The sequence below is a fragment of the Amblyomma maculatum genome, chromosome 9, assembly GCF_055883805.1.
Source record: "Amblyomma maculatum isolate TAMU_Amacu chromosome 9, ASM5588380v1, whole genome shotgun sequence".
NCBI lineage: Eukaryota > Metazoa > Arthropoda > Arachnida > Ixodida > Ixodidae > Amblyomma > Amblyomma maculatum.
In genome coordinates this window covers 39,450,869-39,595,047 of record NC_139352.1, presented here as the reverse complement: position 1 = coordinate 39,595,047, position 144,179 = coordinate 39,450,869, and the positions used below count along the sequence as shown (strand labels likewise).

The window sequence follows — 144,179 nt, the reverse complement described above, 5'->3', positions numbered from 1 at the left end:
CGTCAGCCAAGATTGCATTGCCAAACTTGAGCAGACGCACAAGGCCGCCACGTGGCCTCAATGATTTTCTCGGTGCCATCGGGTAGGCGAGCATGCTGCTTTTCCACCGATTTCGCAGCCATTTTTCTTCCAGCATGCTTCTCAGCCGCTCGCTGCTTCTCAATTTGTTGCACGGTCTTCTCGAGCGGCACATATTTCTTCTTCTTGGTGGTATACCATTGGCCAGGCACTTGAAATTCCTCCGGATCTACCGGCGTTCCTTCGACAATTTCCATTTTTTAAGCTTTAGTCAGCTTCACGAGGCTAGGGGTGGATCCCCGACGGGGCCGCCGCGATCCCAGGGCGCCGCGAGACGCTAGGCCACGTTAGGCCTAGCTTCAGCACGTAGTCCACCGAACAAAGTCCAAAAAAATCGGAAACAAAGTCCCACCTCGGAAAAACTGGTATTCCTGCGGTCCTCTTGATGCGTTCCGTCGATTCGACACAAAATAAAAAACGCCGAGCCGATGAATTGCCCAAAGTAACCGAAATTGGCGGAGCCCATGAAAGGCACGTCCGCTCGATTCAGAGGATCGGGCCGGTGAATTAATGTGAGGTAGATGATGTGACGTCACGCAACCGGACGTAGGGCCGAAAAAGGGCATAGGAAGGACTTGGAGCACAATTTGAAAGTACCGAAGACTAAAATGGGCAAACAAGAAGTGAATTATGGTAAGACGCCCGACTACTGTGCCGGAGTTCCCGGGATCGAATCCCGGCCTCGGCGGCTGCGTTTCGATGGAGGCGAAACGAAGTGGCGTCCGTGTGCTGTGCGATGTCAGCGCACGTTAAAGATCCCCAGGGGGTCGAAATTACTCCGTAGCCCTCCACTACGGCTCCTCTTTCTCTCTTTCCACTTTCATTCCCACCTTCCTCCCTTCCCTTACGGCGCGGTTCGGGTGTCCACAGAGCAAGTGTGACAGTTACTGCGCCTTTCCCTTCCTGTGAACCAATTTAACTATTTTTAACTGGAAGCAACCAGAAGCAACCAACAGCAGCATCCGTGCTTTTGCATTACTCCAATGCAGATTCTGCAGTGCTCTAGTTTTTTCCAAGCAGTATAGTGAAGTGAAGGGCTACTTTCAGCTAGCATGTGTAGTGACGCTTGAGTCATCTGTGGACACACCCTGATATACCTTCCCCCGGATGTAGGTAAAAACGTCCCCGGAAAAAACGGTCCCTGAAGAAGCGGCAACTAGGAAGTAATGTCCCCAAGGCTAAAACCGGCCCTAAAAAAATTTCGTCCGGAACACACATGAAAAAAAAAAAAAAACATTCTGTGCCATTCTTTCTTGGCTTTAAGTTAAATGTAATCATCATTCGGAACCTGCGTCCTCTGAGGGCCCGAAATATTTACAAGAACTGCGTAAAAGCATAGTGAAAGAGCCATCTGGCTCTTTATACGTTGCGAGGTTCCGAGCTCCGCAGCTCGTTAAGCAATAATATATATGGCAGGTCTAATACGTTTGGTAATACTGCCCACTTAGAAAGGTACAAGCGCATCGGCGTATGGTAGTCTCGGGGAACCGCCCAAAGCAGAAGACGTCACTATAGAATTACTTTCCAGACCTTCTAGTGAAGAGGTTGAACTGTTCTTCTGATGCTTGGTTGGTTGGTTTGTGGGGTTTAACGTCCAATAGCGACTCGGGCTATGAGAGACGCCGTAGTGGAGGACTTCGGAAATTTCGACCACCTGGGGTTCTTTAACGTGCACTGACATCGCACAGCACACGGACGCCTTGCTTTTCGCCTCCATCGAAAAGCGGCTGCTGAGGCCAGGATTCGATCCCGTATCCTTGGGAACAGTAGTCGTGTGCCGTAACCACTGCGCCACCCCGGCGGGGGTCTTCTGATGCTGATGTAGAATTGTGATAAGGGTGATGATGGCATAAGAAGGACGAGGCTTAACCGGTCGTGCATCATGGACATATTAAAGCATCGCTCCCAGCTTCTAAGGTAAAGCCGGTGGTCAGCTCGCCTTTCCTCTGCGAACAAAGCGAAGACGAGGCGCTGTCATGTATTACCGCTGCCATAGTTTTTTTTGTGTCATGAATGCCAGCATCAGTTCGATGTTTGTGGTCAATTCCTAGCCGACAGGTGAAACCGCTGTAATAAAGTTAACATGCATCATTCATCATTGCAGCTCGCCACGGGGAAACGCAATCTATGTATATAGCGCAAGATTTCAGCCCCGTTCGGGGACACTTTTTCCAGAGACGTTTTTAGCGGATCCCACCTTCCCCCTGCACTTGACCTAGTTCATCTATGATAAAAGGATCCTTCAGTACCTGACTCCATCTTCAGGGTAGGCCATGATACGTGCGTGCATTTTCGAGGGTCTGCTAGCACTGCACGAAATGGACCTTTTTGAAGTATCGCTACTGCGCATGCGCGAAGCCACCTCGGCCGCCATTTCGGGGAAGGAGTTCGACGCACGTGCTTTTCAACGAAACGACATCCTTAGCTTCATTGACGCCGCGAACGGCTGCACAATCATTGCGTGCAGTGCTAGCATCCTCTATGTGTTCGATATGCATGCATTGTATTGTCCCGGCCTCCCCTAGCTCGTCTTAAACGAGAAGACACGGCCAGGTCCGCCAGCGTACTATTGTCATGGATTACAGGGGCTGGGGAAGTGTGTCCACAGATGACCCACGCGTCTCATGCACAGCCTAGGCGAGACCAGCCCTGCATTCAACTACTGCTCGGAAAATAAGCCCACTCAACTATTGTGGACAAATTTCTGCTGGAAATATGCAAGGGAACCACGTGGTAAGCCGTCCCGTCAAGGATACTTCACCTGGCGGTCACAAGATGGGTGTGCCACTGAGAAAAGGTCCATTATTGCCCAGCAGGCCACGGCGTCAATAACTGATGGGACATTTGTGGAAAATCACCCAGAAATCTCCTCCATTCTAGCAAGTATGGTTATCAAAAATGGTGGATGAGGGGCTTTGTGCAATCGCAGGAAGCTACTGCAAAAAGGTCCATTATGAGACAAATTAAGCTGGGCGAACTGGCCTAAAGTGCAAAGCTGTGAGCATGATTTTGTTAAGCGGGTTTACTGTAGGAAAAAGGATATGACACAGTAATAAACAACGCAAGCTCTCAATGCCAGATAACTCTTGAAAGATATGTCCCAAAACTAGATATGCCTAAATATAAGCGCCAGGAACAACAAGGAAATACAAATAAGAATGGACGGACACAGGCGCTCACTATCAACTGAAATTTTATTTCGGAGCACGACATATATAAATAATATGCATAAATGTATACGAAGCCAAGGCCACATGCTGTGCGATCACAGGAAACAGTTTTGTAATCGTGATGACTCCACCCCTTTATGCATGTTTATATATATGTTTTGCTCCGTAATGAAACTTCAGTTATACTTCGTCTCACAAGTTATCTGCAGCACTGCAAAGGCAGAGGAGCCCTTGCAATAGTGCTCCGAAGTGCCTCGACCTTTGCATCGGGCGAGGAGGTTGTCGAAACGCCTCCTCTCTGGACTGTTGTAAACTGGTTCCGCTGCCGCCTCCACCGTGTTGACGTCAGGCGCACACAACAGCCCAGCGAGCAATATGGTGGCGCCTAGGAGGCCCTTGTTGCAAAGGTGCTCCTATCACCCCCGTCAATTCGGGGACGAGAGCCGCGTAGGAGCACAATTGCCTATTGCAGAACGCGTGATCCTGATTGAATCGGGGTGCCTCTACCTTTCGCAGTGCTGCAAAATTACAGCGCCAGTGTCCATCCATTCTGTTCTTTAAGAATGCAATACCGACTAGCCAGGCATCTCGTCTCGCACTTGCAAACTTTAACCACGAATATTGATTACGGTAGTGCAATACGAAGTAAATTGTTACGAGTTTAGTTAACCACCATATTAGCGTGATTCACCTGTATCCTGATGTAAACCAATACCACAATTGCAATTTGAAACCATCTCAATATCACAAAAACCATTTTTAAAACTTGTGGTTCACCTTCATTGAAACACATGATATACGTATTGGTGGTCACTCAAATGCAGTCACGCCTGCTGATCACAGAGATTGGGACAACTCGAATATTATCTCGGACTCAACACTGTGCTCACTATAGCGACGCATGCTGATTAAATGAGTACCGGCTTAAATCCACGATAAGGGCAGCAAGAAAAGCTCGGAAAATTAAACTTACAAGCACCATGCGCCGGTTTACGTTGACCGCTGCCACCGCACCTGCTGCTGTCGCCCATCATTGGCATGCGTCATGGAGTCCGCAGCTGGTCTTTGTGACACGCCATCACCGCAGCAGTAACCTTTTAAGTCCATACTTGTTCTCACCGCTGACCCAGCGAATCTGTTAACGTGCCCTGTCTTCCGCAGCTGCTTTTGGGCAGCCCAAGACTTTTGCAGCACTAGAAGATGCGTACCTCTTGCTTTATCCAAGCTCCACGTCGTCGCTGATTGCAGAGTCGTCATGAGCTGTGCCTTTAACAAAATTCTGTCGGATCAGTTAATTTAAGGTTACGTCTCTACAGGGGCAACGAAGGACTTTGCTCGCACATATCTATTTGCATGTTGAGTATGATACAAATATTTACAACTCAAGGGCAGTGCAGCCCATACAAATTTGAGACCGCTCGATGTTTTCGCGTCCGAACAGGACATCGTTTCTGCTGGAATGACGTGAACCCAAGGAGTGATGGAGCCTTGAGAGGATATGTGTCCAGAGCCACCCCGTGCTCAGCGTCGAAAAAAGGCATGCATTTTGGGCTCCCTGGGACCCTGCCATATTGTTCACTGGACAGTCTTGTGTACCAGGCACTGTGGAAGCTACATCCAAACTGGTTTCCGAAAATCCGGCTAAAAATGACTTCACGCTGTGAAGAAAAGAGTCGCGGGAAGCAGCAGGTTCCTCTGATTGTTCCTTACCCTGCCTCCGTCACTGGTGCTTGAGATTCAGTGTCCGAATTCCGATGTTCATTGGAGGGGCAAGCTTATCAGGACAAAAAAGCGTGCGTCACTTTCATACGGCGAGTGAAGGAATCAATGCCCAGTTTCCTGAATTCTCGGAACTAGAAAGGATAAGTGACCGCGTGCAAGTATCGTGGCTCCGCAGGTATGCCCAGCTAGGTGGTCTTTTGTAAGTTTTCCACTCAACGTATGCTCGAAGACATCGTGTCGCACAATGCTGTTGCAAAAGTGTGCTGCATTGAAAAATGCGAAGTGCATGGTGTGCGGCGTGGGCGGAAAACATGCATGCGTCGTGTTTCATCACAAAAGCACCCGATCGAGAAGCGGCGATTGCAACCACCCGACAGCGTGGTGCAGCAAGTGCGAAACACGCCGAAGCACTGAGAAAAGAAAGAGCCCTGGTAAACTAGAAACAATAGAGCTAGCTCTTGGGGCAGTTTGTGCACCTTAAAATTGTAACAAAAGGGGGGTACCAGCTGAAGCAAAAGACGCAAAGGACGGATATAAAAGAGGCTAGAACCTGCTGAAATCGGAGCGAATGAAAAAAATTATGAATGACGTCATACCAAAATTACGTCTCCTGCAATATTAATAAAGAGCATGGTGACACGGTGTAAGCATTCTGTTTTCTTCACCTTCCAAACTGATTAGCCTATCCTTGAAAATTGAAAAAAAAAAAATGAAGAAGGGAGCATGTGGCAACAGTAAAATCAAGCAAATGAAACCCTTTGTCGAGGCAAGACGGGTTATTTACCGCATTCCAATGGCATGCGAAAAAGTGCATATGTAGGACAGGTGCAGCAACATGAAAACTCTCTAAAAAGGAGAGACCCGGGAATAGACAGGGCGTTGCACAATTACCGGCGCGCTGTAGAATGCTCCTCCCAGCTAAACTGCGGAATCCTCGCAGCTCAAATTTCGCACAGAAATTGAATTTTGTCGTTAGTATTTTCAATACCAAATTTGTTTGGGGTACTTGCCATTATATGCGGCGGCGGCGATGTGATCGCTGCCATCCGACTTCTGATGAAATCAGGCAAGAACCATACTAAAGACAAAATGCGAAATTTGAGCTACGAGGATTCCACGGTTTAGCTGGGAGAAACATTCTGCGGAACGCCGGTAATTGTTCAACGCGCTCCATTTGGAAGTTCATTGCAGCAGGAGAAACGAGATGAAAAAAAAAAAAAACGTGTCGACGTTCGAATGTCATCATTTTGGACAAGGAAAGGACCGGACGAGGTGTGTGTGTGTGTGTGTATTGAAAAGGGGGTGTTTACTGTCTTTTACTGTCTTTTAACATTTTGGACAAGGAAAGGACCGGACGAGGTTTGTGTGTGTGTGTGTGTGTGTGTGTGTGTGTGTGTGTGTGTGTGTGTGTGTGTGTGTGTGTGTGTGTGTGTGTGTGTGTGTGTGTGTGTGTGTGTGTGTGTGTGTGTGTGTGTGTGTGTGTGTGTGTGTGTGTGTGTGTTGAAAAGGGGGTGTTTACTGTCTTTTAAACAGGGATAATAGCCCCCTCCAAGTTGCACAGAGAACCACACAAGAGCACAGCCAGTTTAGGCCTCCACAAGCGAGCTCGAGCAGCGCAGCGGCACTTCGTCGTCCTTATCCTCGTCTTTGTGATATCCTCGCCTAGTTCATCCTCGTCTTCATAATATCTTCGCAGAGTTCACTACAATTTCCCCCGGAGCGAAGAGGAGCCATCCTGGCGACTTATGGTGAGGGCAAGAGGAGCGGATCGTAGTACGTTTTGAGGCGGCTCACGTGCACAGTTTCGCGGCCGCGATGACGCATGTCCGAAGAGGGAGTGAGTGGCTCCACGATGTAATTCACAGGGGAGGTTTGGCGGACAATGCGGTAGGGGCCGTGGTACTTGGTTCGAAATTTTGATGACAATCCCGGTGGGGTGCCAGGAACCCAGAGCCAAACAAGGGATCCTGTAGGGAAAACGTGTGGCGTCTGATCTTTGTCGTGACGATACTTTTGGCGGCCTTGCGATTCCGATGTTAAACTGCGGGCTAACTGGCGGCATTCTTCCGCATGTTTGGCAACGTCTGAAAGGAGAGTCCACTCGGAGGAGTCAGGACGATATGGTAAAATAGTGTCCATTGTGGACGATGCCTCATGCCCATAAAGCAGGAAGAAAGGGCTAAATCCAGTGGTTGACTGCGTGGCGGTATTGTATGCGTACGTCACGAAAGGAAGAACAGCGTCCCAGTTGGTCTGATCAGCGGCAACGTATACATTGTGAGCATATCTCCAAGAGTACGATTGAAGCGCTCAGTCAGCCCGTTAGTTTGAGGGTGGTAGGCTGTTGTGGTCCGATGTATGATGCGACTTTCGGCCAGTAGAGCTTCAACGACGTTGGAAAGGAAGACGCGTCCTCGGTCACTCAGCAGCTCTCGCGGCGCGCCGTGGCGAAGAACAAAATGATGTAGCAAGAACAGGGCAACTTCACAAGCAGTAGCGGCGGGTAAGGCGGCGGTCTCGGCATACCAGGTGAGGTGGTCGATGCCGACTATAATCCACCGGTTCCCAGAGACCGTGCAGGGAAGTGGCCCGTAAAGGTCAACGCCAACGTGGTCAAAAGGGCGGGCCGGGCATGGAAGTGGTTGTAAGGGGCCAGAAGCACGAGGTGTGGGTGACTTGCGGCGCTGACAGGCGATGCAGGAGCGGACGTATTTGCGAATATAGCCGTACATGCCGCGCCAATAGTAGCGTTGAGAAATTCTCTGAAACGTCTTGACTACACCAGGATGGGCACACTGAGGGTCGGCATGGAAAGAGGCGCAAATTTCTTGTCGTAAATGGCGGGGAATGACGAGAAGCCACCGTCGACCATCAGGCATATAATTGCGGCGGTAGAGAAGACCGTCTCGTAGGGCAAAGTGTGATGCTTGACGGCGTAAAGTCCGAGAAGGCGCAGCGTTTGGAGAAGTGGACACGATGTCGATAAGAGATGCGAGCCACGAGTCTTTTCGCTGCTCCGCAGGCATATCAGCGATTGTTAGAGACGAGAGGACGGGATCAGCCGCCGAGGAGCAAACAGGTTCGATGGATAGGGGAGAACGAGACAGAGCGTCGGCGTCCATGTGTTTACGGCCAGAGCGATATATAACGCGGATGTCAAATTCCTGAAGGCGGAGAGCCCATCGTGCGAGGCGGCCGGACGGGTCTTTAAGAGAGGACAGCCAACATAACGCGTGGTGGTCCGTGACGACGTCAAACTGGCGACCGTACAGGTAGGGTCGGAATTTCGTTAGTCCCCACACAATGGCCAAACACTCCTTTTCCGTAACTGAGTAGTTGCATTCAGCTTTGGAGAGGACGCGACGACGTATTCTTGAAAGCCATTTTTCCGTTGAGCCGAGTACGAAAGGCGCCGAGTACGAAAAGTACTCGGCACCTTGGAGGCAATCAAGAGCGTCGTCTATACGCGGCAGGGGGCAATTGTCCTTGAGGGTAATTTTGTTCAGGCGCCGGTAATCAACACAAAAGCGAACTGAGCCATCTTTCTTCTTTACTAGCACCACTGGTGAAGACCAGGGGCTTTGAGACGGGCGGATTACACCACGTTGTAGCATTTCCTCAACTTGCTCACTGATGACGCGACGCTCTGCCGCTGACACACGATAAGGTAGCTGTCGAAAAGGCGAGTTAGAGCCGGTCTGAATGTGATGCGCGACTGTGAAGTGCGGCCAAGAGGTGTGTGGGCGGCGTCGAAAGCGGAGCGAAACGTCTGTAAAAGGGGAGGGTATTTTTGCCGGTCGTGAACGCGCAATCACGTGACACAAAAGTGACGTAAGCTATACGTCACTTCTGCGTGTCCTGTCGACGTTTTTTTTTTCTTTTTTTTTTTTTTTTTCTACTGGGGCAGTGAGAAAAGCGCTTGGCCGTGGGAGCGCGGCTTCGAGCTGGCGGAGGGAGAGCATCTAGCCGTCCGCAGGCTATCTTCTGTATTTTTTTTCCTGTTAGTAGGGATAGGTTGAAAGGAGGGGCGGGTAAAGCCCCTCAATAAAGGGGTGGGCAGGCTAGCCAACGTAGACAGCGTGGTTTCAAACGACTGACGGTTTGGAGCTGCCCTCGGTAAAGCAGTATGCACGCTTGCTTCCTTTCTTCTTTTTCGCTAGCTGTGAGGTATGGGCTGGTTTGACTTGAGAGGCAGCGGGGGCGGTGCTGAAGATTTGCTGTCGTTTGCTTGGCTCAATCAGCCGCTTTTGCACCTTAAAAGTTACGCCTCAATTATGTACATAAAACAACTATATATATATGTAGTGACGTATCTGCAAGCTAAGTAACATCTTGTATAACTTCACAGCTTAATTCCAAACATCAACGTTTACGCGCCGCAAGATGCTGTAAAGTTATTTGCTTTTTGCCACTAAAAAACTGCATGTGTGTGGGCCCCCGTGCGTGCCAATATTTCATGCGCAGGTACTCAATATATTTGAGGCCCCGCATAAGGTCAGTACTCTTGCACGTTTTCATTGTAGTGAGGAAGCAAACTCACAATCTCTGCAGCGCGCTGCGAAGAAGCAGACTCGCGACTCGAAGTCCGCTCTAACCCCGCCAGACCACCGGAAGAAAGAGAACGAAAGCAAAAGACTGCGAACGCACAAAATCTGGACTCACTCATTCCCCCGGGGGAGGAAAATTCTGTTTACTGCTTGGAGCCATGGGGGAGGGAAGAAAACTGTGTTGGAGGAGGAGCCATGGCGTGGACAACACTAACTGCCGCGAGCGCTTCCTCTTACAAGCAAAAAAAAAAAAAAAAAGAGAAAGACTCCGCGAGATACGCGTACGTGACGTGTAGGCTACGTCACCTGTGTGTCACGTGATTGCGCATCGTCGACCTGCAAAAACATCCTCCCCTGTAAAAGGGCCACAAGCTGCGTCCGGCAGGTGGAAGGAAGAGCGTCATCTATGGCGTTTCGGAAGAAGTCATCTGGCAACGAATCAGGCGTCGAATCGGACTGCAGATCATCGATGTAGTTACTACGGTAGGTCTCGGAGGCATCTAGGTTGGAGAGAAGGTTGGCTGGTTGAACAGAACCTGGAGATTCCCCACGTAGCAGAGTAATCGGGCGCGGAGACGGATTGTAGACGAGTAGCATCGTGAAGCCACCGTAAACATCGAGAACAGCAGACGGCAGCGGCAGGTGCTTGCGATCGATGGATGAAGGATTTAGACGGCGTAAATAAAACACTAACGGCTGACACGGCAGGACACGATAAAGGCACAAGGGCACAAGCTTCTGGTGCTACGTCTACATCTTCAGCGATGGTAAGCTTTTGAGGACACACTGAACTGTTGTCGTCGGGCAGTGCGTCGCACAGTGCAGAAAATTCCACTTCAGCTCGGGCGCAATCGATCACGGCGTTATTTTTAGACAAGAAGTCTCATACGAGGATCATTTCGTGGGAGCAAGACGACAAAACTACGAACTCAATACTGTACAAAACACCTTCAATGACGACACGTGCTGCACATGTTGCTAAAGGTGCAATCCTCTCTTCACTGGCAGTGCGGAGTGACAAACCATCAAATGACGTCGTAACTTTGTGTAATCGTCGGCAGAGTCGCTCATGAATCACTGACACTGCAGCACCCGTATCGACCAGCGCATATACGGACAGACCATCGATAGAGATCACTATAACGTTCGTGGGCAAAATCTGAGGCCTTGAGCTTTTCGCAGAGCACGCAGTTCTTGCCTCAGGAACCGCGGAGCTTAGTTTCCCTCGTCAGCAGGTGGTGGTCGCCGGCGCATTGGTGACAGTGACCGGCGCCGCGGAGAAGGAGAACGACGGGTTGTATACGAACGCTGTTCTGTGTCATACGCAGGCGGAGAGTGGGCAGAACGAAGCAGCGGCGGGGAGTAATCAGAAGACGCAGGCTCGGGAGGCGCGGCCATGCGACGACGACACCGACGAGCCACATGTCCAGCGAAACCACAGTAGTAGCTGGTTTGGTTTGGTTTGTGGGGTTTAACGTCCCAAAGCAACTCAGGCTATGAGAGACGCCGTAGTGGAGGACTCCGGAAATTTCGACCACCTGGGGTTCTTTAACGTGCACTGACATCGCACAGCACACGGGCGCCTTGCTTTTCGCCTCCATCGAAAAGCGGCCGCCGAGGCCGGGATTCGATCCCGCGTCCTTGGGAACAGTAGTCGAGCGCCGTAACCACTGCGCCACCCCGGCGGGTAAAATTGGGCGATTGTCCGAAGTACGCCAAGGGTTGTAATAGCGCGGAGTAGAAGGATGAAGCGGAGCCGTTTGCGGAAGCGGTGCGAGGCGCATGACAGGCTGCATGGGTAGTGACGGCTCAGGCGGTGGCCGCGCAGCCACAGCCGCGTAGGTCAAAGGGGCTGGAACAGCAGGTTGACTATACTGGACTGGTGCTCCGACGTATGTCAAAGGAGAAACAGAAGGAGCTTCAGGAAGCGTGGGAATTGCTTCTGCGACTTGTTTGCTGATGACTTGTTGCAACTTCGGCACCAAAGGAGATGGAGCGTCAGGACGTTGGTGAACGAGTGATAGTTGACGTACTATTCACAGTACTATTCACAGCTTGTTTAGAGGAAGTATTCAGAGACTTGGAATGGGAGCAGTTAAGGATAAGGGTAGATGGAGAATACCTCAGTAATCTGCGATTTGCTGATGACATTGCCTTGCTAAGCAACTCGGGAGATGAACTGCAAATAATGATTGATGACCTAGACAGGAAAAGTAGAAAGGTAGGCTTGAAAATCAATATGCAGAAGACTAAGGTAATGTTCAACAGCCTCGGGAAGGAACAGGAGTTTACATTAGGTAGCGAAATACTGGAAGTAGTAGGCGAATATATCTACTTAGGACAGGTAGTAACCGCAGATCCGGATCATGAAAAGGAAATAACAAGAAGAATAAGATTGGGATGGGGCGCATTTGGCAAGCACTCGCAGATTATGACTAGCAGCTTACCGGTATCGCTCAAGAGGAAAGTATACAACAGTTGCATCTTGCCTGTACTCACCTATGGGGCTGAAACGTGGAGGCTAACCAAGAGAGTTCTACTTAAGTTGAAGACAACCCAGAGGGCTATGGAACGAAAAATGGTAGGGGTAACATTAAGAGATAGAAAGCGTGCAGAGTGGGTCAGAGAAATAACTCAGGTTACGACATTCTAGTGGAAATTAAGAAGAAATGGACATGGGCAGGACATGTAGTGCGAAGAGAGGATAAGCGATGGTCGCTGAGGGTAACAAACTGGATTCCAAGGGAAGGAAAGCGTAGCAGGGGGCGGCAGAAAGTTAGGTGGGCGGATGAGATTAAGAAGTTCGCAGGGGTCAAGTGGATGCAGCTAGCACAGAACCGGGTTAAGTGGAGAGATATGGGAGAGGCCTTCGCCCTGCAGTGGGTATAATCAGGCTGATGATGATGATGATTCTTCTCGAACAAACTGTTTTATTTGTGGCAGCAAGGACGACTGGTCTGTGTCAGGTGTTAAAGCTGCAAGAGGTTCCTGGTGTGAGAGCGAAGACCGAGTGATGTTGCGGCGCTTGCGTAATTCATCAAAGTTTTGGCATGCATTGATAACATCGACGACGGTTGCTGGATTTTTGGCTAGAAGCATTTGGAACGCGTCATCATCAATCCCTTGCATAATGTGACCAATCTTGGCATGGTCTGGCACTGAAGCGTCCACGCGCTTGCAAAGGTCTACAACATCTTCAATATAACTGGTGAAATTTTCGCCAGGAAGCATTGCACGGCCGCGCAGGCGTTGCTCAGCACGCAGCTTGCGCACAGCAGGTCGGCCGAAGATATCGGCAAAACTGGTCTTGAAAGCAGACCACGAAGTGATGTCGGCCTCGTGGTTGCGGAACCATAGGTTGGCCACGTCCGTTAGGTAGAATATTACATTATTGAATTTTCGGGCGTCGTCCATTTGATTGTGAGTACTAACCCGCTCATATGAAGCCAGCCAGTCTTCCACGTCATGGTCGCCGGTTCCGCTGAATATAGGAGGATCCCGCTGGCGCAAAGCTCCAGCGCAGAAGACGGCGGACGAGGGCCCGGTTGGACTAGGGGTGCTGGCGTCGGTCATGACTGTTGTCGGGAGTGTGCGGCTTCGAAGCTCCAGGACGGCAGGAAATCCTGACCTCCACCAAGTGAAAGGGGGTGTTTACTGTCTTTTAACAGGGATAATAGCCCTCTGCAAGTTGCACAGAGAACCGCACAAGAGCACAGCCAGTCTAGGCCTCCACAAGCGAGCTCGAGCAGCGCAGCGGCACTTCGTCGTTCTTCTCCTCGTCTTTGTTATATCCTCGCCTAGTTCATCCTCATCTTCATAATATCTTCGCAGAGTTCACTACAGTATGTATGTATGTATGTATGTATGTATGTATGTATGTATGTATGTATGTATGTATGTATGTATGTATGTATGTATGTATGTATGTATGTATGTATGTATGTATGTATGTATGTATGTATGTATGTATGTATGTATGTATGTATGTATGTATGTATGTATGTATGTATGTATGTATGTATGTATGTATGTATGTATGTATGTATGTATGTATGTATGTATGTATGTATGTATGTATGTATGTATGTATGTATGTATGTATGTATTGTGAGCACTGTGTGGCGCTTCATCTTCCACACGGCTGAACGCGCTGCTTCATCTTCATCCCGCTCCCTCTTGGAGATACCCATCGTCATCGCGGAGTGTGTTTGGCTGCAGTGTGCGACCAAGGCTTCAGGTCTGCAATAAAGCCTGATCCCCCAAGTCCGACCTTCGCGTGGTGGAGGTGCGCCTTGATTTCCCCGCTGCTTCGTCACCTGCATCCACCTGGAGCTTCGTTCTGGCCGCCGTTTGACCCCGACCACCATCGTCATGACTCAAGAGGGCCACTCCGCTACTTCGGCTTCCACCAACTCGACTCCAGCTCCCCTTGCCACTTGGACTGTCAGCAGCCGTCAGCGCGACCCGCAGATGTTCGCCGGTCTCCGCGGCGACGACGCAGATGACTGGCTCGACAGCTACGACCGTGTCAGTGCTTTCAACCGGTGGGACAATTCTCTTAAACTAATTAATGTGTCCTTTTATTTGACGGATGTGGCCAAAACGTGGTTCCTAAATCATGAATCGACGATTCCGTACTGGGCTACCTTTAAACAAAAGTTACGGCAGATTTTCTGTGCTACTACTGTTCGCACGGAGTCCACCAAGAAGAAGCTAGAAGCCCGACTTCAGCGGTCCAATAAGACCTATACCTCTTATATAGAAGATGTACTTGCACTTTATCGGCGCATAAATGTCACCATGCCAGAGGCCGAGCGGGTTCGGCACGTCCTTAAAGGTATTGGGCCAGTCGCCTACAACGCCCTGGCCGTGCAGAACCCTACCACAATCGACGCCATCATATCGACTTGTCAACGCCTTGACGAACTACAGTCAATACGCCTGCAGCCTGATCTCACTTCATTTGGTTTCACTGCCGACGCTGACCTCCGTGCGCTTATTCGCGAATTCGTGAAGAGCTCTCGGCTCAAGGTAATTTGTGCCGCCCTGCATCTGAGCCACATCCTTCAAGTGCCGGCCTGCGTAGAATTGTCAAAGAGCTGGCCTCAATGACCTATTCCCCCCCCCCCCAACATCGGTCGCTCCTACCATCTGTCAGGTGCCGACTTACTCCCAGGTCACATCCTTGCCGCCTGCAGTTGGAGTGCCTACGCAACCGGCGCCTACCACTGCTCATGTCGCTGCATTGGCACCGCCTGCCACGGCGCCGACATACTACCCCAACTGGCGCCTAGCCCGCCCTGTTTGTTATTACTGCGGGTACCGAGGCCATATTTCCCGCTTCTGTCGTCGCAGGCTCCAGAATGAACGCCGCGGCTACGACTCATTTGAAGCAGACTACCCTTCTCGCTTTTCCGGCTCTAACCACCGTTCATTCCCTGATTATCCCCGACGTTCATCACCCCCGCCAGAAAGCCCCGCTCCGCCTGCTGGTCAGTGGTTACAGACCTTCAAGACGCCGTTCTCCTTCGCCTTTTCGCCGCTCAAACTCGCCTCTCCGTCAAGCTTCTCTGACGACCCCCCGCCTATCGGAAAACTGACCACTGCAGTTTTAGGAGGGAAAACTGCACTCTTCGGCCATCCCGAAAATCCTCCGGAACGTCCCTGGAATATTATTTTAGTGTGGGTTGAAGGTTTATCTGTTGAGGCTTTGGTTGACACGGGCGCCGCTGTCTCTGTGATACACACTGACGTGTGCTCCCGCTTGCGAAAAGTGGAAACGCCTTATGATGGACCTGAACTCCGTGGAGATAATGGTGCAATAATTCGGCCTTTTACGAAGTGTACTGTGCGAGGTTTTGTTGATGATGTCCGCCATCATGTACAATTTGCCGTGATGTCACCGTGCGCTCACCCAATTATTTAAGGCTGGGATTTTCTGTCTGCCCCATCAGCCAGCATTTTGTGTCGCGACAGGGTCATTTACATGAACGAGAGCGATCCGTCTTCTGAACCTCCCGAGCCCCGTCATCGCCTGCTTGCCGCTACTAACTCAGTGTTGCCCCCTGGATGCGAACAACTTGTCGCGCTTACTTCTACTGACATTGATAACGGCGATGTGCTAATCGTGCCTTCTGATCGCCATCTGACCCGTGGAATCGCGCTACCACCAAGTCTTGTTCGGTTTGAGCATGACACACCGCTTGTCGCTGCTTCGAACACTTCCCTAGAGCCCATTGTGCTGACTAAAGGGACATTGTTTCCTTGTGCCCTGGACATTCACCCGGTGTCCCTCACCACCCTTACCGCCCCCTCTTCCTCACCAGCAGCTTCTTCCGATGCTTCTCTATGTGTTCTCTTTGGCACCATCAATCCTGACCTTCCTGCGACTCACCGCCAAGCTTTGCAGGAATTACTTCGAAAACACCAAGCCTCCTTTGATGTCACTTCTCCGATCTTGGGCCGAACGTCTTCTGCACAGCACCGCATTATTACAGAAGGTACTTCTATTGTTAGCCGCCGCCCTTACCGTGTTTCCTTATCAGAACGTAAAATCATAGAAGATAATGTGAATTATATGCTCCGACGAGACATTATTCGGCCCTCAGCTAGCCCCTGGTCATCTCCAGTTGTCTTGGTCAAAAGAAAAAAAAAAAAAGGATGGGTCCGTGCGTTTTTGCGTTGATTACCGCGCACTTAACAAAGTCACTCGCAAAGATGTTTATCCTATGCCACGAATTGACGACTCCCTCGACTGTCTTCAGGGCGCCGAATATTTCTCCACTTTGGATTTGCTTTCCGGTTACTGGCAGATACCGATGCACGAAGCCGACAAAGAAAAAAACCGCATTCGCTACTCCCGATGGGCTTTACGAATTCAGTGTCATGCCTTTTGGACTTTGTAATGCCCCCGCTACGTTTGAGCGCATGATTGACACTGTTCTTAGAGGACTTAAGTGGAAAACATGCTTGAGCTACCTGGACGACATAGTTATTTTCTCTGCGACTTTTTCTGATCATTTATGCCGCCTTGATCAAGTATTAACGTGCCTGGCATCCGCCGGTCTCCAGCTGAACACAAAAAAGTGTAATTTCGCCAAGAAAGAAATCAAGATCCTGGGCCACCTCGTCAGCCGCGATGACATTCGACCCGACCCTGACAAGCTTGCTGCAGTTTTGAACTTTGCACGGCCTCAGCGGACTAAGTAACTACACAGTTTCCTTGGCCTGTCTTCGTACTTTCGCCGTTTCATTCGCAATTTCGCTACCATTGCTGCACCGCTCCACCGCCTCCTGACCGACCGTACTACTTTCAATTGGTCCGAAGAATGCGAAAAAGCTTTACAAACGCTAAAGAATGCCCTCACTTCGGACCCTGTTCTCGCTCACTTCGACGACACTGCTGCCACCATTCTCCACACCGATGCCAGCAGCCTCGGTATCGGCGCCGTACTTCTGCAACGTGATACCGCTTCTCGGGAAAAGGTAATTGCGTTTGCCAGTAGAACTCTAACACCAGCGGAACGCAACTACACCACCACTGAGCAAGAGTGCCTCGCCGTCGTTTGGGCAGTTCAGAAATTCCGCCCCTACCTCTACGGCCGCCATTTCACGATCGTTACCGATCACCACGCTCTGTGCTGGTTATCAACCCTCAAAAATTTGACTGGACGCCTGGGCCGTTGGATTCTGCGTTTGCAGGAATACCACTTCGATGCCATATTCAAATCCGGTCGCAAACATCGAGATGCCGATGCTCTTTCCCGCTGCCCGCTCCCAGAATCACCACCTAGTGCTTCTTCGCGCCTTCCTGCGTGCACCCTCGACGTCCCAATCTCGTCCATAGCTCCAAACATCACCTGTGCTACTCCTGCCGCTGCTCCAGATCGCTACGCCATTATTTCACACCAGCGAGCCGATCCCTACTGTCTTTCCCTAACCAACCTTCTCACCGGTGCGTCTCACCCTCCTACCGCTAGGATGCGCAGGCAACTCCAAAAGTTTAAACTTGACAACGGCGTGCTCTCCCGTTATATTTATTGCTCCGAAGGCACCCGTTGGGTCCCCGTTATTCCGAGAGCGCTTCGCACCCGTATCCTGGCGGCTTTCCACGATGAGGCTACATCCGGTCACTTAGGCTTTCATAAAACTTACTACCGGGTGAAAACCCGTTTCTTCTGGCCAGGCCTCGCCTCAAGTGTGGCAAAATACGTCGCCTCTTGTCTGCCATGTCAGCGCTGCAAACGGCCCACTTCTCCTCCTGCTGGCCTACTACAGCCGCTACCTTGCCCTGCTACTCCTTTTGCCGTTGTTGGCATAGATTTATACGGGCCACTTCCATTGTCCGCACGAGGTAATCGCTGGGTCGTCACCACCGTCGACCACCTAATACGCTACGCTGAGACCGCTGCCCTGCCTAATGGCTCAGCACATGAGGTCACGACCTTCTTTTTGGAATCGCTCGTACTGCGCCATGGGGCCCCTCAAGTGCTTCTCAGCGATCGTGGTCGGACATTTCTGTCGAATATTGTAGCCGAAGCCATTGAGGCCTAAACCACACATCACAAATTGACCTCCAGCTGTCACCCGCAGACCAATGGGCTGACTGAGCGGTTCCACCGCACGCTTTCTGGCATGTTGTCTATGTACGTCGACCAGGACCACCGAAACTGGGACGTAATACTTCCTTGTTACGTTCGCCTACAATACGGCTGTACAGCGAACCACAGGTTACACCCCGTTTTTCCTCGTTTACGGCCGTTCTCCCGCTACCCCTCTTGACGCCTCTTTCCTTTCTACACATGCCGGTTCCTCATCCTCTCTTCCTGACCAGTTCCTTTCCCGAGTGGCCAAATCTCGCCGGCTTGCTCGCGTCAACACGGAAGCTAGCCAGGAAGACCGCAAGAGCCGCTATGATGCAACCCATCGCCAAGTTTCGTTCCGTCCCGGCGACGAGGTGTTACTTTGGACCCCATTACGCACTCCTGGCCTTTGTGACAAGTTACAGCACCGTTACACATTGGTCCTTACACAGTTCTTGCAAAAACTTCCCCGGTCAACTATCGCGTCTCCCCTGTTTACCCTCCTCCGGACTGTCATTACCGTGGCACTGAAGTTGTCCACGTTTCACGTATGAAACCTTTTAATCGGCGCAATCCTGCGGACTAATTGCGGTCAGGCTGGCCGCTTCAACTGCGCGGGCGAAATAGTGTGAGCACTGTGTGGCGCTTCATCTTCCACACGGCTGAACGCGCTGCTTCATCTTCATCCTGCTCCCTCTTGGAGATACCCATCGTCATCGCGTAGTGTGTTTGGCTGCAGTGTGCGACCAAGGCTTCAGGTCTGCAATAAAGCCTGATCCCCCAAGTCCGACCTTCGCGTTACCTTACAGTATGTATGTATGTATGTATGTATGTATGTATGTATGTATGTATGTATGTATGTATGTATGTATGTATGTATGTATGTATGTATGTATGTATGTATGTATGTATGTATGTATGTATGTATGTATGTATGTATGTATGTATGTATGTATGTATGTATGTATGTATGTATGTATGTATGTATGTATGTATGTATGTATGTATGTATGTATGTATGTATGTATGTATGTATGTATGTATGTATGTATGTATGTATGTATGTATGTATGTATGTATGTATGTATGTATGTATGTATGTATGTATGTATGTATGTATGTATGTATGTATGTATGTATGTATGTATGTATGTATGTATGTATGTATGTATGTATGTATGTATGTATGTATGTATGTATGTATGTATGTATGTATGTATGTATCAGTGGCGTAGCCAGAAATTTTGTTCGGAGGGGGGGGGGGTCACGTTGTAGCGCGTCCTCCTCCATATAGAATTTGTCGATGGATCAAATATGATTAATTATGATATCGTTGGCATCCTTGTTAGGTACCTTGCACAAACAGTGAGCTGTTCGATTCCAGCAATATCTGGCGTTTCGTCAGCAAGTACGGAGAAGCTGCCTGCAGCGTTTATTTTTACAACTAGGCGTTCTTTGATAATTTCCCCACAAATTTCTATAATTTGGTTTTGCACATCTTTAAAAACCAGGCTATAGGTCACAATGAACGCGGTACAAGGCCTCTACATGAAAGGAGCACAGCGTTGGTAGGAAAGTAAGGGGTAGCAATTTCGGACCGCAAGGTCTAAACATGCAGACGACATTCAGCAACAAACGCAACGTTTTGAAAAAGCGATAATCACCAGAAAACAAATTTAAACAATGCTAAACAGATAGATTATGGTGAAGTATATAAATCTTTGTAGAACAAATGTATTAGTGGCGCTAAGCACAATCTTTACAAAATATTTATGCACTCTATCACAACGTTCGCAGCCCTAGTTGTTTTCAAAACACCGGTTATTCGAACGCAAAGACAGCAAATGGTCAGTCAGTCATGAGCGACATTTCGAATTGTGAAGCTGTCAAGTCTTTTTTTATGATAAACAAAACAAGTACTTATCGAAATTATTTGCCTATCTTATATATAAATGAATTAATGGACGAATGGTGTGGTTTCAAGAGTTCTGGGGCATGTTTCTCGCCGGGCCGATGTTCCCGGGTCCTGGCTCGGAAGCCGAGAAGATGGAGAAGGAGCAGGAGCAGCCAGGGAGTAGAAGTGAAGAAGAAACGTTTTATACAACTTTTTAAATGATCTGACGAAAAAGGAGTTTCGGTGGAGACAATCTGCCGTTTAAATATGGTAGGTTATCCCCAATTCCCTAGCTGGGGAAACAAAGTTTAATCTGTACAGTCCAATCAGCGGGGTCTGAAAGGGCAGCTCGTCTCCGCCTCCATCCCGAAAAAGGGGGTGGCGGGGAGGGGGCTTGGGCGCCTCATCAGGAGACAAACGGTCACTCCGCCGCTATCGGCGCCGCTTCGATGCCTTTTGGTCGCGGTCGCTCACCGGCGTCCGAAAGATGCGTAGGGCGGCGTAGAGCGGTGTAGGAAAAAAAAAACGAGGTGCTATAAAAAAACTAAAACGCTCCTGGGCCAATGTTCAGCTCCTTCTCTTCGGCGCGTAGGAAGCAGCGTGAAAACGAAAAAAAACAAAACAACCACAAACAAAAAGCGCAACCACGGAGTGAGCATAGTGTACGGGGAGAAGGGCGAGGGAGTACCACTAAGAGCTGCTACAGCATGGTGAGGATTCGCAGAAGGCACGAGAAAAAAGAAAGCCCCAAAAGAGAGACACAGGAATTTTGAGGAAGCGGGGAGTCGAAGGCGAGGGAAATACCGCCTTTGAAACACTGAGCGGGAATGGAGACCTGTCTTGTTTCGTCGCCCCCCCCCCCCCGCCCCCCTCCGCGGCCGGCGCGAGTTGACGCGACGAGCCCGCTCGCTATCTAAACGCCCTTGAAACTTAGTGCTCGGAAATGGTTCCTGGCTTTACGTGACTCCGTCTGCATGGGCGTTGCTACGAAATGTAGCCCCCAAGTTCGTAATGTTCGTGCCGAAATGTATTTTCGAACGAACCGGATAAAGATATTGTAGACAAAACCCAGAATGCTTTCGAGCGCCGGTGGTTGTTTTGGTCGGCGGTGCATGACAGCACGAAAACATTTCGGGGGGAGCCCCATAAGCCCCCCCCCTGGCTACGCGCCTGGTATGTATGTATGTATGTATGTATGTATGTATGTATGTATGTATGTATGTATGTATGTATGTATGTATGTATGTATGTATGTATGTATGTATGTATGTATGTATGTATGTATGTATGTATGTATGTATGTATGTATGTATGTATGTATGTATGTATGTATGTATGTATGTATGTATGTATGTATGTATGTATGTATGTATGTATGTATGTATGTATGTATGTATGTATGTATGTATGTATGTATGTATGTATGTATGTATGTATGTATGTATGTATGTATGTGTTTGTGTATGTAAGTATGTATGTATGTATGTATGTAATATGCATGTATGTGCGTGTGTGTGTGTGTCTATTTGTAAACTAAGAATGTCCGACTGACATATTTTCTCCGGTACGGTAAATGAGGGTCCACGAATCCTTATTTTCAGTGTAGCGGGGCGCATTTAAGAAACAACAAGTAAAAAGAAACATACATTCCATGTATGTATGGAATGTATGGGCATTCCCTTGCAGGTCATAAAAGCAGTACATAATCTGCCTAAGGACAGGACGTTTTCTATCCGGATAAACGGAAAACAAATTGACAATTACACCTCGAACAGAGGCGTGCCACAAGGGTCAGTGTTAGCACCTTTATTATTTAATATCGCACTGATCCCATTGGCGTGGAAATTAGCTAAAATACCAGAAGTGGGGTTCATGATATACGCAGATGATGTCACGATTTGGTCTGTTCATAAACAAATTGACAGACAGAATCGGCATCTGCAAGAGGCTTTAAATACCATAGATGAGTACGTGCAAAGTGCAGGCCTGGAATTATCACCTCAAAAGTCCAGTTACATTCATGTTGCCAACAAGAATGGAAGAAAACAATTGGCAACGCAAAGAGTCTCCCTAAAGATTGGAAATCAGGCACTGGAAGAGGTGGACGAGTTGAGAGTTCTTGGCCTAGAAATTCACAAATCCGGCAAAGGAACACAATGGCTTCATAAGGTGAAAAAAGTAGCTGCGACTTCCTTAAACTTGATAAAACGCATTTCGTCTAGGGGAGGAGGAGCTCGAGCGGACATGGCAAGACGTCTTGTACAATCAGTGTTACAGCCGAGGATACTATACCAGGCCCAATTCCAAAGACTCACGAGGCGGCAATGGGCAAAATTGGAAACAATAAATAGGAACGCAATGCGCACTATCACGGCCTTACCAAAACTTACCCCTATCCCTATTCTCCAAGAGTTTGCACAGATAAATACGTTGACAGAATTAATTGAACAACGAGAGGCAACAAGGGATATGAAGCGAAAGTACGTTACGCCCATAGCATCCTTGTACAACGAAGTGGCAGTTCGAACACCACCAATGGCTGACCCCCCTCCTTGGGAATTCACTACTATCACGACAAACAAGACCACTCGGCTTCGTCGCAAAGAAAAGCTGGCATCTCGACCTCTGGTTGATGCACTTCCAGGTACCTTAATTGCATATACGGACGCATCAATTATAGAAAATGGCGGTAGAACAGCAGCTACTAGTCCAACACACAGCGAACTAAAGGTACATAAAGAATATCTTTTAGAATACCCGGACCCGCTTGTGATGGAACTCTATGCAATCCGCGATGCTATGGAGGCCATAAATAAAATAGATTCGATAACAGAAGCCCACATCTATACAGACTCCTTAGCCGCCATAAAACAACTAAAGAAAGTGACGAAGACGCTATTTGTTACCCAGGAAATCCACGCACTCAATAAAAAAACAAAGATAAGCATCCAGATACATTGGACACAAGACAATGCTGAGAACGCTGAGCAGAGAAAAGTTGACCACCTCACACACGAAGTTCCACACACTAATGCGCCCCCCACCAGGCTCCCTTTCGATGCCCGTTCCGCTGTTTCCATTTTAGCATCCTCTTTAAGGAAAAGTACACGTGCCCTCATTCCCCCGTGTACATTCCCACTCCCTCGTAACTTAACGAGATTGGAGGAGGTTTCCCTTAGAAGGATAAGAGCTGGGGCGGCCCTTACCCCTTCGGTAAAATGCCGATGGGAATCGCAAGCTGAAATCGGACCAACCACATGCCCAAAGTGTTCCACACCAGCTGCAGAAGTGGATGTTCGCCACCTGCTATGGACTTGTGCAGGGACAAGGGAATCAAGGACAAAGATTCTGCGCGAAGTGGGTCTAACTACAACAAGGGAAGATGACTTTTCTAAATGGCTCACCGACAACGCTAAGAGCGGGAGCCTGCTCCGGTTCCTCACGGAAAACCATTTACATGAGTTTATATAATATGCCTTATGGCAAGTTTGCGTACAAAAAAAAAAAAAAAAGAAACAACTTTTGATAAAATCTGTACTCGAGTATCACAGCTTTCAGCTGCCCATCAGCCTGCCTCTAGTTAATGCTATAAAATTAACAATTTAAAGCCAGGATGAATGTTTGCCGTTAAGAGACGCATAGTTTGGTAATGTGGATGGATGGATGGATGGATGGATGGAAACAACTTTATTTAATAAAAAAAGAAGTCTTCCAGGATGGTCCCCTACTAGGAGTGCACGGGCTTTTGCTTCACATAGAGCCCGATCTACCAGCCATTTCTGACTGGCGGGTTGAGCTGTCCGCAAAGCAGCCTCCCAGGAAGAAAAGGTGGGATGGGGGATGGGGGGCACTACCTGGGGGAAGGACATTCCCACAGATAGTGGAAAAGTGAGGATTTGGGTTCGCCACAGGTGTCGCAGTGAGGGGGCAAGCCAGGGTGAAGGCATGAGAGACGGTAGGGGGAAATGAAACAATCCGTCTGCAATTGTCGCCATGTAGCACTGGATAAGGGTGACAAGGTGCTGTGGGGTGGTGGCAGTGTCATGCGGTTGTGTTTGTAGAATGTAGTGATTTGGTGGTATGTAGAAAGGACCGATGCGGCCTCCTGCGCGGAGTTGGGTGCCTGATCTTCCGGGGCTCGGGTAGAGAGTTCTCGAGCCAGCGCATGAACGCTCTCATTACCGGGGATCGAGGCATGCCCTGGGATCCACGTTAGATTAATCGTTCGGTCGAGAGAGGTGGCGGTGGCAAGAATATGATGCGCGGCCGGTGTCGCCACGCCGTTTAGGTAGTGGCGGTATGCCGCCTGAGAATCTGTACAAATTTCGGTAATGTCTTTGTCAATGGCTGAATGGGCAAGCGCGAGTGCGATGGCGGCTCCTTCCGCTTCTGCAGGGGAATTAGTTCGGATAGTGGCGGCGGCCCCCACTCTGCCATCTTCGTAGGCAGCGACTGCAGTGAAAAATCCTACTTTAGAATTCCCTGCCGCGTCGACATAGAGGATATCAGAGCGGTTGCGGTATCTTTTGGTGTAATAGCTGGCTCTAACTTTCCGCCTTCCCTGATAAAGGCAAGCGCCCATTTTGCGTGGTAGGGGCTTCTGGTATATGTGATCCTGCGTGCCCGGAGAGATCATGAAAGGTGTAGCCCTTGCTGGGGTGGCGATGGGTGGATTGAGACGGAGTTGTCGCAGCAGGCATTGTCCTGTTTCCGTGCGACTCAGGCGGACTAATTGGTTGGTGCGTTGAGCTTCTATTAATTCGTTCACGGTATTGAGACGTTCTGTGCTAACCGTCCGTGGAAGACGTAGGGCGGAGGTTACGGCCATGCGTATTAGGATGTCCGCTTGCTCTGTTTGGCGCTGAGTGAGTATATGATATGGGAGGAGGTATGTGATTCGGCTAATGATTAATGCATTGGTCATACTGAGGGTTTCGCGTTCCGACAGCCCATGGTTGCGCGCAGCCACACGCCTGATTAGTCCAGCAACCTGCTTGGTCTGTCTTTGCAAGAGTTGAAGGGTGGTGGTTGCATCAAGTGCGTTGTTAATGTGAAGGCCGATAATCTTCATCTGAGACACAATGGGCACTGGGTTTCCGTACATGTGAAGTTCAATGGGCGGATCTCCGGGTATGGGTTTAAGCTGCAATAGTTCCGATTTAGTTGGGGAGCATTGGAGGCCTGTGTTTTCTAGATAGGTGGTGGTGATGTCTATGGCAGACTGCAAGATATCCTGGGCTGTTCCAAGGGATCCGCCTGTTGTCCAGAGGGTTAATTAACGCCTTTAGTTGGCTTGGTTTGGGGGAAAGGAAGGTGCTGTATCTGTCTGCACTTCTCGGCGAACGCCGAACTTTAAAATGAAAGGCATAAAATAGGAGGTAGAGCCGCCCCATTCTTTAACAGGCGTGTGCATGGCGACCTCCTTTTTTGTGCTCGTGCGCCTTAATGCGGATAAATCTTGTCAAAAGATCAAGATTGTGCAAGGGCTTGGTGAACCCTTTCTTATACTTGGACTTTGCACAGATTAGCGCCTCTGTAACGCTCAGAATCACAGAAAAATGCTGCCGTCATGAACGTCAGTTAAGATGTTGGCAGCTGTGCATACGTCGTTGGTTCGAATCTTTGTCGCAAACTAGCCTTCAACATGACTAGCAGATGGATGCTAAATGTGAGGCGAAAAGGGTATGACACCACCCTGAAAGCTGTATAAGGAATCGGTTTTATCACGATTTTAATATAAGTCAGAGCATATATTTTCCCACGAGTTAAGAGTTTCGGCGACGGCAATGGCGATGCCTTTTCGACCGAACGAGCTGTATATGCGCTTCAGGCAAAATCAGTAATGCGCATAATTTTGTTACTGAACACAACAGCACCTCTTTCTCATTTCTTTTACTCCACCTTCCTTCGAGGCTTCTCAAGCTTCCCCTTACGGTGTGGTTTAGGTTTCCACCGAGAAGTGTGACAGATACTGTGTCTTTGCTTTCCTGTCAACCAATTATTATTATTAAGCAGCTTAGGAAATACGTTTTCACAACGGCCCGTGACAGTTCGCTGTGCAGTCCGCGAGAGGCTCTATTAACCTAACACTAGCACTAACAGCCTGAAACAGGCTGTGTACTGCCAGAGCATTACTCCCACAAGCAAAACAATTCATTACAATTTAGACTTATTTTTGCACTCATGACGTCACCCCACAGAAACCACGACACACCTGCAGCATGCAGTTTGTGTCCGGAGAGAGGTAAACATAGAGGGACCCAAACCCCGAGACATGGTGGAACAGAATTAGGGTGGACAGAATGCTGCACGAGCGCCCCATCATGGCATGCGCCAAAACTAATCATTCACTCTCTCTTCTCCCGCTTTCATCATCATCAGCCTGACTATACCCACTGCAGGGCGAAGGCCTCTCCCATATTTCTCCACTTAACCCGGTTCTGTGCTAGCTGCATCCACTTGACCCCTGCGAACTTCTTAATCTCATCCGCCCACCTAACTTTCTGCCGCCCCCTGCTACGCTTTCCTTCCCTTGGAATCCAGTTTGTTACCCTAAGCGACCATCGGTTATCCTCTCTTCGCACTACATGTTCTGCCCACGTCCATTTCTTCTTCTTAATTTCCACTAGAATGTCGGTAACTTGAGTTATTGCTCTGACCCACTCTGCACGCTTCCTATCTCTTAATGTTACCCCTACCATTTTTCGTTCCATAGCCCTCTCGGTTGTCCTCAACTTAAGTAGAACTCTCTTGGTTAGCCTCCACGTTTCAGCCCCATAGGTGAGTACAGGCAAGATGCAACTGTTGTATACTTTCCTCTTGAGCGATACCGGTAAGCTGCTAGTCATAATCTGCGAGTGCTTGCCAAATGCCCTCCATCCCAATCTTATTCTTCTTATTTCCTTTTCATGGTCCGGATCTGCGGTTACTACCTGTCCTAAGTAGACATATTCGCCTACTACTTCCAGTATTTCGCTACCTAATGTAAACTGCTGTTCCTTCCCGAGGCTGTTGAACATTACCTTACTCTTCTGCGTATTGATTTTCAAGCCTACCTTTCTACCTTTCCTGTCTAGGTCATCAATCATTATTTGCAGTTCATCCGCCGAGTTGCTTAGCAAGGCAATGATATCAGCAAATCGCAGATTACTGATCGCAGATTACTGATCCCGCTTTAAGGGGCAGGAACATGCAGAAGCCATTTTCACATACGAAAAGAGACTGGAAGGGTGATGCTTACCTCCCGCGTCTGGCATGTCGCTAGACGTTGAGGTGTTCCTCAAGGGGGCAGTTCTCTCGCCCGTGTTCTTTAACATTTTATTGAGCTCTATAGACCAACACCGTGTTTACAAAGGGGGCGCTCGCGGTGCCGCAGCCGACAGGGGGTGAAAAATAGGCTTAGGGCCCATAGGAATACATGGAAGCGAAAGATTTCATTTCAGTTTTCTCATTTCAGAGAGAGCTATTATGTCGTTATTCGGTGCAGAGCAACAATGAACATCCTAGAACAGACAGTGAAAGTATGAAATCTAATTACCGAGGCGAAGTATTTTTAAAACACCGCGAAACGTAGGGGGGTGCGAGTTGGGAGGGCGACCCGTAGAAATACATGTAAACAGAACTTACCGGAACATTTTTCTCATTTCGCAGAGTATCAGAAGTGGTGGCCGGTCGTTAAACGTTGACCAGCGCTTTGAAGAAGTGTGTGATAAAGTATGGTGCGTTACGGAGGCAGTCTACTTTAAAACTCCCCGAATAACCTGTGTTATGAATCCAGACACCACCAAGAGGCAAGCTGCAGGGTGTAGCGAATCGCGCAGCTTTGCTTACAGTTTGATATGCTGCCGCATAAGGTAAATAAGCTTGATAATACTGTCGCTCCAGTGATACGTGCTAGACAGAATGACATTTAAAAAGCAGTTGTCAAACGCCATATGACAATATGAACCGAACGAGATTCGCGCATTGCAGCAGACGACAGAGCAGCTGGCGATACCCACCGCGGCCGCCTCCAGCTCCGGAGCGTCTGCTAGCGACAGCGCCGGTGGTGCATTGCTGTCTGCAATATTGCGCGGTCAGTTTATCGTGCTGTGAACGGTCCCGCAAGTCGTCAGACTTGCAGCACTTGCAAGGGAATGTTGTATGCCATGCAACATAATGTCGGGGCGTGATACAAGACGTTCACCAAAAAATGAGAAGGGTTCAACGCTGCTGAACTGAGTAAAATGTTGCGGTAAGTTGTGTTTACATGTGTTTCTAAGGGTCGCCCACCCAACTCGCACCCGCATACGTTTCGCGGTGTTTTAAAAACACTTCGCCTCGTTAATGAGATTTCATACTTTCGTGATCTGTTCCAGGATGTTCATGGTTGCTCTGTACCGAATAACAACATCACAGATGACCTGTGAAATTAGAAAACTGCTTTGGAATATTTCGCTTCCATGTATTCCTATGGGCGCTAAGCCTATTTTTCACCCCCAGTCGGACCACGCTGGTGATAGAAGCGCCACCGCATCGTGCTTACGTCACAGATCGGTGTTGGTCTATTCCCACTCAGATAGATAGATAGATGGATTTATTGAAATGAAAAGGCAGAGAGGTTGGCCCGAATAGAATAATTCAAATCTGGCCTGCTACTCTGCACTGGGGAAGGGGAAGGAGAGAAGAAAGAAGGTCATGATGGGTGACGATGTGGGAGAAGGCATATGAAATATATATACAGACACAGCAGCTTGCTTTACAAACGTGAATCAAGTCCGCTGGCGCTCAAATAACGGCAAAGAGCGCGCACTGCCTGGACGCCCTTCCCTTTGTCCTGCCAAGCGCCCAGCAGTAGTTCCTCCGACAGAGGCCTCTTGTCTAAACGCTTCAAGGAAGCAGCTAGCACATTTCTTTCGTTCGCATACTCTGGGCACACCAATAATACATGGTCCACAGTCTCTGGGATGCCACAAGTTAAACATTCCGGTGAGTCCAGCTGTCCAATTAAATGTAAGTACTTGCGCGTGAAAGCCACGTTTAAACGAAGTCGATGTATCAAGCATGTCTGATGACGCGGAATATCACGCGGAACATAAAATTTAAATGTTCGATCAAGCCTTCTTAGACGGATGTGTCGGGCGTCTGGTTGAGCCCAGTAAGCTGCTGTAGCAATATTCATATAACTCTTTAGAAGACACGTCGTATCCGCTCTTGAAAAAGGCACAACTGTTTGGAAGCCATTGATGAGTGCGCTTTTCGCTTCAACATCGGCCTGCTCATTCCCATGGAGGCCGCAGTGGGAAGGAATCCATTGAAACATTATCGTGTGGCCTTGCAGCTGGGCAGATGTGATGAGATCCATAATGTTTAGTGCCAGGGACTGATAGGCAGTGTGGCGTAAGAAGTTTTCCAAAATTTGTAATGCAGTCTTCGAGCCCGTGAATATACATCATTTTTGAGGTGGTTCCCCACATATATAGCGAATAGATTCTCGAATGGCTACAAGTTCGGCAGCGGTTGATGTAGAGGTATGTCCCAAAAGGAAATGCAGAGTCGTTTTCCGAGCTGGTATGACCACAGCTGCAGCGGATGCCTGTGCTGACACAGATCCATCAGTGTATATGTGAATATAACTGGGATATTCTGACCAGATGTGTGCCAGAGTAAGTTGTTTGAGTCCACTAATTGGTACCATTGATTTCTTTAGTATTCCGGGAACACGAAGGTGCACAAAATGTTTATCCATCGTCCATGGTGGTTGGGTGGGATGATATGGGAGGGCATATCCTGTCGGTACTTGCGACTGATGGCAGCGGAGTGCAGTTGTAAAACTGCAGTCCGGCCTCTCATCCAGAATCTTGCTGAGTGGGTGAAAACGGTGTCTTGTAAGTGCTCGTAAATATACACGAAGTGGTTCGTGTGACAAGTATATGGACATTGGGCGAGCGTGTGCCTCTTCAATTGTGCCTTTGTTAGAGGTGCATCTGGGCAGTCCAAGGCATATTTTCAGTGCCTGCGCTTGCACGCTCTCTAAAGTCCGCAAGCAGGAAATGCTCATACTAGAGAGTACTGGGAGACTGTACCGGATGTAGCCAACAAACAGAGCCTCGTAAAGGCGTATTAAGGAGCGCTCAGTTGGACCCCATTTGATGCCAGCTATGTAACGAAGTACATGGCAAAAATTAATTAGCCTCTTCTTCACCATAGCAATATGTTTCGACCAAGATAGTCGGTGGTCAATAATTACTCCCAAGAATCTGTGCCTGGAGACGTATGGTATTACGACTCCATGAAGGGTAATCGGGTAGCGGCTGACACATTTTCCCGTAAACGCGATCACTGCACACTTTTCTGCCGCTAAAAATAAACCTTGACGCCGTAAGTACATCGATGTTAATGACACAGCTCGTTGCAGTCTCGCACGTAGTTGTGGGCGCGTCGAACCAGAGGCCCAGATGCAGATGTCGTCAGCATATGCACTTATGTGGGTGTTAGTTGGCAGTTCACTCACCAGGCCAATTAGCGCAACGTTAAATAAAGTTGGGCTGAGAACTCCTCCCTGTGGAACTCCACGACCGACCTGAAAGTGGGTAGTATCTCCTTCAGGCGTAGTCATGTAAACAGAACGGCCGCTGAGATAGCTTACAATCCACAAGTACAGCCGGCCACCAACTCCCACGTCGTCAAGTCCATCAAGAATAGCTTCATGGAGGACGTTGTCGTAAGCTCCCTTTATATCTAAAAATGCAGCAGCTACTAGTCGACGGTGACGCTTTTCGTGTTCTACTGTCGCCACAAGGTCGATGACGCTGTCAATGGAAGAGCGTCCGCGGCGAAATCCAGTCATCATATTAGGATAAAGATCATTACTCTCTAGATACCACTCAAGTCTTGCCAGCACCATGCGCTCCATAACTTTTCCAACACAGCTTGCTAGGGCAACTGGCCGGTATGAGGTAAGTTCGAGAGGAGGCTTTCCAGGCTTCAAAAGAGCAACCAGGCGGCTAATTTTCCAGTGTTCAGGAACAGTACTAGAAGCCCATATATCATTGAAATAATTAAGTAGTGCAGTTCTACCATCCTTGCCTAGGTTCGATAAGGTTGAATAAGTAATCCCGTCAGGACCAGGTGCAGATGAATGCCGACAAGAAGCAAGAGCGGCGTCTAATTCAGCTATTGTAAAGGGCACGTCGTATTGATCATTCGGCGAAGGTGGTGCAAAAACCTCTGAAATTGGTAACTGTGCCTGGTTTGTGCCCACAACCATTTTACAAAAATCTTCAGCTACGTCAACTTCATTGCGGCGTTGGTAAAGGGCCAGGGCACGAAAAGGGTGCCTTTCTCGCGGAGGTGTGCGCAAGCTTCTCGCAACATGCCAGATACGCGACAGGGGCTTACGGGGATCCAGTGATGAGCAGAACTGTCTCCAACGTTGTCGTCCTAACCTCTCCAGGTGACGCAAAACTTGACGTTTAGCTCGGCGAGAAAGTGCGAGATCTTGCGCGGATTTCGTTCTTCTGTACTTCCTTTCAGCCCGCCGACGGATCGCGCGAAGCCGCTCGAATTCCACGTCGATGCTGGACACTGACACCGGCACACTAACATAGCGAGTGTTCTCAGTGAGGGAGGAAGTAATGAGTCCCTCTATTTGAGATGGTGACTGGAGGTCCACGCTGGAAGTCTCCACCGCTGCCCTAAAGGCGGGCCAGTCTGTGTATTGCACACGAGGTGAAGTGACAGGTGCAAACCACTTGATGCATATGTACGTTGGTATATGATCACTCCCATGTGTTTCCACATCACTACACCAAGAAACGGAGGGATGGAGGTTTCTGGAAACAAACGCCACATCCAAGCAGCTGCTGTAGGTTGTTCCGCGTAGAAACGTCGGTGAGCCGTCGTTTATATTGACGAGATCTTGCGTATGCATAAAGTCTGCCAGGTCTCTTCCTCTATTGCTCATTATTGCACTACCCCACTGAGGGTGGTGAGCATTAAAGTCCCCCACAATAATACGAGGAGCTGCACAACACTGGATTGTTGAAAATAGATATGATTTGTCCAAGCCATCCCTCGGTGGAATATAAGCGCCAATTACAGAACATACTCGTCCTTTCAGGGTTAACGTCAAACAAATGTAGTGGTTCGTGTTATGGGGCTGCAGAGCATGGCGGACGTGCGCAATGTCTTGGCGTACACATACCAGCACTTTGCTTGTTTCGTTTGCTTCTCTAGACCATAGCATAACATATCCAGAAAGGCGGAAAGCAGCCGGCATGTTGGGCTCACAGATCACAATCACAGGAAAGCGGTACTTCTGTACCCGCTGTCGGAAGTCACTCAGCCGACCACGCAGGCCTCGGGCATTCCATTGCATCACAACACTGCGGCGCAAGTGCATCGTCACAGAGGTGGGGTTAGTTTGTTGCGCCATTGTGAATTATTGCAATGCCGCCAAGAGCGGCTCAAATGCGTCCAAAAACTGAACAGCAAACTTTGCTGTTTGCGTGTTGATGCTGGAGAGCAGCACCCGCATTGAACGAACCAGCTGTTTCAGCATTTCTTTTACCTGCTGGCTGTCGGGCTTGTCGGAATTTTCAGTACGTGTGGCAACCAAACTGGGATTAGGCCTGGCGTTGGCCTTTGATGGTAGAGCTGGCCACTCAGCATCAGAGGCGGTAGGTAATACAACAGCCTCTGTCTGATCCTTGGCATGTGACACTGTCTGCGACATTACAGCAAGAGTACTCTTAGCGGGATTAGACTCAATCTGTTGTGGCACCTGAGCTGACGTTAACTCTGAAGTTGACTTATCCAGGCTAGGCTTGCCTTCCGATTCCTTGTGTCGGCGTCGGGAACGGTGCTTGCGACGACGAATAGACGCGGCCGCTTCTTGATGAGTCGAGTTATCTCTCACCATCTTTTTTAGTATACGTTTTTCATCCCGAATTTTAGGACAGTCCTTAGCCGTCGATTCATGGGCACCCGAGCAGTTAGAACACCTGACAGTCTCCGTCTCGCATGCGTCATGAGGATGCGTACCGCCGCATCGACGGCAGGATACCTCGTTTCGACAAACGGCGCTCACATGTCCGATCTTGTGGCATTTGTGGCACTGAACAGGTCTTGGAACATACATCCGAACTGGGTGCCTCACATAGCCCACTTTAACGTGGGATGGGAAGGATTCAGTTTCAAAGACTAATTTAACGCACTTTGAGCGGCCGAATCGATGAACATCCACAATGCGCGCCGTAGATTTGATCAGCGTGCAGAGATCGCTTTCACTTCTCTCGGGGTCAACGTCGCTGATTACACCTGCAGTAGTCTTTTTCCCATGTGCAAGGAAGGAACGGACCGGCATGTTGCCTAGCGCACCAATTCCTTTCAGCTTGTCCACTGTAGCCTGGGATTTGACATCCACGGTCAGGACATTCTTCCAGGGATTAATTCTGACTTCGTCAACTTCACCGGGAACCAGCTGGTCGAAAAACTGCGTCAGGTGCTGTCTGTTTATCACATTCAGATTCGCCGTTGCCGTTGTTGGTACGAAGGCCACGGAGAAGATCCCTTGCTTTTCAGCGTTCTTCTTTGGTGTCTCACTCATTACTGATGTTCGGCGCAGCTTTCTTTTCAGGCGGCGCGACTGGACAGGCGTGTAGCTGTTGTCGGAATCCATCTCTGTCACGGTAGAGTCATCTGCCGAGTCTGGAAGCTCCACGTCCGCGACGTCAAGGTGACCCGTCGAGTACGCTGTAGCCTGTTCGATGGTGGCGGGTGGGCGCAGGGGTCGTGCGCCCGCCATCCCGAAGGATGTCGAGATCACAAATAGCTCACAGCGATATAAAATCCAGAAAAGTGGAAGAGCGCTAGCTTCAGACGTTCGGAAACCTCATTCCCACTCAGAAGTTCGCACGTATGTCTATGCGGATGACATCGCGTTCTTTACAGCTGCACCTGACGCTCATACCCTCAATGGGCGCCTGCAATCGTACCTGTGCACCCTTCAGAATTGGTTATGTGACTTAAGATTTACATTAAACGTAAAGAAATGCGCTGTACTTGTTCTCCAAATTAAGGATCCGGTAAATCTTTTTCTAATATTTCAGCGGGAAATGATTCCTCAAGTTAAGTCTTTGAAGTATCTTGGAGTCATTTACGATGATCATCTGACATGGAGGGATCACACTGAACATACCTTGCAGCGAAAGGGGCTCGTGCTGTGGGTATGTTGCGCAGGTTAAGCAATCCAAGGTCTCGAATGCGGCGAGATGCTCTTTTAATGATTTATGTTATGTATGTCCGCCCAATTATAGAATTTGGATCTGTGTTGTTTTCTGGTTCATCTGCTAACAAAATTCATCCGCTTGTTCTTTTAGAGCGGGATGCGCTTAGATTATACCTTGGGCTCCCCAAATTTGTGGCTGACAAGGCACTATACCTTGAAGCCTAAATACCACCGTTGCCAGCTATAGACAACAATTCTTGACTGTCTACAGACGTATCTAAAAATATATGAGTCTCAATTCCATCGCTCCCTTTCAATTTTTTGTTGCGAGCAACCTTTGTTTGGAGTCATATGGCCTCGGTTTCATACCCCGTAGGTAATACTAGTGCAAAATCTGTTACAGCCTTTGAACGCAGTCATTTCTAACATCTTTCCAACAAAATTACGTGGATCTTCGGTTCAAATTGTCTATGATGACATTTTCCCAAATAACGCAAAACGGCTATCGCCTCGAATTTTAAATGGTTTATTAGAAGATTATTTAGAAATTCTTCCCATTAACATAATGATAGCAGCTGATGCCTCTCAATTTCATGAAAATGCAGGCGTTGAAATATACTGTCCGCTTCTAGAGTGGGCTTTTTCTGTTCGTCTTCCAGATTTTACCCCAATTTTCCGGGCGGAGTTGCTGGCGGTGGTGCTTGCTCTGCGCAAACTATTCCTTGTCTATTCCTTGTTCTTGTCGCTTTCTTACAATATGGATTGGCAAATATTAAACACCTTTTTTTAATTGCTTAATTCCCTCACATTTGAGCCTCACACATAAAGTGTGGGTGCCAGGCCACAGTAATGTAACAGTCAGTGAGGTTGTTGACTGACTAGCTAAACAGTCTCTCAATGGTCCCGCGTTGCCTATCCTCCCGGCAACAGCGCACATAACACGTGCTGAACTTCAGTGTCAACGCCTTCTGACGAGTTCTCTTGGGCTTCGGTAGAAGGCTCGGCAATGCCCGTCTGGTTGTTGGCGGCTGACACTGGGGGCATCTCGTGGGATTCTTCTGCGTTCCTGCTCGGTTGCCTTAGATGACGCCGTGGTGGTCGGCGAGCGCCTCCTTGCAGTCTTCTTCGGTAGCGGCATTTGAGGACGAATCCTCCTTCGTATTCTCATTCTGGCTCTCAACTGTGGGGATCGCTGGCGAGCATGTGGGAGCGGGTTGTATTCAGTATTCCGCGGGCGCTTCTGTGTCTTCTTTATTTCCCAGCACGGACGCGAACGTCCTCCTCTTGCGCACTTTGATCGAGTGATCTTCTCATATGGGGCACGCGGCCTTGCAAGTCTCGTGGCTGTACGCGCAAGAACGCTGCCACAGTGGCATGTCGCAGCTAGCTCCCATGTGACCTTCATAGCCGCACTTGCAGCACACTCTCCTTACTCCTTCATATTTGCATCATGGATGATCGTGTCGATCACCTCCAAGAAATTCGGTACTGGCGTTTTCATTTCCATCTTCACGCGCCGGATCCCAGTGGTGACAAATGGGAAGCCGGCGACACTCTCTCTAGCAACGCTGACGATCTTTCCATATGGCTTTAGCGCGTTCCTGGTGCTTCGAGGAGTACCCGAATATGCGCACTAACTTCGAGCGCGTTCCTCGGTACTCAAATGTCACCGCTGTGCCTTTCACATCAAGACGGAGTCTTCCAAAAACCTCTCGACAGCTGCTCGCGCGTCTTGAGAAAAATCTCAAACTTCCCTCCGGTATAGTCCTGTACTCCGCCCAGCTCCGTCTTCGAGAAGCGTTTCGCCAGTAATTTGGTGATTTCTAACGTAGTCGTGCCTGCGGTACGCGGCCGAAAAAAGTAAAGGGCTCGAGGCGCTTCGCACGGACCATAAAAGCGATCCGGCGTTCGCCGGACGCGTCTTTTGCACCTACGTGAAATAAAAGTACCTGCGCTAACACTGAATGTTCAAAAACAGGCCAGTTTAGCAACTCACCGCATCAGGCGATGTATCCAAAAACCACCAGGCGCAGCAGGCAATCCAAAATAGTCCTACATACCTGTTGCTTCGAGGTGGGAGCCCATGTGTCGCACGTCCGCTCTGCTCGGCGGAACATCCAACCCTTATCTGCACCGCTGTTGAACCTTGCCTTGTTAGGTGGAGGGAAGGATGCACTGGGTGCAGCCCTCCTGTGAGGGTACAGACATCAACCAACAACCATCATCATCCTACGGCAACCCCGGGCACCACACACCACAGGAGTGGGCCAGCAACGGCTGCTATCGCCGCTTCGCGGGAACTCATGACCCTGCGTCCCCACCAAACTGTAGCTGGAAGTCGAATGCCGAGATCAGACGACCGGCGTGGTCACCTCCGCATATGTGTAATGTGATGTGATAACTTTATTTTTACACCAGATAAGGAGGCTCCCAATCCCCGCCCCCGGCACGCAGGCCTAAGGGACGGGAGCCGAGACCTCCGCGATCAGAAGCACGCAAAGAGGTCTTGGCTCTTCGCGGCTTCTTCCGCCAGGCAGATGGCTTGCTGCTGTGGAGCAGGGACCTCGCTCCGCAGCAGGGCTCCCCAGGCTTCTCTACAAATACAAGCACTGTGGGAATGTGCTAGCTCCCCAGGGGCTAAAACAGCATATGCGTGAATCGCCTGGTGACGTCACCATAATGTCAGTTCCGGTTATTAGACTGCCAGATATGACGTTTGGATGACGTCATATTCGGTTATGACGTCACTAATTGTCATGACGTCACCAGATGATGACGTAATAGTCAGTCATCTCTTTCAGCATCATCATTGTCACTATCACTAACAACCACTGTCATCGTTCACTATCGGCGGTAGTCTCCATGGCAGCGCGGTGGCATGATGCTAGACAAGAACTGATACGTTTCTCACGTGCCCGGCGTGGCTGTCGGGATGATTGACAGCTATAGTGTGACCGAACAGACGATAGTATGAGCCATTAAAGGCTTTCTATTAATAATTGGTTCACTGGAAGGGAAAGGCGCAGTATCGGTTACACTTGTTCTGTGGACACCTGACCACACCGTAAAGGAGGGAAGGAGGGAGTGCAAGTGGAAAGAGGGCAGTAGTGGAGTGCTTCGGAGTAATTTCGATCACCTGGGGATCTTTAACGTGCACATCGCACAGCACATGGACGCCTCTTCATTTCGCCTCCACGCAGCCGCCGGCGGTCGGGACGAACCCGGGAATTCCGATTGCGACCATAATCACTATCATTTCAGTGCTGCAGCACTACAACCCGCATTGTCACAAAAGCCCAATGTCTGAAGCATGGTTATAGTGAACTAGAATAGTTCACTATAAGCACGGTGTAAGAATAATCGTGGTTTGAAGCCGATTTGACCTTTGACTTTGATTTATTTATTATTTATTTATTTATGTTGGTGTTGCGACTGAAGGAAGAAGGAAAAGAAAATGCACGGGCCTGCTTTGCTCTGTAGCTGAGCCACCCCCGCTGCCTCGTGCGGACAGAAGAGAAAATAAAGAAAGAAAAAAAAGGGGCAAAAAGACGCGCGTCGTAATAGTCGTCGTCCACCATGGAAACGGTAGCGGGTGCAACGACGGCCTACAACAGACAAAAATATGGTGGCAGGCTAGCCCCCGCCGCAAGCGGCAGTGACCTACCAGTCCCAGCCCCGTAGGGCCAGGAGCAACCACCAACCCATCTTAACCTTTCCGAGGATCGCGAGTGAGTGAGTGAGTGAGTGAGTGAAAAAACTTTATTGAGGTCTTTTGGTTAGTCTCGGAGAGTCTTCCTGCAGCCGCTTCTTCGCCACCGTTGGAGACTCCTTAGCACGGGTGGTTCCCTCATTCCAGGGCTCCACTGGTCCTGGCTACCAAACATCGCGAACTTTAGCTGCCCAACATGTACTACAGATACTGCGCCTTTCCTTTCCTGTAAACCAATTGTAGAACGCCGGTGAACTTTGGTGCATTCAACGGAACTATGGTTGTGCTCAAAAGGGGCGCGTGATGTGTTGCGTGCAGCAGCAACGCTCAGGCTTTCGTATTTTCCACTGCAGCTTCTGCAGTCCTCTCGGAACTTTTAGTGCTACAGCACAAATGCAATGTGTGGTCTGGGAGCATGACCGCCTGATTAACACTGCAAAACTAACGTTAAATAATTGAGATACAGCAGATAACTCTGTTAAAACGACCTGCTGCTGCACGATATTTCGTGATTAATTTAGTTAAACCGTTGCTTATTTTTACACGCCCTACTAATTCTTTCTTTAGTAATTTGTTTACAGGAACAGAAAGGCGCAGTATCTGCCACGCTCTCTGTGGGCACCTGAAAAAATGAAAGAGCATTGCAGAATTTGTATTGGAGGAATGCGAAAGCACCGATGCTGCTTCTGGTTGCTTCTAGTTGCTTAATTCACTTCTTGTTTACCCATTTTAGTCTTTGGTACTTTCGAATTGCGCTCCAATCCCTTCCTATGCCCTTTTTCGGAACTACTTCTGGTTGCGTGACGTCACATTCTCTACGTCACATTATTTCACTTCTTGTTTATTCATTTTTGTCTTTGGTACTTTCAAATTGCGCGTCAATCCCTTCCTTGTTGTTGTTGTTGTTGTTGTTGTTGTTGTTGAAAACTTTTATTATCCAACAGAGAAGGACCACACCGCCTGGGCCGCTCTGTCTCACCCCCCTGTAAGGGGGAGGGGACTTAGCGGCCCAGACGCACGGGATGGTCGCATTAGATGCTGGCCGGTTTGGTTTCGCCGGCGGCCTCTGCTGCCAGTTGGAGGGCGGTGAGTTGGAGCTCAGGGTCCGAGCTTCGCAATAAGGTTTCCTAGGCTTCCCTACTGCTAATGTTTTGCGCCCTGCCTGGGGAGTAAGCGCGCTCCCAAATTATATGGTCGAGGGTTCCTCTCGCCCCACACTTTTTACATTTATCGTCCTCGCAGTCCGATCGGATATGTTTATTTAGTACTGGGTTTGGGTATACTCCAGTCTGCAGGCGTCTCCACGCCATTGCCTGACCTCTATTTAACGCCGTGTTTGGTGGGGGGAAACGCCTCCGGCATTGCCTGTAGTGTTCTGTAATGTCTTAATACGAGATTAATCGCCCTTCTCTATTATGTTCTGCCTGAGCCGAGCCATCCTGTACAGCTCGGAGGTAGAGATCTAGAGCTGCACTGTGGGCCGCCTCGTTACCGCTTACAGATTCGTGCGCCGGGGTCCAGATGATGTTGATCGTCCTATCAATCACTCCTTGTGTTAAAATTTTGGTGGTGAGGGGGTTTACCCTCCCCCTACTGAAATTTTGGATTGCAGTTTTACTGTCGCTAATAATATATCTAGCTTTGGTACCAACGCAAGCGATCGCTATCGCAGCTTCCTCCGCTATCTCGGTTTCTTTCCCTAGTATGGTAGCCACCGTGATGAGGGTGCCTCCCCCATCTACCGCCGCTATGGTCATGTATCGACTGTGTCTGTTTCCTTCCGCATCTACGTAGGCAACTTCATCTGGGGGTTTGCTCCGATATATTGTTTCTATCGCTTCCGCCCTTTTCTGTCGCCTTTCCCTATTAAACTCAGGGTGCATGTTTTTGGGTAATGGAGGGATTCTTAGGTGCGCCCTGATTTTCCTGTCAATGTCAACCTTTTCCTTTTGCCCCCTGTCTGTGGTTATTCCAAGGTTACTTAGCGTAGCTCTTCCCACTCGCGTCGTGCTGAGTCTTTCAAGTTGCGAAGTTTTAACCGCTTCCGTGATTTCTGAAATCGTATTGTGCAATCCTAGGGCCAGTAGCTGCTCCGTCGATGTACATGTTGGGAGGCCTAGGGCCTTTTTAACGCATTTTCTGATGAGCGCGTCTATCTTTCTCCTCTCATCTGCCTTTAGGTTCAGATATGGCGTGGCGTAGCCCACTCTGCTAATGATGAAGGCTTGTACCAATCTCAGGAGGCTTTTTTTCCTTGAGGCCGCCTCCGTTACGTGAGACCCTCCTGATGAGGTTTAATGTCTGGGTCGCGTGGTTTTCTAACTTTTCAATGGTGATCGTGTTCCTTCCGTGTGTTTGTAAGTGGAGTCCCAATATTCGTATTGTCTCTACTTTTGGTATCTCCCTTCCTTCCACGCACACCTGTGGGTCAGAGGGAGGTTTGTTCCTGAGTGCCTTGTCATTATACACGAAGATTTCTGATTTTTCAGGCGAACATTTAAGTCCTCTGTCCGCCGCGTACTTAGAGATGACATCTGCTGCCGCCTGCAGCGTTTCATTGATCTCTGCGTCGCTCCCTCTGTTGATCCAGAGATTGATGTCGTCCGCGTGCAGGCTGTAATTTAAGTTGTAATTCCCAATTTTCCGCAATTCCTTCGGGAGCCCTCTCATGGCCATGTTGAAAAGGGTGGGTGACAGCACCGATCACTGAGGTGTCCCCCTGTTACCTAGCCTGATCACCCCAGATTGTATTTCCTGGAAAGTTATAACCGCCGTGCGGTCCGTTAAGAAATTTCTGACATAGCGATAAGTTTTTAGCCCTGTTCCTGCCTGCTGGAGCCCTTCCAAGATGGCTTCGTGCTTGACGTTGTCGAAGGCCCTTTTTAGGTCCAGTCCCATAATGACTTTCGCATGTTTGGTTCTGGAATTAATTATGTCTTGCTGCAGCCGCAGCATGACGTCCTGTGTGCTCAGATGGGGCCTGAAGCCATACATCTCGTCTGGCCATTTCTCTTTTTCCTCCATATAATTTGAAATTCTGGTCTGAATTATGTGTTCCATTAACTTTCCTACACATGACGTGAGCGATATAGGCCGGAGATTTTCCAGTTTCGGTTGCTTCCCGGGTTTTGGGATCAGGATCACGGTAGCCTCTTTCCACAGCGGTGGGATCTCCCCTTTTTCCCAGCATTTCTGCATGTAGCTGGTAAGGGCCTCTATCGAGTTGTCATCTAAATTCCTGAGCATCTTATTCGTGACTCCATCTGGCCCTGGAGCTGACTTGGTTTTGAGTTTCGCTATCTCTGCCCTTCAGCTCTCGTGATGGGCGCATCTAACTTCTCATTTGGAATTCCCTGGTAGTCGGGTAGCTCTCTAATTTCGGTGTCCCCTATGTATGTCTTGACGAGTTTCTTCATGAATATGTCATCGTCCTGCTCTTCGCATGCGTGTCTAACCTTAGCCATTTTGACTCGTGCTTGTGTTTTGGACGTTTCAGGGTCTATTAAATGCCTTAGGATATTCCACGTCTGAGGGAGGTTCATATTCCTTTCCATGTCGCCACATTTGTTAGTCCAATTTTGTTCACATAGTTTAAAGGCGTAATCTTCTATTTCTTTGTTATGACGCGCCAGTCTTCTTCTGAGATTTTTGTTGTTTCTGCCTTGCCTTTTAAGTCGACGTTCCATGCCCTGTTTGGCCTCCCACATGTGTAGGAGTCGGGCATCCGCTATTTCCGGAGCTTTTTCCCCTTCTAGCGTCTTAGTTGTTTTCCTGGTGTCTTCCGCTTCGCACCAGTCCTCTATATTTCCTATCTCTGTTAGGTCTCTGTTCCCCCTAATCTCTCTAAATCGGTCCCAGCCTGTGATTTTCGTCCGGAAGCACTTTTTTCCTTTGACTTTACTCCTGATTTCAACCATGGTTTCCACTATTGAGTGGTCGCTCCCCAGGTTGAGTTCCGTATTTAGCCATTGCGTTGTTTCTACGTTTTTAATCAGGGTCAGATCCTGTGAGGTATCGGCGGTAACGCTGTTCCCCGCCCGCGTGGGGTGTAATGGGTCAGTCAGCAATGTTATTCCCAGGTTATGCGTGTCCTCCCACAACTGTCTCCCCTTTGCGTCTTCCTTAGTGTACCCCCACTCCGGATGATGGGCGTTAAAGTCCCCCACTATAATTAGCGGCTGGTTACCTGCTATCTTAAGTGCCTTGTTCATTATCGCCCTGAAGCGGACCTTCCGTTGTCTCGGTGGGCTGTAGATATTGAGTAGGAAAGTGTTTGATTCCTCCTTTTTTCCTGTTAGAATTTCTACAAAGACGTTTTCTATGACGTTGTCCTCTAATTCGTGTTGGATTGTTGCTATGTTTCTCTGCACCAGTGTTGTAACTCTCGATTTGTCCCCTTTCCCACTGTGGAAGGCGCGATACCCTTGCAATTTGGCCGGGCCGCCGGTCTCCTGCAACGCTATAGCAAGGGGGGGGGGGGGGGGGGGGGCTGATTCGCGGATCGACAGCGTGCTCTGCAATACCGGTCGCTTGCGTCGATACCCGCGACAGTTCCACTGCCATATTTGGATGTTATTGGGCGGTCTGTCCATTATTCAACTTTGTTTTGTTCTCCTCAAGTATAGTCACTCTCGCATTTAGGTTGGCGGTTTCCCCCTTTAATGGCTGGAGCGCCTCCGTCATGAGGTGGAAATGATTTTGCATCTGTATCTGCATATGTTGAATCTGCTTGGCTAAGTCCTCAAGTTTACTGTCTCTTTCCTTAGCGAAAATCTTAAGACTTCTGTCCAGTTTCGCATTTACTTTCTCTAGCTTTTCATCCACTGTTAGGTCTGAGCTGTTATCCTCCCTAACTTTGCGTTTAGATGGGGGTGGAGAGGTATCCTCGACCAGCATATTATTCTCCGCTCCCTTGTTGTCGACTTGAGCTGTAAGATGTTGGCCTTCGATTTTGTTGGGCGCCCCTATTTCAGATCCGCCTGCTTTGTTTGAGATTTAGTCGCCACTGTATTGCGCTCTGTTTCTAAATTTTGTATTTCCTCCTTTAAACTAAGGATCGTTGCATTCATGCTCTTAATAATGCTTGTTAATTTTTCTATTTCCTCGTCTTTTTTGTCCTTCTTAATATTTCGGCCCTGGGTAACCTTGCCTGCGAAGCTCACGCCTTTGCTCTCACCATTCTCGGTTGTTGGTTCGTCTCGGTCTCGACTGGGGGTCCTGGCTCTCGAGCTTGACAGTCCCCTGGATTGGCTCCTCCGCCTGGAAGAGCTTCGTCCCCTGGAGGCTGTCCGCTGCTCCTCTCCTAGTCTAGGGAAGGAGCTCGTCCTGGGCTTGTACCCTTCCTTCTCCCCTTCTTGTCTGGCTCTTGGGCGGCTCTGGTGTTCTTGGGTTTTTGCGATTTGGTTGGTTGCTCCTCCCGATTCCGCTTCTTTCTTAATCTTCTTTTCCCAGATTCTCTTTTTGATTTCGTACGGTGTACGATGGATCAGCTTGCATTTGCTGTCCCCCAGCATGTGCTCTTTCCCGCAGAGTTGGCACTTCAGCTTGCAGGTGTGGTCCTCTGGTGGATTTTCCTGTCCGCAACCACGGCACTTGATGTTTGTCGGGTTTGGACATACGTCGATTCTATGGCCTAGTCTTCCGCATGTCTTGCATACTTCATATTTCTTCTTATACAGCTAGCATCTATGCGGGGCTCCCCCAAGGATTACGGTCCTCGGTACTTTCTCCTCCTTGAAGAGTATTAATATAGTCGTGGAATCTTTCCCGAGTCTTCTTACCCCGATAGCCTCCGGGTTTGCCTTGTGCCTTAGCATTTGCATGATGTCCTCTTGGGTGAAAATCCTATCCACCCCGTGCACCATTCCCTTGCCGCACCCGTCCGGAGTGCCCACGTAGGCGAAGACTGCCACCTCTTCTTCTTCCCCTAGCTTAATTCGGTTTATGCTCGCGTATTTCATTTTCCTTTCCCCACTTGTTGTAGCGATGATAATGGAATGTTGTTTCGTGTTGGGTATCACGATGTCTTCCTCTTCCGTTTCTTCAATATTTACGCCCGCCGACGCCCTGATCATTCTTGTTAAATACGCGGCTCCACGTTTAAGGAGTCTATCTAGTCCTCCTTCGGGTCGGAGAATAATCTTGTCCGCTCCCTCCGGGATTCTTGCCTCTTGTCTTTCTACATAAAATGCTGCCAGTTTTCTTCCGGCCTGCTTAAGCCTGAACTGCTCGGCCTCGATTTCCTTCCTGCTCTTTTCAAGCGGGACAACCTTCTTCCGTCTGCACTGGAACCACTGTCCCGGCACCGTGAACTCCCGCGGGTCCACTTCTTCACCTTCAACCACATCCATGGCTGCACTCCAAATTTCCCGCGCGCTTCGTGCCGTGCTGAATTTCTTCGCCGCCGGTGGCGCTGCTGCACCCTCGGCTCCCCCGTCGGGGCCTCGACATAGCCTCGACCACTTATCGTCTGGGTTAGGCTTAGCTCGCTTCGCCCCAAAAATCCTTGATGATTCGAGAAATCGGACTCATTTGGTGGAGAACTTGTTATCCACGTATTCCCGGCGGGTTCCGACATCCGATCCCTTCCTATGTCCTTTTTCGGCTCTACTTCCGGTTGCGTGACGTCACATGCTTTACGTCACTTAATTCACTTCCTGTTTACGTTGATCCAAACGCACACTTGTCAGAGAAAGTGTGACAGATACTGCGCCAGTCGTGACGTGAAACGGAAGCGGGTACATCGTCACGCTGTCTTCCGGCCAAACCTGCCGATTTCGGCAGAGCAAATATCGTCGGTCCTCGGAGCGATCCGGGATCGACGCAAGATCCCGATCTTCCATTGGAAAAGACAACTCGCGCTCCCATTCTACCATTGGAATAGAATTGCTCTGGCCAGAGCAGAAAAACCTGCTCCGGATCTGCCATTGGAATTCAACGTCAGACATACGCAATTTCACGAGCATAGTTCAAGAGAGCACCGTTGCTACACTGTGCTGTTGCATCGGAACTGACCGCGGATGGCTGTTAAGCATCCGTCATTGCTGCGCGGTGGCTCCCAGATGACGCCACATGTACAGCTGAAACTACAGCTTCCTTTGCTTTCGCACTGTAATAGGTTTAGCAGAGATAACACCTGCCAATTGTTTTGCACGCCATGTGACTTCGCTCAGCTGCTGGAACCGAAGCAGGCGAGGAAAGTCGATAATATTTTCTTTAGTGGTCGTAGGAACATTGCTCGCGAAAATCCGTGTATGTAATGCCTTACGCATCATTACAAGCGCAAAATGAGCAACAAAAATTGCGTTTTATACTCTTGAATCAGGATATAGGACTAGCCTGCTGCTAGGTTTCTGAGTAAAAAAAAAAAGAAGAAAAGAAAAACCTCTTCTTTGTTATTTCAATTTGTTTGTGTCACCAGCCAGTAGAAGGTAGCTTTAAGGCCCGTTCACACTTGCGACTAGCAGCGGTCGCGCGACCGTTTTGGTCGAAAAGCGACAGTCGCAAATGGTCGCATCGGTCGAAAAGCGACTGCCGCGGACCGATCGGGCACTGCTCGAATTTTCAGTCGCGCGACTACTAGTCGCAAACCATTTCACCAATCAGCGAGGTCCCGGAGTACTCGATCGAGCACCTTCTCAATGCAATTAAAGAATACCCCTACCTTTTCAACAAACGGCACCCGGAATTCAAAGGCAGGGAGCAGGATATGGCCTGCGAGGAGTTTGAGAAATGGGTTTTTCACTCAGGCGCAACATTTTACATTGACACGTCTCCTGGAAACACGAGTGCGCGGCATCCGCACGGGCTCGCCTAAAAAAGCTGAAGTGTCTGGCAAGCGGCTGTATACCGACGTTCGCTGTCATCGCCCAACAACTCTCCTACTCTCAACTCGTTCGGAACCAGAACAGAACGAGAAGGCAACAGTCGCAAGTGTGAACATCGGTAGTGGCGAGCTCCTCTTCTCTGTCGCGCGACTACCAGTCGCGCGACCTCATCTAGTCGCAAGTGTGAATAGACCTTTACAGTTGCACGTCATCGAGTTTTAGTGCCGAGCAGGAAAGAAATTGCACAAGCTCAATATCGAAATGACCATTTGCTTGTCACTTGAAGATGCAAGCGTCTCCGTATGTGGATACAAGCATTTCCGTACTTATAAATGCCTAAATGACGGCAAGCTTGTGTGGTCTCCACTGCATTCCATATTTTTCATCCTGGCTTAGTTAGAGGTTTCCTTTGAAAGGCCGGGAGAGAATAGAGACGTCACTGGGAGTTGTATGGCCGAGCCCCCCGAGAAATTCGCACATCTGGCCCGTTTACAACATGCTTGCAGTCCTTGGCTATAAGAATATCCTCAAAGAGATGCTCACTTGCCTTAGAAGTCAAAAATTCCATCTAAGCTTGCGAAGCATCGCGATGTGGCATAAAAAAAAAAAAAAAAGACCAGTTGTATCGGTTTTGTTATCATTTTTGCAACGCAGTGCAAAGTAGAATGGCACAATTAATACTCGTTTGAAGTTGTCAAGTGTCAAAATTTTACCATAGTGAATGTTTCAAAATTACAGCGAACACAATACACGCAAAAAATAGCTTGAAAATCCGACCAGCCTGGTTGTTACTGGAGCAGACGAAAGAGTTGGGCGCGACTATAGCGCCATTAGTTCTTACGACCGCCGTTTGGTCCATCCAACTCCCAAGACGAGCTGCTAGAGTGCGAAACTGGAACTGCTGAAACCACGGCTACTCAATGAAAGCGCATTGAGCGGCATTTCTTAAACCACAGAGCTTTTCCTTTGCTGAAATTTTGTATTAGAACGTTGGTTGAAACCTGAAACTATAGAGTTCATGTAATGGTTGAAGGCACTATAGTTGAAACCAACGTGGTTGAAATTGGCGCCCTGGAGCCTGAGTGGACAGACGATCAAGACAGAATCCTTTGAATCGAGCGGTGGTGGCGGTGGTGGCATGAAGCCGCCTAGTGGAGGTTATTCCTGTCGGGTGGTCAAAAACCATGAAATCCAGTGTTAAAACAGTCAAAGCTCCCCAATACGAGAAAGTTCGGCTACTCAAATGCAGTTGGTGTCGGGATGATGTAGGTAAAAATGGCCCTCACGATCGCCCAACAGTTGCGTTCATCAGACACGCGACTTTCGACACCCTGCCCGCTTTAAAGGTTAAAGCGTTGAAGGGTTAAGGGTTAAAGCAGTTAAAATGAGCTAGAATTCCCGCGTTCACAAGTGCTCGAGCGCAGAGTGCGTGCGAGTCGCGAGACGCATCTCGCATCGCGAGTTTCACAAGAAACCGTAGCAGACAGTGGTCCCGTGGTTTTGGTTCAGCTGGAGATCGTCGCCCCAACGCACGCTCCAATGCACACTGCACCTCTCTAACCTGAGCCGTCCAAGCAATTGCGAAATTTCAAAACATATTCCAAGGCCGTCGGCTCAAACGCGCGTTGATTTTCAACTGCTCACGAATCCATAAAAGCGCATGCACCCGTGCCTTTGGCTCGTTCTTCGGTTAACTGTGAAACTTTGTGTTAACTCTACGTGTGCGCGCGAAGAAGTAAAAAAAAAAAAGAAAAAAAAAAAAGAGAAAAGAGCAAACAAAAATCACAGCTCTTATGCACCTCTGTTTTCTTTTGTTTTATTTTTTTCGTGTGAGTTGTTTTTGCCGCTTCCGATAACGCCGCATTCGCGCGTTGGCTGCCTCCGCCGCCGAGCGAGCCGCGACCGTTGCGGGCAAGCAAGCACAAGCGAAGGTTTTTAGCCTGCGTGACACACATCGGTGTTGTGGTGGTCGACGAGCGATGTTGCGTGCTCGGTGTGGTGAGTGGCTTTGCTGAAACAGCTGGAGGAGCGCGTTTAGAGCGATGGCCACTGCGATGCCTGCCGTAAGGAGCGGATTCCACCGGATCGAGCTAAACAAGACGGTATGGGAGGTTCCCGTCCGCTACACCAACCTCTCGCCCATCGGCGTCGGCGCCTACGGACAAGTCTGGTGAGCCCGCCGTACTCCTTCTAGGCCTAAATAAAACGAACCGCGAAGGCTGGCGGTGTCGTGTTACGCTGCCCCCGCCGCGTGCGGGTCGTAGGGCCGCGGGGCCTCGCGCGGTTGCGCCCTTGAACGGGCTGCTCAAAGGCTGCGCGCGCCGAACCCACCGACGACTCGATCGCGGTGAGCGTGCTTGGTCACTCAGAACTGACTGCGGATCGTTTTTCTTTGCAACGATGGATGATCAGGAAACGTGCGATCTGTGCGCCCGAACTCGATGATCGCAGTGCTTTTGGTTTCAGTCGGGTGTACCGGCACCTCATCGCTGGCATCGTCGGTTTTTGCTACGTCGTGCCAAACTGGCTGCGGCAGGTGCGGTGAAGCAAGCGGCGATCTGTGCTTCAAGTTCCTCCTAAACTTCCTGTCCGCCCTAGACTCGGAGGCGGCCAACCATTGTTCTGTGTTTTCTACCCGGGCCGTCGTCATTGTTCGCTTCTAAACTGCTGTGTCGGCTTAGCGCAGGAAAGCAACATGGTCGCCAGTCACAGTTCAGCTCATTTGACATGGAACTTTCTACTTGCACCATGTTTGAAAAGACGTGGACCAATAGTACAAGTCTAGTGCAGCACACCATGTCGAGTAGGGCGCATGTGCAAGCCAAACGACGTGGTATGAATATGCAATTTGGAGGAGTAGGTCATGTCGAACAGCAGTGACAGGAAGGGAGACAACGCAAGCACCGTTGACTGTATCTTCTCTTGCTATGCTCCAAAAAGTAACACTAGCTCTTAAAGCAAAGTTGTTCGAGAAGATGAGGGAGATGATGTATATTTAATAACGTTTTGTTAATGAGGCAGCTTTCAAATGGCAGGAGGCTTCATATTATGTGTTGCAATCATATACAGTAGGCACAGTTCTATGGAGACAGTGCATATCAAAAAAAAAAAAAAAAAAAAAAAAAAAGATATCGCCTCCTGGAGACAGTCGACAGATGCAAATAAAAAAATTAATTATAGTCACAACATGCTGTGTAGGTCATAATAGTAAACACAAATGTTGAGTTTTATTATATCACTTTTTTATCCTTACTTGCTTCCTTCACGGGCATGCTCTAGGTGACTACCCTCTATAACATGTGCTGTTATCATGCGATTTCCGATAAATACTTATCACCCGTACACAGATGCGTACAATAAATGAGAGAGATGCTTCGAAGCATTTAGTGGCATCTTGAAACTGCAGGTTCTGCCTGAGGAAAACAGTTGCACTGAAGCACAGAAAATTCAGCTGCTATTTGCAAGCCTGGAAAGTATTAGGTGGAAATTAAGAGTGTGTTTCCACGCCGATAACACTACACTACTCAGATTGAGCATATTGGCGGCGTCACTTGCTCATATTATTTGTTGCTCGTCAGTATGGTTGTTCTTTAAGTTTTGTGTTACTGGCCAGAAGCAGTGGAAAATTGACAAAAAAAGGGAGTGGTGACTTTAATGGGAGTTTTGGGCATGTTATCTGTTTAGGAGCACAAAAATATCTTTGCAGAGAGTAGCGTTTTGGCATCTTTAAGGCACGAAGCCATCCATTACCGTTGCAAGGCATGAAGGTATCAATTCAGGTGAAAACTTAGTGACTCCGCAACTGAGGCACCCTTGCAACAGGGAATTTGCAGATGTGCTCTGAAGTGGGACGCACATAAGTCCAAGGTGAAAGCCATAAATAATTTCTGCAATAAAATTCCCAAGTGGCCTGAGTTCATCTTACCTAATAGTGACCGATGGATGTTAAACTTGACTTACAGTGCTGTACTGTGCCACATTGTGGTGCTTTGGTGCTGTTATGTGAAAAAGAGCAAGGCATGCTGCTCAGAGCCATTTAGCAAGACTTACACATATATAAACAAAAGGAAGGCTGCAAAGACTGCGCAGCTGCTGAGGTACTACATTGCTGTAGGGAATAAGAAGAAAGGCATTGTTGTGAATTACAAAAACACCATCGCTTTGAGGTAACCTTGTGTTGACTTCGTGTGTGGATTATGCACTGTACACCTCCCACAAAACGTTTATTAGCAAGAGCAAATTAAATCCATTAGCAAATACTGTGGAGACTTGTGCAAAGCAGTTGATGCTGTAATTTCCTGCAAGATACCAGAGGGTCTGAGGAAGAACATTTCTTAGTTTTGCCCAAAATGCATCCCTTTGCATCCTTGCCTGATTTACCTGGCTACCCCAGAGGATTTGTGACTTTTTCTAGAGGTGCAAGCATATTAAACAAACTGCAACATTTACAAAAACATTGTCCATATATTCAGGATGCAGCAGTGCCTTTTGAGCTCTATGTTTGGCACATTATATCTCAGATACCTGTGGAGAAAACCCAAAACAGCTGAATAGCACGTGACTGCAAAGTTGTGAATGAAAACTTTCTGTACAACAGAAACAAGTGCATGCATGACATCATGAGAGAAGAAAGACATCTCATCTGGACACGTGAGAACGACGATCGCTTCTGTGCTTCTTCAGTTGGCCCCTATGCTTGAAAAGAGCTGCAATATTATCAAAGAGGGGGACACCCATAATGCAGCGTGCTAAAAGGTGGCAGCGTGAGCCTGTCTTAATGGCTTCCTTTCAAAGCCAGGGATTTTACGTAGTAGCCATGGCCTTAAGATTTAGGCACCTGGTTTACCAACTCCATGCAGACACCAATAAACTGTGTAGCATGCCTCGTGCTCCACTCTTCTCAATCTTGCTGACAGAGATGAAGAAGCTGCTCAGACGGCTGCAGTGATTGTCGGCCCTCATGAGTGCCATTTTGTTTCCTAAGCATGTTGTTCCTATGCGGTAGGCTACGACCTTGCCATGCTCAAGGCCCCCACTTACTCCATACTCTTTGTATCTAAATTGGCTCTCTTCACCTCCTTCCTTCTTGTCTCTGTGCCTTTACATTTCTTTCTTCCACCACCTCTCATGGAATGCACTCATGTCTTGATAGCTGCACAAACCTTGGCTGGGGACAGTGAAAGCAGCCTGGTTGGATAGCGAGCTGGTACTTGTTTAAAATATTCAAATGTGAACAGCATGAAACACGTAAGATAGGGTGAAGAAAGGGTGACACAGAGCTGGGGTAATTGACACTATCTCTTGTGTGATAAGGAAATGCACTTTCTTGGGCAACTCATTTCTGGTGTCAGGATGTCTTTCTTGTGCTGAGTGCAAGGCTGCCTGTGTAAGCAGCTTGGACCTTTTTTTTTTTTTTTTTTTTTTCATTTTTCATTTTTTTTTTTTTTATTTGGGCATTTGTTGCAAACCAGTGCCCATGTTGTGTCATCTTCCCTTCCACCTATGGCCGCTTTCGTGCTGGTTGTAGCCAAGCTGCCTGGTTAAAAAGCCAGTGCTACGTGTGGCAGGCCTGAGATATTATAACTGCCTTCTTTTTATCTCATGTTTCTTTTTTTCCCCCATACCACTGCTAGCTGACTTTATGAGCCCTTTACAAACCCTAGTGGCATGCTTTGGGTACCCCAGACATGATCCTGTGAAATTGTCATAAAATGGCGTGTAATATTTGTGCTTTGAAAACTTCAGAAAAAGTTTTAGAACTGGTAGGAGTTCGTCTCTAGTGCTCCCTTCATTGCAGAAACAAAAAAAGCGGGGATATCAGTAAAAAAAAAAAAAGATGATTAAAGCATAGTTCATTTTGTTTATTTATGATTTGTGAATTTCAAACTGTGATTAAATTGCAGTCAAATATGCAGATGCATAGATTTGTTAAAGAACAAAATTCAAAACTGTTTTATCCCATGCTAATGCTGTATTGCGAGGGCAGAAACTAGGCAACTTTGCCACTAGGGTAATCTTTTGCACAAATTCATCCTTGTTCAAACATCCTTTGTACTTAGTACTTGGAAGCTCATGTTGGATCAATATATTTGAAAAGATTGTGTCTGCTGTTACATTGCCAATTTAAGTTCTGCAGAAGTAAAGGAAGATAATGGGTATTGCGGTTTTAAGACCAGTCTGATGGGAAGTAAAGATTTCCAAGCTATAAACTCTAAGACGGCCATAACTCCAGCTGAGACGTTATACTCACTGAAAGAGGTAGATTGGCGTTAAAACTTCTGCTGACTTGTGAAAGTAGGCAGCGCCTTTGTGACCGAAGAAAACAAAGGGCAGTCTATCAAAAGTGCCTGCGGTTACACAAGAGGCATTAAATGTATACGACGATGACCTGGACAAGATGATGCGCCACTTAAAATTCATTTCCACCTTATCAGAGAACCTTTATCTGTTTTTAAGGCTTGGAAATAGGGAGAGCTCAGAACAAAAGGATGCCTCTCACGCTATTTTCTTTGTACCAACAAGCTCTGAAGCCGGATCTTCCAGTTCTTTTTTTGTAAATTTTTGCTAATAGGTGCCTTTGCTTTGGCGTATTTGTGCAGCAAGTTTTGCGAAAGTATCTGCAATTTGCCTTGATTAAGTTACATTTAGCTGCATAAAATCTCCTGGCCTTCTTTAAACATTCCTTGTTGCATTCTAGTGCATTTTCTGGGGCTTCTTTGCAGTAGTTTTCGTACCTTTGTATATTTAGTGTGTTCTCTGTCTCTGAGTTTTTGCTGCATGCCTGTACGGTGCAAGTTTAGGAAGACTTGCAGCAGTGCACTGAATGGACCTACACTGAAGGGGGACAAAGGTCAACTTTTTGTCCGGCTTTTATTTTTCAGACAAGGCTAGCTAGTTCGGAGTGTACCGTGAAGATGATGCAAACTGCTTAAGAGATCCCAGTCTAAACAGTGGCGCATATGTTTACAGCCACTCTCTTTTTGTGTGTGTGTGTTGCTCCTATGAGCGCACAATACCACTTTATAAAAATCTGTCAACCATCTTGTCCGCCTACGTGTGTGCCAGCTTGCTTGCTACGGAACCTGGATGCTTGGAGGTGGCATTCAATGGTTGCCAGCTGACTACGGAGCGAGGGACAGTTGATATATTTATAGGTAGTATCGGCCCAGTTTGAAGCTTACTATACGATTGTGGTCATGAAACTTGATGCGAGAAAGAAAAAGGAAAGGAAAAGTGGCAAAGCACAAGAATATGTAGAGAGACCAAGCAAAATGGAATCGATTTTTACAAAACGTTTAGGGTTGGGGACAAAACCAGTTTGCAGGCTTCAGACTTTGGGTGCTTGTTTTAGAAGTTTGTTCCAGTTTCAGTGGATATTGGGAATAATCCTTTGAATGCCTTTGTCTCTTTGATTGCCCTAGAAAAGGAGTGAGACAAGGCTGCATACTGTCGCCCTGCCTATTTAACCTATATGCAGAGTGCATCATGAGGAAGGCCGGTCTGAACGAGTCTTCAGCTGGAGTGATTGCTGGAAAACGTATCAACAACCTTAGATATGCGGATGGTACCACTTTAATGGCAGAAAGTGAAGTGGAACTCAAGAGACTTCTGATGCGTGTACAAGAAGAGAGTGAGAAGTTTGAGCTTAAACTGAACATTAAAAAGACAAAGATCATGGCGTCTTGCCCTATCAAGTCCTGGAGCATCAAGGGACAAGAAGTGGAAGCTGTGATAGATTTTCTCTTCTTGGGCTCCAAGATTACCCCGGAAGGAGACTGCAGCCATGAAATTAGGAGACGCCTGCTTCTGGGAGAGAGAGCCATGGTTAGCCTTGACCACCTAGTAAAGAGCAGAGACATTAGTCTGCCAACCAAGATCCGTATAATTCGTGCTATGGTCTTTCCAGTCGTGATGTATGGATGCGAGAGTTGGACTGTGAAGAAGGCTGACCGCTGAATAATTGACGCGTTTGAATTGTGGTGCTGGCAGAGACTCTTGAGAGTTCCTTAGACTGCCAGGAGATCAAATCAGTCGATATTGTCGACCATAAACCCTGACTGCTCATTGGAGGGTCAAATTCTAAAGTTAAAGCTTAGCTACTTTGGTCATCTGATGAGAAGAGAGGATTCACTGGAGAAAGATTTGATGTTGGGAAAGGTTGAGGGTCACCGGAGAAGGGGTAGGCAGCGAATGCGATGGTTAGATGGCATCCTCGAGGCGCTGCAGATGAAGTTATGTGATGTTAGGAAGAGACCGGAAAGCGTGGCGTGACATGGTCTATAGGGTCACGAAGAGTCGGACACGACTGAGCGGCTGAACTGAACTGAATATTTATTATTTGTCATATGTGACAGGGCTTCACCTGTGTGTGCATGGTGGCCCGTTTGCCTATGAGTTTCGGGTGTTGACATGCGCAGTTCGGCCCTGGACAAGGAGCGGAAGCACAAGGTAGCCATCAAGAAGCTGTCCCGGCCATTCCAGTCTGCTATCCATGCCAAGCGTACCTACCGGGAGCTGCGCCTGCTCAAGCATATGGACCATGAAAACGTGAGTGAAAATTTGGCCAGGGCTTTATTATTGACAGGTGCTTTGGGCTATCTTTGGCCCAAGCTGCTGCTTCTCAATTGTCACCACTGACAACCAGACTGAGTCCATTACAGGGTCACAGGCTGCTCTCATATATATATCTCCAGTTAGGCCAGCATTGTGCTGCCTGCAGCTAGCCTTTTCAGTGCAACCTTTTACAATGTGTTGCCTTAGAAATCCTTCTGCCATTCTTGCCAATTTCTTTTGCATGGTTGAATTCTGCCATCACAGTTCTGTCATGTAATTTCTCAGATCCCTGCTGTTCCAAACAGAATGTGTTATTCCTTAAGCTGCTGTAAACGGAGAGGAAGAAAGGAAAAAAAAAAGCACTTTAGGAAAACTAAGAATTTAGTCATTGTCTCAAACTCTCCCGACTTAGTAGGTAGCGTCTTACTTCCACAGCCTTGCTACTATTTACGAGCTCCTCTCTGTTTACTGGACCTTTCAACAGTACCCTGACTTCCTTCATATTAGTGTGTGATGGAAATTTTGTGGATCTCATAATTTTTTTTTTTAAATTGGGTCGCAATACATGTACTGACTTTTGCATTTAGCGAGCGTTACTACTGAGTATGACTATGACCAGGTGTGTCTGTGGGAAGTGCTGCACTGTTCATGTTTGATAAATGCCTTGAAGAGAGCACATTATGTGGACATATAGCGAAAATGTAAACGCGCAACTAGATTTTGGGGGTAGGGGGCGGGGGGGGCACTAGTTAAAAGTGCCTTAACCTGTGGTTCAGCTTCTCCGCACGACCGTCCAGTGATGATGCGTCTCCCCCTTCAGTTTAGCTACCTTTGACAAATAGTAAGGAAATATTAAAGCTAGCGTCTTGTTCGTAGATTATCGCATTTGAATTGCACTGTTGTTACTTATAAGAGAAAACGGCTTTTGTAAACTTAACAATGCACACACACACAAAAAAGAAAGGGAATGGAAAGATTGCTGTCATCGGCCATTTTTAGAACCAAATTTGTTATGGCACAAAGGAATGAGTTTTACAGTGAAACTGCAGGCTAGGCTACAGCTTCGCCAGTGAAGAAAATCATGAATGCTAATGCTTCGCTGGGAGCTTCATGGGCAGCTTCACTGCCAAAGCAGGCAATGGAACGGATAGCTGGAGATTATCACATATAGTTGCTAGGAATAGCGGGGGAGAATTATTGTTGGAGTTTGCAGGAAGTGACAAGCGGGGAATTGTGAGTTCATAATGTGCTCTTGTCCGAGTTTCATTCTTAGTGCATGAGTCTGAGACAGCGTGAAATCATCTAATCACTGAAATGTGAGGGCTGTACCTGCTCTTTATTTGAGAAGAAAGCTGGGAAAAGATGTGTAAAACCAGTTAGCGGTGGGTGGGGTGGTGTCCACACTGTCCAAAGAGACTCCTCCGCTCTTGTTATCGAAGACGAGCACAAGTTAGAGCTGATGACGGACTTGACGACGGAAATGTTTAGCTGAAGCCAGGGGTAAGAGGACAGCTAGCCAGCAAGCTGTCTCTATAGCAAGAGGGCAGGATAGCTACACCGTGCTCTTGAAAGCTGTGGAATGCAGAGAGGGAATAAACTGCATTTATGAAGAGAGGCAGTTGGGTCCGTTGGAATGAAAGCCAGCAGTTTTCTGTGATAGTCTGCCGAACTTGTTTCGAAAAGCTCTTGGTAACTTGATTGATGGCTGCAGTGTGGAAAATTGGGCCAGTGGGCAGCATGGGTAGTTCGACAAAAAAAAAAAAAGCACATCTTGTTTTGGGTTTTCTGAATCCTACATTGGCTACTCAAAATTGAGCCCTTCAGCGTTGGTAGAAACATGCTGAGTTGGAGTGAAGTGCTTGAGCAGCTTGCAGTGGTTGTGACATTGGGGACTACCACGTTAGGCACGCCTTTAGTTTTTCTCTTCATTATTATTTTTTAATTTCAAGACATGCACCAAATAGCCTGTCATAAAAACTTCTCAATCACAGAAGCTAGCGTGTGCCTGGCAGTGACGAGGAATGTAGCAGCCTGACTATTGGAAAGCTGGCAAGGGCCCCAGGCTGGACATGTGTCATCATGAAAATAGGCGAGCGAGACATTCACTAACAATGGGGGTTATTTCATTTTCCACACCTAAGTCTACGGCTGTTGTGTGCCGTTTTTTCTTTTTAAATAAATGTTGCCTGCTTTTGAGCCGGCTGTCCGCCTGGTGGCTGACTTGTGGCATAGAACAGTTGTACGGGGTGCCTCATGCTCACGGCTGTGTGCCTCGCTATGCAGGTCATTGGCCTCCTGGACGTGTTCACGCCCTCGACCACGTTGGAGGACTTCCACGATGTGTGAGTCTGCCCGGCGCTTTGTTTGCCCCTGGCTTGGGGGGTGTTGCATGCACCACTTGTCAAGATGACGTCTGTCTGGTGGCTGGTGTCATGGTTCCATGCATAGATGGCAAAGAGGAAAGAGCCTGGACTGTCCGCAACAGTAGCACTAAATTGGGAGGTGAAGTACTTTGTGCTGCTGTGAATGCACCATCAATGATCGGTGGAAGAGTGAGAGAGAGGCAGTGCAGAGAAAGCTATGCTCTTGGTCCAGGTGGCACTCAGTTGGAGTGTGACAGGGAGGGCTTATAAGGAACACTCAAGCGTGCAGAATATATTGGTCCAGCCATGCAAAGTTATTGCCAAATGGAGGGAATTAAACTTGTTCTTTGCACACACCAGAACTTGAGACACCCACCAACACTGGGACTCAGCTCATTTGTCATATTACAGCTTTAGATAGAAGGGAAGAAAGAGGTGCTGTGCATTGCTGTCAGGCTTCCTTCAGGTTTCTTTCGTGCCATTTTTGACCTCAGCCACCACGACTGGCATAGATTGCAGGGAACTGATGAGGTTGGCCGTATATATTGCATCTCTACCATTAACTTAACACTTCACTAAGGAGGGCTGAAACTGGACGCTGCTGTCACACAAACAGCGAACACCTTGTTTTCAACGCAGTAAGTGCTTCAGGTCAGGGCCCGTTCTGACTTCGATACCCAGAGGGACTCGAAGCGCTTACTGGAACAGCAGAAGCAGATGTGGCAATTAGAATTATTTATGTTGAGGCATTGACAGGCCATCTAAATCATGCAAATTAATGGAGAATCTGAATGTGACTGCTTTGTATGCTTGCAGAGCTGTACAGTAACTCCGAGTTATGATAAGGTTACTATTTTTTCACTGTTGTGGTAAGCTGCACTGGAGCTTTTGGTGCTGGTTATGATCAGTTGTGAAATTGGTATCTAGTGTCTTTTTAGCAGTTCGGTCGAGGTTGTCTTTATAAGTGCTTCAAAATGACGACCTGTACACCTCTCTTGCATGGCAGTGCAAAAGATGCACACAGTGCTTCACAAGAATTAAGGTTTGGCTTACTTTTTGTGGTGTGCATCACATTTACGTTATTGACATTTACTTTATTGTCATGCACTCAGGTGAATGCCATTTACTCGGATAGAATTAAAGGATTGCTGGGCTTCGATCAAACTAGTGATCAGGCTGGACATTCGTGTCATTGGTTGGGCTACGTTAGAGAGGTCTTCGGAATACACTAAAGCGTTTAATTAGGCAGAAACATGGAAGGAGTGTGCATAAAATGCTGGGAGCCGTAAGACCAGTAATCCAGCCAGTTGGTTCAATGTTTTCTTCTCTCTTTTTCCTTCTGCTCTTCCTCCCCTTTGGTGGTGTGGCATGACAGCTACCTGGTGAACCACCTTATGGGCTCTGACCTCAATAACATAATCCGGACACAGCGACTGAGCGATGACCACGTCCAGTTCCTCGTCTATCAGATCCTCAGGGGCCTCAAGGTCGGTGACATCAGCATGCACGGTTGGCTGTCCCACCCTTGTTGTCTCTAAAGCCTATCAGCACAACTTTTCTTTTCATCGAAGGTGGCTCCGGCTCATTGTCGTTTAGACCTCATCTCGTTCATTTGATAATTATTTAAGAAAGGTTTTAGTTACAAGTGAACTAAATTGAATTTTCTTCTCGCCTCTACTGCAGGCTCAATTTCAGTGTTGTCCGGAGCCTTTTACTGACTTCTTGCTTGGCTCTGGAGATCTAGAAAAACAAATTGACCTCTTTATGCCCGAAATGGCTGAATGGGCTACTTGAGGAAGCCTAGCAGGCTAAGCTGCGTATTGGTGAACTTGAATTACAGTGTGCAGAAATTTATGTGCACGAGGACCTTTACTCGCATAATAATATATACACATGGACAAGTGCTTAGTTCCATTTTCATCGGCATCTCTTCTGTGAGAGAAAATTCACTACAACTTCCGTTGTGAGTGCATCATACTACCATAAAAAATGAAAGCAACATCACTCACTTGGCATGCTGTAGAACATCGTGATGCTCATCTTTTCTTTTTGTCGGCAAATAATTTGCACTTTACATTACATGTTTTTCAAGTGGAAATTTGAAATGTAACTAGCATTAATGAAGTGCAGAATACTGCGCTGAATGCTGAAAAAAAAAAGAAATGCAGTGAAAAAATGTGTGGTCAGTCGTGGATGCTGTGTGGAAAGGGTTTTGTAAAGTCGATACTATCCACCTGCCTCTGAATGTTTGCGTTACGATTATGTCGTCACATGTCTGTGGTCCTGTGGTGTCCTATGCTATGCTCGTATCAAAATGTCACTTCATGGGAGGTTCAGCACCATGGCTGGATGCTCTTTAATGCAAGTATTTGTTAAATATTTCATTGCTTTAAATGAAAACAAAAACAGTGTACAGTCGTCTACGGAAGTTGAAATGGGAGCTCAGGCTCACTTTTGAGTTTACTGTGGCAGAGTTCCTCTGTACAGAAACAGAGAGATCGCGAAGAGAGAGTGCACACTGACGACTGCTGTTCGATTTTAGCAATACATAAAGCTTTTGCGCTGTCATTTAGATGTGCAGTACAGCCTGATGAAATTGATTTCAATTGTATGCACTGGTTTGGGCATGCTAATAAATTGCATAAAAGCACTGTGGCTTTGTACAAAGTGCCTGTGTTGTGTGTGCAAGGTGCTCACAGCTTTGTGTTGTCTGTCTGTTTCAGTACATCCACTCGGCGGGCATCATTCACAGGGTAAGGAGGAGCAGCGCTTGTTATCCTATGGGGACGTGTGCAGAAACCGAGGCTTTGAAGAGTGTTATTTTAGTGCACTGTCCGGTTCATGTTTACCATATTTCCAAGTTTTTTAAGCACGCATAACTGGAGGAAAAAAACCCCTGCTGAAAGCTTCGAAAATAGACCTAGTTGGGTAAAGCAGTAATTTTGGTGAGTTGGTGCGGTTCCACATCGCCTCAACAACACATCAATGACGGGTGTTTCTGTTCTGTCTTGCCTCTTGTTCTTGATGCTCTATTGAGTCTTGAGCCAGTTGGGCACTCTGAGTTGCTTTGTGGCACCTCTGAATTTTGAGCTGCTGAATACTTCACTGTCTTTGTGCCTAGAATGCATTCTAGTAATCTGCTTGTTGTTGGAATAGGTATGCAGTAATCTGCATGCAATGGAATAGATGTACACTTGGTTTCATTGCTTTTTCCAACCGCATTCATGCACCAGTGTCGCACTAGAGGAGAGTGTATAATTAACTTAATGCTGCAAAGGTGGCTAGTCGGTTTCCGATATTAATTTACTAACGCACTGTATTTAACACAAAACTGGCACCAAAGGAGAGGGACACGATACAGGTAACGAGTACAAAATTTCAACTGTTAATTTGTTTTGCTGCTCAGCTTATATATGCACATAACAAAGAACACATGCACAAAAGGTAAGAAACTCGTGAGAAAAACAGGAGCTATTCATGAACCCTATATCACCGCCTCCTATCGCGCCCCTAGAGAACTCATTATCTCTTTGCGTCAGCACTATCGATGGGTCACTAACATATTCCGTGGGACCAGCTTGTGCCATTGCTCATGCTTCGAAGATAACCTTTGATTCCTGTCTGTGCATAACGACCCTATATTAGTGGTTTCCTTGAAACTTGGCTCGCAATCCTTGCAACGGGCTAAAGCTTGGCTGGATTGCTCTGGCTGTTGACGTTGCCGCAGTTTCTTCGATGCTTTCCCAGTCTTATGTTTATGCATCTTTCTGTCTGACCCGTGAGGTTCACTATTCTGCACATTGAAATTAGCTTTCGAGGGGGCTGAAAGGACGACACTTGCTTCATACTTCGCTGCAGTCTCTGCAATCAGTTTTGTGTTAAATACAGCGCATTAGTAAATTAATATTAATACAATTAACGGTTGTGCTTGTTGCTGGTACCTACACGGGGGAGTCTAATGAAAAGGAACTTCATTTTTTTTTTCTCCTTGCAGGATCTCAAGCCCAGTAACATTGCAGTGAACGAAGACTGTGAGCTCAAGGTGCGTGCTACCTTACATTTTTTGGTTTGGTTTGGTTTATGGGATTTAACACCCCAAAGCGACTCAGGCTATGAGAGACGGCGTAGTTGAGGACTCTGGAAATTTCGACTTCCTGAGGTTCTGTAACGTGCACTGCCATCGCACAGCACACGGGCGCCTTGCTTCTCACCTCCTTCGAAATTTGGCCGCCGAGGCCGGGATTCGATCCCGCATCCTTGGGAACAGTAGTCGAGGGCCTTAAGCACTTGCACCACCATGGCGGGTCTATGTTTATTGCTCCAGCAAAAGGATAGAAGGACAGTCTTTTTTTATGCCTAAGGGGAAGCTGGCTTAGTCTTATAGATGGTAGCTTAACTTTTCAACTCGCTGATGATCTCATTATTATGAGTCCGGCCCTGAAAGCCTGTTGCACTGTGTCGCTGCGTGTGTTTTGTGCTCATTGCTTGATTTCAGTGTGATTTGAGATGCGTCCTCTCTTCATATGAGTACTGTGAAATCCTGCAGACCCACATATTAATACGAGGTATGCTTTAGGTAAAGTGTGGATCTCGGCTAGTTGGTAGTATCCGTTGGGTATCCTGCTCGCTTTGGGTTAAACAAGGCAAATTCAGGGCAGAAGAAGTGGGGAAATAAAAGCTCAAATCTGCATATAATGCCATGGAAGTAGGCTCGTGAAAAGCATTTATTGGCGCTGTATATTGAACTTGACCCGGTGACTCAGCGAGCACTCTAGAAGTTTAAGTGCCACGCAATGGCGTATGCGGCACAACCCCATGCTGGGCGTCAAAAAGGGGCAACACATCTAAAGGGGATGTACCCTTTCTCGTGCAGGGTGGCATGATCAGAAAATTTCGCACAGCAAAGAGAAAAAATGACAGCTGATTTAGCTCGGCTGTCGGGCAGCGGGGCCTTTCTGTGGCCACAGCACGTCGACACTACTATGCCAGTAGACCACTGCAGGCATGGCATGGAGATGCAGTGTAGACGGAGCACGCAAACTGACTTACTGACTGACAGCTGTGGCAGCTGTGATTACTTTCACGTTTTTTTTAGAAGCAGCTGAGCACTGCTTTTAGGTGGCGGTCTCATCTGAAGTGCAATTTCCCTGCTTCTTCTAGTCTGTGCGTCACGAGATCAGCGGCGAGATGGCATCGAATTTGAAACTGAAACCATCAAAGCAGTCGACCGACACCACCTCTCACTGGAAGCATGATACAGATGACAGCAGCGAATAATAACGAGAGGGAAGCGCAAATTTAGACTGAAAATTGTTTGCGTCTGCATATAATATGGGGTGGTAATTTTACATGCCAGAAAGTCTGGGAAGAAGCTTCATATTATTTGTGGGTATTGTGGCATTCTCCTGCAGATGTTTGCGTTGGTAATGGGAGCTGGCATTCGAACACTGTACAGAATGTGGTTGCGTGAATCGTGCATGGTGCATCGTGTGAGTGTGTACATCTAATATGCATGCTTCAGGTTCAAGGCAACAAAACTTCCTGCAGAGTTCTCTTTCTCCGGAAAAGCTATATTTTCGCATCTGGAGGCACCTTTTCACTCGTGCGAGCCAAGCCATTCGCAACCTCGATGCTTCCTGGCATTCCTGTAGTGGCCCGAATGATTACAGAGCCAGTTTTTGCTCGGGTGGTGGTGGCAGGAAACTTGAGTGCTGAAACCTGTGATCCAGATCCTGGACTTCGGGCTGGCACGCCACGCTGAGGTGGAGATGACTGGCTACGTGGCGACACGGTGGTATCGAGCGCCAGAGATCATGCTCAACTGGATGCATTACAACCAGACGGGTGAGTTTGACGGGGAAGGCATGTTCGAAAATGCAAAACAGTCATGATGACGGCAGGGTGTAACAGAACAGTCAGGTGGGGGGACGAGATGAGCCGGTATGCCAGTTGAGTCAGGGCACAGTTATTGAAATGGTCCTCTGCACTGCAGTGGATTGCCATGATGGTGAAGTGGCTATGGTATCAGTATTCAGGCGCTGAGCCCAAGGTTGCGGCATTGAATTCTGTCCTCAGCAGATGTATCTCACTGGAGGGGAGATGTCAACATTCGGTAAATCAAATTCAGTAAACTGAATTCAGTGAACAGCATTCAGTAAACCCCCTTTTGCATGTGAGCAGTAAGTCAAACTGCGATTAGAATTCTTTTTTCAAGGACAACAATTGTTGTTGTCAAACAATTGTAAAGAAGATACTACTATACTACTACATGATTCAAGCTTATATAAAGTCTGGTAGGCATTTCAGGCATAACAGCCTATACTGATGTTGTGTGAAAACAACTTTTTTTTTTGCTATATATCTTTCCTTTTGTAGCTGTTTTTTGTGGGAATTTTTTATTTTTTTATTTTCAACTATCTTTACCAATTTTTGAAGGTATTTGAAGTTACAGTTGAATCTTGGTGGTAGGTTTTTCACAGGAAGAGTAAAGAAAAGCATGAGGGACGGGAAATACGACAGGATGAAAGTAACGGTAGTGCAGAACTTGCAGTGCCGTGTGTTAGGAAATGGGAGTGACAGGCAAGAAACCCACTGGTGCAGTGTGAAATGTGGCAAGCAAGGTGTAGTGTCATCCCAGCCTGAGGCAGTGCCCTTTTAAAGCTCCTTCTTGCTTTCTGTGAGCATTCATTGCTAATTGTTACTGCTGTGTGCACACTTCCTGGGTATAGAAGCCTTGCTAGTGAGGAAACTTGTGCCCTTGTACTCTGTTTATTTTTGCTTCATGTGCAGTCCTCATTTGGGATTTTCTTCCCCCTTTGTGCTCCTCATATTCTCACTGAGAGGTCATTGAGAAAGGGGGAAGTAACCGATGTGTCCTTAGGGTGATGGAGTGGATTCTAAGGTAGGGCAAGCTTGACAAGAGGCGGCAGAGTGTGGTGGGCGGATGAGGTTGGGAAGTTTGCTGGAATAAGGTTGGCCACTCCTTGTACAGGAAAAGGTTAACCAGAGGTATTAGGTTATACCTTTGCAGAATTTGGCAGATGGTCGTGTCTTCTGTGGACTTGGGTGTGAGTTGTGGGCGGCGTCCGGCAACATTTACCTGGTCCACTGTGTGTTTGCGCTTTGAACAGTGCTGAGCAGTTTACGTGTATGCTATATGTAGTGTGACACATTGCTGTGCTCCGAATTTATTTTTTTGCTATTTTTGGTATTTTTGTATGTGCCTGATTCATTTCTGTTGGTTGTCATACGTTGACCTTTAATTGGCCTTTCGAGGTCATCATAGTATTAGCAGGATTATATAAATAAGTAAATTAATGATGCCTTATTCCAGTGGACATCTGGTCGGTGGGCTGCATTATGGCCGAGCTCATCACAGGCAAGACGCTGTTCCCGGGCAATGACCGTATCCTTTGATTGCCTTTCCTCCGCTTCCTGTCCAGTATGGGTGAACGTGCTCTTTCTCCCCAGGAGACTGGACGACAAACACTGAAAGAGGAACCGTTCTCCTCCCAGCTCAGTCTTGCACTCCCGTCATGAGCTGCTTCTGCAACCTGCGAGAATCAGTGATGTGTGTTGGTGCCCGGTTTACTCGAGGCCTTAGTTAGAAGCAGAAAATTGTTTGGGAACAATGTCATTGCAGAACATAGTCCATAGTTCTATGAAGCCTGACCGAGTAGAGTCAGTAGCAAGGCTTCAGTGGTGTAGCCAGGGCCTTCATTTCTCACTGTTCTTTATTTGTTCCTTGCAAAAACTGATATTAGAAGCTGCTTATTTTTGTTTTAATCAGCTAAGCTGTTACTGTTGTTACGTGTATGTGCAAGCTTTATTTATTATGATCTTTTTTTTGCTTGCTATTGTGTTTCAAGCCACTGCTCATACTGGGTCAAGGCAGGCAGTATTGGATGTTATTAACGGAGTGGAATGCTCGAAGAACAGAGTGTTTGTGATGTGTGCAGCCGTTTTGCTGAGTTGGTCACACATCATGGGCGTCACTTGTTGCAGAGGGCTGAGCCATTGTTTTTGTAATAGCTTAATTCTGGCCATCGACTGCTAGTAGACCCAACTGGTTAGCAGCCAGTATGCTTATTTGTAGCAATGCTACAGACAGCAACCATCACGTGAACTTGACTATCGTGTTCCTGTTACAGACTATAGGGGACATTGTAGTTTAGTCTTCCTTTTTAATTTGTATACATGTGAAAAAGGAAGAAAGACATCCTCAAACATGTGAAGGCGGTAGGAGTAAATGGAGTGCATTGCTGCCTTTAAACACCTCTTGTGTTATGAAAATGGGGAGGTAGAGCATGTGCACACTTAGGCAGGGATGACAAGTGTGGCGTACGGGTAGGTCTCGCATAAAAGGAAACACATTGTCTGTGCCCAAACAGTGAACGTGAGTGAGAATGACACTTATTCCTTCCTTGTAAACAGTTTTTTTAGGACTTGTCACACCGTTTTACGCTTCAATGAACAACAGTGTTGGAGTTTGTGTACAAACTGAGTGTTCCCTTTTGTATTGGAGCTATCCCTGCATTGTGTGTATGGTATGAGCCAGTGCTAGAATCAGCTATTGCAAGGCAGAGCCCTAGCCTTTATATTTTTTGGCATTCCTTCAGTGTCCCAGCCAAACATTTTTTGGTTCCTTTTTAACGGCAAGAGCCATTAATGGAACCTTCCAAATAGTCAGTGAAGCTGAATTCGTAGTAGTAGGGGCATCTTGGCTATTTATTGGCTTTGGCAATTTTAGGTTTAAACCGAAATTAAAGTTAAATTTAAGTTCGATTGTGGGAAGTTTGAATTTGAAAAATGCAATTTCAGAAATCAGTATTAAAAATTCTAAAATGTTTGCTAACAATTTGGAGAAGGGCACCCTCCTCTTTTTAAAAACCGAATATTAAGGCGGGTACTGGCACACCTCTTCTTTTTTTTTTTTTTGTGCTCACCATTTTTGTGAGGAGTTCGAATGAGCCTGTGAATGCTAGTCTTTTTTTTTCTGGAAAAAGTCTTTGCAGTTACATTGGGACTTTTAGAATTTTTTAAGCTATCAATTGTGGCCACTGATGGTCCTTTCTGAATGCTTTAACTTAGCCCTTACCTGGTTCACTCAGCTTTTTTCTTATGCTGAAGTACTCAATGTAATTGAAAGCTTTGAATCCGCATCACAGGGGCATCACAAGACGCAGTTTAGAGGACACCCGCAAAACAGATTAACACTCTAAGGGTTGAGAAGGTAGTATGGTGGGTTGAATCAAGTTAATTAGTCTGGAAAGAAAGAAAAGAAGGATGTTTACTATTCTCTTTTCTCTGTCATCAGTGAGTGAAATAATGTCAACACAGCCCCAGCTTTCCCTTCTGTTGGTTCAGACTCAGGTCTGCCGTCATGGGAGCTTAAGAGTTTTCGACCATGACATACCATGGCAGCTACACCCGGCAACTCGTAACCCATAGGGTATGTGATTCCACTGTGACATATACTGTATATTGCCACACATAACGTTTCTTGAGAAAAATGGCCATCTGAAATGGGCAACCAACCTATTTGTGGAGGGGCTGATTTTGGGCGTCTTGCATAGTTTTGGCCAATCTGCACACGTACATGTTCTGGGCCCATCCTCAGCAGGACGCGTGGAGCTCCATGCAGTGAAGAAAATTATTAGTATTTTGTAAGCAACTCATTACCAATAATGATAATTTGAGTTGTGTGCCATATACCTCATTTGCTTGTGCTGGTGGTCATTTTGCCAAGCATATTAGGCAGCTCCAGAGTCAACTTCCGGTGGCCCATGAAACGCACCTGGTCGATTGACACTACAATCTGAAGCTGCAGGATTGCTTGGCAGTTCGGTTTGCCGCTAATCAAGCTGGTCCACATGCAAGTTGGGAACGTAAAACGGGATGCTTTTTTATCACCTTTGTTCTCTATTAGCCTCCGAAAGCAGGAATTTTGAAGTAACCTTTTTTTCATCGGCAAAGGCTGCGAGTCTGAGATGGTGGCCTACATTCGAAGTTGACTTATGTGCTGCAATATATGGTGATCTTGCTTTATACATATACAGGTGTGTCCAAAATATTATAGAGCACTCATCTGGCATTTTTAATTTTCCAACAGGTTGTGTAGAGGAGATGTCATGGTTACTTTGATCCATGTGTCAACGCTTCAGTGGCGTAATGCAACCTGTGTACTGTACTGCATAATATTTGCTAGGTAACTTGTGACACAAGATTTTATCGGCAAAGCGCGCTCTGTTTATTATGGTTGGGACTGTACCTGCCTGTGGCACGAAGGAGGATATGTCACACAGCTTCTTGTGTACGTAGCAGAGAAAGGTATGGGACAGACAGCTTTACAAAATGAGCAGGGTCGACTTCGTTACTGTAGAAGCCATGTTTTAAAAAACGGGCCAGTGGTGATGAAGTTCGTGCAATTTTAGAGCACGGAGTCATCATTTTACCATGCACCAAGTTCTCTTTGCAACGTGCAGCCACCAGAAAGAGGTAAATCTGACTTTGGAGCATAGTGTTCTCGCTGCTATAAAAGAGGCATATCTACACTCGGCGACAGCTTTCTGTGGCTATGCAGCCAAGGCTGCGGGCCTCCTTTCTTCACAGTTTTACTGCACCAAGTAGTTCAGTCATATATCTGGCCTCAGTTACGGCTTCCGTCTCAATTTTGCCTTTACATAGAGCTAATAGTTTTTGAGCCGCTAACTGCATCGAAATATGTTCCTTTACAACAATGAAAGCCATTGTGATTTTAAATTTGTGACTAATCAACAGCCCATATGGGCTGCATTGTTGAAAGAAGTGCACTCCAAAAGCGTACAGAAACTAGTTGAGAGATTCAGCAGACAATGCCCAAAGTACAGTTCACAGGATTCCGGACAGGTGTCGCAGCCGCCGACTTGTTTACGGCGTATTGTGCTAACATGAAACTGCTCTATACTGACTCTGTAGTGGTTGGTATTGTAGTATAATCTTGATGTAACATTAACGTTAATAATTCTGTAAGGGCATAATGTTCCAGAGCATGATTTGCAAAATTTCTAGAGGAACTATACTCTGTTGCGGAGTCAGATAGAGTTTTTCAGCCTTGTAGCTTTTAACTGGATAGCCACAGAAAGTTATCAAGTGCAATTCCGCTTGACTGTGCATTGCTTTGTGTGCATCAAGTAGAGTTGCAACCATACACTTGTGCTTGACCTTGGGGGAGAGAGAGGAGGCAGAGATGTGCTCTCCACCGAGGAAGAAAGGGAGGAACCGCGTTCTGCTGTTTTGTTGAGCGCCTGTGGCCCTTAGCGTGTGGCATCCCGCAGACATCCACCTTCTGAACATGATCATTCGGCTCTTGGGCACCCCGTCGGAGGAGTTCCTCGAGAAAATTAGCAGTCTCAGTGTGAGTGCCCACCACTTCCCATTTGGTGGTAGGCAAATCAGCCTTCTACTTATTTTGTCTTTTTTTTTTTTGCTTGAGTGGTGCTTTTTCAAAGACCTGGTAAACCCACCTGGTTTGCTCTTGGGCATACAAAAGAGTCATGAGGTTTGACTGCTTTACCAATGAGCCAGTTACTGTATGATTTATCATTCAGTGCTGTTAGGTGGCGCGTTTTCGTGATGCCGTTATATGATGCAGTAGTTTGGGAGCCTCGTGTAGGCCTTTATGAGTCGCGGTGCTTTGTCCTCTGTACGCGCTCTGCTGCGCAATATTGTAGTCCTTGCACAACCCTGTATTCACATTGTGTCATTTGGAGGGGGGGGAGTGAGTGCACTTCACGTACTCTCTCTCCCCAAGCTTTCAAATCCGTCCCTGTATATAATGCTACCAAAGCTTAAATTAACCAGATGTGGTCAGGCTGGTTGTTTTGCGCACCTTAAAGGGGCCCCCTGAGAAGATATTTACCAAGGCTAGAAAAACACAGAAGCGATTGGTATTCCATCGCTTGTCTCTGCAACGTAAAAATTTTTAAGCTGTTTTTGCTAACAGTAAAAATTTTTTGTTCTAAAATAAGGCTCCTCTTCAATCCCGTTAACACAAGCGGATGTCCAAGAGCTGCCCCTTTAACACACGAGAGCCCCACTGTTGTGGTAGCTGGTGGCGTCGTAGCTAGTCGCGCGTGTTACCGAGCGTGACCACAGCGGGAATTACGGTTATGAGGAGCATGAAGCTGTTGGATTGTCGGGTCACGTGGCTTTAGAGCACCAAACAGCAGAGCATAAACAATGTGCAGTTCTTGTGTTATTTATTAATTTGGGTGCAGTACAGAATTCTTTCTCCTGAATGGGGACAAATCAGGGGAAAAAATTGCCCTCCGGAATGGGTCCTGTTTCCAGAGAGTGCATAAACCTTCTTTGGCCGCCTTTTGTTTGTCATTATTGACCAAAAGGGAGCAGGCATTTTGCTCGGAAACCACAAGATATGCCTAGTGCTGCAACAATTTTGCAAAGCTAGCCAGCAGTCCGTGGTCATTGGCATTAAAAGAGTTTCAGCTTGTTTGCAAGGCACTTGCATCACGGTCTGGCGCCCTGGTGTGTGTGGTGCTGGCAACAGGTCAAAGTTGTGCAATGAAATTTGGCATTGGGACGTGATGGGGGCAGCATAACTTGACGGCAACATTCAGTCTGTCGTAGATGCAGCATTCTGGGATAGTTCTTGTACAAGGGAAAGAGTGTACTGGGTGATAGTCATGCTACTTCGCAAGAGACACAGTTGGCTGGCGGATTGACCTTGACCGTGTTGTTGTTGTTGTCCCCCGGGGCTTGCCAGACATTGACCAGCTCATGCACATCATGAGTGTGACAGGAACGCCCGACGATTCCTTGCTCATGAAAATGACCAGTGAGGAGGTAGACGGATTTCTCTTCTTCTGCTTGCGCCTCTCTGGCCATAGCTTGGTGGCTGGGGGCATGCAGTCTCACTCGACTAACCGACTAACTAAGGGCCGCATGGTGAGAGTTCTGGTCTGGAACACTGGGAAGCTGTGTGTGTGCGTGCGTGCGTGCGCGTCGTTTCTCTCTTGGAATTCCGAGCTGCTTTGCCCTCCTCCTACGTTTGGGTGGGTATGGTCCGGCCTGTGCCTACTCGGGTGTTTTGCTAGCTGGTCATTTCGCACGGATTGCACTGATTAACCTGTTTATTCGGTAAAAAACGCCTGCATACATCTATGTTTTTTATGGGTCTCTTCCCTCCTTCTCTGCAGTGTGGCGGTGCACTCATCAGCATCAGCTTTTCTTCTTTTTTTTTGGCGGTGCGTCAGTTTCATTTGAGTAAATAACGATTTTGCGATTCTTCCTGGCTGCTTTCCAGGTATTGAGTGGTAGATTGCTTCCTAGGAGATTGGATTTAGGAATGTTCCCATCACTCAACTTATCGTTAACGTCTGCAGTGAAAAGGACTTGGTGGTCCCAGTTTAAAGATCAGTGAAAATGCAGCCTAGTCTTTGAGGTCAGCATGCAAGGAAACTATACCAATACTTTTTTGAACACATTGTGAAGAACAAAGAACACGAGACAATGCTCGGCACTGACTGGCAACCACCCTGTAGGTCTTGCGTTGTCCTGGCCACTCTATGGGGCTTCTAAACCAACTAGCTCTTTAGAACGTCTTAACTAAGCAAGCTGTTGCCTGGTTGGCTCACGGCCAGGCTAGGATGCTTCTGGAGCAGCGTTTAGCACCATCCCAACATCTCGACAAATTCGCACTTCTTCGTTTGTTGATGACGGTGAGGGGTACGTGATGACCCCGTCTCTAGCCTGGATCCTTGCTTTGAGCCAGTGTTGGAAGCACGGCGAGCTGTTTTGGCCTTGACCCTCCCCAATACTAGACCTAAACCAGCTCAACCGGATCATGGAGCTGTGCGGCACGCCCGACGGAGAACTGCTGGCCAAAATCTCTAGCAAGGAGGTGCGTGTCCTGCTCTCAGCATCCCCCCCCCTTTGTTCTGGCCAGCCCTCATTTCCTCTTTACCGCCTCGATGGGGCTGCTCGACTCTTCCTGTGTGGCGGGCTCGTTCTCACACAGCCTCTTTTTTTGCATGCAGGCTGCTTGCAGCCTTTCTTTCTTCATTTGGTTGCTGGTCTTCACCTTGGTTGCGAGGAGTTGGTTTTTTGACCTTCTGTTGGACAGGGTCCTGCACATTCTTCTTCCAACTGCTGTGCATGCCTGCAGGGAGGCCCGACTGCAGTTTGCTCGTTTGTTTTGCATGTCGTGGGCACGGTCTCGGCTCGTGCGGTAGGCTTGGTTTGGCATGGATTACTGCTCGTCTTTCCGGTTCCTGTTATTTGCACTGCTTTCTCTGGAGCATGTACCGTATGGAGTTCTGGTGTTCTCGTGAGGGCTGTGTGCGGTATTTCTTGACCTTCCTTCCACTTCCAAGCTGCAGTTTTGATGAGCATGGATGTTTCTGCTCAGTTCTTTTGCACTCCCTTCTGAGGACCACTAGTGGGCTCAAGCTGGGATAATTTTAACCTCTGACTGACAGGTGGTTGACTGAGCAGTACAGTGTTGTGGCCTCATCCCTCACTTTGGTAATGGCAAGCCAGTGGTTACAATACCGCTATCAATAGCATGCAAATCAGTGCATGCAAGCAGTAAAAATACAGGGAAATCATAAACAATGGCATTTGAAAATATTGACGCAAAATCGGTGTATACACCTAATTTCACCGTAAGGCAAACACAGTGAGAAAACAAAGAGAAATGCACATGAAAGGAAAGGTCATGAAAAGTGGAAAAGATGTCAGCATTTTTCTTTGCAGAACACTGAAGTGTTTTAGGAAATAATATCTTGTTTTCTTTTTTTTTTACACCTTGTTGTACCTTGTTGTGAGGACAGCAAGTGATAATTAATGTTTAATGCAGGGCTGGGCAGAAGAGCAGGCAATGAGTGCGTGTCTCTTGTTATGCCTTTTTTGCTCCTTTTCTTCCAATGGGCATGTTCTTAACACTAGAAAATTGCATATGCCAGGTCATAATTTTGTGCTTCACAACATTATTCTTGAATGCATCTAGAGATTTTCTTAATATTAAAGGTATGTTGAGATGTACTCCATGCAATACTTGATTAATGGAAATAAATTGCACAGCCCCTTATGCTTGCATTGACGTCCGTTAGACATCAGATGACGTATGAATAGCTGTGAAAATTATATTAAAAAATTGGACATTTTTTACTCACTTCTCATTACAAGTGTGTGACATGAAGACTGAAAAGGACACTGTAATCACTGTACGCAAATGGCGGTACAGTCTAGTAAGGATGGGTTTTAGTCTTGGGGCAAAATTTCTTGTTCAGAGGAAGTATTCAGAGACCTGAATTTGGAGCAGTTATGGATAAGGGTTAATGGAGAATGCCTCAGCAGTCTGTGATTTGCTGATGACACTGCCTTGCTGAGTAACTTGGGTTGAATTATAAAGATCGATTAATGACTGAGGCAAATCACAATGGTAGGCTTAAAAATCAATAAGTTGAAGGCTAAGGTAACGTTTAACTGCCTTAAAAAAGAACAGGGTAGAACCCTTGTTTGGTGCTCTTTCATATTAGAAAAGAACAGCAGTCTATGATAGGTAGTGGGGCGCTGGATGTGGTCAGGCAGTGCATCTCCATAGGTCAGGCAGTAGCCATAGATATAGACCATGATAGAGAAATAACTAAGAGAATCAGATTGGGAGGCACCACGTTTGGCAAGTATTAGCAGGTTATGACTAGCAGCTTACCAGTATCGCTCAAGAGGAAAGTATACAATAGTTGCATTTTACCTGTACTCACCTATGGGACTTAAACGTGGAGGCTTCTGCTTAATTTGAGAACAATGCAGAGAGCTATGGAACAAAGAATGGTAGGTGCAAGGACGCTGAGTGTGTTTAGGAACAAATGCGAGTTGCTGGCATTCTAGTCAAAATCAAGAGGTGGAAATGTGCATGTGAAAGTAAGATAATTGGCAGTCGCTAAAGGTGACGGACTGTATTCCTGGGGAAGGCAGGCATAGCAGGGGGCGGCAGAAAGTTAGGTGGGTGGATGAGATTAAGAATTTGGTAGGGATTAGGTGGACGTGTTGGCACAGGGCTTGGTCAATTGTAGGGATGTGGGAGAGGCCCTTGCCATGGAGTGGGTGCAGTGAGGCTGATGATGATGAAGACTCACTCGCTTTTTCTCCCGTTGAGTTGACCACCTGCACACTTCAAAAGCCTGCGAACAAGTGTAGCACTTCAGCATTAACAAGCATCCTAAGGCATGTCCTTGCTTTGTGCCACAATATAGTCGACAGCTGCCTATGAAACAACTAGCATAAATCCTTCTGTTCTAGATAACTACGATAAAAGGCGGCGCATGGGGAAACGGCTCATCTTGCAGAGGGAGGGAGGAAGTTGCGGCATACCGGTGCTGCTGCTGTTGCATTGCAGCGATTGCTTTCAATTTACACCAGTGAGAATCAAGAAACTGCGTATCTCGGGTCTTCTTGGACAGGAAAAAGCATACGACAGAATTGCATCTGAAGAAATGCCGTGCAACGGTTCGACTGATTTCGTGTTTTCATCTGGCAACAATGTTTGTTTGGGCTGCCCCTTACGAGTCTCGCAGTCTGGTGAAACCGATCCACGAGAGCTACACGCAGTTGCGAACGTGGCGTTGGGGGTGGCATTTCACAACCGGCACTTTTTTCTTCAGGCATCGCATGGGTGGGGGGAAACGGCAGTATCACTTGCGTTGCAGCTCATGTTGCTGCTCTTATGTACCTTGAGCAGTCTTGTTACATTTTGACAGCGCTGCCTTGCACCTTGTCTCTTCGATAATCAACTACTGACAGCACTGCTGCAGTGGAGAGTCACCCGTATGGGCACAAACGTGCCTATACGGGTGACTGTGACATGACAGGGTGTAGTAATGATGACAGCATGACAGCATTTAGTAAGCGCTGTAGTCATTTGTGGTAGTAGACTTTTTCACTGAACAAAGCTGTTAAGGTAATAATTCTGCAATAGAATAATAAGTAATAATTCTGCAAGAGGGCATTAATTCTATGAAATGATGTTTAATACTACTTATGCTACACGATTCTCGTTCCCTTCCTTAATGCCCGGCAGACCTTACAGGAGTAGTAAGCTACGTGGACAATGTGAAAAAAACAATTTATTTGCAATATAATTTCTTTTTATCATTGTCAGAAAGGCTTTGTTTTTAGTTTTACTTGTAAAGATATCCTAAATTATTTAAAACTATTAGAAACTATTTTCAAGTAGTCAGGTAGATTTGCACCCTGTTTTTATTATTTGTGCCTGGATGACGCGATGCCCTTTGGCACTTTGTTGTAGGGCAGCGCAGGCTGAGGACTCGCATGGTGTGATCTCTGCAACACTTGTGACCGTGCATGCATGCGCCCTTTCATTTCAGCCTGCCACTTATGTGCTTCAGATAATCGCAGTCTAAACTAAGCGCATGCACTGTCATTGTGATCGTATCACAGCTTGCTTAGCGTGATGATTAGAGTTCAGTGGTTTGGCTGTAGCATTTCATGTACCATGAGAATAACACTGTGTGAGAGATGTATGACACCACAGGTCTCGGTCACCATATCACTGGTGCGCTGCAAGGTGCTCTTACTTTTGCAAAGCCGGGCTGATTTCTTTCTTGTGGACTGTCCCCAGGCAAGGAACTACATTCGCAGCTTGCCCGTCATGAGGAAGAAAAACTTTGCCGAGGTGTTCCAGGGTGCCAATGAGAAAGGTGAGCAGTGATTTTTGTTTAGGGCAGGGAGGTTTGAGTGTAGTAAACCAGTATTGGGAGCTCTGTTCAGGAGAGTTGGACAGGGTGGTTAGAGTGAAGTTTCATGGCAGTTGGCCCACAGTGGGCTAGCTCCCATTGTCTTGAGTTGGCAAGGGAAGTACTTAAGTCATTGGAAGTCTTCAATAGAAGTGTTATCTCGTATAGGGGAACAAGCTTTTGTTAAAGACTGATTTCACTATCTGGAGCAATGCGGATGCTTTTTGGTCATGTAATGAGCCGTTTTTAAATTTCCAGGGCACCCAAGATATACCGGTTTGTCTAAGTTGGATGGTTTGATACATTTTTCCGACGAGGTCTGAAGAGAGAAACTGTTTGAGATGGTCTGGTCTTGGGTGGGGTTGACGTCGATGATGCCGAAACATATCTCAAGAAAACTTGACATACTCGTTGTTAGGGATAGGAGTCAGTGAAGAAGCGTAAAAAAATCAGTCGGAAGGTAAAGTGCTGTGCTGTAAACAAACTCATCTGATGACCAGAAGCCTTGTTTGAAGGCATACTGAATGCCCAATATAGTGTCAGGGGCGAGGCTGAACCCTCTTAGTTAGCCCAGCATATGCAGTGAGTGTGTTTGCCACTCATCGTGAGGGGCAAACAGGAACAGGCAAGAACAAGGCCTTGAGAACGAACTATCTGTGCAGTAGGGCGATGGACTTGGCTAAAGGCATCTAATGCAGAGAACTCATGGGGCAGAGTGTTGCTGTGGTGGCATAACAGCATGTGGGGTGCACAGGACAGGGCTAGGGGAAGACCATTGCTCTGGCTGACGAAGAATCTTGTGCAGCCATTGACTTGCTGGAGCGCATGCTGGAGCTGGATGCGGACAAGCGACCAACGGCCACCGAGGCGCTGGCCCACCCTTACTTGGCCAGCCTGGCCGACCCGTCGGACGAGCCGTCGGCAGAGCCCTGTGACCAGTCCTTCGAGGACCGTGACCTCAGCGTCCACGAGTGGAAACGTGAGTGTTCTTCTGTGCGGCACTTTTTCAGGGACTCTCCCAATCCTGGAGAGTTTATTGGTTACCTGGCCAAGAAGGATTGATTGGAACTAGTCAGGAAATAATTTGAACCAACTGGAATACAATGTGTCCTGGTTAGTTTCTATATGGTCCCATTGGGCTCTGGTCATTTTTTGATCGGTCTCTTTCAACTAGTCTTCTGCCAGCATGCAGATACCTCACCAGCTTTTTGTTGATGAGGTGCGATTGCTCAAAGGAGGGATTCGCATGAATTGAAATTTCTGTGAAAGAGACAAAGAGAGAAAGTGAAAAAGTAATTTGATGAAAGGAAAGATTTTGAAATGTGCTAAACCTCAATATTGCCAAATACTAGTGGCAGCGCTGTATATGGATGTTTCAAACGGAGGCTATTTGAGCATTTAATCCTGGTAACTGCTCTCACTGTATGCAGAGCTGAGAAAAGCACGAAACAAAACACATTGTACTTCATATGTCGGCCCGCTTCTGAGGATTCTACTAAAAGATGCGACTGTCATCACTGCACATGTTATGCATGCATAGTCTTCGACTCTGTGCACAAACGGCACTCGGTATGGCAACAGCATTTCAAGAAAATGTAGATAGCTTCTCATTTGTGCTCCTCTTCTCCTTGACTTCGTTTTGAATGATTTTCTACACGGCCGCTCCTTGAACTTGCCCTTGTAAATGGGCACTGAAAGAAATATCAGGTTTGAGAGTACAGCATCTTTTTCTCATATGCTAAGCTCTTCTGATTAGTCGTTGGGAAAACTACCAGCATTTTTCTGCATGCAAAGGCTGTTATGCTACTGGGAAAGTTGCAAATGGCGTGTCAGCGTCATACCCATTTTAGAATTTTTGTTGGCTTTACATTTAAACTTACATATAGCGAAATTGAAAAAAGTCCTCAAATTTTCATTACATACAGGTTTTTTTTACAGGCAGTTTGTGTAGGAAGACTGGAAAAGAAATTGATGTGCAGCAGCCGAACTAAAACATAACTGAAATGAGCTTGACAGTCTTTACGGTTAACCTCTGCGGAGAATTGTTTCGAGATTGTTCTCATAGGTTGACGATAATGTTGATAGGCTCGCTGCGGCAGCAGCCGCAACACCTCTGCTGTGGCTCATACAATGCTGCTTGCTGTAATATGGGTGTGGGGGGGGAGAGGGGACTTTTGGTTTCGCATGTCCCCGCTCTCGGTCTGTCCCCTTATCCATAGGAAACGGGCTCTTGGACATTACGTCACCGGTGATTTGCACCGTCTACCTTCAACATGAGAGCCATTGGTACTCAAATTATGCAAACAACCGCACGCGGACACGGGCTGGTGACCTTGTGTCCTTTTTGCTATATCCTATCATTTTTCGCTTCTTTGCAGTGTCATGTGGTGTGACATTTCAAAAGGTAAACCAGTGGAGATCACTCTGTTCTCCATGTAGCTTTGTCAGCTGTGGTTGCTCATTGCAATCATAGACATTCCCCTTATGTTTGTTCATGTTTGACTGCCATGACTGTTTAGTGTGGTCCGGCCAAATTTCAGATCACTCAGCACTAGCTGGAAAGTAGCAAGCGTATTGATTTCGTTAAATCAGCATTAGCCGCCGAAAATATATTTTGTTATTTTGAGTTCTCGTATACATGCGTTTGAGTAGAAGTGTCATTGGGAAATGGAGAAACTTCACACTGATATGAAGCAGTTGGCTACATGAAGGTATGCTACATCTAAGTTTAACTACATGCCATTTTGATGCATTGGAATGCCTGTTATAACAAAAAAGTTTCTTGCTTTAGCCTCAGTGGAGAGTGGTGTATTGCCCTCTACATTTAGGAGAGAGAAGGTAGGTAGAAGGCAAAATGAAGAAAGGGTGGGAGGCTGTGGCTGGTGAAAGGGAAATTGTGGTCTCCAACCAGAGTCAAGGGTACGGGAAAGGGAGTATAGCTTCTTATGATGGGCAGCCAAGCTGCAAATACATTGCACATGTCACACACTGATTGATGAACAGGGTCGCGCAGCCGCTCGCACGGATTGAACACGTCAGTGGAAAGTACTGCCCCGTTCAGGAGAAGCGCTGCTGCTAATGCATACCCCTTACATCATGAAACTGTTATTTGTGTGTGGCTTTGATCCAATATTTATCAACTCATGGCGTCACCATTCTGCTTACCATAAAGTCCAGATTATCACCTTCTATGCTATGAAACTGTCATCATGGCAGCCCTGTCTCTTGGAAGAAGGGGGAATGGCGCTGTGAGCTGTTACTTGGCTTGGGCTTGTGTCGTTACGTCACTCGACAGCTTTGCATTGACCATGTTGCCATTCTTTTGTTTAGACTGAGCATTGCTCACTCATTTAAAAGAATTGAGTGGCAAATAAAAAAGAAGCGTTTGCAGGGACAGTCCTAGCATTGGAGTGCATCGTCGCATTATCATTGGGGCTCACACAGAATGATAAAAGTGTGTAGTGAGGCTTCGGAAGGGGTTGGCATGATACGGTAGCTTCCGTATACTATAAGCATCCGTATAGAAAACAGCGCGACCATATGACCAATAAACATTTGCAAGACTGCACGGTCTCTTTGTGTTTGTCCATTCAGTTTCAAATGTATAGTCTCAGCAGTGTGCAGCAAGTTTCCTCAGGGTAGTATGCACAATGACACTTTTCATTCTCTTGTCTCAAGAGCACTCTCTCTGCGCTGCCTTTTATTTTGGCAGTAGTCCTCGTCTAAGCGGTGCTGAAGTTAAGAAATCAATGTGGTCATGGCTGGGGAAGAATTCACTTTCTTTCCCAGTTGGTATGAATCTCCGACGGCGTCGTTGTGGTCTTTCCCTTTTATGCAATTTTCTGACCTTTACAAACTGTGATCTTCATAGGAATGACAATTGTGTGATGTTTAAACAATGCTGTTCTTGAAATGAGAGCATGGTAAACTTGGCTGTGTGCCATGCATGTATATATACGTCGACGGGAGCTTTGAGCACTCAGAGGGGAGTCGAGGAGGGGAAAACAGTGCCTCCTCCTTCAAGCCCTTGAGGAAGTGGGCAGAATGCTGTCCTTGCCACGTTGGCACAATGAGTCCTCTCTCTCTCTCTCTTTCCCTCCGCTCCCTTCGGAATCGCTCAGAGCTGCCCTCCTTCCATCAGACGCTAATGTTTAGTGGGGCGTCTCTCCTAGCCTGAATCGCTTCAGGCCATTAAACACCTCTATAAACCAAACCATAAACCAAGCACCCCTGCCTTCTTCCTCCAGGGCTGGTGTACGAGGAGACCACTAACTTTGTGCCACCGGCTGACAAGTCGGACCTGTAGCCAACAGCTGGCCAGGGGGAGCACTGACTGCTCGACTCTCTCGAGTGCTGCGCCCATCGCCCAGGTTGTTCGCAAAGCATGCCAGCGAAGAAGTCTGTGTGCACAAGACTGACGTGCCAGTTGTTGTGGAGTGTGCCTGGAGACTGTTTTTGTGAGTGACACTTGTGATCTCCAAGGTCGACAAGAGTAGAGGGGGGAAGGGGTGGGGGTACGCAATGTAGGACACTGAAAGGGCACGTCCGCGCTTCACTGCATTCTAATGGCGATGATCACCGAGCACGTGTTCGTTCTCTCCCCCCCCCCCCGTCATTGCATACAGACCAGATAATATGGTCTGCACTTCAGCGATCAAGTTCTTTGCTCATGTTGCTCAGCAATAACTGTGAGGTTTGATGCCTCAGTGGGCAAACACACAAGTGGCATTTACTTGCATAAGTATCAGATGCCCGTTCATACAATCTAGGTTAACGAGAAGAGTTTGACCGCTGAAGTGTCGTCTATGTTTTGTCCGTGATTTTGCAAAGCAGCTGCTGTCAGCTTCAAACTAGCTGAGCCTGAGAACAAGGTCAGTGTCGACTAAGCCTGGGCTGAGTTGAGGGCGCAGCAGTCCATTTTTCTGCAAGGAGCTTGTGTGTGCCCATGAAAATGGTCATCTGCCAACCAAGATATCTCTCCGGATACTTGGTTCACAGCTAGCAGAGGTGCCTTTCTGATCGTGTGTGGATTTCAATGCTGGTCTTGTCTTTCTGCCGCTGTGAGCGTACATATTCTCTGTTTTTTTTTTTTTCGAGGTGTGGCAGCATTTCTAGATTGTGTGTTTGTCACGCGTCCTTTACGACAAAGGCATACTGCACACAAGCAGCATAGTTTTCGTATGTGGAGCCTGTGACTGGCTCGCTTGGGGCTACTTTAGGGGAGAGGAAAGGCCGTTGTTTGTAATGTGTAAGTAATGTAAGACAGAACAGGTTGTAACTTTCAACTGAAGGTTTGCTCGTGCATACGGAGGATGTATACATGCTACACTGGAGACGTTATAATGGCAAAGCTCAGTATTCTCTCGAAAAATGCAATCTCATGTTCCTGTGTAGAGACGGATAGTTTGCTGTAGGATGGGGTACGTGCTTAAGATTATTTTTAATTTTGCACCTGTTCGGTCTTATCCTCCTTTTTTTGTGTTTTTTGCACTACCGTTAGGGGTTGGGCTTTTCTGTTTTTATTTTTTGAGAATTTGGCAGACTTTCTTTTGGTGCTTATTTCAGAACACAATATTCAGTTTGCTTTTTGCATCGAATAATATTTTGCCGGACTGATTACAGACTTCTTCAGGCGATTTAAATGTGCCAATCCTGAGCGGTCAGAAGTCACTTACAATCTGTTTTGGCGTTTTTTTCGGCGTAAATAGTTTGACGTAATTAACATGCATTTGATAATGCTTGGTACTTGGCTTGTAGAAATAATTGCTATTGCCACTAAGAACAGATGGTAGTGTTTTAATATATTTTTAACACCGAGGTGATGCGCGAAAACATGCATATAGCTTTGTTGATTCATGCTTTTGCTTTGTGTTTATGAAGTTTATGAAGATGACATGCAGTGCACAGTGCAAGAAAGCGGCTGTAAAACATGTAGGATGATCGGCTGCAGCGGTAGCTACGGGGTTTCGTACTCTCTTCTCACGAGAAACAACTGGTTTCAAAATTTGTTCCGCTCAAAAGGTCACTTCACGGTCACTTCAAAGACTTCAAGGACACTTCAAGGTCATTTCAGGGACTAGGAAAACACAAACCTGAGTTCAGATTTAGCACCTCGTGGAGTAGCGCTTAGGTACGAAAAGTAACACAAGAGAAGTGAAATTGCCAGCAGATAAAAATGAAAGCGGAAGTTTAAGAACTACACCAGGATGTTGTCATTGGGTTCCACTGGTTTGTGGGAGGGGACAGGGCATCACACTTTGTTCAGTGGTGGAACTGCCACTGAGTCATTGCTATTGCCAGATAATGAGACACTTTTTCATGGTGGCCTTGCACAGTTTTATGTGTGTCTTACATGCAGCTGACAAACCTACTGAACTGATAAACTGTTCTAAGTGGATATTGATAGGGAACAGACAGAGCTAGTAGGCGGCAAGGACGTGGGGCTTCCCGGTTAGCACAGTAGTGCAAGCTAATAAAGCAATAAGTCGGATCGCGCATCAGCACTTCTGGTTGTCCAAGAATACCACTATCAGATTTTGAGTGAATGTCGGTTAGCAAAGCCTTCCATGCTAGGACTATGTGCTGACTTTTTCAGCTAAAAGCGAGTTTTGAAAAATGAGTCCCACATATTTTTATGCAATAGCATTAAAGGCCATATTATTCATAAAACCCCGCATCAGTGTTGTCGGCGTTGGCGTTGTGAGCAAAAAATCATGAGCATGCTTCTCGCAGGTTAAGCCGTTGACATTGTCATGCACATACTGGTCATCAGGTTGCATGATGTCACTAGACCTCATGACATGGCCGATCTGGGGATTTGCTTTTGAGATGTGAGGCTGATAGTGGGATGCAGGCGTCTGGATGTTTGTATCCTGAGTTAGACATGCTGCCTCTTGGCCATGCAAGCATGCTCACCTCGCTTGGTTAAAGTGTGGCTTTATACCTGCGTTGGGTGGTGTTTTATATAACAACAGCTTGTGACTGCTAATTACAGTAAAACCTTGTTAATTTGAACTTGGGAAGCCCAGAAAGTGTTTTTCACGGTGTTTTTCAGTTAGGCAAACACAGGAGAAAACAATTGGACCTATGCGAAAAAGGTCAATGCAAAACGTGAAAACTCATTGCTCATACCCCCTTCCATGCTCCCTCTGCCCTGCTTCGTAACACCACCGCACTTCGTTTTGTAGCTTCCTGGATGGCATCGTGGTGTGCAAGCAACTTAAAGCAATAAATTTTAAACACTTTGTCGATGCCAGCAGGGATGAAAACTGCAGCGGCACTCCAGCTTAACTTCTTTAGTTGAGTGTGGCCCGAATGGCCTTTAGCAAATCTGCACAGCTGTGTATTTTCAGATTACATTGTGTACACATGCTGCTGTTATCCCCCCGAGATTATAAATTGCTGTTGCGCTCGTGAAATCTACCTCTCATTGGAGGGAGTGACTGGCAGCTTGAACAAGCCAGGCAAACTGCATGTAATTCAGACTTTTTTTATCACTAATTTGCGTGCGGATTAACTAGCTCCTTTTTTGATGCGTAGAGCCTGGGCATATTTCTAAATGCAAGCACCTTCATGAGGCGCATAATTCTTGCCGCTCGTCCAAAGTTGCTTTACATCTCGTAAATAGGTTGGCCAAATTTTTGTTGGTCATTTTTCAGAACAGAGGTCAATTTTACCTCTGAGGGTACTAAAGAACTAGGGGGACACCTTTTCCTTTAAGGGTATGAAATGATAGTGGTTCTTTATTTACGTACACCTACTCGATATCCAAACGCGCTGGAAGGTTGATTTTTAATCCACCTTCCCATATCAAATGAGCAACCCAATACCTAGCACCAAAGGAGCTGCCAAATCGGCAGCTCCTCCCAGCTTTGGTGTTATGTTGTCTCATTAAGTTTCACTAATCATCAACAAGTCTTTGCTCAGCCATGTCAACTGCCAACTACCATTTGTCAGCACCATGCCCATGATTTTGTTGTGAAAGCAATATTCCGACAGCCAAAGCGAGACCTCGGGTGGCTGTGCTAAGTCATGAAGAGGCGTAGGTGCGATCTCCTCATAAAAAAAATCAGCCTGCCATGACATTTGAATTCACGTTACCCCTATGCCACAGCCAGGAGCTAGCAACTCTGGTCGCTCCTTCCATATGGGAGGGTGATATCAGAATCAGCCTGCCAGAACCATTTGCATTCTTGTTACCCCTACAACACGCATGCAAGTCCATACGGCTTGGTTGAAGCGTGACTTTATATGTGGGCTGGTAGCTTACGCTCTTGCGTCATACCCTTAAAAGGCAGCTCCAGTGTTTTTTTTTCATTGTTTTGAGTTTTTGACTGCATTGCATTACTCAGGGTGTCCTGACTCCAACACAAAAAAACATTTTTCGAAATTCTAAGTAGAACTATTTTTAGAAAGGAAAAACAACAAACCGAAACCGAAACTGCTTTCATGGCCAGAAACGATGTTTCAGTCAACGAAACAGTGACGTCACACACAGTATTCGAAAAACATTCACAAGTGCATTGGATGGTGGAATTAAAGTATGGAAATCATGTGGGAGTACTTAAGATGTCTGAGATAGCCCGATTCAGGCCTCAAAATTTCATGACCACGCGGGGAGTGGGCAGTAACGCAGGTTTACTGTTTTGCGACGTCACAGACCCAGTGTAGCCCGCAGAAATCGTTTCAAAAGAAGCCATGAAAACTTCACATTTTAAAACTGTGTTGCGCGCAACGAATTATCGCACTGCGCCCAAATTTGGTAGAATGCGTCAGGGCGGATAGGACAGCCCATAGTAAAATTTTTAACAGAAAATTCATATATCGAAAAACCTCTGGAGTAGCCCTTTAAAGAAATGAGCTTAAGTGTCCCCAATAATGTTGCACCTTACACAGATAAGGCGTGATAGAGGAATAATGTAGCAAGCAAAAGAAGCTTCCGCCGTTGCTTTCACAATTCAACTAGGCCAACCAGAGCTAAACCACAACTAAGTTTTTTCCTTGCAACGCCAACTCAAGTTTCTGGATAACGAGGCCTTTAATGCTGTTGCATTAAAATAACCGACATACTGGTAGGCTAGCCTTCAGCCACGGCACACCATTAAATGAAGCAGCACAGGCTGGTGTTGAGGACAGTCAACCTGCACCAGGCACAGAGGTGAAGCAAACTGGCAGCATCGCAGTATGCGCACTGTCGCTGATATGGGTGGGAGGTGCTTCAAGGCCAGTACTTCTATTATATGCTGCTTTGGTCACAGCCAGTTTGGAGAAGAGCGATTAGTGTGTCCTCTGCTGTCTCCAGTCCAGCTTGTGTTTACTGGTGTCTCCAGTGTGACGAAGCGCTGAGAGCACGCTGCCTTTAAACTGGTATCCACAGCTGCATTGCAATGAGTTTTATCTGCAGGCACATGCTTCAGTGTTTCTCAAGCCTCACTATAGAGGTTGCTTTTTAGTGGGAGTTTCAGGACTCGAGTGCTAAGCATATCAAGCAGCGGCATTGGTTTGCGGTGCGGCTTCATTGGTTTGTGGGGAAATCGGGACCAGGCATTCTCGTGTAGCACACCAAATCTTCCAATTAACAGGGCTGCTGCATGCCGCCGCTTCAAGTTATCTAGTCAAATTTACACCAGGAATTATGCTACACAGAGATTCTTCAGATTATCTCGGATTTCAAATTAACAGTGAATTACCAATTATTTGTAGTAGTACATATCGGATAATGGAGGCAAAAATTTAAATAGGTAAGTGACATCCGTGTGCATGTATATATGAACAAGGACCAGAAAGAGATGCCTTGTTGAAGGCTGAGTTGAAGTGTCCCTCCAATTTCTTTGGGTCAAACCGAAACCTCCAACCCCTAATATAAGCGGCTACCACTACAGGCATAGCCTGTTTTCTGTTCTTATGAGATAAAGGGGACGTCTTGCTTGTGTGACTTGCCGATATTTAGTGCCTAAGCTGTGTTGCATCCGGGGAAGATTCTGTCGTGAACATTGCTGTATGATCGCATGTCCCGTGAATCTTGCCAGGGCTGATGGGACTTGAAGCAGTGCTGTACACGCTCTCACCGTCCCAAGTGTATTTCTGTCGCCATGAGCCATTTGCTCTGGCTTGTTGTCCTGCCGTCCTTTTTACGCAGTCTGATTTGACCAGTCTGTGTTGTGGGCTGTCTCCCCTGCAGCCTCCACATACCGGTGCTTATGTTCACCGGTGAATAATGTAATTTGAGTGCTGTGCACTTCGGACGTCAGTTTCTTGCACAACAGGTCTCTGTCTTGCTCGTGGTTATGCCGCGTGTGTCTAATTCCACGTGTCTCCTCATTCTATAAATGTGAGTTTTAACAGATTTCGTTTTAGCTTTTTGGGCTTCAGTAGGTCAGCGTAAGAGTCTTTGACCAGCCTCAATGTTTTTCTCATGCCTCACACTTAGTGCCTTGCCAGTAGTAATGGCTTCACACTTTAGCAAAAGGGGAGTGTGTACGCGTGCTTTTACCTGTAATGCTGGCATTTTTTTTTGCTTGAGAGTGCACGAATTTAAAAGTAGTGGCATTACGTAAAAGGTGCGCATGGCAAAATCTTATTGATTCATTCCCATTTGTGGGCTCGAAATTGTGGGCATTAAAGATATCCAATGGCTCAACTATTTTTCCTTCATTCTAGCATGATTTACTACCAACTGCATTAAAATTTAGTACAAATCGTGGTCACATAATACGTTCAGCAACACTTTCGAAAACACAAGTGCACTGAACACAAAGGGCACGAAAAAAAACTTGAATGCAGTGACAGTCATCCACCAGGGTTGCTTTCCTGCAGTGCCCAGGTGGAAATGAGCAAAGCAGATTTCGGGTGCTTTTGTCTGATGCTGTCGACGGACGATATGCATTGAAAAGGTCTATATGCACTTCAGACAACACAGACGCAGGCTGAATTCTGTGAATAATAATAAAAGGAGCTGTTCAGACCTTTGTTTGGCATTTTTACAGAACTGAAATTCTCAGTAAATGTCTTGGTACTTCTTTCAGGAGCTGCCGTTTTTTAAAATTGAGCTGGTGGGATCATGCATTTTCTTATTTTTTTATGCATTCCTTTTGGCATTAAAAAAAAAAAAAAAAAAAACATGCCAACGGGGCTTTACTATATTCAGTAGTGGTTCTCTGTCGCCTTTTTCAACTGTCACATGAGTGAAGTGATGCTGTGAATATTATTATTATTATTATTTTTCTTCTTGTGTGTTGGGCAGCCAGCCTGGTTGTGCGGAATGCCCCTAGACAGTGACGTGATTGCTACACTGATTACGAAAAAACATAGCCTGCTACGTGCCAAGACATTGTCACAGTATGCGAGTAGGCTATGTCCAAAGTCCGCATTTCCTTGAGAACGAAATTCTTGGCCACTGCATGTAACCCTACATCTGTTAGGTGGCATTAATAGAAATTTCCAGGTGGGCATCATGCCGGCCAGGCCTGTTGTAAGGTCGGGCAATGAAAAGAAATGAAACAGGCCTGAAGTGTGAAAAAAATTACAGGGTCTCTTAGATTTCTCTTAAGAGGAGAATGGCAAAAGCCTGCCCTTCCTATCCTATAATTTGTCTCCCATGGTTAGCCTCTTGTTGGTATTCGTTACAGTGCTACATGTAATTATAATTGGTTTACAGGAAAGGAAAGGTGCAGTACGAAGGGGTACTTAAAGAAACCGAACTAATTTTTTGGTAGACAACGCTTTTGTAGTACCGTGTTTTGTCATTAGGAGCGTATAGAGTGAACATTCCAGAGTCAGTCAGCCGAGTGGCGTCACTGAAGGTCAGACGTACTAGCTTTGGCACTGTTTATAGTGACAATTGTTTTCGGTGAGTGTCGTTTTTGCAATGGCTGGTTTTCGTGAACAGCGAGCGTGCGGCGCTGAAATTGTGCTTTCTGCTCGGATAAAATGAAACAGAACCTCTTAAAATGTTAAAAATGGCGTACAAGGATGATGCTATGGGGAAAACTCAAGTGTTTGAGTGGTTCTCCTGTTTCAAAATTAGTGAAATGTCAATTGATGACCAACCTCGTTCTGGTCATCCTTCCACGGCCCGAACACATGAAAATGTTAAAAAAATTCGTGCAATCATCAATATTTGGCCAAAAATGTTATGACCCCTGTTGCTCACCCCCCATACTCGCGGACCTTGTCCCGTGTGACTTTTATTGTTTCCCAGAATGAAAAAAAAAATATGTGAAAGGAAAGTGTTTTGCTGATGTTGCGGAGGCAAAGAAAAAAACTACGCAGGCGCTGTCAAGCATCACAAAAGATAGATTTAAACAAGTTTTTGAAAAGTGGAATGAAAGATTAGGCAAGTGTATTAGTACAAGTGAAGAGTACTCTGAAGGAGATTGAAGGTTTGGGCTTAAAATGTGAATAAATAGATTCAGAAGGAAATAAGTTCGGTTTCTTTTGGGTACCCCCTCGTATCTCCGGCAACTGTGAGTTTGGACGGTACACCATTGCTCCTGTCGCGTGGCGTTCCTTGGCATGCGTTCAAGTGTGGGATTGCAGATGGCAGGAACACATCCTGCTTTGGCCAAGCAGAAATGGGACACACTTTGTCCACGACAGCATGAGCCATTAAAGGCTTTCGCCTTAAAAATTTTCTCTGGTGATCTTTTGGTGTGGGCGGGCGCACCCGATATGCACATGGGGCAGGCATTCACAGGCAGTGCAGATATTGACTTCACATCCTTGCTCGGCTGAAGCAGAGAAACTGCTGACTACCTGGCATCCACAATGGGCATTGGCTTTGGGTTTCGCTTTCTTGATGTAGCAAAAGGAGTCTGTTAGACCATGTGGGGCGTGCATACGTCCTACGCTGGAAGTCAAACTTAAATTTTTCTGTGACTCTGAGAGCAACTCCATCCAGTTATTGTTTTCTGTTAAAAATTTGATTCTCTGGCTATTTTTGGTTTTGGTGATGTTTGTCTGTCATGCTGAAGATGCATTTATCACCAAGAAGATTTCGTTTAAAAAACCTTCCCATGCTGCTATTTGAGCTCGCAGTGTACTTACCGAAAAGAACTGGTTGCCACAGTTCTCACATGAATGGCGGTGGAGTGTACGTAGGTTTCTGTGGCCTATGACAATAACTTGACTGAAGATAAAGCGCACGGGAAGACACACACAAGAGAAGAAGACACAGGGCACGCGCTTAACTGAAGATAAATCGTGCGCTTTATCTTCAGTCAAGTTACAATGCACCATCTAGCCCAACTTCAAGTTTTGTTAAACTATGACAATAAGCGTGTTGACACTCATTTACTTCTGAAAGCAACCGACGATGGCAACATCTGTATTTTGTTCTTCAGTTGCAGCAATCCCTTTATGGTGAGAATGCGGGACCCTATCGATGCAGATCAACTTCTATTTGTTGTCAAAGTCTCTTAGAGAGACAGGACAGGATCTCTTTGTTATGAAGTTTTAACGAAAACGCGCACGTGCGACAGCCTCGTGCATATGATGCTTGAGCTCTGGCAGGCTTGCCATCTTTTTGTTGCCTGCCTTCTTTGCTGGCTTCATCAACCAGAGCGGTCTTGTCCGTTTTATGCCAGTCTCAGCTAATTATTTGTTTACATTGAGCTTTCTTCCTGCTGTACAATTATCATTCTCTAGCACATATTCAACAGCAAGCAATTTTGCGTCAGCTTTTTTGCCTCGCGTGAGGAATCGTCTTGAGTAAGTAAAAAGTGTGATGCAAGTGGAGATACATCAACGTGATACAATACTAGGAACGGCAAAAGGTGGCGCTTGGTTACACGCCATTTTTCGCGACGTATAAGTAGCACCGACGAAAAATCTGAAAGAAGGTCGTGACTTGTGCACCAAAAAGTATGGTAGATACTATGGGCTCGAAAAGCCTCTGCAAAGTCATTTCGGCCAATCACATCACTGCCTACAGTATTCATTTATTGATATCTTCTTATCGATTATTGCATTGTGAAAAAATGTTCTACCATATTGCCTTTGCAGCAGCCATGACCTGCTTGTGTAGTGATTGCTTTGCGATTACGAGGACTCCCTTGTAGGTGGGAACTAAAATTTCTGGGCAAATTTTCAGCACTTCAATAGACGCTAGTTGGTACTTATAGCTGAAAAAAATACACTATGTGGGTGACCAAGGGACGGGATGGCAGAAGAGAAGGAAGCTAGGAAAGGAATAGTGGCCGTATACCAAGTGTCATTGTTAACTTTTCATTCTAAATGTCAGGTTCCTGACTTCTTTCATTGTGTTAAGCCAAAGGTTCTCAAACTGGGTTCTAGAGCTGCTTTTGTGGGTTCAGCGCATAATTTGTTGAAATCCATTTAGCGCATTAGCTTTCCTTACCCTAGCTACTTCCTCGATTTCGTGCATTCAGTGTAGGCACAGTCTGCAGCACAGACCTTGGCATCACGCCAACATGTTGTGCACCACCAACTTGTTTATCGTTTGCCAGGAGCGATGCCAACATGCCGATTGCTCCCTTATTGTGCATGTCCAAAATGAAGGCAAAGTTCATAGGGGGCATGGCGCAGAAGGCTACGCATGTTTGGTTTCTTGAACTCTAGTTCGTGGTGACTGAAGGAATGGGCTGCACAGCAGAGTTAGCCGAGCCAAGCCAAGGCAGAGAAGCACGTGCATCTCATCGAGCATATTTTTTATGTTCCGATGGCTTCAGCGGTGCTAGGGTGAAGCTCTTCCACTGGCAAGCCCGTTTGCACTGAAACACCACTATGTGCCGAATTAAAAAAATAGCGATCAACAGATAAGCAGTCAAAGCGAGGTGAATCAGCCACCGATGTTGGCAGTGCGCACGAGAGAGATAGAATGTTAGTCTTGTGACACAGTTTTCCACATTTTTTGTTAGGATTTAAATCTCTGAGCCTGAGTGAGAGAAGAACATTTAATAAAAAGCTGCCTGCCAGAAGCAAGAAAGGAAACAAATACTTGCAAAGAAAGCACAGAAAAACCAGGGCAACTCCATTCGCAAGTAACATTGCCTGACAGTGATGGCAGGATGGGAGATGTCAAAGTGGTCTTGCGAGATGCCCAACCAATCAGGCTTCTGTGAGAAATCGAAACAGGCTTGTGAGACAAGGAGAAAATACCCAGTAGCTATCTCATACTTTGTAGACACCGAGAATGAGCATGATATGTGCAAAGCTATGAAAAAGGCTTCCATCTGTCATCGAGAAGTAAGGATGTGCCATATGGCAGCGTGCACCTTCTGCATAAAACCAATAGGTGTTTCCTATGACTTAAAATAAGTGGGAAATAAAATGGGAAATGTTTGACATCGGTTTTGTACAGCTGGCATGCAAGGGGGAGCAAGCAAGTGCACTTGAACACTGCAAACACAGATGTTAGTGAAGTGTTCTTTACAGAGCTGAAGAACTATGTGCCACATTAAATGCTTGTCTAATATGAGCATACAAACAATGGCTACTGTCACTTAGTGACCTCTAGGTATTATTCAGAAGCAGCATTGTGACTCGTTACCATTATGAGTAATGAGCGGTAAACTGTTTTAGAAGTTGAGCATTGGTTTTTCCCATATCCCAGAGTGTGATGAAGCTTCCTCCATCCTGTGGGCCCCCACAGTACTAAATTCCTAATAATGGTCTGATTTGGAAAGGGAGTTTACTGCCAGTGATGATGTTATGGCATTGTAAAACGAATAGAAGTAATGCAGGCCAGGGGCAGGTCAAGGTCAAAGTACAGAAAATATGGCCTTGGGAGATTTGAAGTAAGGTGGAGAGGGAAGACAAGGAATTCTGCCTGCGGTGGAGTGGCTGTGGCTAAAGCAGGACAGACATAGTTGGGTTGCATTAAGGGAGGCTTCTGTCCTGCTGTGAATGTGTAGGTGTTGGTAGAGGGTAACTTGTGCAATGTGATGTTGGGCTGTAAATATGGCTCATGTGGCATTAAAAAAACAATAGCGGGAAAAGCTAGTGGAGCTGCTGCCTTTTTAACAATGTTATGAAAAGTTTTGATGCATGTAAGTTGGGCACAGAGCATTACCCAGCAGTGTTGCGTCTCGCAAGTTGGATTTGCACATGGTATGCTTGGGATTTCTTGTTCTCTATGTGCATATACATGTGCATTCTTCTGAGCTTGTCAGTTTTGTGCATGTTGCCTGTGCCATGTGTAAAATTTGTTGTCTTGCTTGCACTGAGCTTCCAGAATAAAATAGTTTTTGAAGCATAGCATTTCTTGTCCGTTCGATGTGCTTTCTTTAGCTATACTGTTAAGGCATTCTGTGTGTTTGCGTATGTGGAGTTTGTTTTTTCCTCTGCTGCACCCTGGTGGCCACATCTATCAAATTCGTTGCGCTGCCTTTGCATGGACTATTCTAATGAGAAGTTTGTATGTGCGACTGTCTCTCATCCGAATGCGCACACTTTCTCAATGTGCATGGTGCTGTTCAATACCTGGCTTCAAGGTAGCGGCAATGACACTTTTGCATGACAGCTTTCTATAAGCACATCTGCTAGTTATGTGATACTGGTGATGACACTGTCCCATGCTGATTGGTCGGGATGTAGTGATGTAACTGTAACGCATGGCTGAGCACTGTAAGAGTTGTTTACAAAAAGCTGTTGATGTGCAGTCCACTAGGTAAAGCAGATGAATGGCTCATGCCTTTCAAACTCGCGGCATGAGCGTTGTTGAAACACGCAGCGGTTTTGGGGCTGGTTGGGGTAGTGCGGTAAGAAAAGTAGGGAGAGAAGTGCCTCGAGGCGTAGACAAAAATTTAAAGTGCCACAAAGCACAGGGCAAACATAGCACACATATGATACCACTCCACACAGAGCTGACCACAAAAATGTCCCCAAACTGGAATGCCTTGAGAATGCATTGCTAGCCAAGAGCACAGACAGGGAAGAGCCATGTGAGGAAAGGAAAGGGCACTCTAGTGCCAGCTATGTGGCCAAGGAATGTGGATAAATGGCTTTCAAACAAGTGAAAAGCTGGAGCTCGAGAAGGAAGTGAATAAGGAATGCCCGCAGCAATGTGGGAAAGGATGGGGGTAGCGGAAAGCGAACGGGGGAGTGGAAAAAGGTAAAGGAAGCACAAAGAATGCTGCACAGTATAGCAGATGGCCACTGTGAGCAGGAAAGACAAACCAGAAAATAGATGCAATTACGGAAAGTGAGGAACATCAATGTAAAATGGCCATGAGTTTTTGAAGATGGAAACTACATTGCTTGTCAGAATGATAGAGGGCAAGCTTGCATTTTATAGTCTCTCGGAGAAGCAATTTGGAAAGTTTCAGACATAGCCCTATTTAGAATGGTGCCTGTTTTCGTGATCGTAAAAAGGATAAAAGGGGTGAGGCTCCAGCCTGCGCTTAGCTACCCGTATAAATATGTCAAATGTTAGAGAACAGTGAGTTTTCTGCAAACGAAGGCACTGCTTCTTCAATGAGCCCATCACCTTGGGGCCTGAAGATTGTGTAGGGGTGCTTGCGGCACAAGCATTTTCAGCAGTTCATGTTTCCACAGACGACAAGGATCTTGGAACATGTAACAGCGCTTTCTCTGTATTGCAGGAGCAGTGCACAGTACAGTGTGGAAATTGGAGACTAACAGATAGTTTTCTGTGCATATATCTTGTGAGCAAGCACCATTATTTTATTTCATATGTCACATCTGAGATGGAGCATATTTCGAAGCCTGTAAGGAACGATTATTTAAGAGTGAAAGTTTGTTGTTAACTGCATGTATGAAAACCAAGCTTTGATAAGTTGAACTTATGTCCACTAATGGGTATGTTAATGTTCAACAGAAAATGTCCAAAGCAGTTATCTACAACAGCAGGTTGGATTGATGCGGGGATTGATAGTAAAAGCCAATGCTATATGTGTTATCTTGAAGAATCACCAACAGTGCAGAATATCAGAAGAGCGTGTTGTTGGGCTAGTTGGTTCTGCATAGTATATAAGAGAAATGCACAACAACTTAGACAGGACACAGGAAAAAACACATAAAACAGTTCACGAGCACTCGTGAACTGTTGTATGTGTTTCTTCCTGTGTCCTGTCTAAGTTGTTGCGCATTTCTCTTATATACAGTGAAGAATATGGTTCATGGGTCATTTGGGAGCTTTCGCAAAAAGTAGCAAGTCATTACACAAGAACAAAGGTAATGACCTATGATTATAACAATCATACACATCTTGTACACATTTTCTGCCTACTTTCGCGAGAAAAAATATGTCTTGGTGTTCATGGCGGAAATGCTTTCCGTCTTCATTTAAATATGATGGGGGTTTAAGCATGACTTAAACATAGTTATAAGTGAAAGCTTCTTGAGCACTGTTCAAGGTTGTACAGGGTTTGAGTTTAGAAGATGCGCTAGTTCTGCCTTATGCCTTTAACTCAAGAGCAGCAAAACACTTCTGCAATGTTACAGTTTTGTTTAAATTATTTTGATCTTAATTTAATTATTTCGAATGCTCCAATGATGTTTCTTATAAATGTTACTATAATATCCGAGTAAACATTAGAGCAACATAACCTTAACATGTCTGCAACATAAAGTAACATTTTTGAAAATGATAAAGCAGCCCTGCACGAGATTGTTGGCCCACCACTTATGATGGTACACAACTTGAGTGCTTTGCAAAACCACAATAAAGCACAACTCTTAACTCACTTCTGAACAAATAGTATAAAGTCGAGATTTGAAAGGCATCAATGAGGGGTGTGTCATGAGTGATAGTGGCAAATGGATAATAAGCAAAGCTTCCTAACAAAATAATAGGGCTATGCATGCACTCTCTGGCAGGCATCAGTAAAAAAATTTAGTTGCAAAGAAGTGTTATTTTAAAGAAAAACATGTTCAATAACAGAAAAAGCTCAAAAGTTCTTTGACTTGGTGCTTGAAATATATTTGCTATGTTTTATAGTTATGACTAAACATTGTTTTAATATGTGAAAAGTGTATAAAACATTTTGTGAAACTTAGGATGTTTTAAATATAACAAAACATAGTAACATTCAAAAGCCAACATCAGTATGTTTATTCTGAATATTTTTTTGTCACGTCAATGTTAGGTAGCATTCAGCCATCTTACATAACACATAACATTATTCTAATATTCACATGGGTAGACAGTTGGACAAGTGAAGTGTAATGTTTGGTGCTGCCTGGGAGTAGAGGAAAGAGTGCGTTTAAACTGCTTTTTAATTCTGCGATTCCTTTTATATTGCTTGTTAAATTGTAAATTAGTTTAGTGACAGTATCTGTCAGATCCTCTGTGAACTCCTCTGTTATATTGTAAATTAGTGACAGTATCTGTCACTCGTCTGTGAACTCCTGAACCACGCTGTAAGGAAGGGAGGAAGGTGGGAGTGAAACCTGAAGGAGGTGCTATAATAATAGGGCCAGGGAGTAATTTTGACCTTACCGTGCACCCACATTGCACAGCGAATGGACGCCTCTTCATTTCGCCTCCATCGAAGCGCAGCAGCCGCTGTCAGGTTCGAATTCGGATACTCGCCGCGCCTTGCACAGATCCTAGTGAGAAGAAAAAAATAAATAAAAAGGAGCAAATACCTCTGAGGCGCCTTCGTAGGGCGTTTTCACACCACCTGCATGAACTTACAGGGATCAGAATGCACGCTCTGTCGAAGCTTTGCATGGTGTGTGTCAGATAACTGGGCTACACCGAGAGCGCCTGGGCAAGGACGTTATCTGTCACACGCGTATCTATAATGCTGCTGAATATGATCGGTCGTTCATTGCGAACCAAGCGGCTAACAGCAACATTTTTGAGGCACGTTGCGGGTAGAGTTGCGGGACAGTTGCAGCGCCACCTATGCAGCGCAGGTTCCCTGGCATGTTAAACTGAGCCACCGCAGCGGGACTTACATGCTTGTTTTAGGAGTGTTGTCTCTTATGTTTGCCGGTTTTTGGTCCGTTTCTCCGTCCCCAGATTCAAGATGGCAGGCAAGTCACGTGATCATAGCTACGGCATGGCAGATAATTTCTTAGCTACTACGCGACCAACAATGCGATCAACCATACTATGGAGTCCACCACCTGGTCAACACCGCTTCATTACCTACTCTGCTATCGACCGCCTTTACATCCACTTGAGAATGGTTGTGTGTCGCCACTTACAATCACCATTCGTTGCAAAATTTTGGTCCTCCCATTTGAGGTCCAGGGTTCTGAGTGGTGTTAAGCGAATTTACTCCATATGGCGGACAGAATTATTTTTCGGCCTGAATCCGAACATGTGCGAGGGACTCGCACAGACGACCTTTGGTCATCGAAACCGTGATGGGGTGCGAGCTTCGGGGTGACGTGGTGGGCGAACCAGTGGTCGTACAAAGGTGCGGGTGGTACCAAACGAATCGTTTCATGATGTACGTATTGGTACCGGAATTGAGGAATAATGATTAAATTGTAAAACTAAATCTAACGCTCTTAATCGTACGCCTGGTCGAGCACTTTGGCGCAATATCTGTCACACCATAGACACCTGAACCGTGCCATAATGGAGCAAAGGAAGGAAGGTGGAAGTGAAATCGAAAAGAGGGGCCATAGTGGAGGCTCCAGAGTAATTTCAACCTCATGGGGATCTTTACGTGCACTGATACCGCAAAGCACACGGACGCCTCTCCATTTTGCCTCCATCGAAACGCAGCCGCCTTGTACTCCGGCGCAGCAGTCGGGCATCTTAACCACTGCACCACCGCGGTGGGGCTGATGAACGCATTCAGAATTCGAACTTAACAGTTACATTCTTGCATTTCAACTGGGGATGCATTTCTCTCTTTATTTTCTCATCTATTTAAATGCGCTTCTTTCAGTGCGAGACAGCAGTGGTGGCTTAGCTCTAGCAGTTAGCAGGCCCGATCATATGTTATGCGCGAAATGTCTTAGAGCGCAGCTTTTTGGCGCCTGTTGCCATAGGGGATATCCTGCCTTTGCTGCAATTTCTTATTGCAGTTTTCGAGTCGCTAATCAAATTGCTGCTTGCCTCTCAAACAACTCACCGTTCAATACAGCTAATCTGGACACCGGCACATTCCTCCCTTCCTGGTAATGAGGCTGCCCACAAGTTTGCCCGAGGACTCGTCAGCCGGGCTACGGGACAACCCCTCATGAGGTCGGCGAAGGACCGTATGGTTTCCTATCAAGAAATTACACTGCACTTCCATCAAACTCGTACCCTATACCCTCCGGGACACGAATCTCTTACAAAGGCACAGGAGGTGACCTGGCGAAAATTACAGACGCATTCCTTTCCAAATCCAGTCACCTACGCCCATGCATACCCTGCATTATACACCCCTTACTGTAATTTATGCCACAAGAGGGCCAACTTACACCACATACTATGGGTATGTTCACGAGACCCCCCCTCAGCGGGATCTGCAGCTCTCCACGAGCAGTGGGAGGCCGCTATGCCCGGTAATCCAACTGCGGGCCATATATCGAGCGTGCAACCCAGGTCGCCAGAGCTCAAGGGTTCCTGGCCATCCTGCGGAAGCTCCTACCTGCCTGGCTTCCTCAATTAATACATGTTTATCCTCCTCCTCCTGGCGCCTGTTCCTGCCTTTCGGCTGTATTTACCACTAGCCGGCCGTCTTAACCCCTAAACCACCGCGGCGAGGCTTATATTGCTTGCTGTTTTAGGTTCATAGAAAAGGTGTATCTGTCTCACAGCCCCGTAGATTGATTGATTTATAGGAAGGGAAAAGCGCGGTAACTGCCTCACTTGTTTTCTGTGGACACCTCAACCGCGCGTAAGGGATGGGAGGAAGGTGGGAGTGAAAGTGGAAAGAGAGAAAGAGGAGCCGTAGTGGAGGGCTACGGAGTAATTTCGACCACCTGGGGATCTTTAACGTGCGCTGACATCGCACAGCACACGGACGCCTCTTCGTTTCGCTATCTGCTCACAGTTAGCGAAACGAAGAGGTGTCCGTGGGCTGTGCGATGTCAGCGCACGTTAAAGATCCCCATACTAAACAAAATGCACCCTACCATATACGCTGACAGATGTCCGTGGTGCGATGAAAAACCAACACTATATCACATCACATGGGCCGTCAAAACATAGATGTGGTCCCCAAAATTCGAAACACGAGTGCGGAGCAATGGGAGACTGCTGTCCAGCGACCGCGCTGAAGACCAGCAAGGACTGGTACAGCGAACCCAACGGGCGGCAGTAGCCAGCAGAGCTCTGGACTGAGAGCAGCCGACCATTGTGCAAAAGTGGACGAGGTCGACGGAGAAGACTCTTATGGATTCAGCAAGCAGACATCTCTGAAGACGTCCAAAAACCGCCAAGTAATATAGGGCTAAATAAAGTTTTTCCTCCTCCTCCTCTTCGTTTCGCCTCCATCGAAACGCAGCCGCCGAGGTCGGGCTCGAACCCGGGTACTCCGGCACAGTAGTCGGGCGTCTTACCACTGCACCACCCCGGCGGGGCACAGCTCCGTAGACACCTGAACTGCGCCGCAAGGAAAGATGGAAGTGAAAGTGGAAAGAGGTACCAGTGCAGGGCTGCGGACCAGTTTCGACTAGGGGGCTCAGCGGCCACGAATTACAGCGTTAGCGCCAATTCCTTCTTCAGTTACGCCCCCCCCCCCCTCCTTTACCCCGCCGGGGTGGTGCAGTGGTAAGACGCCCGACTACTGTGCCGGTGTACCCGGGTTCGAACCCGACCTCGGCGGCTGCGTTTCGGTGGAGGTGAAACGAAGAGGCGTCCGTGTGCTGTGCGATGTCAGCGCACGTTAAAGATCCCCAGGTGGTCGAAATTACTCCGTAGCCCTCCACTAAGGCTCCTCTTTCTCTCTTCACCCTTACTTACTTAAGGCTCTTAAGGCTCTTCAATTCATTAACATTGCAGTGAGCTCATAGTGCTAGACAAAAAAGGCAGTGTCTATAGGGCCTAGGTTTAAAGCTGCCCTCTGTGATACCTCGCTGCCTGTCGTCGCGAAGGTCCTTGCACAGCCATCACACCATATGTCCCTCCAGGTTGTCGTACTCACGAACCGTCCAGACAGATAATTAGAAAGCGTCGCGGTGCTCCCTGAAATCTCTCCTTTCGCGCAAATCATCCGCTTGAGTAGGTAGATTGCCATTGCTGCGCTTGGTAACATTCGCGCGGATCGATGGTTTCTTTATGAGGGCAAAGCGCTTGTAATGGGAGGGCAGCTAGGTCCCTCGTGCGGCTGTAAATTTGCGTCGTCATTATTAAGCCTCTAAAAGGTTGCGCAGCTGAAAAGTAACCTTATGACGTCGTTTCAGTGCTTTCTGCTATTACAGCAAGGTGTCTCAGCTTAAATACCACCCACCAAACTGTCTACCAAACTGCGGTGAGCTAACAGCCGCCTATACACGCCAAATTCGCCATGATCTTTTTTTTTTTTTTTTTTTTTGCGCTCACCTCAATGTTGTTTCAATTGTGGCGTCCAACTTCTGCCATTTACGGCAATGGCGGCTCATCCTTTACGTAATGAAACGACATTTTGACATCACCTTTAATATGTATGTATGACGTATTTTCCGCTACCCATTGTCAGCCAATCAGATTTCAGGAAACACCCCTTGACAGCAAGCAGTAAATTTCATCCGATTCGTAATACAAGCACAGTGCTTTCCTCCCTATAATCTATACCTTCTTTGACTTATATTTACCATCCAGGCAGCATGAATAGCTCTGCTAAAGAGCCATTTGCAAGGTGCACGTCATTTGGATGGATAGATGGATAAAACTCTTTAATAAATTTAAAGATTTCTTAGAGCCGTGATGAGTGGACCTCCAAGTCCGGTAGTTAATTAGCCTTCAGCGCAGCTTCAGCCCTGTTCACCAGACTTCGCTGGTCTTGTGGGCTATCGCTGCACAGAATGGCCTCCCATTGCTTTCTAGACGGGTTATGGATTGGATCTATCAGGGATGTGTTCCGGCGTTCCGATATTATGTGATGTATGTCTGAAATGCGGTCGCAGTGCCTACACTGAGGGCTGTGTAGCGTGGCGTACCGCTTCTTCGGTGTGGGGAGTGTGTTTATTTGTATGCGCGGATGCGCATGTTCCTCGGCTTTGCTTAGTGTTTTCTGAGATGGCGGGTAGACGTTTCCGGCCTCTATGTGTAGAGCCAGTTGTTCCGCTTACGGCATTGCGCCGACGTCGATTGCGTCCGGATCCCTTTCCATTTCGGGCGACGCGGGGCCACGGCCGGATGGGGGTTGGCCCGGTGAAGAAGTGCTCGGGCATGCATATTTGCGCCGTCATTACTTCCCCCTAAGTCAGGTCCCAAATGTCCTGGGATCGGCGGTCGTTTGGTCATGTGTTTTAGGGCTGTCTTATGTGGCGTTCCCCTCAGGAGGCTGCGGCAGGCGTTTTGCGAGTGCGTGAGGACCGTTACGTCTGGGGTTGTGGTGTCATTTTGACGTGACGGCAGAAAGCCAATTCCGCAGGTCAAAATTTCGCACCACAAATTTGAAACACGTGACTATTCTGAGAACCAATCAGAAAAACAATATGGAGCCGAACAGCGACCATGCCTGTCAAGAATAGGGCCCCAGCCTCATGCATAGTCACAACAGCACCCTGCTATCACTTTGCCGACACTGAAATTCCGATCGACGCACATGCGTTGAGTAAATGTTGCCAGACAGAACGTAGCGCACCGAAGCACTCTTCTCTCTGAGCAGTCTTCGATGAAGGTATATCGACTCCACGTGACAATACACGTGCTCCTCTTTCACAGGCTATTGATTTATTTAATAAATACCGCCAACTGCCTCTTGGCACTCAGCAGGAGTGGTCACAGTGGTCTACAGTGTGGAGTTGCATCTTAACAACGGCTGGGTGACAAAACATGTGATTTATAATCAAATCACCCATGGGAAAATGCACAGTCGAAGAAAGAAAGATATCCAACGATCAAAAGACCGCGAAGCCAAACAAAGTATCGTTACAAAGATATACTTCCTGCATCACAGAGACGGTGTCACGGCTGTTACTAAAGATTCAACGGAATTTATTTCAGCAACCTCGCACGGTAAAGTGTTCCACTCAGCTGTGGTGCTGGGAAAAAATGAGAAGCGGTAGGCACTAGTTTTAGCCGGTGGCATTACAATTGTCGTATTATGCTTGCTCAATTGCACAGTCCCAGTTGGACAGTTCTAGTTGCAGAAAAAGGTCAAATGCATTACTGAAATAACTTGGCAACAGCGACCACAACAACAACAATCCGACCGCTCTTTATGACAGGCTAGTGTTACGCGTGGCGGTCATTACAGGCATTATTATTATTATTATTATTATTTTATTTAGACATACTGCAGGCCAGCACTTCGGCCCAAGCAGAAGGAGCATTGCATAAAAATAGATATAACAAGCGAATACACTAGAACACTGTACATCAGAACAACAAAAACAGGCATCCCGTTCACTCTAGAATTGTTTAAAATGGCTTCTCAGCATTTCCACAAAAGAATCCGACTCAAATATGCCTATGGGGAGAGAAGTCCAATATGCAACTGTTCGCGAAAAAAAAAAAAAAAAGCTGGACTTATGAGCATTTGTTTTGGCAAAAGTTGGGTCTAATGAATGCTGATAAGTATGTCTAGTTTTTTCTGGTGTTAAGTGCTTTCACACAGTCAGGCAACTGGATATTAATTTTACCTGAGAGACTGCTTTGAAGCAACAGAAAACGACTGATTTTCCTTTTTATCTCTAACGTTTGGATACTATTTTTTAAAATCATACTGTAGCTCATTTATATGTGGGCTACGATCTCGCATATAAGTTCCTTCCCGGAACTACGAATCCTTCTACCCTCACCTTTAGTTGGTATATCGTCTTAAAATGGCAGGGGGCTGGCTATCTCTGTCAAACCTATTATAAAGCGAAATGACGTCTAGGTGCAGTTTCAGCTTTACGTTTGGCGCCATCTGGGAACCGCAGCGTCAAATGGCGGATGTTTAACTATGGTGTAACGGCGCGCTTGATCGCGGAGGTTTGTGGTGCCTTCCAATACTCGCTATTTTTAACCCCACTTAAACCTGGTTATAACGAGCAGAAGCACCCGCCGCTGTCTTTCAGTTATTAAAAAGCTCGATCTGCTGCAGAACTTGAGTACCTGGTTTCTAACCGGACCGGTACGAATACGCTCCAATGACCTGTTTGGTGTGAAGTCACTAAAAGGTCGTGGTCCGTTATTGTTCAATCATAGGCTCCACCATTGGCGAACTGGCGAACTTGAAAGACCCGTCGGGGAGACTCGCGCGTTTGAGCCGCTATTTTTAAAATTAGTGTGAATCACCCGTGTGAGGCCTTGTGGTTGTGATCTAACGATACAGCCGAGCCAATCAGAGCGATGGTAAAAACATGATCGGACAAGATTTTTGCTCGGTGGCGGTGAGTGTAGGAGTGCTCGCGCACAGATCGATATATGCCAGGAACACCGGTACTTAGTTGACGCATAGCCAAAAGGCAAGTTGTTTGAAGAGCAGGGAGCTCTGGTGAGTCCTGTGCTGGACGGAAAGTTTAGTCTTCTAAACATAGAGGCTAGTGGGCGCAAGTATTTTCTCAGTAAACTTTTAGGGTTATGCTGCCAGAAAGCTCTACCTTAGGTGTTCGATGCAAGAAATGTATGGATTCATTCGTACTACTCCAGGAGCAGCTGAAGTTCAATATTGGCGTCGTTAATTCTGCGCCGCTTTGGCGGTACAAAGGATTGAAGACCAGTTTTTCGCTAGCACAAAAGGCAGAAATGCGTATTAATATTACTAATCTTGAAACTCCTTAATTAGTCTGGCTCTACAAGTACTGCTTTCATGCATCATCACATTACTAAATGGCTGGACCAGGAATTTAAATCAAAGCATTTCAAATAGCGGGGAATGTCGTAATTAGACAGTCGTAATTCCACTGCGGTGATGTCTAGACTGCGCAGCGGCGTATCTCAGTGCTATTTTGTCCCGTTTTGCAGAGATGGTGCACAAGGAGGTGATGATGTTCGAGCCCAAGCTTCGCCAGATCAGCGCCGGGATCTCGGGCCTTGCACAGGACTTGCAGCGCAAGTTGAAGACGCACTGATATGGCCATCCAAACTGCCTTCGTGGACCATGTTGCTGATGGCTCTGGTGCATTATGGTTGGCCATGCTTGCCAAGACACCGTGCACATTCTTAGGTGCAGGCATCATTACAATGGCGTCCCTGCACATTAATCACTGCAAGCAGGTGCCGAGGTGCCGCCTGTCTCGGAGTGGGGCTGGTTACTGGTGAACGTGCCATGGTACCCTATACATAGAGAACATATCCGGGGGAAATTGCAGCTGCATGGAGTTAACGACGGTTGTCGCTTTCTTGTTGGTCACCATCCGTACCAATCGACTCAGTAGCTGGTCCTTCTGAAGCGCTGGTCTGACAGCAGTTTAGAGGAACTGCTGAGTTTGTCATCTGTTGCGCACTAGCCACAGTTCATTCAATGGGTTATAGGAGGTTATAGACTGTTACGCTAAGTGGATATTATGCGCACAGTCAGGCAGCTTAAGTGCGGTAATGAGGAGAATGACACTCATCAATTTCACGGAATTCGCGACTACGGAGCCAGTGGTGGGCTGCTTAAAAGAATGCGTCGATCGTGGATGAATGCTGGTCTCTGCTGAGCAGAAGCAGGGTATACGTGGGGGTTGTCGCGGAGCGTTGCGGAGCACCCAAATTAGTTGTATTGAAGCCTGTCAGCTTCTAGAAATTTAGTGAGTCCGCATTGAATATCCTTCGTTCCTCTAACGACGTTACGGTTAGGAAACCCTCACTAGTTTCAATTTCAACTAATTCAGCGCACTTCGCGACTGAGGGAAACTGATTTTATAAAGGAATGATAGGCACGCACGCTGTGCGATAATATGCGGCGGTGACCGAGTGTCTAAGGCGCCAGCTTCGGGAAGTGCTTCTTTTTCGCAGGAGGTGGCTGGAATCGCGCAAGACGACTAAGGTTTTTTTACAACGATCCAATAGGCTTTCCTTCAGCCGCTACGAAATGAATTGGCGCTAACGTCTTAAATGGGGGACAATGGGCCTTCTATAAAAGCTTCCTATCCCCTGACCACGTGACAAAACGTTTAGAGACCACAGTAAGTGACGGCAGTGATGAGCTCTCCTTCAGGCCTTCCCGTTTTCTGTCACATTTTATCTCAATCGTTGCCTCATAGGATGCCAGTCCGCTCGTAGCATCATCAGTGGCGGGATTTGCTTCAATTCTGTTGTTGTTGTGGCTGTAGGAAGAAGGAAAAGAAAATGCACGGGCCTGCTACTGGCTCTGTAGCTGAGCCACCTCCGCTGCCTCGTGCGGACAGAAGAGAAAATAGACAAGAAAGAAAAAAGAAGACGGAGAGAAAGACGCGCGCCGCAACAGCCGTCGTCTACCACCACCGGAGCGGTGGCGGGTGCAATGACGGCCTACAGCAGATAAAAATCAGTGGCAGGCTAGCCCCCGCCGCAAAGTGGCGGTGACATATCTGTCCCAGCCCCATCAGGGGAAGCACTACTCACTTAAATTCCGTCACGGCAATGGCTGCGCGTTCTTTGCGAGCTATGCAACTTCGTGGCGTCTACAGGGAGGTCAGCGCAGACATGTCGCAGATTTCCAAGACCGTTCATGGAAAGCGCGTCGGCTGACAGCGTTTTTTCGAATTCCAGCTCCGGAGACTTGAAGGCTGTCAAATTTGCTCTGTTACCTTTCCGGTCTCCGGAAGTCGCCGTTCCAAGTACAGTGCGCGTTCTGTGAGTGCTAGTTCCCGCGTGCACAGGCTCAAGCAGGTAGCTTCGAGCTGCTGGCCTGTAGCGTTTGTCTCAGAGGATGAACACCGATGCACAATAAGTGCTGAAGATTGCTGGCCGGACAGTGGGAGGTTCCGTTGCCTCGTGGGTGAACCTGGCTAAAGAGACCAGTGTGTCGACTTTCGCACGAAACTCTGTTTTCGTTACAATTCCTGCCTGGCCCTCTAACACTGAATCGCATCAGGGGCTGTTTGCGGGAGCCAACCATCATGCTGTCGCGCCCACGACCACGCAGAAATGAATGAGGTTGAAGCGGCTCGTGTTCGAATAAGTAAGTGGAATGAATGCAGCTGGCTTGATTGGCCCTTACTGTCCTCAGTAAACCCCGCTTTAGGATATTACGTTTGCTTGTTAGGTCCTGCTTGCTTGAGAAAGCTTGTCATATTGAAAAACACGTACGTGGACGCCTGTACCCATATCACGTTTTAGCTGCGTCTACCTTGTATAACCTGCGAGTTACAGCTGCCATTTTCAAGTCGTGCTTCTGTCATGCGCACGTGAAAACTGTGCACTGGTCTGCAGTACCACATGTGCAGCTCCTAACTCTGCGTCGCCAGGTACATATCTGCTGTACTGTGTTTCGCTCTTTTAGTTATGTGAATCTTGCTGGGCTTTGTTGCGTCAAACCCTTATTTGTAATGAATAAACTTCCACCTCTGAGACATCGCTGTGTCTGTCCGCCATTTTTTCTTTCAGCCATCTCAGCCGAACTAACAGCTTTACACGTGGTATATTATCAGACCCCAGCAATGCATTCTATCGACGCACACAAATACGCCGGCAAAAAGACGGTAAATATTCGAGAAATTGCAGTTTAACGTGTTTTTCGTCCTTTATTCTGAAAAATTTGGTACATGCGTCTAAATTGACTGTAGTCTTCGCACACTTGCCAACTAGCGATTACATGCATGCTAATATCACTGACCATCAATTTGAGCCTGTAATGCTGCCAAAGTTATCAATAGCCTCCTATTTATAACTGATAATGACTTAGTGCTGCTTATCTAAACGCCAAATTACGAAAGATCACGACATCAAGAAGCGGCGCCACTTGTAAAGACGAGCGAAATATGGCAGCGGCGTTGTCAGTCGCACTCCTGTAGGAGCTAGAATGACCGAATAGGCAGAACTGTAGAGACACCGCATTAACAAATAAAAGACTGTCTCAGGTCAGAGCACGCCGTATGCGCGTCGAAATCAGGCACCTAGGTGCGCCCGTAGAAGAGCCAGCAAAACGAGTGAAAATAAGGGAACAAAATACCGCTGCTTGCTACCCCTGGCGGTCACGCACAATAACTGCAGCCACGCCAGGTGGTGCTCCGTGCTGAAACCTTTATCAACTCTAGCGAAAATGACCCCCCTCCCACCCACCCATCCATTAACCCATCAATTCACCTACCCACCCATTTAGGTTTAGGTACCGAACCTCTTCGCCATCTCAATCAGGAGCCGCTCTTCCCAGCACATACATGGACTAGCGAAGACGTTAATTGGTCAAGGCGAATTAGAGCACGCTGTGTTGCCCTAGACTCAAGAATGACGGAACTCAAGATGAAGTAATGATTTATAACCCATTACCTTTTTGTATTCGCCATTTCGAAGGCTATGGGCAATAAACTAGCGTGACGTCACTCAGGCCCAGTTTTCTGTAACACCTTTTAATTGTGAGGCAACGGTGTGATGTTACAGGATACACACGTTGATGGCAACGAGATAAGCTGCAGGTGTGTTGCAAACTTTTGCACTTTGTCCTGCGCTCACAGCGAGTAATTAAGACTGCCATAGAAACTAAAGGGGGTACATTTTAAATGAATGGTACAGTAAAAGTAGAATATTATGAGATTCTTTACTGAACGTATTAATGGCAATGGTCTGAGTTTACGATGCGTCAGCAAAATTTTGCGTCTCAAATTTCTCCTGGATTCACAGCGAGTAATCAAGGCCACCATAAATATCAAAGACGATCACTTGATTCACGTGGCACATAAATGCGAGCAATTAGTACGTTTCTATAGCAAGCTACGGGATTAAGGTATAACGCCTAGGTTAAAGAACTCCAGAGACAATCAGGTATTTTTTGAATCATTTATAGTTCGGTGGCAATTTCCTTTTAGTTAACTAAGACCTAATGGGATATCCTGTAGCCGTCTACATTTTTTCCAGATGCTTTCAGCTTAATGGGATCGTCGTAGTCTTGTGGTCACCTAAGAAGACACTCCCGTGCCATCTCGCAGAGACCTCGCGCTTTTTTGACGCGGCGATATTTCAAACTAGGGCGCAAAGGTTCGTGTGTTCAATTTCCATTTAACCTTTCCACATGAATATATTGTCTTGAGCTGGAAGACCCTTTCACATAAAAGGAGCTACCTGAAGTGGAAGCTCCTGTCAACATCGTCAGCATCGTGACGTCACAACAGCCTGCTGACAAACCAGTACCCTGCACGTCACGTGTCAATTATCGCTTTCCAGAGGCATGGCCATGATTTCAGAGTGCTAGCTCCAGGATCCCACTACGCCGACAAGCCACTCTTTCGCCCGACATTTTAGCCATCTTGGTTGCCATAGCAACTAATGCTTAAGAGAAATAGCTAAAAATGAAAATTTAGTTTTGAGGGCGAAAATCCGGCGGAGACAGTAAAGGCTATTGATGTGTGGAAAGGTGATGGGAAGCGTATACTTTTTGCGCGGCCGAGTTTTTGCCGCTTCAGCTTCCCCTTACTCGGTCTCATCCCTTCCTTGCAGCTGTGTAAAACCTTTACAGAAAATACAATCAGGAGAGTGCGTTAACCGTCACCCCCCGCGTCGGATTATCTGCAAATCATCTGCTCTCGGCATATAGAGATGTGATTGCGGAAGAGTGTAAATGTATGGTGTCCACGCGCTAGACTATTAAAGCATAGTCGAACGTTTTAGAATAGCGTTTTGAATGGTATTGTAACGAAACGTTACACAGACGGCACTCTGGCATCGAGGAACACCGAAAACCAGTCAGGTCAGCACGAGACGGAGCAGTTTCCCTTCGTTGTCTTTTCCCAATCGCCCGTGCAATTCTCCATCACCTTCTATGAATGACATGTGTCATTGCCCTCTTCTTTGCAGGAAGACCACAACACAAAACGTGGCGCCATCAGTCTCAAGATCCGTGTCATCCATTGTCCGCGCAGGATTCCTAGCTGCTGGTGGCATGTCGAAAGAGCGAGGGCACCTTGCGGCAAAGTGTACGCTTTGAAAGGGCCCGATTAGGGCTTGGAGGGCACGACGTCGCGGCAACTCTGAGCCGCGACACCGAGCCGGAACGCCGCGCCGAAAATCCGTGCCACACGCATCACACCAGGGGAAGGCGTTAGAAGGAAGGGGTCCGCTACGGCCCGATTTCTTCAGGAAGTACGCCATGATGCCTACTTGTCGTTTTCTGAGGTGTCCATGGCGACACCCTCGTACGTAGCTTTTTTAGGCTTCTTTGGGGCAGCCAATGCCATCGCAGTTGGGCTGTCATCCGAAGAATGTTGTCGCTTACTGTCATCACCTTCATCCGCGTGCAGTTTCTTCCGTGTGGTCACTCAGCGCGGAACGCTCGATTTTTGGAATTGGGACCACCGGGATGTGTTTGACTGGAGCTGTGGCACCCGCCATGTCCGCGCAGCGTTGGCACTCTTTATTAGTCCCGTGTAAGATGTCGTCTGATTCAGATAGACGACTCCGCGATCACCTCTTTCCTGCTGTGCTGACTTGCACTGGGCTCATCTGGGAATGACTCCTCCATGCTCAGCTGCTTGTCCTGAGGGGAGTCCAGAGGGGACTGAAAGTCTGATGTGTTTGATCCGTAGGGTAATAAGGATGTCTCGCCCTTACTTGATAGTTCTTCGGAGGTCTGCGCTGATGAGGCGTCCGTCGACTGTTCCTCATTTTCCGTGATGGTAGGGACCGGGAAAATTTGTTGCTGGACATATCAGGCTCGTTGGAAGGGGCCTTGGAACGCGCAGTGGCAGCAACAGCGTTCGCGTACGACCGTGGCAGTACACAGTCCGATTCTACATGCTGGCCTCCGCAACGCTTGCGTGCGGCAATGCAGGCCTCCGTCTCATGTCCGTAGGGGGAGCATCGCCCACACTTGGTCGCCCGGCAAGCCGCGCCCATGTGGCCTTCCTGTCCGCACCGCGAACAGACCCGTTTCATGCCGCGATATTAAAGCTTGACCCAGTGGCCCACGACGGAGAGGAAGTTGGGAGGTGTTCTTGCCATGTCCAACTTCACAAGTCGGCACCCATTGCGGACGTAGCTCTTTTCCTTGAACACGGGTTCCGTGATTGCCAGAACTTTGCCATATGGCGCCAGAGATGCAGCCAGAACATCGTCGCCGACGTACGGCGGCAGCCTGAAAACGGTGGCAAAAACCACTGGCGCAGCGAGCTGCACCAACAGCAAATGGTGATTTCCGACGGACAGAGCTCCCGCGGCAATAACTTTCGTCGCTTGCGTCATCGATGACACAGCAGCGAGGAACTTAGTTCCGCCGAGGTGCTGCAAATACTGCAGCCCCCCGGCACCGACGACCTTCTCGAACGCATCAATCAGGTCGTCTGCCGAAGCTGGCTCCGGCAACTCGAAAGTGAAGCACTGGGCCTATAGCCCGGCCTCGGACTCAGGGGCAGCAGCACAAACAAGGTCTCCAAGGGAATGAGGCAGCCGACGCCGCCGCCCGCGCGCTTTCTCTCCGGGCATTTCCCACGGGACCCGACGTGGACCAGGATTTTGATTTCAGCCCAGTTTACAAATTTAAAGAAATATGTGAATATTACAGATCTACGCACCAAACTCTTCCCACCCCGTGCAAAGGGCTGGGGAAGGCTAACGAGCGGGTGCTCCTGCGCCTGCTCACCAATACAATGTTGTGCCCGGCTACTCTAAAACATTTTGATCTGCAATTCGACGGGCTGTGCTCGCACTGTGGGGAGGTGTCTGACACCTACCACATGGTGTGGGCCTGCCAGAAAAGCCCATCTTTGCCCCCTATCCCCAACCCCACCCGAGAAAACTGGGAGGCGACCCTGTCCGCCTGCTGCACCCTAGATGCCCAAAAGGTCTTAACGCAGCGCGCCCGGGCTACGGCAACCGCCAATGGAGTGCCTGTCTAGGCATCCCACCTAGTGTATACATCTCTATGTATTATAATAAATGTTTTCACCACCACCGCCGAGGAAAATGAGCCCCGGACGCCAGATCGCGATGGAAGAATGAAGATAAGCCAAAGCGAACTAAACTGCAATGTGGTGTCCCCTGTGAAAGGCCATGGAGGTGTGCGCGTAAATAAGAATATATTTCTTGAAGGATTCATTTCGCTTGATTCAACTTATCAAGCTTGCTTAAAAAGATATTTTGTTTTTCACATTGCATGAAGGTTTTATCGTGAACATTATGCTCGAAGCAGGCACAAAAAACAGTTTTTTAAAGCTTTGAGAATTTTGGGAATCTGCGATAGAGAAGGCCACCATGGAAGACTGGATACACATCGCTATTGAAAAGTTGAGCGCTGAACTGTACCTATATATAAGAGGGCTTGGCTTAGTTTGTAGCTTTTAGATTGGGTGACTGCTGGGGCAGGTAGGTCACCGCCGCTTGCGGTGGGGGCTGGCCTGTCAACGAATTTTTATCTGTTGTAGGCCGTCATTGTTCCCGCCATCGCTTCGGTGGTGGACGACGGCTGTTGTTGCGGCGCGCGTCTTTCTCTCCCTCTTCTTTTACTTTCTTCTCTATTTTCTCTTCTGTCTGCAGTGCCGGAGTACCCGGGTTCGAACCCGACCTCGGCGGCTGCGTTTCGATGGAGGCGAAACGAAGAGGCGTCCGTGTGCTGTGCGATGTCAGCGCACCTTAAAGATCCCCAGGTGGTCGAAATTACTCTGTAGCCCTCCACTACGGCTCCTCTTTCTCTCTTTCCATTTTCACTCCCTTCTTCCTCCCTTCCCTTACGGCGCGGTTGCGGTGTCCACAGAAAACAAGTGAGACAGTTACCGCGTCTTTCCCTTCCTATAAACAAATCAAATCAAATCAAATCTTCTCTCTGCACGAGGCAGCGGAGGTGGCTCAGCTACAGAGCCGGTAGCAGGCCCGTGCATTTTCTTTTCCTTCCTGCAGCCACAACAGGGATTTGAGCATCACATTCTGTATCTTTCACAACATCATGTATTTTCACAATACTCTTGGCAAAATATTCATACACGGATCTGGCACCAGTGTCACCGTGACGATAATCCATAGCACTGAACCACACAGAATGCAGGCTCAGCAGGAACATGGCATCGTATGGTATTGCATCGTCATGAATTGGCGGAAACCTGATACTTTGCGGTTAAGAGGGAGATCCTTTTGAATGTTGCTCTATAGCACGTCCCAAAAAAAGATAGCGTTGGCACACTCAAGGAACATATGTTCGATTGTTTCTGTTTTGTTACACAGAAAACAGTTTGTCCTCCATGGTACATATATGCCTTTTTTTCACATATCCAAGCCTTAACGGGTAGGGTATCAGTGTGTAGATGGAAAAAAATTGGCAGTGGCTTAGCTTGGTTAAGCCTGGTAATTGCGAAAGCAATAGCTATGGCTACGCCTAGGTTCAGCTGGTGGTGTAGCTGGTTGTTGTGCTTCTGGTTATGCTTATGGTCATGCAGTGATTCACTCTGGCCACGACATATGGTTCAACTATTGTTCATTGCGGGGTGCTACCTGGTTATTCTATGTATAACTAGTAGTGAGGCAAGGAGTGCCGTGGCTGCAACGATATACATGGTTGTGGGTGAGGTTAAGGCAGAATGTACAACTGCCGCTCCGGGACCGGCTGCAACGGCATTCTTTACGCCAGCAGAAATGAAAGCATCCCAGGAGACTGCGTTGGTTTCACCTGCCGATAGCCCACCTCCTGTTATAGTATCCAACGTTGCACCCTCGGCGGTAGCTGCGGTAGGAGCGGGAGTTAGGCCGCGGTTAATAGCTACCGCCTCACGAGCCGGCGGCGCGAGTTAGGGCCCCTGTTTTTGCCGCAGATGGGATGACGTCACTCCGGCTGTAGCGCCTCTCGGGGAAGGAGCTGGAGTTAGGCCGCGGTTGGTAGCTACCGCCTCGCAAGTTCACGGCGCGAGTTGGGGCCCCTGTTTTTGCGCAGCTGTGCTTGGCGGTGCGCCAAAGGTCACGCTAAAGGTCAGTGGTAGCTACCGCCTCGCTACGCGAAGAGCTGAAAAGTGATAGTATTGCTTTCGCAATAAAAACCACTGGCGCAGCGAGCTGCACCAACGGCACATGGTGATTTCCGACGGGCAGAGCTCCCGCGGCAACAACTTTCGTCACTTGCGTCATCGATGACACAGCAGCGAGGAACTTAGTTCCGCCGAGGTGCTGCAAATACTGCAGCCCCCCGGCACCGACGACCTTCTCGAACGCATCAATCAGGTCGTCTGCCGAAGCTGGCTCCGGCAACTCGAAAGTGAAGCACTTGGCCTTGGAAGGCCTAGTACTTAGTGGTGGTTGGTCCATATTCCCGGGACCATAGAGCTCCTTACACTAACGGTACCAATATGCCAAGCAGATAGCCCAGCCTCGGACTCAGGTGCAGCAGCACCACTGAGAATGACAGCAGGCGGGACCGGGCAGCCGAACATCAAGGGAGCGCCCGTCGAGGAAAATGAGCCCCGGACGCCAGTAAGGCCAGATACCAAATCGCTATGAGGGAGTGAAAAATGAAGCCAAAGCAAACTAAACTGCATTTTGATGTCCTCTGTGAAAGGCCATGGAGGTGTGCACGATAAATAAGAATATCTTTCTGAAGGATTCATTTCGCTATGATTCAACTTCTCCAGCTTGCTTAAAAAGACATTTTGTTTCTCACATTGCATGAAGGTTTTATCGTGAACATTATGCTCGAAGCAGGCACAAAAGACAATTTTTTAAAGCTTTGAGAAGTTTGGGAATGTGCGATAGAGAAGGTCATCATGGAAGACAATGCATGGTAACTGGATACACATCGCTATTGAAAAGTTGAGGAGCGCTGAACTTTACGGGCTTGGCTTAGTTTGTAGCTTTTCGATTGGGTGGCTGCTCCCGGCCTTACGGGTGCTGGGAAGGTATGTGCTGTGTCGCATCACAGCACAGGTTATCCTACGGACGCGGCCACCGCAGGATAATCCTGTTAGATACAATACAGAAGTAGGGCTTTAGCCTTTTGTGGTGGAAGCTCCTTGTCACCGTATCTGTTGCGCATGTCATTTATTGCATCGCCACGGCTTCGGTGGCGTACGACGTTTATTGTGGCGCACGTGTCTTCCTTCCCGTGCTTTTTATTGCGATAGCAATACCACGCCAGGTTTCGAGCCATTGCGCATCCCTGGCCGGCGCCACGCTTGACCTTGAAGGGCCGGGAAAGAGAAGGAACTTTTGCGGCGATGATACTTAAAAAACTAATTAATAAACCTTCCATGCCTTGGATCCCCAGGCTAGCGCTTTACCACTGCACTACACCACGTTTTTTTTATTTATTGCGAAATGTACATAATGACAAAATATAAAGTACAAAATATTTACAAGGTTTGTAGGCCACTTGCCGGCCGCGAATAATGGAGTCGTTTCATTTGTGCAAGATTTCTAAGCACCACCTTGATTAGAGCATCACATTCTGTATCTTTCAAAACATGTATTTTCACAATACTCTCGGCAAAATATTCATGCAATGATCTAGCACCAGTGTCACCGTGATGATCATCCATAGCACTGAACCAGACAGAACTGAACCACACCGAACCATCCCAATTCATAGAGTTAACCAGAGTTAAACCACAACAAATTTTTTTCTCGATGGGGAGATGCAGGTTAATCCTAATAAAGGTGATTCTATTTAATCCGAATTCTGTGGGGCCCCTAATTGTAGGCGCCTTTAGAGCGTAGCCCTTTGGCGCCCGTTCCAGCGTTTTGCGGCATCGCCGTCTCCGTTGTCCCTCCACTGGTAACCAGTCCCAGAAATTAGGAAATGAAATAAATAAATCCCGCCTCCACCGGGAATCGAATCTCAGTCTCCAGGATCCCCCGCCGAGCGCTTTAATCAACTGTGCCATCCCCGGTATCGTGAAACGCACATCATAATTCTCCTTGTCTACCGTGAGGATATTAGCATCACAATGATGTCATTAGCAATGATAATGACGGTGCATTTATTTGGTAATGATAATGAGAGTAAACATGATGCGCCGTGTGCACCAGCAACGCTCATGGCCGTAGCCAGTTCCGCAGCCAAAAAAGAACGATAGCATAGAACATGACTTTGTGGGTGCTGTAAAAGAGGAGCTAGCAGTTAACTAACTAGTCTAGTAACGTAATCGTCGACGTCGCCGTTGTTCCTTTGTACCCAGCTCCGCTGCCAAAAAAGAATGGTACCTTAGGATAGAGCGCCAAGGAAAGATGTGGTTGACTATTTCGGCGCTGTGAAACAGGGACTAGTTGGTGTATCGGAATACGAATGGAGCTACAGAATAGAGCATCAAGGAAAGAAAGTATTAATATGACAGAATGTTTAATGTGGCTTATTTGGATAAATAATTAGAACCAATAACAATAATAATTGGTTGACATATAGGAAAGGCGCAATTGTCTGTCCCCGGTTCTGTGGACACCTTACCGGGCCGCAAAGATAGGGGGAAATTGGGAGTGAAGGGGGAAAGAGAGGAAAGGGACACCCAGTGGACGGCTGCGGATTAATTTCGACCACTCGGGGATCTTTAACGGGCACTGACATCGCACAGCACCCGGACATCACTTCGTTTCGTCTCCATCCAAACGCTGCCGCCGCCGGTCGGGATCTAACCCAGGTACTCCGGCACAGTTGCCTGGCGTCTTACTACTGCACTGTCGCGGCGGTTAATAATAATAAAAAATGAAAGATGGCTTAGCTCTGCTATGCCTGGATATACGTAGTGGCAAGCAGTGACTACTTCGGGATCAGAAGAAAATGTCTCCAGTCTTCTGCGGCATTCGTCAGCAGCTAAACTCTCCTTGGCTTCCATGTCGAGCGCGTCTAAGTTCACCGGCGTTCTATAATTCGTTTACAGGAAAGAAAAGGCGCAGCATCTGTCACACTCAGAAGGCAAGAAGCGCCGCCCGGTGCTGTTGGAGCGCACTCGTTCCCGCTTGGTCCTCAGCTGACAACAGATGGGTGACGTCACATCCTTGACGTCACCCTAATTGCGTGCCAATCGCAGTATCTGTCACTCTCGGAATACCACTGTCATTCTCACGGCAAACAAGCGGAAATATGAAGAGCGTTTCACGACCCGGGGCGTGGCGCAGCGGTTGTACTCCCTGATGGGGCTGGGACAGGCGGGTCACCGCCGCTTGCGGTGGGGGCTAACCTGCCACCTAATTTTTATCTGTTGTAGGTCGTCATTGCACCCGCCACCGCTGCGGTGGTGGACGACGGCTGTTGTTGCGGCGCGCGTCTTTCTTTCACTCTTCCTTTTCTTCTTCTCTATTTTCTCTTCTGTCTGCACGAGGCAGCGGAGGTGGCTCAGCTGCAGAGCCAGTAGCAGGCCCGTGTATTTTCTTTTACTTCTTCCTACAGCCACAACAACAATAACGGTAAAGCGCGCTGCTGGCGATCCAATGGATGGACGACATACGGCATACGCGAAGCTGGGCTGTTCCTGGCCCTACGGCTCTGGGACGGGTTGGTTAACGCTGCTTGCGGCGGGGGCTAGCCTGTCGCAGAATTTTTATCTGTTGTAGGCTGTCATTGCACCCGCCACCGCTTCGGTGGTGGACGACGGCTGTTGTTGCGGCGCGCGCCTTTCTCTCCCTCTTCTTTTTCCTTTTTAAAGCGCAGCTCTTTGGCGTCCGTTCGTGGGTTTCGCGTCGGCGTCGTCGTCGGCCTCGTAACCAGCTCCGCCCCCCTTTCATCCCCCCAGCGCTAGCAACGACCGACTGATACCGCTGGATGCCGCTGACGCCGCTAGAGAGTCAAGATAACGTGACTGCATAGAACACCGTCGCCGCCATGCAGAAAGAGGAGGGGAGGGTCCCCCCCCCCCCCCCCCTGTTCCTGTGTGGCGGATAGGGTGCTAGTTGCCGACGCGCCGGTTATTTCACGTAGGCCCCGGCACGTCGACGAATACGTGACCACCTTCCCACGGCTAGACCTGGTTCTTGGCGCTGCGGAAGCGAGGGTATCATATTGTTTGCGTCGGCATCGGCGGCGTTGTCCCTGAAACCAACTCCGCAGCTGCAGGGGTTGACTCACTATCGGCGTCAGCAGCATCAGTCAGTCGCTGCTATCTCTTCCCTCCTCCCTTTATCGCGTTGTCCGCTTGCTGCGCGCGCTTCTGCCCCCATCGTTTGCCGCTGGGTGTACACGCCGACCCCCTCCCCCCTCTTCCTGCGAGTCTCCGGTTGTCAAAGCGCCGGCTCGAATAATAAATTGGTTCACAGGAAGGGAAAGGCGCAGTAACTGTCACACTTGCTCTGTGGACACCCGAACCGTGCCGTAAGGGAAGGGAGGAAGGTGGGAATGAAAGTGGAAAGAGAGAAAGAGGAGCCGTAGTGGAGGGCTACGGAGTAATTTCGACCACCTGGGGATCTTTAACGTGCGCTGACATCGCACAGCACACGACGCCTCTTCGTTTCGCCTCCATCGAAACGCAGCCTAATTCCTTTCTTCGCTCCTCCTCCAATGCAACCCCGTGCGGTGGCAATCAGAGAGCCAGATCGGTGGCGGCGGATCTGTATATGTGCACCGCCCGAGCCGAAATTGCCGCTGCCGTTCTTTCTTAAAGGAATACGTGTGAAAAATAAAAAAAAAAATCTGTGATAGCGCATACATGTGTTGCTCGATTTCTTTGCCTCAATCTATCGAAAAGGTGAAACAGCTTATTTGCTGCGCTCAAATTTCGCATTAGGAAGTAACGTAATCGTCGGTAATTTTTTTCTCTGCTTTCTTCTGTTCTCCTCTTTCTCTCTTTCCACTTTCACTCCAACCTTCCCACCTTCCCTTACGGCGCGGTTGAGGTGTCCTAAGAAAAACAAGTGAGACAGTTACGGCGCCTTTCTCTTGCTATAAATAAATCAATTAGGTGGCAGCGGAAGTGGCTCAGCTACAGAGCCAGTAGCAGGCTCGTGCATTTTCGTTTCCTTCTGCCTGTAGCAAAAAAACAACAACAGAAAGGTGGAGTATCTGTCACACTTGTTTCATGTGGACACCTGAATCGCGCCGTAAGGGAAGGAAGGTGGCAGTTAAAGTGGAACTGGTTACGAGGGACAACGCCGATGCGTCGGAGGATATAAAAAATTGCTGGAGTGGAAGTCAATGGGCTGCGGCGAAGCTTGCGGCGGCCATCTTGCGGTGGGCAAGAAGTGGCCTGCCAGCGCTTGGAAGCGCTGTTCACTGGCGTTGCCAGTGTGTTTCAAGTGCTTAAAGGATTTTTAAGTTCTCATGCAATGCTTTGGGCTATCACGTGAGCCATATTAGATGTCTCCGAATTGATTTTAATCATCTAGCTTTTTAAAGATATTCATGATATCCGAGTACTGGTAATTGCACAATGGTGACTAAATATTAAAATACATGCTATAGCTACAAGTCGTATATCGTTGGATTGCTTATGCCAAGTCCAACAGCACTAGTCTAGCTGCACGTTTCAATTATTTACCGCTAATTGCGCTAATGATTTACTGCTAATTGTAAAATTGTGAATAAATATTAAAATACATGCTATAGCTGAAAGTCGAATATCGTTGGATAGCTTATGCTAAGCCCAACAGCACGACTAGCTGCACGTTCTAATTTTCACCGATAATTGCGCTAATTAATTACTTTTAATTGCATAATTGTGAATAATAACATGCTATAGCTACAAGTTGTTTATTATTGGATAGCTTATGCCAAGTCCAACAGCACTAGACTAGCTGCATGTTTTATTTACCGCTAATTGCGCAAATTAATTAGTGCTAATTGCAATGATATTAATTTAGTAGAACTGTACTCTATATAAGCTACACCACGATATATGACTTGAAAGGATAGCATTCAATTCAGATTTAATCACAATGGACTAATTAGCGGTAATTAATTAAGACGTGCAATTAGTCTAAAGCACTTGTACTCGGCATAAGCTATCCAACGATATATGACTTGTAGCCAATGCATGTATTTTAACTTTTATGGACAATTATCTAATTAGCATAATTAATTAGGAATTAAGTCAATTAAGTTAAGCCAGTGCACTTATACTCGACATATGCTATTTAGCGACATATGACTCGATGTGTAAAATCTAAAGTATATTAGCAGTTATTTCACCTTGTTTAATTAATACTTGCAATTAATTAAGACTTGCTCAGCTGGTAGCCCACAACATTGCATCACAACTTAAAAATCCTTTGGGTACTTGAAACACACTGGCAACGTTCGCGAACAGCGCGTCCAAACGCTTGGGAGGACACTTCTTGCCCACCACAAGATGGCCGCCGCAGGCTTCACCCCAGCCCATTGGTCGGCATAGGGAACTTCCACTCCAGCAGGTTTTTTATATAGCTGAGGGGGTATGCTTCTGAACCACTTCGTGCGGTTTGTAATGAATAACTTCCAATGTTCCGAATCTCTTGATAATAAGACTTTTTTTTGTCCTGTATCCTCTCCAATAGGATCAGCGCCATTACATGGCTCAGAAGCAGACCCCCTGGGCTCTACACTTTTGATAAAGGCTCTACGTTTTACTAGCAATGTGAAAGGTTATATCCTCCTTGATGCCGACAGTGACGACGGCGCAAAACCCAGGAACGGGTGCCACAGAGCTGCGCTCTAAAAAGTGTGGCAGATATCCTCTCGTCGAGGCGATGTGCCGCTTTGTGTAGCTCAAGCATCAGCGACGACCTCTGGGCCCTCTAGATAGCCTTCGAGGCATGATGCGGCATGATGCTGACGCAGTCACGCGGAAGATCTAAGCCTGGTCGCTCTAAACGTGGCTGTAAATTCAAAAGAGCCATTTTTTAGCCTACACCAGCTATATAGTGCAGCAAAATACAATTGGAGGTATTGGATATTGGTGTAGGGTAAAAAAATTGGCCTAATATCAAGGCGAAAGCAATCTATTGCTTCGTACTCGCGGCCACGACCCTGTCCGTCCGGCCAGAAGAGGCGTCACACTTCTCGAGATCTCGCAGGCTGCCGCGAGATCATTTAATGACTCATACCACCGGCCATCACCCTATCCGTTCGGCCACGACCGCGTCGCACCTTAACTAGTACTACTAATAGTTATGGCCAATGACTAACTTGTCACTAAATAGCACTAATGACTAACTAATCATTACTATTTTTTACCCCGCCGGGATGGCGCAGTGGTTACGGCGCTCGACTACTGTTCCCAAGGACGCGGGATCGAATCCTGGCCCCGGCGGCCGCTTTTAAATGGAGGCGAAAAGCAAGGTGCCCGTGTGCTGTGCGATGTCAGTGCACGTTAAAGAACCCCAGATGGTCGAAATTTCCGGAGTCCTCCACTAAGGCGTCTCTCATAGCCTGAGTTGCTTTGGGACGTTAAACCCTACAAACCACAAACCAAACCAAACCAGTTTTAAATAGTCATTATTCATGACTAACCAGTTATGGGTAATGACAGAGATGACTGTGACTATTGCGTCATCACATAGTGACGTCATCAACCTAGTCGTATGGCTAAATACGGAACTCAACCTGGGGAGCGACCACTCAATAGTGGAAACCACGGTTGAAATCAGGAGTAAAGTCAAAGGAAAAAAGTGCTTCCGGACGAAAATCACAGACTGGGACCGATTTAGAGAGATTAGGGGGAACAGAGACCTAACAGAGGTAGGAAATATAGAGGACTGGTGCGAAGCGGAAGACACCAGGAAAACAACTAAGACGCTAGAAGGGGAAAAAGCTCCGGAAATAGCGGATGCCCGACTCCTACACATGTGGGAGGCCAAACAGGGCATGGAACGTCGACTTAAAAGGCAGGGCAGAAACAACAAAAATCTCAGAAGAAGACTGGCGCGTCATAACAAAGAAATAGAAGATTACGCCTTTATACTATGTGAACAAAATTGGACTAACAAATGTGGCGACATGGAAAGGAATATAAACCTCCCTCAGACGTGGAATATCCTAAGGCAGTTAATAGACCCTGAAACGTCCAAAACACAAGCACGAGTCAATATGGCTAAGGTTAGACACGCATGCGAAGAGCAGGACGATGACATATTCATGAAGAAACTCGTCGAGACATACATAGGGGACACCGAAATTAGAGAGCTACCCGACTACCAAGGAATTCCAAATGAGAAGTTAGATGCGCCCATCACGAGAGCTGAAGTAAGGGCGGAGATAGCGAAACTCAAAACCAAGTCAGCTCCAGGGCCAGATGGAGTCACGAATAAAATGCTCAGGAATTTAGATGACAACTCGATAGAGGCCCTTACCAGCTACATGCAGAAATGCTGGGAAAAAGGGGAGATCCCACCGCTGTGGAAAGAGGCTACCGTGATCCTGATCCCAAAACCCGAGAAGCAACCGAAACTGGAAAATCTCCGGCCTATATCGCTCACGTCATGTGTAGGAAAGTTAATGGAACACATAATTCAGACCAGAATTTCAAATTATATGGAGGAAAAAGAGAAATGGCCAGACGAGATGTATGGCTTCAGGCCCCATCTGAGCACACAGGACGTCATGCTGCGGCTGCAGCAAGACATAATTAATTCCAGAACCAAAGATGCGAAAGTCATTATGGGACTGGACCTAAAAAGGGCCTTCGACAACGTCAAGCACGAAGCCATCTTGGAAGGGCTCCAGCAGGCAGGAATAGGGCTAAAAACTTATCGCTATGTCAGAAATTTCTTAACGGACCGCACGGCGGTTATAACTTTCCAGGAAATACAATCTGGGGTGATCAGGCTAGGTAACAGGGGGACACCTCAGGGATCGGTACTGTCACCCACCCTTTTCAACATGGCCATGAGAGGGCTCCCGAAGGAATTGCGGAAAATTGGGAATTACAACTTAAATTACAGCCTGTACGTGGACGACATCAATCTCTGGATCAACAGAGGGAGCGACGCAGAGATCAATGAAACGCTGCAGGCGGCAGCAGATGTCATCTCTAAGTACGCGGCGGACAGAGGACTTAAATGTTCGCCTGAAAAATCAGAAATCTTCGTGTATAATGACAAGGCACTCAGGAACAAACCTCCCTCTGACCCACAGGTGTACGTGGAAGGAAGGGAGATACCAAAAGTAGAGACAATACGAATATTGGGACTCCACTTACAAACACAGGGAAGGAACACGATCACCATTAAACAGTTAGAAAACCACGCGACCCAGACATTAAACCTCATCAGGAGGGTCTCACGTAACGGAGGCGGCCTCAAGGAAAAAAACCTCCTGAGATTGGTACAAGCCTTCATCATTAGCAGAGTGGGCTACGCCACGCCATATCTGAACCTAAAGGCAGATGAGAGGAGAAAGATAGACGCGCTCATCAGAAAATGCGTTAAAAAGGCCCTAGGCCTCCCAACATGTACATCGACGGAGCAGCTACTGGCCCTAGGACTGCACAATACGATTTCAGAAATCACGGAAGCGGTTAAAACCTCGCAACTTGAAAGACTCAGCACGACGCGAGTGGGAAGAGCTACGCTAAGTAACCTTGGAATAGCCACAGACAGGGGGCAAAAGGAAAGGGTTGACATTGACAGGAAAATCAGGGCGCACCTAAGAATCCCTCCCCTACCCAAAAATATGCACCCTGAGTTTAATAGGGAAAGGCGACAGAAAAGGGCGGAAGCGATAGAAACAATATATCGGAGCAAACCCCCAAATGAAGTTGCCTACGTAGATGCGGCAGGAAAGAGACACAGTCGATACATGACCATAGCGGCGGTAGATGGGGGAGGCACCCTCATCACGGTGGCTACCATACTAGGGAAAGAAACCGAGATAGCGGAGGAAGCTGCGATAGCGATCGCTTGCGTTGGCACCAAAGCTAGATATATTATTAGCGACAGTAAAACTGCAATCCAAAATTTCAGTAGGGGGAGGGTAAACCCCCTCACCACCAAAATTTTAACACAAGGAGTGATTGATAGGACGATCAACATCATCTGGACCCCGGCGCACGGATCTGTCAGCGGTAACGAGGCGGCCCACAGTGCAGCTCGAGATCTCTACCTCCGAGCTGTACAGGATGGCTCGGCTCAGGTAGAACATAATAGAGAAGGGCGATTAATTTCGTATCAAGACATTACAGAACACTACAGGCAATGCCGGAGGCGTTTCCCCCCACCAAACACGGCGTTAAATAGAGATCAGGCAATGGCGTGGAGACGCCTGCAGACTGGAGTATACCCAAACCCAGTACTAAATAAACATATCCGATCGGACTGCGAGGACGATAAATGTAAAAAGTGTGGGGCGAGAGGAACCCTCGACCATATAATTTGGGAGTGCGCTTACTCCCCAGGCAGGGCGCAAAACATTAGCAGTAGGGAAGCCTGGGAAACCTTATTGCGAAGCTCGGACCCTGAGCTCCAACTCACCGCCGTCCAACTGGCAGCAGAGGCCGCCGGCGAAACCAAACCGGCCAGCACCTAATGCGACCATCCCGTGCGGCTGGGCCGCTAAGTCCCCTGTGCTAAGTCCCCTGTCCCCGCTCTGTCTCACCCCCCTTACAGGGGGGTGAGACAGAGCGGCCCAGGTGGTGTGGTCCTTCTCTGTTGGACAATAAAAGTTTTCAACAACAACAACAACAACATGACTGGTATAATAGGGCCATTTTTTACCGAACGTGGTTCAACACGAATGCACTCTTGCAGCGGAATGATCTAGGTGCAGCACGGAATAGAAAACCAATTAAACAATTAGGTCATTTGCATATCGATAGAATAACAGCAGTAAACGAAGTGACACACAAAATTCAAAAATAGCTTCAAGATTGACTGTTAGATATGGAGGGTAGTTTGAAAAAGCGAGAATTCTCGATAGATCTAAACGTTTTGCAGCGTTGTTTGACATGGCATAAGGCACATAACTACAAACTAGGATTTTCGCAAAGCGTCGTTGTCATTTTGAGTTTCTTTGTAGCTGTTTGAAGTGAGTGCCGCGGCCGCTGTCGTGGTGTCCAGGGTCATTGCAATTTTCGACACCGTTGGTCTCGTGGAACGCATCATGCCGCCTCAGCCATCCGAAAAGGCTGTGAAGGCTTAAGAGGGGTTAGGTTAGGCATAGCGCTAGCTAGACGGCTGTCATTGCGATGGCGCCGCCGCAGCCTAGGTTGCGTCCGTTTACCTTCTTCGGCCGCGTACCGGGGGTGAACAACACCGACATTTGCTAAGAGCTGGTGAAGCGATTTAGCAAGGCCGAGATTGGAGGTGTGCAGGATTTCCAAGCTGGACGCTTCGAGATCTTCTCACACTCTGGAGACCCTGGTTCGATTCCCACCCAGCCCATCTTGCAAGTTGCTTTTTATTTATGAAGTGCATGCCGGGATTTATCGCTCACGGCTAACGCCGCCGACGACACCGGCTTTTCTGCGACATGAGCTCCTTAACGCTGCCGCGTTAATAAAAAGCAACTTCCAAGATGGGCTGGGTGGGAATCGAACCAGGGTCTCCGTAGCTCCGGGTCTCCGTGGTAGCGTCTCCGTGTGAGACGGAGACGCTACCACTCAGCCACGAGTTCGATGCTTGAAAGCAGTACAAAAGCGCTTCTAGTGAATGCGGTGTTGCCTTAGAAACGTGACGTAGAACGTTATACCGCGGTGTATATCGGTAATTATGAGCATGTTACTTACAGAAGTCGCAGTTACACGAGCAGCAAAGTACGTTTCCGCTACATTTCTTCTGCGCTCTGCGCACATGAAGAGCCATCTTGCGGCAAACAGAAGAACCCCTCCTCGCAATGTGCGGCGCTGCCCTGACACGTGGCGCGCCACTCGCCCCTGACGTTTCGCCGTGCAACCTCACGGGTTGTAGAATCAAGCGTCTTTCCTTTCTTTAGATCACTATCTTCGCTCACCCGCTTCTCCCCTTCGGGCCGCACGGGTACCGGTGCAAGGATGCCCCAATACCCTTGCGCTTAATAAGTTTTCTCGTTCTCTCCCCTTCCAACATCCAGCGTGCGTCACTCGAACAGTGGTGTTTAGGCGACGCGGCTCCTCTTTCCGCTCACAGCGCGATTGCTAGGTGCAGCGTCTTATGCCGGACGCCTCTGACGTGATCGCTGCGGCGTAGCGCTTCTGCTGGAAAAGCGTCCCCTGCGATGTGTGCCGAGCTGCTTCCGAGGAATCATGCTTCTGCGTGGTGCTCCCAAGCGATATAGAGGACGATCCCATGAAGGCGTCAGCCCCATGATCGCGTCCGCCCTCATGGCGCGTCGCTGCCCGGCTTTATCCTTCCGAGACACCGAGTTCTTTGGTTCGTTCCGCTTGCTCAGGTGCACGTTTCGTTGCCGCGCCGAAAGCTGCGTTGCTCAGCGCTCACCGCGTGATTCGTGAGTGCAAAGTCCGACGCGGGGCGCTTCATCAGTGATTGCTGCGCCGTAGCGCATTGTCTTACACTCCTTGGCAGGTCGACGCGTGTTGTATTGCAGGGCCTTGCGCGCTCGCTCTTGAGACGCGTGTGATGGAAGCGGCGCCGTCTACCAGTGCCGGTAGCGCTGGGCGGTGCGAACGAGGTGCAATAACGCTATCGCGTTCCACTCTTGAAGGCAAAGCTTAAGCGTCCTCCAAATTTTTTTCCAAATGACCTGGACGTGAAGGAGCTGCGAGAGGCCTTGGAGCGGTACGGACCCGTGGAATCCATCTCCGCCGAGTACGCACCGGAGTTCGAGGGGATCCCGAGCGGCAACCGCCGCGTGAAGATGGACCTGCGACGACCGCTGCCGAACTTTCTGCAGATGGCCGCGTTCACCCTGCAGTGCGAGTACGAGGGGGTCGCACGTGTTTGCCGGCCGGCGCTGCGGCGCTAGCGGCCACGTGCGCACTGCGTGCGATGTCCCCTTGTGCGCGCGCTGTGTGGCCGAAGCCTTCGGCCACGCTTCGTGTTCCCTCCCCTGCCCTCAGTGCGGCGCGGACCACGCGCTGATTAAGTGTGGTGCGAGGACGTTCGCGTCCGTGGCTAAACACGCCATGGTAGTGGCCGCTGCAGCCGCAGCTTTGCCGCAACCCGCCCAGCCTGCTGCCAGCGAGCCGGCCGGCGCTGTCTTCCGAGCGACCACCGGAAGACACCGAGGATTACGAGGAGACAACCGACAACAACGCAGTCGCGGTGAGTGACATTCCTCTCACCGCATCCGAGTTGTCTTCGCAGGCCGCGCCGAACTGCCTCGCTCCTCGGAGCGACCACGCACACCGCGGCCCTGCTGATCCCGTCGAGCAAAAAGCGCCACCATTGGCCGAGAGTTCGCAGCACGCGGCGCCTACGCAGGACGCAGCCGACCAACTCGAGAGACAGACAAGCGGCAGCCTCGACCAATCCGATGACGAAGAATTCACTCCCGTCACCCGGAGGAAACGAGGCAGGCCGCTGCCACGAATTCGTCATCGCACCGCTTCCGCGAGCAGCTTAGCAACATCAGGAGCCGCCACCCAGGCGAAGGCCATCGACTGTGTTCCCGTTGTGAACGACAGCGGCCGTGTACCAGCCCCCCAGATGGCCTTACATTCAAGGCCAAATGTATAACACACGCTGAAGAGGTTAGCCATTGCACTCGCCGCCTCAGACCACACTTCTAAATATATCATCACCGACTCACGAGGGGCTTGCCGGAACGTCACCCTAGGGTGGACCACCCCCTTAGCCTATAGAATATTTCAAAATTGCTGCCGGGACACGGACCCCGCGTGCCGATATCTCTTCTGGGCTGCTAGCCACCAGGGTCTTGTAGGGAACGAGGCAGCGGACGCAGCCGCCCGCGCGCTTTCTCTCCGGGCAGTTTCCTCGGGACTCGAATCGGTTGAGGACATCGATTCCAATCCGGCCTACAAATTCAAAGATATTGTAATTTTTTATCAAAACTCGCATCGCAAATACCCTAACCCCTGCAAAGGGTTAGGAAAAGCGAACGAGAGGCTGCTCCTGCGCCTCTTCACTAACACAATGCTGTGCCCGGCAGTACTTAAACATTTTGACTCACAATTCACTGGACAGTGCCAGTACTGTGGGGAGGTGACTGACACCTACCACATGGCATGGGCCTGCCAACAAAACCTATCCCTTCCCCCCATCCATAACCGTTCCCGGGAGGACTGGGAGGCGACCCTGCTCGGCTGCTGCGACCTACAGGCCCAAAGGGGCTTAACGCGGCGTGCGCGGGTGGCGGCAACCGCCAATGGGGTCCCTGACTAGGGTCTCCGTTCAGTATTATAAGGCCGAAGCCCTTAAGGCTCCGCGTCAAACCTCCCAATATGAAATAAACGTTTTCACCACCACCACCAGGCGAAGCGGCGGAATGACCGGTCACCATCACCGCTGTGCGAGACTAAGGGTGTTAGTGTTGCGCCATGTGTGCTATGCGGTGGGGCCTTCCCAGGCCAATGGGACTGCGCGGAACTGAGCTCCTCGTCAGAGGAGGGGGCAGATGCCCCGTGACCCTAACCGCCTTCCTGGCGCGTTGCGGCCCTTGTCCGGGTAGGACCTTCGCCCCAAAACAAAAAACTACCCCCCCCATTTTTGGAGGGGGAGGGGTCCTTGCCGTGGGCGTCGGATGAATGATGATAGGTTGATGGATTATGTGCGATCCTGGGACGCGGCACCCACGGGTGCCAATGTCACATTCTTATCTGACAACGGCAATGGATCAACCACCGCCGGTCACTCGGCCTTCGAAGGCCCAGTGCTTCCAATTCACCGTGCCGGAGCCTGCTCTGGCGGACGACCGTCGGTGTCGGGGGGCTGCAATATTTGCAGCACCTCGGCGGGACTAAGTTCCGCGCAGCAGTCAGTTCGATGGCTCAAGCCACGAAGATGGTTGCGGCGGGCAGTCTGCTCGTCGCAGGAAAGGAGGTACCGTTGGTGCAAATGGCTGCACCAGTGGTTTTTGTGGCCGTTTTCCGGTTGCTCTCATGCGTAGGTGACGACATCCTCGCCGCTGCGCTCAGTCCTTACGGAAAAGCTCGAGCCGTCACAGAGCCGGTGTTCAAGGGAAAGAGCCACGTCCGGAACGGATGCCGGCTGGTGAAGTTGGACTAGGGTGCCTCAATACCAGCGCCGCCCAACTTACTCTCCGTCGTGGGCCACCGCGTAATGCTCGAGTACCGGGGCATGAAGCGGGTCTGCTCACGGTGCGGAGAGGGGGGCCACGTCGGTGCTGTGTGTAGGGCGGTCAAGTGCGGACGCTGCTCCGCCTTCGGCAACGACACCGACGCTTGCAGAGCGGCGTGCAAATGCTGCGGAGCCCAGCATGCGACGTCTGACTGCGTGTTGCCCAGGTGATACGTTGCCGCGACAACCGCGTCCGGGAAACCTGCAGGCTTCACATTTCGGGAGTTACGGGGCGAGCCAGAGCCTTCAGCCCAGGTTTACGTGGCCTCCACCATCGAGGCAAAGGACGCCCTCCGTGTGTCCCCCGACCCCATGAAAGCGGAAACGAGGGCACGGCGTCTACGGCCACCACGGCGGCTGGCGTGAACGAGGCCTCGGGCCTGTCTTCCGGAGACGAGGTGTCCAGCGCGGTGCCGTCTCCTGACGACAACAGCGAGAGTCAGTTGCCACTTCCCCCGCCCACTCTACGGAATCGGAAGATGAGGCTGTCGCGTACCAGTCGCAGCACATGCAACGAGAGGCTGTGGCAGCCACAGCTTCACCCGTGAGGCAGCAATCTTCTGCGGAGGCGGCGCCCCTTACGAGCCGCGCTGTTGCAGAGCTGACGGAGACTGGACGCCCAGGAGCCGCGCGTACCACCCGTGCAGGTCTGGGTCGTGCGGGAAAGGCGCGTTCCACAGAAGACTCCAAGCGTCAACTATCGCCATCCGATGGCAGCATGTCGCCATCCGCGGCAACCACTGCCCCCATGAAACGAGTGAGAAAGGGAGATGACGGCACGTTAATGGATGTCTCGGATAATGACACGCAGCCACCATGGCTCTCATATCAAGCGTCGTCGGCCCCTGTGGTCGCTCTTTTCCTCTTTCCCCGCGCCTATAGCGGCAGCGCGACCGCTCCCTGGGCAGCTCCCGCCGGTCGCCGATGGCCTCTGCGGGGATTTCAGCGTTTTAGCCTCGTCAACGTGTGCACTGAACGATAGAATGCGCGGGACCTGCTGTGCGTGTGTTTCTGTGCGGGACTGCGTTCTGCAGTCGCCTGCGGAGAACGGTCCTTGCGGCAGCCCGCAAAGCGCAGCGTGTCGTCACTTCTCCGCCGTCGACCAGCCCTCAGCTCGAACAGCGGGCGCTTAAATCTGCTCCCCATGCGCCTTCCCGACGCTGGTGTGCGACATCAGCCGCGGAATATGCCCGCAGAATAATGCTACGAGTTCGTAGAGTTCCTCCTTGATTATTTGTTATACTGTGTCACTTTGTTGTGCTTGTTTTCCTCTTTATTTTCATGATGGTCCAGTTTCGCTTTGCTTCGTATAACGTTCAAGGGTTTAGAAACCCCGAAAAGCAACGGGGAGTATTGGACTTAGCGCGCTTGCACAATCTTGATGTTTTATTTATACAAGAGTGTAATTTCCGCTCTCCTATAATTGGTTCACAGGAAGGGAAAGGCGCAGTAACTGTCACACTTGCTCTGTGGACACCCGAACCGCGCCGTAAGGGAAGGGAGGAAGGTGGGAGTGAAAGTGGAAAGAGAGAAAGGGGAGCTGTAGTGGAGGGCTACGGAGTAATTTCGACCACCTGGGGATCTTTAACGTGCGTTGACATCGCACAGCACACGGACGCCACTTCGTTTCGCCTCCATCGAAACGCAGCCGCCGAGGTCGGGTTCGAACCCGGGAACTCCGGCACAGTAGTCGGGCGTTTTACCACTGCACCACCCCGGCGGGGCTCCGCTCTCCTGCTGAGGTTACTTTTCGTTCGCGATTCAATGTGGACGCTTTCTTTACGTTGACGAACTCGCGGTTTTGCGGCGTTGGAGTGATTTTCCTCACGCCGGCATGTCGGGCAGGAGCCCATTGCACCTTTGGTGTTGATGACCGCGCCCTCGTCGTAGACGTTTTTCTTAACGGTCCCGCCCAGGTGGTGCAGTGGTGAGACGCCCGACTACTGTCCGGAATACCCGGGTACGAACCCGACCTCGGCGGCTGCGTTTCGATGGAGGCGAAACTAAGAGGCGTCCGTGTGCTGTGCGATGTCAGCGCACGGTAAAGGTCCCCAGGTGGTCGAAATTACTCCGTAGCCCTCCACTACGGCTCCTCTTTCTCTCTTTCCACTTTCACTCCCACCTTCCTCCCTTCTCTTACGGCGCGGTTCAGGTGTCCACAGAAATAAGTGTGAGAGATACTGTGCCTTCTCTTCCTGTGAAACAATTATTATTATTATTATTACATTATTATGGAATCCTCATCAAGCGTACTTACTTAACACCCTATAAGCTATTCAGAACCGCGCAGCACGATACATCTCCTGAACTTATGATAAAAACTACAGTATCACACCGGTTAAAGCAACACTTAACCTTATATTACGACTCTGCATCTTTCGTAAATTATATTACATTACTGACCCCCGTGGCTCATTACTTTTACCTCCCATAGAACATCGCGTTACCTCTTTAATTCCCTCAGTATTCAGCGTTTACATGGTTCTACAACGGCCTTCAATAAATAAGTTCTGCCTAGAACAATAGAAAATAGAAACCACCAAACAGACTACATTGTAAACAAGTTTGACGTTACTTAATTTAAAGAGGCCCTAATTGAACATTGCAGCAAATGAAAAATCAACCCAGTGCTTTGAATTTGAATTGTACCATTTTATTTTTTCTTGTTGCTCCTGCCACCTTTAGCCTATCCGTCACTACGTAATAATTAGAACTGCATCGTAACATTCCGTATTGTATTCAATTACCCCGTCGGGGTGGCGCAGTTGTTACGGCGCTCGATTACTGTTCGCAAGGGCGCGGGATCGAATCTCGGCCTCGGCGGCCGCTTTTTGACTGAGGCGAAATGCAAGGCGCCTGTGTGCTGTGCGATGTCACTGCACGTTAAAGAACCCCAGGTGGTCGAAATTTCCGGAGTCCTCCACTACGGCGTCTCTCATAGCCTGAGTTGCTCTGGGACGTTAAACCCCACCAATCAAACAAACCAAACCATATTGTATTCAATTTTCAATGTGTTGTATTTTATTGTGTTAGCATTGGGGTGTTATTCTCTTTACCGAGTATTTCAACTGTCCCCCCCCCCCCCCCCCTTATGGAATGCCCTAACAGGGTCTTTAAGGGTGCAATAAACCAGTGAATTAATGAATTTTGAGGGGCGCTGGCAATACACTGGCAGTCATTGTCAAAGTTGCTCTAGGGGGAAATTGAGCGCTGTGTAAAATGGTATATGGCTGACTCCCAACTGAAGTTCGCCCACGTTTGAAAAAGGTAGAAATCGTGAATTGAATCTACCCACGCCGAGAACTGACCAGAACCATTCCAAGCCAAGAGAGACCGCACAGCACCAATATTGACTTTTCCCGAATCTAGAATTGAGTCGCCCCATTCCAAAAATCATTTAGCCCCGCTCCGAGCGGTGGCGCTGCGGTCGCCGACGAGAGGGGACGTGCTTCTCATCGGCCCCTGCTATTATGCCAATTAACGCAGTGTTAATTTACAGTTACCGCGATATATTTGGTACCAAAGTGTGCGCGAAGGTGCGGGGCATCGACCGGTACCAGTTTTGACCAAGCGGTACGTGATTATCCCGATTTACGAGGACTTTTCTCTGGTGCGGTGCGGACTTTTCTCTAAGCCTAACGTCGGCCTACCACGAGTACGGCCACCGGTGGTGACGGGCCCGGCCGCTAGGCCTAACCCGGCGACGAGTACGACCAAGATGGCGTCCGAAATGGAAGCGTCCGAAATGGAAGTGGCCACGTCGATGGGAGACAACATGACGTCAGCACCGAGCATCGGCAGTCTCGGCGGGCGTACGTGCATTGAAGTTCAAGGAGAGGACATTACACCGGAAGAAGTCGAAGGCTGGTCGGTCTCCGGCAAGCGCGTCAAGCAGATCATGGCCGGCAAGGAAAACGGTGAGTCCGCCGCCATTACTCGCCAGTCTAGACCCAAGACTAGGGCCAGCTTTGCTAAGAGAGTTGCAGCCTCGGTAACGAAAGCGGCGAGGATGCCGATGGACATGCCGAAGGAAGACACTAAGATAGTCATGAGACCACGGGGAGGTCTCAACGTAGCGAGAACTGAGGTTTCAATAATTATGTCGGCCGTCATGACGGCGGCTCGAGTAACGAAGGAAGAAGCCAAAGCAGACACCATCTGCACGAACGCGCAGCAAAACATCATCGTGGTCAGCACCCCGGACGAGAGGCGTGCCACGCTGTACTCTAAGGTCAAAACCCTTAACGTAGGAGACAGGCCATACGAAGTCAGCGCCTACCGAACGGCGCCGGACGGCACGGTCAAGGGAGTCATCCGAGGCATAGCCGTAGACGACACCCCGGAGGAGATAGCCGAAAACATCGTGAACCCGTGCAACCCCCTAGCGGTGGAGGCGCACAGAATCGGCAATACAACCACGGTGATAGTACTCTTCGCAGGAGAGAAAGTACCGAACTACGTCAAGTATGGCTCGATATTAGTCAGGTGCGGGCTTTACCGCAAGCACTTTGACGTGTGCAGGCAATGCGGCAAGATCGGCCATAGAAGAGACGTATGCCCGAATCCCAACACCATAGTATGCTTCGGCTGCGGAATCGCGAACCCCAGCGAGGATCACAAACGCGAATGCAAGCCCAAGTGCAGGCTCTGTGGGGGACAGCATCCAACGGGCGAGAGGGAATGCAAGAACAAGTACAAGATGCCGTATGTGCTCAAAAAACGGCAATGGGAACGCAAGATGGAAGCCAAGCAGCAACAACTGGATCCGAAAAGCTTTCCGCCGCTGCGAGAGCCGTCTGCCGAGAGACCCCGCGGAGATTCGAGGCAGCGCGACAGCAGCCGCAAGAGGGACAACAGCAAGGGAGGCAGGAGCGCCAGCCGCCACAGACCGTCGCAATCGGGGGAAAGAGTCGCCTGGGCCGAAACAGTCAAGGCAAACATGGCAGAGAAGAGACAACCACCGGCCCAAAACGCCACGAAGAACTTCCAAGAAGAGAGCGGGGTGGTAATAAAAGCCCTAAGAGACGAGAACGAGAAGCTAAAGCAGAGAATCGCCGAACAGGACGCAACCATCAAGGAAATCAACGCGAAGCTAACGACATTAATTGCGATGCAGCAAAAGCAGCAGCTGCTGCCGAAGCCCGCACAAGAGAGGAAACAAGAAGAGATAACCGAGGACGAACCAGAGGTCGAGGTGGACCCGAGAGCCACGAAAGCGGCGGGACCGGCTCCCAAGAGGAGAGCCATAGAGGGCGCCAGGGAACGAAAGACAATGGAGAGAATCGAAAAACAGGACGACAGACTCGACCGTCTCGAGGCGATCAGCAAGGTAACCAACGAAAGCCTTACTGCGCTCACGCAAACGGTTCAGCAGATGACAACGAACATACAGAGCACGATCCAGAACATGATGGCGCAAACGCAAGCACAGCTGCAGACGCAGATACAGGCACAAATACAAGGTATGGAAACACAGATCACTGCCAAACTGCAGCAATCATGGACGGGACAGCACGTGCAGCAACATCCACACCACCAGTGAGAGACCTCTTGGTCTGGCACTGGAACTGCAACGGCTTTACCGGCAAGAGAGCGGTGCTGCAGCAACACTTGCAGCAACTAACGAGGAAACCAGACGTCATAATGATTCAAGAAACACACAGCGAAGAGACGCCGAGACTGCCGGGCTACCGGTCGCACGACAGCCCGCCGAGCAAAAGGGACACGTCCAAGGGCAAGGGCAGAGGGGTCTGCACCTTCGTTAGGAAAGGGATCACCTTCGTGGAACACGAAATGATCGGAAGAAGCGCCATCGAACACTGCACGGTGGAAGTAATCACGGGCAAGAAGAGGAAGGAGAGCACTTTCCTGGTGAACGTCTACAGCAATCCGTCCCACGGACAACAGAAATTCAAGGCACTGCTCCACAAGGCAACTTCAGTCGCGGGGAGCAATACGCTCGTAGTGTGCGGAGACTTTAACGCTCCGAGCCAAGACTGGGGCTACCACAGAACGACAGTCAAGGGGAGAGAGCTGATGCAAGACGCCACCGACGTCGGACTGAACCTAATCACGGATCCGGCCTTTCCCACCAGAATTGGCACTTCTGTTACGAGAGACACAACTCCGGACCTTACCTTCGTCAAAACTGACGGAGGATCAAGAGAAGCGAAATGGAGAAACACGGGCCAAGAGCTGGGCAGCGATCACTACATCGTGGAGGTCGTCGTACCGCTCGAAGGCCAAGGCAACACCGGCATAAGGAAGCATCGCATTACGGACTGGGACGCCTTTCGAAAGGCGCTATCCGAGGTGCAAGAGGACATTACGGACATCGAGCAATGGGCGGCCAACGTCGTTGAGACGACGGAAGGAGCCACCAAAGAGCTAGAGACGGACGAACGGATAGACAAGATGGACAGTCGGCTGGCCCACCTGATAGAAGCCAAGCAGTCCATAAAGGCGAGGTGGCAGAAGCGACGAACCAACCGAAGTCTAAGGAAGAAGATCGCCGAGCTCAACAGGCAGATCGAGGTCCACTGCAGGGTGCTATGCACCCAACAGTGGAACGAGGCCTGCAACGAAGCCGACGGACAGATGCACAAGGGCAAGACGTGGAACATGCTGCGGAACCTCCTCGACGAAACCAAGACCAAGGGCCACCAACACAACAACCTGGCCAGGATCCTACACAAGGCAATCTGCGAACACGGGGAAGACGAGGTCAAGCGGCGCTTGGACGCCAAGTACCTGCCGACCACCCCCACGGAAAGACACCCGGATTACCAAGGCAAAGAGAACGAGACGCTAGATCGCGACATCCAGACCTGGGAAGTCAGAGTTGCCCTGCAGAATCTCAATGGAAGGTCTGCCGCGGGTCCCGATCGAGTGACCAACAGAGCGCTCAAGAACCTCAACGAAGCGGCCATCGAAACGCTCACGAACTTCTACAACAAGTGCTGGCAAGAAGGAAGGCTACCCAAGCAATGGAAAGCAGCCAAGACGATCCTCATCCCCAAGCCTGGCAGGCCACCCAACATAGAGAACCTCAGGCCGATCTCGCTCACTTCGTGCGTGGGAAAGGTCCTCGAGCACGTTCTCATGAACAGGTGGCAGCGTTACCTGGAAGAATCGGAGTTTTACCCAAATTCCATCATCGGGTTTCGGAACAAACTCGGGACGCAAGACGCCATGATCTTACTGAAGAACGAGATCATCGACGATACGACGGGCACCAAGGACAACAGAGCCGTACTCGGGCTGGACTTGCAGAGCGCCTTTGATAAAGTGAGGCACTCGGCTATCCTGGCCCAAGTATCCAGGCTAAACATGGGCAGGAGGACATACCAGTACATAAAAGACTTCCTGACGGAACGGACCACCGAAATCTGTGCGGGAGACCTGCAGCTCGAAGAGAAGAAGCTGGGCAGCGTCGGAACTCCGCAGGGGTCGGTAATCTCCCCGCTACTCTTCAACCTCGTGATGATCGGGGTGGCCACCCGGCTAGAAAGAGTAGCGGGAGTCCGGCACACCATCTACGCCGACGACGTTACGCTATGGGTACCGGGAGGAAGCGACGGACACATCGAGACAACGCTGCAAGAAGCGGTCAACGCCATCGAGGAGCAGCTGGACGGGTCTGGACTCGTTTGCTCTCCGGCCAAGTCAGAACTGCTGGTGATTCCCCCGACAGGATCGGGCAGGAAAAGAAAAAATATGGAAGTCAAGTACGAGCGTCCCAAGATCACGGTCAAGACGGCAGGAGGACAAGTAATACCGGAGGTCGAGAAGATTCGAGTACTCGGGCTGCTCATCCAGCGAAACCGAGCCAACGGTGAAACGGTCAACAAGCTCGCGGGCAAAGCGGCTGCGGCAATGAGACTCATCAAGAGGGTGTCCAACAGAAAAGCGGGGATGAAGGAGGAGAGCCTGACTAGGCTCGTTCAATCCTTCGCAGTTAGCCACATAACGTACGTGGCCGCCTTCCACAACTGGAGGCCGAGTGAACGTAACAAGATAGATGCCACCATACGCAAGGCATATAAGGCGGCACTCGGTCTCCTCGGGAGCACGAGCACCGAAAAATTCATGGCGCTGGGAGTCCACAACACGCTGGACGAAATAGCCGAAGCACAGAGAACGGCGCAACTCGAGCGTCTCTCTGAAACGAGAACCGGAAGACAGATACTGCGGGACCTTGGCCTCGAACCGAGGGAAGGCAAGCAGCAGAAAGACGTACCTATACCAGATAGCATCAACAGAAAGCTCAGGGTCTTCCCGATCCCGAAGAACGTGAACCCCGAGCACAACAGGGAGCGGAGGTTGGCGAGGGCCAGGGCTCTCGTAGACCTCCACGCCAGAGAAGAAGGCGCCGCCTACGTGGACGCGGCGGAGTATCGAGGGAACACCGACGCATACGCGGCGGTGGTTGTCGGGGCATCGACGGGTGCAACGAAGACCGCGGTGAGCGTCCGGACTCGAGAAGCGCACCGGGCGGAGGAGGTGGCCATCGCCTTGGCCGTTTCCGACCCCGGATGCACTACAGTGTTGTGTGACTCTAGAACGGCAGTGAAGAACTACGCCAAGGGTAGGGTATGTAGTGAGGCCGCGCGCATACTGCGCAAGGCCGAAGACATCGAACGCAAAAGTCCTGTGGTGATCAAGTGGTTTCCGGCCCACATGGGCAGTGACGTGTCGGAACGCGGAAACGTGAACCACAACGAGACGGCCAACTCGGCCGCGCGAGGACTAACCAACCGCGCGGCTGCAAGCACGGCCGACTCGGAGTCTTGGTCGCGGCGCAGTGCCAAGGACAAGATGACCACCTTCAACGAAATAGTGAAATGGTACAGACTGAACAGACAGACTATGCCGCCACCTCACCCGGGGCTTACCCGGAAGGAGGCAGTGTTATACAGACAGTTACAGACAGGGTCCCTGCTTACCCCGGTGCTAGCTAAGCACATGTGTCCGAGTGTGCACGCGAGCGACATGTGTAGACTATGCGCGAAGGAGAGAGCCACCGCGGCTCACATCCTTTGGGACTGTAGAGTAAATCCGCGCGAAGCCAGCGAGAAGACGACGATCCCGCCGCAGCTAGAGGCTGCAACGAGGAGCTGTGATCAAGAGACACAACTCAAGGCCGTCCAGCAGGTCTCGGCAGCTCTAGAGAGGCAGCGACCGAGCGAAACCGAGGAGAGGGGGGGCAGCACCCCCAAGAAGGGGGCGGCGGCCCTCTCGAACCCGCGGAAGTAGCGAGGGACGTAACAAGACCTCAAGGAGCACAACGCACGAGACTGACGTAGTGGCCGCGTCGCGGTAAAAGCTTGTCCTCCCTGCGTGGAGGGAGCCTAACCGATTCTGCAGGCATTTTAAATAAAAGTTGTTCTCTCTCTCTCTCGCCCCGCTCACGAAAATTACCGTTGTCCACGGCCGAATTTGATTAAGTGGCTGAGCAGCGAGGTGCACAACAGTACTGCAGAAATTATTCCCCACGCAACAGAGTGACAGCACACTTCTCGATTTATGAGTGTTCACGTGAGGAGGAGAAGGATGCATCGGGTGCGATTCCGTGATCGGAAAGGTGCACAACACTACAGCACAAAATATTTCCGGTGCAACAGAATGATGGCGTAAATCGAGGAACCCGAGTCGTCTTGTGCGGCAGTGAAGGTTTCGTTGGTGGCTTGTAGAAATCAAGACGAATAAAAAGTATACGTATATTGAAGACGAAAATCAGAACTGCAGTGGCAGGTGGACCATTTTGAGCGCGTTCGGTCACTAGCGGGACGCAAATGAGTTCAAGAGGCAACAAAAGGTCTAACTTTGAGTCATTTCGGGCGCAAACGCACCTACAGCTGCCTCTGACGAAACGGCTTAACAGTAGTGCCGCTCTCACGAGTATACTGCAGTCCTTGCCCTGATGGGGCTGGGGCAGGTGGGTCACCGCCGCTTGCGGCGGGGGCTGGCCTGCCACTGATTTTTATCTGTTGTGAGCCGTCATTGCACCCGCCACCTCTCGGTGGTGGTGGACGACGGCTGTTGTTGCGACGCGCGTCTTTCTCTCCTTCTTTTTTTCTTTCTTGTCTATATTCTCTTTAGTCCGCACGAGGCAGAGAAGGTGACTCAGCTACAGAGCCAGTAGCAACGTTACTAGATTGGCCAGTAGCAGGCCCGTGCATTTTCTTTTCTTTCTTCCTACAGCCACAACAACAACAACAACAGTTTTGCGTTATTCTCGTAGCTGTCCACGACTTCAAAATTGTCCACTCGCTGCAAAGGACGCAACCATCTAATCATGATCATCATTACGTCGACATTGACGTCTGCAAAATGCAAGGATGCGGACGTGCACATGAATTAATTCATACATTAATTCATTCATTCATAAATCTTTATTCATGAAGATGACCTGCCCGTAGCGTTTATACGCTTTCGGCCGGCTCGACTGGGTGGCGCTGATTGGCAGTTTTTTTTTTTTGTGTTTGTGCTGAGCGCTCCGTTTAAACCTGTCAGCACATGCATGTACCGTCTGTTGCAGAAGTTTGCGGCCCAACGCGCCGGGCAGGGAGCAGTATCGCTCCCGAGAGGCGGCGCTGCGCCCGCCGGCGTTGCCTGGTGACGTAGCTATAAAGAGCGAGGAGGCTTGTTCTCTTCCCCTCATCCCGCGGTTGATATTGCACATCTTTGCTCTCAGCCGCAGGATGAGGGGAAGAGAACAAGTCTCCTCACTCTTTATAGCTACGTCACCAGGCAGCGCCGGCGGGCGCAGCGCCGCCTCTCGGGAGCGATACTGCTCCTCTGCCCGGCGCGTTGGGCCGCAAACTTCTGCAACAGGCGGTACGTTCATGCAACAAAACAACCTTGAGTGCGGAAACTAAATGAACACTGCAGTAATAACAGTCTCATTACTGCCTGGCGGACGAGATTCATAAGGTTTTCGATGCATCACGTTTGTAGGAGCCCAATCCGCATCGCGGCCGCTGTTCATGGCTTCCAGCATCGTCTTCATCATTATGGGTATCTGCATTGACCCAAAAATTGTGAACTTTTGCGCTCTGATTAAACAACACCGTTACGGAATCGCACGCTCGAGAAAAGAAGCTTTTCTATGAGCAGAAAAAACTGAATGCCTAGAGTGTAATGTTACGTCCCCTTAAAAGGTGACGTAGAAAATTATGAACCAGTGTCACTGCCCTAAAAATTCGCGCCGAATTAGAAGACTCGTCTTTCCCTCGAAAACTATCACGGCTAGCACTTTTCCATAAACTGTGTCTCTCTGATTTATTGTCTCTGATTTATTTATAGGAAGGGAAAGGCATGTTAACTGTCTCACTTGTTTTCTGTGGACACCTCAACCGCACCGTAAGGGAAGGTGGGAAGGTTGGAGGGAAAGTGGAAAGAGAGAAAGAGGAGTCGTAGTGGAGGGCTACGGAGTAATTTCGACCACCTGGATCCATACATCGCTCCACCACAATTCTTTCCTATCACCATCAGCCTTCTTTCCACGGCTCGACCATCCGCACAAAGTTAAGCGCATCGCGTGTCGTTCATCTGCATTTGCGAATTCATTCATACCACGGCACTATCATAGAGTGGAACGATCTACCAGCACACATAGCCATTGAATCCAACGCCTCCATATTTCACGATCTCATTTGCAGCAACGTTGACATTTGAAATGTACTTTTTTTTTTTTTTAAATACGTACACGTTGTAGTACGTTCATTTCTGTAATGCCTTATTGTGTTCTTAAACCTATACTTTGTATTCTATTGCTTTCTATAGCCTGTTTCTTTTCCTCTGGTGCTTAATTATTTTCCCATGTTATATTTAGCTTGTTTATTGTTCATTTGCTTTTTAATAATGTTTCCGTTACATGTTTTTTACCCGGACCCCCCCCCCCCCCCCCATGTAATACCCTCAAATGAGGGCCTTTAGGGGTATGTTGAATTAAATAAATAAATAGAAATTATGAATTTAATAACATATGTAATAGTTCCTAACTGATTCTTTTGGAACGCTCGCACATCATCGTCAATCAAGTGGTAGCGTTGAACGTTTGATTGAAATGTGTCATGGTGCATTCAGGGCTTAGTTTTGGTGGGCAACATTTTTTGAAATATCTGAGCGCGCGAAATATTTATTGAACGAAATAAAGAGAAAAAATTGTTAAGCACACCACAATAAACTACTAACATGCCCTTGCTGTAGCTCCCGCACATGGGCGAGCTGAGTGTATATGCAGGTGTTCCAGGTTGCGCCCCGAACATACTGTTAGTAAGGTTTTTCAAGTACACATCTATGATTTTGTTTCTATTCAGGAATATATTGGATACAAATTAAATACGAGAGTACTGTGACATTAGGTCAAATTCGTCATCATCATTGCCAAGCATAGCAATCATCAATGCAAAATCAGCTTAGCATCGCAATCATGTTTCTAATCAAGGCGGCAGAAAAATGGGTTCCGGCCGCAAACAAAATTGGCTGTAAGAGAAGCCTGATGGCACAAATAACGATGAAGACGAAAAAGGTCATCACCGCTCATTTATCAAGGCAGAAGAAGAAGAATAAGATCGGTTACCGGGGCATATGAGGACACCATGCTGCTCGAAGTCATCGTCGCGGTCCTGCTGACAGTGCTCATGCCACCGGTACTCGAGGAGGCGAAGGAGGTCGCAAAGTACTTCGTACGGCGTGACCACGGTTGGATTGCATGGACACAGCAAGCAATGAAAACAGACCTCCTCCCGGTTCTGAAGGTGGGTACGTTCGGGCGAGCTCCGAAGTGAAGAAAGGAGTAGCAATAGCTGCAGATGACATCATTGCTCACTAGGTATGCAGACTGGCATGACAACAGAAAACTAAACCGGACTGCTCGGTCAGAAACAAAGTGCTGTGTGCTCCGTTCTTACGCTCACGTGAATGGCTCCCGTTTGCCCTAGCTTGAAAGCTTGTGCTTAGCACTAGTTCGAAAACTAGCGGTATAAATTCTAGGATTCTTTCGGGGGACTTCAATCTATGTATGAAGAGACAAGAACTTCCTACATAACTATCCGAGAAAATTACGTTCCTTTTCCTCATAGCCACTCGCACAGACGTGGGAGTGGCTATGAGGAAAATGGTACAGTAGTTAGTACTCAAGTACTTGGCTTTGGTGGTCGCCGCACAATAATTACAACAGAGAATTGGGTTATGAAATGGTGTTCAGCTCATGTCGCACACTGTAAGAAATATCATGAACTATATATTACCATTGCCTTAGCCTACACGAGAGACCTTTCCCCCTCCTAAAGCCGAAACTACATAGCTTCCCTGAGTATTTCACTCATTTCGCAGAGTAACAAATAGAATTCATGTTTACTTAACTGATTAGGGCTTCTTACTATTCACCAATTAAAACAATCTTTACTGCCAAATTGTTCCAGATGAACTAACCAGCATATATTACTTCATATGTATTCATCGGTAATAAACTGATGCAGCGAAAGATTTTATAGAGTCCGCACAAATGACGTGGATGGAGGAGGAGTAAAAAGATGTACAGCCTGAGTTTGCATTCCGCGATGCTTGCGTTTATTTGTTCACTGACTTACAGCGTCTGTTCAAATTGGCATAAGCCAGTCTTCGCGTCAACTCGGTATATACTAAGATATGCACACGGAATAAATAAGAGTACAGCTTCTCCTTTTGCGACCGCTATTTGTAATACATAGTTGCACTTTTTGTATTTTGTAACTGCAAGCCCTCTGAAGAAAAGTTAATAACTAGATTAAAAAAATTCGAGAATACATCAGCCCTGGACATTTTTTTTTTATTTCGACACCCTTAACCACCTCTGAAAGAGCGCTTGAAGGCGCATAATTAAGCGCTCAGAGGTCGCCGCCATAGAAGCGAACGACCACGGCTGGGATAGTCTCTTGATCATAGGGTTTTTAGGTTGGATCTGTCCGCCACACCCCTAGCGGCGGCGGAGAACAAAACTCGTTTAGAAGAGCTCCCACTGTGTCCTGTGTGCATAGGCCGTAAGAAAGCGCGCGTTGCTGCTGCTGTAATCCAGCCGTGGTTTAACTAAGACCGCTAGTACAATTGTCTATTGTTAAGTAATGCCACGACCCTAAGGATATAGCTTAGAAACCTGCAACTGAACCGCGCTATATTAACTACATTTCCTTCTTTATTTACAGGACGTTCGTAAGGTGACGACTCCAGCGTACGCATTTTTCGGCATCTCCATTGTCATCTACTTCACGATTTTCATACTGCAGAGGCTGACCCGACGCTTGGCGCCTAGTAAAGAGGCCAGCAAGAGCAAAAGCTTTCTATGCAGCCACCATAACGAGGCACACACGTAAGGGGAGAAACTCTTGACATACTCTTTACTCTGGAAGACAAACGAATTTACGCTCAAAGCGGCCCTACTGAAACAATTGTATGAGGTAATAACCTCACATTTTCTCACACAATCTCACTCAATTCACAAAGAAATCACATACAAGTAACATACAATTGCATAACGTCTCATAGTTTCTTGTGCATTAACATAACCTATGTAAGATATTTTATGATAATGATGCGCACCGAATTAGAGTCTATGCGATTAGATGAGATTTTATGAGGTTATTGCCCCGTAGAATTTTTGGTTTTTCAGTAGGGGGGGGGGGGGCAGAGACGAGGAGCAAAAACGTACCATAATAGCGGGCTAATCTAGTCATAAACGTTTAATGCAGTAGCATTAAATGCCCCGTTCACCAGAAATCGATGTCAGAAAACTCTCGAGCATGGCACTGGCAGCTAACATTGCCACTCTATCACTGGACATAGGGTTGCATGACGTTGAGTTTGTCAGGAGCTGCCAACTCGGGTCCCTTCTTTCATAAGGCAGGGTGATATTAGAATCAGCCTGCCAGTACCCTGTCGTTCACGTTACCCCAATGCCACGTGGGGACGTTCATACGACTCGGTTAAAGCGGGGCTTTATTTGTGGGCTGGTTTCCTACGCTATTGCGTTATACCTTTACAATCGGGGCTTACGTTCACCCTTAATTTACAGACGCCAAGAAAGATCTATGAAACAACTCTCAATAGAACAATGATTAACATGTCTTGTTTTTTCGGGAGTCTTGTTTACTTTTTATTGCGAAAGCAATACTGCTCGCAGTTTGAGCCTTCAGCGTGGAACGGCGGTGACCACCATTGACCTTTGACATTTAGACGACCCCCGTAGTCGACCCCAAGCTGGCAGGAGCTGCCAACTTGGGTCTCTCGTTTCACATAGGACGGTTATGTCAGAATCAGCCTGCTATAGGACTCTGGCATTCACGTTACCCCTATAGGCCCCTAAGGCACTTTCATATCGGTTAGTTAAAGCGGGGCTTTATATGGTGGGCTGAGACAGAAGAATAAGAGAAGAAGAAGAACGCTCGGTCACCCGCAGCTAATGCTTTCGCTCAGTATCAGCAGCGTTGAACCCTTGCAATTTTTTACTCTTTTTTAAGTTCCGAATAACTTACAACGTTCTGATTTATTTTATTTGAAAAGGCATGCGCACCCTGGAGCACGTGACAAAATCATGATGGGAGTCAATAAGGTATTTTATCGCGACGATGTTAAAGGGCTAGGCAACCAAAAACCGGCCGTCGGTGCCGGCTTTAGAAGCGGAAAATCGCGAGCATGGCGCTGGCAGTCGGTGGCAACTGCCAGCTATCGCCCGCGCTATCGCGGAACCTACGTTATTGTGGAGCTACCTGCGCAGCGGAGTGCGTCAGGTGGACCCTAAGTTCCCCTCATAGTTTCTTCATCCGATTCGTGCCTAAAATTCTAAGGGCCTAACCACTTCAGGTTAGGGGCGGTTGCTAGAGACTTCGTTTATTGCGAAGATGTGCACCGCACCTTATCAGTCTGCTAGTTTCGAAATCATTGGGCGAAATAACAGGTCCTGAATTTAATTTCATGTTTTAGATACATGCGTTTTTTTTCCTGCAGTTGCAATTGGTTTTGTCATGCGCTGGCCCTTTATATGTTTTATCTAACTATATACTGTATTTTACCAAGCGAAAAAATTACGGACAGTCTGATGAATTTACGTAAAACAAAAAGTGATAGCATGCGCCTTTTTTATTGCACTTATCTACCAATGTGGAGCGCGTTAGACATGTGAGGCACATTGGCCACCTTTACATGTCCCTGACGTGACGTGATGTGACATGTCTGTGATGTGACTGTACTAACCCATACCTCTCTCACAAATTTTATATCCACTCACCCCTTTCCCCCAGCGCAGGGTAGCAAACCGGTTTCTTTTACGGGTTAACCTCCCTGCCTTTCCTCCTAATCTTCCTCCTCCTCCTTTATTATTGCTACCGGTACGATCCCACGTGTCTTAATCGACTGCATCAAACACTAGGACTTAATGTGTTTTCTCTGACTATATGATATATTTTACCAAGCGAAAAATGTTGTGGACGTTCTGCTGAATTTATGTGAAGGAAATGCAATAGCATACGCCTTTTTATTGCGCTTATGTACTAATGTGGAGCACATTTGCTATCTTTACGTGTCCCTTTATTATTGCTACTGGTAGCATCAAACACACGTGTCTTAATCATGAGGCAGGCAGTAGAGTAATATTATGTGCTAAGTTATTCTTACTCATATTCAATTTAAGATATCATTCGAGTGATACTCAGGATCCTCAGTATCACCAGTCTGGCTACAGCCCATGCAGGGCAAATACTTCACCCACATCTCTCCAATTAACCCGGCCCTGTGCCAGCTGCATTAAAAAAATCCCCGCAAACATCCTGATCTCATCCACTGAGCGAAGTTGCAGGCACCCATTGCTACTCTTGCCACGCCCTGGAGTACAGCCAGTTTTGTCCAGCGGCCATCAGTTACATTTTGTCGCACCACATGCCATGCCAATTTCCCAATTTTGACTGGAACGATTTTAGGTCACGTTGCTTCTTCTGACCCGTTCTTCTTATCTTCTTTCTAAATATATTACATCTACCATCTTTCCTTACATATTTCAATCCCCATCCTTACCTTTCAATTTTTCACATGACTCCGTTTCTTTTAATATTACACGAACGATCTTTCATCTGATGCCCTGCGTTGTTCTCCATTTCATTTGACATCCTCTTGATCCGCCACCATATTTCTGCCTAACACTTTCATAGTCAATTCTACCTGCGTGAATTGCTTACTTATTATCTTATTTATTTACCCCGCCGCAGTGGCTGAGTGCTTAGAGTTCTCTCGAGTGCTGATCGCGGCCACCGCGACTAATTTTCAATTAAGGAGTAAATTAAGGCCCCCATATACTGTGCAATGTCAGTGCACGTTAAAGAATCCCAGGTGGTCAATATTTCCGGATGCCTCCACTACAGCATCACTCATAGCCCGATTCACTTCGGCATGTTATCACCAATAAATCAAACCAAGCAATTTCGCCGATTCAAGTTTAGTCACAACGTCATGAATCATTGTTGGCCTTATTTATTGTTTGTACTTGAGCACTCATCATACCATGCCTCTACCTAAGTGTGTTCAGCTTATTTCTTGTTGATTGTCATAGAACCTGTGACACTGTCAAGCCACCGAGGCAGTGAATGGGACAACAGCGTGATCACGTGATCTGCACTAAGCAGATTTTATCCACTGCGCAGAGAGGTGGCGAATCTGATAGATCTTGCGTCGAATATTTGCGCTAATTCGCGAGCATGGTGCGGCATAAGAGCGTGGCTTGAATTCTTTTCCTTTATCCAACTTTTATACAGAGCGCCACAGAAAGCAGTGGTCTTGTACGAAGATGACGAAATTTCCATCATTAAGGCGAGCCACTCCGCGTCCACAGGGCTGGAAGTTACCACCTCGGAAAGGAATCATTCGCTGGAGACAACGGTGCTCGGCGTGCTTCCAAAAAAGGTGAGGCCTCACTGTTCAAGTGGTGTTACCAGAGGAATTCACTGCGTCACATATTTGACTTTTGCCACAACACTAAAGGTTACTGTAGTTTTTGCCCAATTTAATGACCTCTCTCTAAGTCCTTGACATCGTTTTGCACCATGTAAACTATGCGCAAAGTGTATAAGCCACTGAGTTTTGGCATAGAACAGTTTTCTCTTGTTCATCTGAAATGCATGTCCACAATTCACATTTTTGGAGCAGGAGTATAAGGACTGATAGCGTTCTTTTGTTTGCGCATTGATTCCTCAGTGTGTTCGCACAGTCAGTTTTAAAAGAAATATGTGGATTTGTCTTTGCTGGAACACACTGAGGAAACGTGCAATCCGTGCGAGACTGAGTTCCATGATTTGCGAGCTTTAGATTCCCGACAGATGAGCGTGCTAAGGCCTAAGAACACCCGTCTTGCATTATGGTAAAATATCCAACTTTGGAAAATATACGGGGTCTTCCAGCGACATGGCAATTGCACACATGTTAACATTATTCGCACGTCTAAGGAGAATGGTACCAGTGGTTTAAATACGCCCTCGTAGCAAACAATGTGCAGTCTTGGGTGTTAATTTATGTGCCGTCCGTGTGCTGTGCGATATCAGCGCACGTTAAAGATCCCCAGGTCGTCGAAATTACTCCGTAGCCCTTCTCTACGGCTCCTCTTTCTCTCTTTCCACTT

At 48.1% G+C, this 144,179-nt stretch overlaps 1 protein-coding gene across 4 annotated transcripts; it reads left to right on the top strand.

Annotated features, from left to right (window-relative positions):
- Window positions 1–47,579: 47,579 nt before the first annotated feature.
- On the top strand, window positions 47,580–103,896 carry p38b (p38b MAP kinase). Of its 4 annotated transcripts, none has more exons than XM_084578621.1 (12): window positions 47,580–47,907; window positions 54,155–54,284; window positions 56,574–56,632; window positions 58,029–58,140; window positions 59,377–59,406; window positions 60,648–60,695; window positions 62,383–62,497; window positions 63,987–64,058; window positions 70,474–70,553; window positions 74,295–74,373; window positions 75,215–75,388; window positions 101,381–103,896. In XM_084578621.1, exons 1-12 carry the CDS (start codon window positions 47,780–47,782, stop codon window positions 101,485–101,487), a joined length of 1,134 nt encoding a protein of 377 aa, XP_084434747.1. In that variant the 5' UTR covers window positions 47,580–47,779; the 3' UTR covers window positions 101,488–103,896. The 4 variants fall into 4 exon arrangements, with proteins under 4 accessions (XP_084434747.1, XP_084434748.1, XP_084434746.1 ...); XM_084578622.1 differs by lacking the exon at window positions 70,474–70,553 and adding an exon at window positions 69,417–69,496; XM_084578620.1 differs by lacking the exon at window positions 70,474–70,553 and adding an exon at window positions 67,969–68,048 and having other exon boundaries at window positions 47,581–47,907.
- The last annotated feature ends 40,283 nt before the right edge of the window (window positions 103,897–144,179 follow it).

Excerpts from the sequence above, each read along its gene's own strand:
- p38b (XM_084578621.1), top strand. The coding sequence starts at position 47,780 with ATGGCCACTGCGATGCCTGCCGTAAGGAGCGGATTCCACCGGATCGAG. Across the intron at positions 54,285-56,573 it reads AGCATATGGACCATGAAAAC|GTCATTGGCCTCCTGGACGT; the intron begins GTGAGTGAAAAT and ends CTCGCTATGCAG. Across the intron at positions 75,389-101,380 it reads CAGCGTCCACGAGTGGAAAC|AGATGGTGCACAAGGAGGTG; the intron begins GTGAGTGTTCTT and ends CCCGTTTTGCAG.